General features: G+C 37.1%; 10 protein-coding genes and 1 pseudogene across 10 annotated transcripts; 6 read left to right on the plus strand and 5 right to left on the minus strand.

Annotated features, from left to right (window-relative positions):
- The first annotated feature begins 579 nt into the window (after positions 1–579).
- Positions 580–1,536, plus strand: LOC122697797 (olfactory receptor 12D3-like). Its single transcript, XM_043908794.1, has one exon. It carries the CDS (start codon positions 580–582, stop codon positions 1,534–1,536), a length of 957 nt encoding a protein of 318 aa, XP_043764729.1.
- An 8,732-nt stretch (positions 1,537–10,268) lies between these two features.
- On the plus strand, positions 10,269–11,207 carry LOC122697798 (olfactory receptor 12D3-like). The gene has a single exon (XM_043908795.1). It carries the CDS (start codon positions 10,269–10,271, stop codon positions 11,205–11,207), a length of 939 nt encoding a protein of 312 aa, XP_043764730.1.
- Positions 11,208–22,177: 10,970 nt separating this feature from the next.
- On the plus strand, positions 22,178–23,134 carry LOC122696808 (olfactory receptor 5V1-like). The gene has a single exon (XM_043906938.1). The coding sequence runs from the start codon at positions 22,178–22,180 to the stop codon at positions 23,132–23,134; it is 957 nt and encodes a 318-aa protein (XP_043762873.1).
- An 8,154-nt stretch (positions 23,135–31,288) lies between these two features.
- On the plus strand, positions 31,289–32,164 carry LOC122696769 (olfactory receptor 5V1). Its single transcript, XM_043906915.1, has one exon. The coding sequence runs from the start codon at positions 31,289–31,291 to the stop codon at positions 32,162–32,164; it is 876 nt and encodes a 291-aa protein (XP_043762850.1).
- Positions 32,165–47,349: 15,185 nt separating this feature from the next.
- On the minus strand, positions 47,350–48,458 carry LOC122696809 (annotated as a pseudogene).
- A 4,707-nt stretch (positions 48,459–53,165) lies between these two features.
- LOC122697799 (olfactory receptor 14J1) lies at positions 53,166–54,095 on the minus strand. Its single transcript, XM_043908796.1, has one exon. The coding sequence runs from the start codon at positions 54,093–54,095 to the stop codon at positions 53,166–53,168; it is 930 nt and encodes a 309-aa protein (XP_043764731.1).
- Positions 54,096–60,972: 6,877 nt separating this feature from the next.
- On the minus strand, positions 60,973–61,917 carry LOC122697800 (olfactory receptor 2B2-like). The gene has a single exon (XM_043908797.1). The coding sequence runs from the start codon at positions 61,915–61,917 to the stop codon at positions 60,973–60,975; it is 945 nt and encodes a 314-aa protein (XP_043764732.1).
- Positions 61,918–78,870: 16,953 nt separating this feature from the next.
- On the minus strand, positions 78,871–79,812 carry LOC122697801 (olfactory receptor 2G3-like). The gene has a single exon (XM_043908798.1). The coding sequence runs from the start codon at positions 79,810–79,812 to the stop codon at positions 78,871–78,873; it is 942 nt and encodes a 313-aa protein (XP_043764733.1).
- Positions 79,813–87,173: 7,361 nt separating this feature from the next.
- LOC122696762 (olfactory receptor 2G3-like) lies at positions 87,174–88,109 on the minus strand. Its single transcript, XM_043906910.1, has one exon. The coding sequence runs from the start codon at positions 88,107–88,109 to the stop codon at positions 87,174–87,176; it is 936 nt and encodes a 311-aa protein (XP_043762845.1).
- Positions 88,110–106,323: 18,214 nt separating this feature from the next.
- Positions 106,324–107,256, plus strand: LOC122697802 (putative olfactory receptor 2B8). Its single transcript, XM_043908800.1, has one exon. The coding sequence runs from the start codon at positions 106,324–106,326 to the stop codon at positions 107,254–107,256; it is 933 nt and encodes a 310-aa protein (XP_043764735.1).
- A 7,134-nt stretch (positions 107,257–114,390) lies between these two features.
- Positions 114,391–115,323, plus strand: LOC122697803 (olfactory receptor 2G6-like). The gene has a single exon (XM_043908801.1). The coding sequence runs from the start codon at positions 114,391–114,393 to the stop codon at positions 115,321–115,323; it is 933 nt and encodes a 310-aa protein (XP_043764736.1).
- The last annotated feature ends 522 nt before the right edge of the window (positions 115,324–115,845 follow it).

The following is a 115,845-nucleotide window of genomic DNA, read 5'->3' on the forward strand; positions in this document are numbered from 1 at the left end:
TTGCTGTGATGCCCTCTTTTGACACTGACACCGATTCTGCTGATGTGTATTCCCTCTGCCTACACATGATTTGAAGTTTGTGGATTTTAAAAAATGTCTTCTAGTTTTACTGAAGGTTTAGGTTGTGGAGAACCTACTCTTTTTTAAAAGAGGATATTTAGGACTATTGCTAAGCTTCTATCTGTACCCAGAAATAAATTTTTATAAATACATCTGACAAGACTCTTCTTAGACACATTAATTTTAACGCTACCATGAGGCTAAAACTGAGTCCTGTTCTTTTACTGTATTCACTGAATATCTGCCTTTACTCTATACGAGCTGCTTTATAGGTTTAACTCAGCATCCTAAATACGCTTCTTAGTTCTATGTATCACATATATCATATTGACTCAGAATTTATCATATATTTCTGTCCTTAATTGTGTTGCAAGTGAATTTAATTCTAGCATTTCTAATTATTTTACTCACCATAGATCATCCTTATATACTTTCAGATGATGAACTTGCTTCATTTAACCCATACAGTCTACTAGAGGAGCTTTACTAATGCCCTTGTTATCACTCCTTCTCAGAGCGATGGAGAACATTACCACAGTGAATGAGTTTCTCCTGCTGGAACTGACCTCCACTCAGGAGCTGCAGCCTGTTCTCTTTATGACCCTCCTGATTATATACATGATCGACCTGTTTGGAAACGGGTCCATATTAGTGGTTGTCATCTCGGAGCCAAGGCTCTACACCCCTATGTATTTTTTCCTGGGAAATCTTTCTTGTCTGGATATCTGCTATTCTTCAGTGACATTGCCCACACTAATGGCAAACCTCCTGTCTGCTCACAAGGCCATATCTTTCCTGGGCTGCATCACTCAGCTACACTTCTTCCACTTTTTGGGCTGTACTGAGTCCATCTTGCTGGCCATTATGGGTTTTGACCGATTTGTGGCCATCTGTTATCCACTTCGCTACACTGTTATCATGAACCTTATGGTGTGTATTCTCCTGGCAACTGTGGCCTGGTTCACCAGCTTCTTTTATGCTCTGATGCATTCTGTCATGACTGCACATCTGAACTTTTGCCACTCTCTGAAACTCAATCACTTCTTTTGTGATGTGAAGCCCATCTTGGAGCTGGCTTGTGGTGACATTCGACTCAATCAGTGGCTCATTTTTATTGTCACTGGCAGCTTAGCTATGGTACCATGCTTTCTCACTTTCCTCTCTTACTTGTATATCATCGGCTTCCTTCTGCTCAAGAACCGTACCTGCCGTGGGCTCCACAAGGCTCTGTCCACATGTGCCTCCCATTTCATGGTCGTATCTCTGTTTTATGGAACAGTGGGGCTCACCTACATTTCCCCAACCTCTGCCACCTCTGTGATACAGGAGCGGTATGTGGCTGTCATACACACGACTGTCACTTCACTGCTGAATCCACTGATATACACCCTTAGGAATAAGGAAGTGAAGTTGGCTCTGAGCAGAGTCTTTGGGAGGAAACTGAAGCTGCCTAAAGAAAATCATTGGCAGCACTAGAGAAAATCAAAATCTATTTTATGTTTATGACATTTATTTCTCATTTATAGTACTTTTGATACATTTCTTGAATTTTCTTTTCTATCAGAAATTTGTTCCATTTGTAACTATGTTCTTCACATATATGATTCCAATTACTCTTCATTAGTCATTCATTCACTTGAAATATGTTTTTCAGCAAGCAGTGGTCAGTTTGCAGAGGATACTACCTTGGAAAAGATCTATGAGTACCTGACATGAGGATATGGATCTTTTTCATTTGAAAACATTTGCAAAGATAAGATGAACAAGTTAACGCATATGTCTTTCAGAAGATAAAACACATGGAATATAATGAAGAATGAGCATGTGCCAGTGGGCACTCTTTTGTAAGATTGGGTCTATGAAATCTTCTTTAAGAAATGACATTTGAGCAGAATGACAAAGGAAGTAGGAAAGTGAGTCATGCAAGTATGTGACAATAAAGCTTTTTGTGTAGAAATGACAGAGAATGAAAGAGTATTGGTATAGAGTGCTGTTCCAGTAAGAGGTCCCATGTGCCTGGAGCTCAGTGAGTAATGAAGCGGGTGGCAGGAGATAAGGGCAGAAAGTTGATGATAGTCATGTCATGGGTATTCTGTTGTTTGGCTGAAGGCTTTCAGCACTTCCTCTAGGTGATTAGTATGAGCCAGGGGCATTTGAGCCAAGAACTGACTTGACTTCTGTGGTGAAAGAATCACAGTGTTACTGTGTTGAGAACAGAGAGTAGGGGAACAAGGATGAAATTAGGATTTCCTTATAATCTTTTGAATGAGAATTGATGGCAGCCTAGACAAGGGTAATAGTGGTGGGTATAGGAGAAGCAGTTAGATTCTGCATGTATTTTGAACACTCAACTTTCATTATTTACTGATAGCTGTGTAGTAGGAAGATGAGAGGCATCAAGGATGATCATTAATTTTTATGTACTTATGTTAACACCAAGATATGTCAATGGTGTAGAAAAATCAGGCTATGAACAGAGAAGGCTTGATAAAGGTTTTGATTTGTTTTTCTCACCATAATAATGTTTTGAATTGAGTTCTCCTTCCTAGTAATTGGGCTTCCCCGGTAGCTCAGATAGTAAGCAATCTGCCTGCAATGCGGGAGACCGGGATTCGATCCCTGGGTCAGGAAGATCCCCTAGAGAAGGGAATGGCTACCCACTCCAGTATTCTTGCCTGGAGAATCCCATGAGCAGAGGAGCCTGGTGAGCTACAGTCCATAGATTTGCAAAGAGTGGGACATGACTGAAACAACTTAACAAGGCACACACTCAAGATTACCACAAAGGTATAACAGTTTAAATGTGTTGGTCCACAAGATCTTAGTGATGTACAAATAATCATTAATATTAAGATAAAGAAAAATTCTCAAGTATTTTCTTCTGGTTTCTTTTCAGAATATGCCAATACAGGCAGACCTCAGAGATACTGTGGGTTTCCAGACCACCACCATAAAGATGATATGACAGTAAAGAGGTCACACGAATACTTGAATCCCAGTGCATGTAAAAGTTATGTGTACACTATACTGTAATCTATTAAGTGTACAATATGATTATGTCTAAAAAACCATGCATGTACCTTAATTAAATATACTTCATCGCTAAAAAAATGCTATCATTTGAACTCTTCAGTGAGCTATAGTAATAACAACAAATATCACTGATCACAGGTCACCATAACAAATATAAAGTACTGGAAAAGTTTGAAATACTGTGAGAATTACCAAAATGTGACAGGAGATTCAAAGTGCTGCTGGGAAAAATGGAGCTGACAGGCTTGCTTAGTTAGACCTTGTGCTGGGTTGCCACAGACCTTCAATGTTGTAACAACATTACAATTCTGTAACAACAACAAAAAAACACAGTATCCATGGAGTGCAATAAAATAAAACAATAAATCAAAGTATGTAGGTATCACAAGTAGAAAAATGGTGAATAATGCTGGACTCTCCTTCCTATACTGCCCTCTTCTTCTGGATTTTGGTCCTGAAAATCCTCAATGCCTCTCTGACTCCTTCAGAAGGATTTTTGATACATTGACCAACCTTTTGTTCCCAACCTGAGGGTTATATAAAATAGTGCAACCTACTGTTGCCGAAAGCATAAGTTTAGGTGTAGCAATTTTTTTATGTTTCAAAATTAATTAATTTATTTTAATTGGATGCTAATTACTTTACAATATTGTAGTAGCTTTTGCCATGCATTGACATGAATCAGCCATGGGTGTTCATGTGTCCCCATCCTGAACCCCTCTCCTACCTCCCTCCCCATCCCATCCCTCAGGGTCATCTCAGTGCACTGGCCCTGAGTGCCCTGTCTCCTGCATCGAACCTGGGTTGTAGTATTTTTGATTTTGAAGTGAGGTGATTTCTCCCTTTGTAAAATAACTGAGATGTGCAGCTCTGGGTCTGTTCTCACAGCTTTAGTATCAGACAATTTCCTTCAAAAATGCAGAATTATTCTCTACATCACCACCCCCAACCAGAAATAACTTCTGATTCGGCTTACTTCTTTTAGTCCACACTGACTGCTCTGCTCTAGGAACCAAACAAGGTCAAGAAAATTTCCTGCTGCTCTCTGGTTCATATCTTAACCTGTGCTACTTACTTTAAAAAGAGAAATTTGGCAGCTTTTTCTTAGTTTTGCAGAAATGGGCTTCCTTTCTTAACATCTTCTTACTCCCTTCTCTTGCCTCCATTGTTTTCTGAATATTTATTTCTATTTTATTGTTCTGGGATTCAGACTTTTTCTAATATTTGTTTTGAAATAAAGTTTGGATTTGTGCTTCTTTCTCTCCTTATTTCTTTCAGGAAAGTTTTTAGAAGATAAGAGAGGAACACTGATTAATCCAACCATATTTTTAACACTGGTATTAACACTGACTTAATAACAGCCATATTAGCACTGTATGTTTTATTTGTAGATTTAAATGATGTGTAGAATAATTTTCATGGCTGAATTTCTGTGAATCTCTTCAGCAAGAAAGCTGGCTGAAATTTGTGTGGTAGCAAAATAAATGCAGAATGATTAGAAAAAAATGAATCACTTGATATTATTGTCAATTGATTACAGTGGCTATGATGACATTTTACAGAAGGAGATAAAAAACAAAACTTTTAAGGTCTTCCCTGGTGGCTCAGAGTAAAAGAACCTGCTTGCAAATGCAGGAGACACAGATTCAATCCCCGATCCAGGAAAATCCAAATGCTCAGAGCAAGTAATCCCAGGCGTACAACTATTGAGCCTCTGCTCTAGAGCCCAAGAACCACAACTACTGAGTGCAAGTGCTGAAACTAGTGAAGCTCACGTGTATTAGAGCTAGTGCTCCACAACAAGAGAAGCCACTGCAATGAGAAGCCCATGCACCGCAACTAGAGAGTGGGCCCCACTCACTGCAGCTAGAGAAAATCTCATGCAGCAATGAAGACCCAGAGCAGACAAAATAAATAAATAAATAAATTTTTAAAGCAAAACTTTTAGATATTATGCTCTTTTAAGATTTCACTCTTTTTTGAACAATTGCTTCTTTTATTCCTCTAAGTGTATGCTATTTAAATTTATGTAATTATGTAATGAAGTTCACATTAACATCATTTAAATACAACAATAAAGACAACAGCAATAATAAAAAATTTCAAGATTATCCAGTTATAAGGATTTAATATTATGGAAAATTATAATGGTAGTACTATTTTGTGGAAAATGATAATAATGGTATTGTTCTTATTTTGCCCCTATAGACAATTTTACAATATACCTTAATTACTAGTAAGATACCTAAAGTCCCCAAAGTCTTCATCATTGCTATTTGGGGAAAAGTAATTAAATTCTCAGTATGCTGTGTGTGCTTTTTTAAAGAAATCATATAAGCAGGAGGGTTTATAAAGAAGAGGGTTCCTGGTGTTGGGTATGTGAGTTGGACGAGAACAGCAGATTCCAGCCATACTTCCAGTGGTTCCAAACATAAGTGGGCACATATGGTAACACTACAGGAGAAAATTTTACTCCTGTTCACATAATAATATGAGGGAGAGGCTATTATTTCATTATGAGGGTAACATTTTTCTTCATGACAACTCCTGGTTGAACCTATACCACAGCAAATCAAATTAAACCAAACTGGGTAAGTGGGGCAAAAATAAGTTGTCTTGAAAAAACAAAGAGACTTCCTATGAGTTTTCTGCAAAGGGAAATCAGCTAAGTTAATTCCTCATGAAGGGAGACTAGAAAGATTGATTTAAAAATGAACAAATATGTGTTGTGTGCCAGGTACTGTTATAGATTCTCAGAAGGCATCGTTAAGAGACAATACACTGACTTTGTAAAGATTATATCCAACTAGGGGAGCAGGTAATACACAATAAAGACAGTAAGTAGATAAATGATATGGGATTTCAGAAGGTGTTATATGTCATGGGGAAATGAAGGAAAGTGAAGGGGGTATGGAGTATATGAGGGCACCAATAGGATGATCAGAGTGGGTCTCATTGAATAAATACCATTTGAGGTAAGATTGAAATGAAGTTAGGGCTTTTGTCAGATAGCTAATCACGGGGAAGAGCAAAGGGGAACAGCAAAGAGTCCAGGGTGACTTGACTGATTGAACTCAGGGGAGAAAGGCAGGAAATTAGACTGGAAGAGTAAACAGAAAAAGACATTACAGAGGTTGTAGTCTTTCTTAGAATTTGAGTTTATGGAGAATTTCCTGGTGGTCCAGCGGTTAGGACTCCATACTTTCATGCCAAGTGTCCAGGTTCCATCTCTGGAACTCTGTGTGACTAAGATCACACAAGCTGTGTGGTGTGGCAATGAATAAATAAGTTTGAATTTACAATCTGAGCTGAAGTGTGGTAGGAGGGTTATAAGAAAAAGCATGATGATGGAAGGTGATTTACAGGCAAGGTTAGAAGCAAGAAGCTATTAATAATAATACTAGAACTGTTAATAATAATAACTAAGTCATGACATGGACTCACTTGATAGCTAGAGAAGTAAAAATAAGTGGTAAGATTCTGTGCGTATGCATTTCATAATTGATCCAACAACTAGAGTTCAGGGGAATTTTGAAATAAAGGTCTAATGAGGTAGGTTGAAGAGAGAGAGGAAAGAATAAGAGTGGAGACCATCAATTTAGACATTGTTTGTGAGAAGCTTTGATGTAAAGATCAGGGAAAATGGACAGTGAAGAAAAACAGAGAGAAAGGAAGACTTTAAAAATTTTTTATGATAGAAGAAATAATAGCCTGTTCCTTTGCTGAAAAGAATGTTACATTAGAGAAAGGACAAATGATTATGGAAGAGAGAATGGCACTGTGGGAGTGCACACCTGATTAAGCAAATGGGTATCATCGAAAACACAAGCAAGAGCTTTGGCCTTAAAAAAGCACAGATTGGGCAGGGAGAAAGGCTAGTGAGGAAGAGAATATCTGTATGATTCATGTTGTTATATGACAGAAACTAACACACCATTATAAAGCAATTATCCTCTGTTAAAAATAAATTAAAAAGAATGTAAAATCACTTTCTAATAATATAGACACAAATGATAGTGAGTCTGGAAGTTCTTTTCAATTGCTTCAAATTTCTTATAGACAAGGAAGCAAGGTCAGCATTGGACAGTCAATATGGAGAAGGTTGGCTGGAGGTTTGAAATGGTTATCCAGGAGTGTATGAGGGTGAATGGACTTGACGGTTGTAAATAAGTCCTTGAATACACTGTAACTTGATTAAACAGAAGTTTAATTTCAGCTACGGTGTGAATTCAAATATAGTTGAATTTCAGCAAGTATTTAGCAAAAATCAATATTAGCATTCTGTGCATGTCAATTTAACAAAGAAATCTCTTGCATCATTGATGAATTCCATTAGGGTTTGATATGTTTATGTTAATAACTAAGACAAAAGTGAATCAAGGAAGTTATATGCCTGGATTTCTTTCATTGGTCAGTGATATTAGTTTTCCTGAAGTACAAAACTTTTTGAATACCGGAAGAAATGTTCCTCCATTTTTGTGTTATTCACAATATAATGGCTACAAATATGACACACTTTTAAGTTTAATCTGCATCATTTCCACCACTTTCTTAAGCCTAGACAATCAAAAAACCATAAACCACACTTATAATTTGTAGAATTTACCAATTCCTTGGCATAAATACTTCCACCATGACCAACTGCAAGCTGTTAATGTGGTTCACTGAACATGAATTTGGGAATAAATGAGCAGGACATTTTACGGCATCGCCAACATACAGATACAATAAAAGTGATAAACTCTAAAATGCTAAAATAGGAACATCTAAAATGATGAAGGAGTGATATTTTGTGTAATTTTGTTGTTGTTTAGTTGCTAAGTTGTGTCTAACTCTTTGTGACCCCATGGACTGCAGCACATCAGGTTTCTCTGTCCTTCACTATCTCCTGGAGTTTGCTCAAATTCATGTCCATTGAGTTGGTGCTGCTGTCTAACGATTTCATCCTCTGTCACCTGCTTCTCCTTTTGCTTTCACTCTTCCCCAGCATCAGGGTCTTTTCCATTGAGTTGGCTCTTCTCATCAGGCGACTAAAGTACTGGAGCTTCAGCGTTAGCATCAGTCCTTCCAATGAAATCTAGGGTTGATTTCCTTTAGGATTAACTGGTTTAATCTTGCTGTCCAAGGGGCTTTCAAGAGTCATCTCCAGCACTATAACTCAAAAGCAGCAGTTCTTTGGTGCTCAGCATTCTTTATGGTCCAACTCTCACATCCATTATTACTAAAATGTCTGCTAGAGATTAAACCAATTGACATCCCCATCTGTGTGTATTTCACCACCTTCGAGAAAATAAATGTGGCAAACATTTTAATCTTTGTCAAAATAGTATATCATTGAATTTTAATTTGAGTTTCTGTTTTGAATATTTGTATACTTTTTCCTCACTAAAAAGTATGTTATAGTTTTAGTGGCTTCACTTAGGAGTGCTGTGCTGCCATTTTTCTGTTTCACAACAAATATTTCTTTCAGGTGATGTAATTCTGTTAAGAAATCATGATTTTCTATTTTTCTGTTTTTTCCTTATCATACTTTCATGTGGATACAGAAGTTTATCTATTTATATATGAACAAGTTGGATTTGGGGGGCAAGTTATCAGGAGGTTTATATGGCATGGGGGATAAGATATTTTCCCCAGATTCTTGGCTCATTGGTCCTCTCTTCAGTTGTAACATTTTTACTGTCTTTGTGGTAACATACTTTTCTCTTCATCATTACATGCACACTGACTTGTTTTTTTTCTGGTATTCTGGAGAAATTCACTCTCAATGTGAGGCATTCTCTTTCTGAGACTGATAATTTTCTGCTGTTTTCAGTATTCTTTTTTTTTTTTTCATTTATTTTTATAAGTTGGAGGCTAATTACTTTACAATATTGTAGTGGTTTTTGCCATACATTGACATGAATCAGCCATGGATTTACATGTGTTCCCCATTCTGAACCCCGCTCCCACCTCCCTCCCCATCCCATCCCTCTGGGTCTTCTCAGTGCACCAGTCCTGAGCACTTGTCTCATGCATCCAACCTGGACTGGTGATCCGTTTCACCCTTGATAATATACATGTTTCAATGCTATTCTCTTAGAACATCCCACCCTCGCCTTCTCCCACAGAGTCCAAAAGTCTGGTCTATACATCTGTGTCTCTTTTGCTGTCTTGCACATAGGGTTATCGTTACCATCTTTCTAAATTCCATATATATGTGTTAGTATACTGTATTGGTGTTTATCTTTCTGGCTTACTTCACTCTGTATAATGGGCTCCAGTTTCATCCATCTCATTAGAACTGATTCAAATGTATTCTCTTTAATGGCTGAGTAATATTCCATTATATATATGTACCATAGCTTTCTTATCCATTCATCTGCTGATGGACATCTAGGTTGCTTCCATGTCCTGGCTATTATAAACAGTGCTGTGATGAACATTGGGGTACACGTGTCTTTTTCAGTTCTGGTTTCCTTGGTGGGTATGCCCAGGAGTGGAATTGCTGGGTCATATGTTTTCAGTATTCTTTTGCTACTAAAACTTCTTAGTACTTTGGGATTTTCCTGCATAAATAGCCCTGTTGCTGCTATGCCCTCTTCTGACGCTGATACCAATTCTGCTGATTCCCTCTGCCTACACATGACTTGAAGTTTTTGGGTTTGCAAATTTTTTTTTTCTAGTTTCATGAAGGTTTAGGTTGTGGAGCACCTACTCTTATTTTTTTTAAGCAGATATTTAGGACTATTGCTGTTTCTACTTGTACCAGAAATGAGAACTGTGCCTACTATGTCCATTTAAAAATATTTAAATTTTTACAAATACATCTGACAAGACTCTTTTTAGATACACTAATTTTAATGCTACAATGAGGCTAAAACTGAGGCCTGTTCTTTTGTAGTATTCACTAAATATCTGCTTTTATTCTTTATGAGTTGCTTTATAGGTTTAACTCAGCATCCTAAATATGCTTCTTAGTTCTATGTATCACATATATCACACTGACTCAGAATTTATCACAAATTTCTGTCCTTAATTATGTTGCAAGTGAATTTAATTCTAGCATTTCTAATTATTTTACTCACCATAGATCATCCTTATATACTTTCAGATGATGAACTTGCTTCATTTAACCCATACAGTCTACTAGAGGAGCTTTACTAATGCCCTTGTTATCACTCCTTCTCAGAGCGATGGAGAACATTACCACAGTGAATGAGTTTCTCCTGCTGGAACTGACCTCCACTCAGGAGCTGCAGCCTGTTCTCTTTATGACCCTCCTGATTATATACATGATCGACCTGTTTGGAAACGGGTCCATATTAGTGGTTGTCATCTCGGAGCCAAGGCTCTACACCCCTATGTATTTTTTCCTGGGAAATCTTTCTTGTCTGGATATCTGCTATTCTTCAGTGACATTGCCCACACTAATGGCAAACCTCCTGTCTGCTCATAAGGCCATATCTTTCCTGGGCTGCATCACTCAGCTACACTTCTTCCACTTTTTGGGTGGCACTGAGTCCATCTTGCTGGCCATTATGGGTTTTGACCGATTTGTGGCCATCTGTTATCCACTTCGCTACACTGTTATCATGAATCTCAAGGTGTGTATTCTCCTGGCAACTGTGGCCTGGATCACCAGCTTCTTTTATGCTCTGACGCATTCTGTCATGACTGCACATCTGAACTTTTGCCACTCTTTGAAACTGAACTACTTCTTCTGCGATGTGAAGCCCCTCTTAGAGTTGGCTTGTGGTGACATTTGGCTCAATCAGTGGCTCATTTTTATTGTCACTGGCAGCTTAGCTATGGTACCATGCTTTCTCACTTTCCTCTCTTACTTGTATATCATCAGCTTCCTTCTGCTCAAGAACCGTACCTGCCGTGGGCTCCACAAGGCTCTGTCCACATGTGCTTCTCATTTCATGGTGGTATCTCTGTTTTATGGAACTGTGGGGCTCACCTACATTTCCCCAACCTCTGCCACCTCTGTGATACAGGAGCGGTATGTGGCTGTCATACACACGACTGTCACTTCACTGCTGAATCCACTGATATACACCCTTAGGAATAAAGAAGTGAAGTTGGCTTTGAAGAGAGTCTTTGGGAGGAAACTGAAGCTGTCTGTCTAAAGAAAATCATTGACCACACAGGAATAAATAAAAACCGTGATTTTTATGACATTCGTTTTCTCATATCTAATAAATTGATACATTTCTTGAATTCTTTTTTCATTTCAAAAATGGTAAGGAGATGAGAGCCATCAAGGATGATCATTAATTTTTATTTATTTATGTTAACACCAAGAAATGTCTATAGTGTAGAATTAGGCTTTGAATAGAGCAAGGGTGTGATAAAGGTTTTTATTTGCTCTTCACATAATAAAATTGTTTTGAACTGAGTTTTCCTTCCTACTAACTAATCCTCTTTATGCATAGAAGAATATATTAAAAGAATAATCTTGAGATTAGTATGCAGGCTTTACTTTCAAAGACAACTTCATTTGTGACAATTTATTCTCTCTAGGCATGGTTTAATTTAATTTTTTTCTGGTAATAAGAGCAATTAAAAAAAAAGTTTCACCATTATGGAATTTATGCATAACTAAAATGAATCAGATAACATATACATACAAGTATATATACAAGTATATATTGTGTACAATATATACATACAAGATAATATAAACATACAAGTACAGCAGAAAATGGCAGGTGAAAAAGACATTCTAAATGTTAATTCAAGGTAAAATCTAGGATGAATAGAAAGCAAATTTCTAAAAGAGAAACCATATTATATTTGATCCTTGATAAATTACCAGAAAGGTATAACAGTCTAAGCGTAGTGGTCTGCAAGATACTAGTGATGTAATAGTTGGAGAAGTCTTGAGACTACTGGAAGAATAAGACTGAAATCCAGAGGCAGGAGACTGAAGCCCAAAACCTCAGAACACCAGAGAACTCCTGACTACGGGAACATTAAGTAATAAGAGATCATCGAAAAGCCTCCATACCTACACTGAAACCGACCACCACCCAAGAGCCAATAAATTCCACAGCAAGACATACCACGCAAATTCTCCAGCAACGCAGGAACATAGCCCTGAGTGTCAACATACAGGCTGCCCAAAGTCACACCTAACACATAGACCCATCTCAAAACTCACTACTGGACACTCCATTACACTCCAGAGAGAAGAAATCCAGTTCCACGCACCAGAACACCGATGCAAGCTTCCCTAACCAGGAAACCTCGACAAGCCAATCGTCCAACCCCACCCACTGGGTAAAACCTCCACAACAAAAAGGAACCACAGACCATCAGAATACAGAAAGGCCACTCCAAACACAGCAATCTAAACAAGATGAAAAGGCAGAGAAATACCCAGTAGGTAAAGGATCATGAAAAATGCCCACCAAGTCAAATAAAAGAGGAGGAGATAGGGAATCTACCTGAAAAATAATTTAGAATAATGATAATAAAAATGATCCAAAATCTTGAAAACAAAATGGAGTTACAGATAAATAGCCTGGAGACAAAGATTGAGAAGATGCAAGAAATGTTTAACAAGGACCTAGAAGAAATAAAAAAGAGTCAATTAAAAATGAATAATGCAATAAATGAGATCAAAAACACTCTGGAGGGAACCAAGAGTAGAATAATGGAGGCAGAAATAGGATAAGTGAGGTAGAAGATAAAATGGTGGAAATAAATGAAGCAGAGAGAAAAAAAAGAAAAAAGGATCAAAAGAAATGAGGACAACCTCAGGGACCTCTGGGACAATGTGAAATACCCCAACATTAGAATCATAGGAGTCCCAGAAGAAGAAGACAAAAAGGAAGGCCATGAGAAAATACTCGAGGAGATAATAGCTCAAAACTTCCCTAAAATGGGGAAGGAAATAGTTACACAGGTCCAAGAAACCCAGAGAGTCCCAAACAGGATAAACCCAAGGCAAAACACCCCAAGACACATATTAATCAAATTAACAAAGATCAAACACAAAGAACAAATATTAAAAGCAGCAAGGGAGAAACAACAAATAACACACAAAGGGATTCCCATAAGGATAACAGCTGGTCTAGCAATAGAAACTCTTGAGGCCAGAAGGGAATGGCAGGACATACTTAAAGTAATAAAGGAGAATAACCTACAACCCAGATTACTGTACCCAGCAAGAGTCTCATTCAGATATGAAGGAGAATTCAAAAGCTTTACAGACAAGCAAAAGCTGAGAGAATTCAGCACCACCAAACCAGCTCTTCAACAAATGCTAAAGGATCTTCTCTAGACAGGAAACACAGAAAGGTTGTATGAACATGAACCCAAAACAATAAAGTAAATGGCAAAGGGACCATACCTATCAATAATTACCTTAAATATAAATGGGTTGAATGCCCCAACCAAAAGACAAAGACTGGCTGAATGGATACAAAAACAAGACCCCTATATGTGCTGTCTACAAGACCCACCTCAAAACAAGGGACACAAACAGACTGAAAGTGAAGGGATGGAAAAAAGTTTTTCACGGAAACAGAGACCAAAAGAAAGCAGGAGTCGCAATACTCATATCAGATAAAATAGACTTTAAAATAAAGGCTATGAAAAGAGACAAAGCAGGACACTACATAATGATCAAAGGATCAATCCAAGAAGAAGATATAACAATTATAAATATATATGCACCCAACATAGGAGCACCACAATATGTAAGGCAAATGCTAACGAGGATGAAAGGGGAAATTAACAATAACACAATAACAGTGGGAGACTTTAATACCCCACTCACACCTATGTATAGATCAACTAAATAGAAAATTAACAAGGAAACACAAACTTTAAATGACACAATGGACCAACTAGACCTAATTGATATCTATAGGACATTTCACCCCAAAACAATCAATTTCACCTTTTTCTCAAGTGCACAGGGAGCCTTCTCCAGAATAGATCACATCCTGGGCCATAAATCTAGCCTTGGTAAATTCAAAAAAATTGAAATCATTCCAGTCATCTTTTCTGACCACAAGATACTAGTGATGTAGAAATAATCATTAATGTTAGGATAAATGAAATCTTCTCAAATATTTTCTTATGACTTCTTTTCAGAATATGCCAGTACAGGCATACCTCAGAGATGCTGCGGGTTTGTTTCCAGCCCTAAAGCAGATGTGGCAATAAAGCAAGTCATATGAATACTTTTTTCCCCAGTGCATATGTTCATACCATAGTGTGTAATCTATTAAATATACAATAGAATTATGTCTAAAAACAAAGTATGTACCTTCATTAAAAACACTTTATTGCTGAAAAATCCTCACCATCATCTGGACCTTTAGTGAGCTGTAGTATAGCATCAAAGATCACTGATCGCAGATAATCATAACAAATATAAAAACCCTGGAAAATTTTGAAATATTATGAGAATTACCAAATGTGACAGGAGATTCAAAGTGGGCAAATGCTGTTTGGAAAATTGTGCTGACAGGCTTGCTCAATGCTGGGCTGCCACAGATCTTCAATTTGTAAAAAAAAAAAAAAAAAGCACAGTATCTGTGGACTGCAGTAAACTGAAATACAATAAATCAAGGTATGCTTGTACCTCAAGGAGAAAAATGGTTAAAAAATGCTGGACCCTCCTTTCTGCACTGCCCTACTCTTCCAGATCTTAGTCTTGCAAATCCTCACTGCCTGGTTAGCTCTCTGACTCCTTCAAAAGGATTTTTAATATGTTGACTGACTTTCAGGTCTCCTCTTGAAGGTTTGTGTAAAACTGTTGCCAAAAGTGTAAATTTAGCTGAAGCTTTTGGATCTGGTTTTTGAAGTGAGGTGATTTCTTTCTTTGTAAACCAACTGAGATTTGCAGTTGTAGATCTGTTCTCACAGCTTTAATAACAGACTATTTCCTTCAAATACACAGAGTTTCTCTCTACATCATCACTTTCTTCCTGAAATAATTCTACCAAATGTGGCTTACTCCTTTGATTCTTTGAGTCCATGCTGACTACTCCTAGAAACCAAATCAGGTCAAGAAAAATTCCTACTGCTGACTGATTAATATTTTAGCTTATGCAACTTACTTAACAAAGGGAAATTCAGCAGCTTTTCCTTAGCTTTGCAGCAGTGGGCTTCCCTTCTTAACATCTTCCTACCCCCTTGTTTTATCTTCATTGTTTTCTAAGCATTTATTTCTATTTTATTGTTCTGGGATTCAGACTCTTCTTAATTTTTTTAAAATAAAGTTTGGATTTATTCTTCTATCATTTCATTTAGGAAAATTTTTAGAAGATAAGAAGGGAACACTGACTTAATCTAACCATATTAACATTGGATGTTTTACTTGTAGATTTAGGTGATATCTAGAATAATCTTCATGGCTGAATTTCTGTGAATCTCTTCACCAAGAAAACTGGCTGAAATTTGTGGGGCAGAAAAATATATACATAATGATTAGAATAAAAATGTGAAATGCCTAACATTGTCAATTGATTACAGTGGCTATGATGATATTTTACAGAAGATATAAAAGGCAAAACTTTTAAATATTATGCTATCTTAATATTTTGCTCTGTTGAGTAATATTCTATTGTGTATATGTACCACAGCTTTATTACTCAGCCATTAAAAATAATACACTTGAATCAGTTCTAATGAGATGGATGAAACTGGAGCCCATTATACAGAGTGAAGTAAGCCAGAAAGATAAACACCAATACAGTATTCTAACACATATATATGGAATTTAAAGAGATGATAATGGTAACCCTATATGCAAGACAGAAAAAGAGACACAGATGTATAGAACAGACTTTTGGACTCTGTGGGAGAAGGCAAGGGTGGGATGTTCTGAGAGAATAGCATTGAAACATGTATATTATCAAGTGTGAAACAGATCACCAGCCCAGGTTGGATGCATGAGACAAGTGCTCAGGGCTGGTGCACTGGGAAGACCCAGAGGGATGGGATGGGGAGGGAGGTGGGAGGAGGGATCAGAATGGGGAACATATGTAAATCCATGGCTGATTCATGTCAATGTATGACAAAAACCACTACAATATTGTAAAGTAATTAGCCTCCAACTAATAAAAATAAATGAAAAAAAAATAGATTTTACTCTGTTGAACAATTGCCTCTATTTCTCTATTATTTTTATCACAATGAACTTGCCCCAAATTTCTTAGATGGAAAATAACAGGGAGTTGGAGAGGACATAACCATTGCTTCTATATGGGAATAAAGATTTAAATTGTCAAACAAATGTATTTTGATACTTTAGGTATAAGGAAATAGATGTGGAATAGTGAGAAATAGAAATAGTATACTGTGAGAAGATGCGATTTTACCTTCTGCATTATTTATTATTTGTAAAATTCTCATATAGAAATACTTTCACTGTACTATTTTCTATTGTCATTTCTATTAAAATGACAATCATTTATTAGCTCAGTTGTTGGTTCTGTAGGTTAGAATTCCAGGTGTGATATGTCTGGGTTTTCTGCTAAGTTTATCAAATGGCTGAAATCAAGCTGTTGGCTGGGCTGCATTCCTTTCTGGAATCCAAGCTCATTCAGGTTGTTGGCCAAATTCCTTACAGTTGTAGAAAAGAGATTTTCATTTCCTTGTTGAATGTCAGTTGGAGCTACTGCTGATTTTTAGAGGCTGCCTACACTTCTAATCATGTTTAAGCAACAGTGGAGAACTTCTCACACTTAAATTCCTCTTCTAATTTAACTCTGACCTTTTCAACTCAGATTTAAAGGACCCACATGATTATGTCAGACCCACCTGGAAAATCTCCCTATTTTAATGCTAATTAACTTGAGGATATCATTACATCTGCAAAATATACATATTTTGCCATATAATATAATTATGGAAGTAATATCACCTTATGTTCATATGTTCTGCCTGTACTCAAAGGGAGATCATGCACAGGTTAGGTTTGTTAGGATTTATCTTGGAATTTTGCCTACAACATACACCCATCTTAAAAGTTGTTATGTGACTCAAATGAGACAAATACTATAAAAATATAGTCTTTAAAAACTTAAGTTTCTATAATTACATGCTATTTAAATTTATAGAATTATATAATGAAGGTCACTTGAACATCATTTTAAATACAACAATAAAAGCAACAACAATCATAATAATGTTCAACTATATCCAGCAATAAGGATATAACATTATGGAAAATTTATAATGGCAGTATTATTTTGTGCAAAATAATAATAGCAGTATTGTTCTTTTAAATTCTGCCACCGTAAACAATTTTATGTGTGCATGCTAAATCACTTTAGTCATGTCCAACTCTTTCCAACCTTATGAACCGTAGCCTGCCAAGGGTCCTCTGTCCATGGGATTCTCCAGGTAAGAATACTGGAGTGGGTTGCCATGCCCTCCCCCAGGATCTTCCCAACCCAGAGATTGAACCCTGTCTCTTATGGTCCCTGTATTGGCAGGTGGGTTATTTACCACTAGTGCCACCTGGGGAAACCCATAAACAATTTTATAATATACCCTAATTACTAGTAAGATATTCAAAGTCCCCAAAGTCTTCATCATTGCTATTTGGGGGAAAGTAATTAGATTTTCATTACACTGTGTATGCTTTACTAAAGAAATTATATAAACAGGAGGAAAGAAGAGAGTTCCTGGTATTAGGCATGTGAGTTTGAAGAGAGCAGCAGCTTCCTGTCACACTTACGGTGGTTCCAAACATAGTGGGCAGAGATGGTAACACTGAAGGAGACAATTTCATTCCTGTTCACATAAGAATGTGAGGGAGAGGCTAATCCTTCTGTATTAGGGTAACATTTTCCTGCTTGACAACTCTTGTTTGAACCATTATGACAGCAAATCACATTAAACCAAACTGGGTAAGTGGGGCTACCGTAAGTTGTCTTGGAAAAACAGAGACTTCCCTATGAGTCTTCTGCAAAGAGAAATTAACTAAGTTAATTCTTTATGAAAGGAGATTTGGAAGACTGATTTAACAATGAATAAATATGTATTGTGTGCCAGGGACTGTTCTAGATGCTCGGAATGCATCATTAACAGTCAAAACACTGATTTTGTAAAACTTATATCCTAAGTCGTTGAGTTGTGGCCAACTCTTTGCAACCCTATGGACTGTAGCTTATTAGGCTCCTCTGTCCATGGGAATTCTCCAGGCAAGAATACTGGAGTGAGTTGCCATTCCCTTTTCCAGAGGAGCTTCCAGACCCAGGCATCAAACCTGAATCTCCTGCATTGCAGGAAATTCTTTACTGACGTGTCACTAGGAGAGCCCATATCCAACTAGGGGAATAGGCAATCCACAATAAGCAGAATAAATAGATAAATTATATATGGGATTGCAGAAGGTGCTATGTGTCATGGGGAAATGAAAGGAACATGAGAGTGTAGAAGGGCACCAATAGAATGATCAGAGTGTTTTCATTAAATAAATGTTATTTGAGGTAAGATTTAAATAAAGTTAAGACTTTTGTCAGACAGCTAGTCATGGAGAAGAGCAAAGGGGAATAGCAAAGAGGCCAGTGTGACTTGACTGAGTGAACAAAGGGGAGAAAGGGGGGAAATTAGGCTGGAAGTGTGAAAAGAAAAAGACTTTACAGAGCTTGTAGCATTTTTTAAAGAATCTGATTTTATAAGGAATTCCCTAGTGGTCCAGTGGTTATGACTAAGTGCTTTCGCTGTGGTGGGCCCTAGTTCTCTCCTTGGAGGGGGAAATAAGAGTCCCACAAACTGGGCAAAGCAGCAAAAAAAAAAAAAAATTGAATTTACAATCTGAGCTAGGATGATTGGAGGGTTATGAGTAGAAGCATGATGACGGAAGGTGATTTACACATAATTGGGCTTCCCTGGTGGCTCAGCCAGTAAAGAATCTGCCTGCAATGCGGGAGACCTGGGTTCGATCCCTAGGTGGGGAAGATCCCCTGGAGGAGAGTATGGCAACCCACTCCAGATTTCTTGCCTGGAGAATCCTCATGGACAAAGGAGCCTGGTGAGCTACAGCCCATGGGATCACAAAGAGTTGGACATGACCAAGCGACTAAGCACTGCACTGGGCAAGATTAGAAACATTAAACTATTGAGAATAAGATTATAACTATTAACTGAGACATAGTGAGGACTCGGTAGCTAGAGAAGTGAAAATAAGCAGTAAGATCCTGTGTATAAACATTTCATAATTGATCCAACAACTAGGAATTGGGGGAATATTGAGATAAAAGTCTAATAAAGGAAGTTCAAGAGATGGCAAAGAATAGGAATGGAGACCATCAATTTAGTTATTGTTTTTGAGAAGTTTTGATATAAATATCAGAAAAATAGGATGGTAAAGAAAAAGTGAAAAAGGAAGACAACAAATTTTTTATGTTAGGAGAAATAATAACCTGTTCCTTTGCTGAAGAGAATGCTTCATCAGAGAAAGAAAAAAGAATTATGGAGGAGAGAGTAGCATTGCTGGAGTGCACACTTGATTAAGTGGGGGTGTGTCATCAAAAGAACAAGTAAGAGGGTTGGCTTGTGCTTTTTGGAGGTGGGAGGGGGGTTCAGGATGGGGAACACATGTACACCCATGGCTGATTCATGTCAATGTATGGCAAAAACCACTATAATATTAAAAAAAAATTAAAAAAAACACAGATGGGGTGTTGTAGGGGGAAGCTCAAAAGAAGGAGATATATGTATACTTATGGCTGATTCACATTGTTGTATAGCAGAAAGCAACACAGCATTGTAAAGCAATTATCCTCCAATCAAAACTGAATTTTTAAAAAAGCACAGACAATCACTCTCTAGTAATATAGACACAGATAGGAAAGCAGACTTGTACATAGAAGCGAACACATGTGATGCTGAGTCTGGAAGTTCTTTTCAATTGCTTCAAATTTCTCATAGACAAGAAAGCAAGATCAGCATTTGAGAGTAAATAAAGAGAAAAAGCATAGCTGGAGGTTTGAAATGGTTATCCGGGAGTGTGTGAGTGTGAATAGACTTGAGAGCTGTAAATAAGTCCTTGAATACAGTCTAACTTGATCAAATAGTAGTTCAATTTCAGCTATAGTGTGGCTATAGATTCAAGCATTTAGCAAAAATCAACAGTAGTATTCTGTGAATGTCAATTCAACAAAGAAGTCTCTCGCATCATAGATGAATTCCATTAGTGTTTGATATGTTTGTCTATGTTAATAAGTAAGACAAAAGCGAATCAAGGAAGTTATATGTCTGAATTTCTCTCATTTGTCAGTGACATTAGTTTTCCTAAAAGTACAAAACTTTTTGAATACTGGAAGAAACATTCCTCCACTTTTTTGTGCTATTTACAATATAATGGCTACAAACACAACACACTTTTAAGTTTAAACTGCATCACCAACAGGGCTTCCCCAGTGGCTCAGATAGTAAAGAATCTGCCTTTAATGCAGGAGACCCAGATCCGCTCCCTGGGTCAGGAAGTTCCCATGGAGAAGAGAATGGCAACCCACTCTGTATTCTTGCCTGGAGAATCCCTTGGACAGAGGAGCCTGGCCAGGCTATAATCCATGGAGTCGCAAAGAGTCAAACACAACTGAAGGTACTCAGCAGGCAGACATCATTAACATATTTCCACCACTTTCTTAAGCCTAGACAATCAACAAAACCATGAATCAGTCTCATAATTTGTAGAATTACCAGCTCCTTGGCATAAATACTTCCACTGTGACTAGTTGCAAGCTATCAACATGATTCACTGAACATGAATTTGGGGATAAATGATCAGTAGCAGGCCATTTTTGGCACCCCACTCCGGTACTCTTGCCTGGAAAATCCCATGGACGGAGGAGCCTAGTAGGCTGCAGACCATGGGATCGCTAAGAGTCAGACATGACTGAGCAACTTCAGTTTCACTTTTCACTTTCATGCATTGGAGAAGGAATTGGCAACCCACTCCAGTGTTCTTGCCTGGAGAATCCCAGGGATGGGGAGCCTGGTGGGTTGCTGTCTATGGGGTCGCACAGAGTCGGACACGACCACAGCGACTTAGTAGCAGCAGCAGCAGCAAGCCATTTTATGGAATCCCTGTCATATGCATACAATAAAAGCAACAATCTCTAAAGCAAAGATAATAGGAACATGTAAAATGATTAGGGAGTGATGTCTTGTGTAAGTTACCTCTGTTTTTAATAGAATTTACTCAATTGGAAATTTATGTAATTTCATTTTAAATAATGGTTGTGTTTAATATCTTGCCTACAAAATTTCTGGACATTAACAACAAACTTTTTTGAAGCAGTAATAGCTAGCTCTAGTGTACCTTGGCTGTAGTGATTTCTAGTGGCATAAAGTACAGGATAAACTTTGTACAGTAAATGATAAATAAAATATTAATTCATTCTTCCTTTATAAAGAGTTCTCTTTTTTTTTTAAAGAAGGGCTTTCAACAGTCAGAACTTATTTTTATTAGCTGAATACCCAGGTCCCAGCATCTTGAACTGTAAGATATATATGGTATGATTAATTGTGAATTTCCTCTGTATTTTATGGAACTGCCCTCCCCCTCAAATATGTTATCAACCTGTGGTACCACTATGTCTTTTTCTGCTCCTCTAATTCTCTGAGCATGACCAACTGATTCTACATTCAATCTACAAATGTCAGTCTCCGAAAGTGTGCAAGGCAGCGCAGTTTTTTGTTTAATTAATTTTTTATTGGAGTATAGTTGCTTTACAATCAGGGCAGCATAGTTGATTGACCCACTGACAATTGTCTTTAGTGAGTTTCCAAATTGCTGCAGCCCAGGGTAGATGGGCCTTTTCTTCCTTTAGTGCATGTGTTTTACGTGAAAATTCAAAACTGTCTATAGCATTCATTTTAAAAGATTTGACTAATAGATGAAAGGCTGATAATGTTTATGCTGGGTGCTGATGCACACAGTTTATTTGCTGTGGGATTGTGCATTTTTACAGATCCATCTAATATTTTCTTGATAAATAATATCTTTTCCTCTGTGAAGCTTTTATTTTCTAGTTTCGTAGCCTGTTTCTGGAGCAATACCTGACTACAGAAATCTACGCTTCCTCGTTCTCAATTTCAGAAAGAAAACCAGAGCTGTATTATGAAAGGAGAAAACCAAACGGTTCTATTTGAGTTTATCATCTTGGGATTCTCCAACTTAAATGAGTTGAAATTTTTACTTTTCACTATTTTCCTGGTAGCATATATCTGTACTTTGGGAGGAAATACCTTCATAATTTTGGTGACCATGACTGATCCACGCCTGCACACTCCCATGTATTTTTTTCTGGAAAACTTAGCTTTTCTTGACATCTGCTACACCACCACCAATGTTCCCCAGATGATGGTACATCTACTATCAGAGAGAAAAAGCATTTCTTATTTGGGTTGCATGCTGCAACTTTTTGCATTTATATTTTTTGTTGGGTCAGAGTCCCTGCTTCTGGCAGCTATGGCATATGATCGCTACATTGCAATCTGTAAGCCCTTAAGGTATTCGGTTATTATGAACAAGGTCCTGTATAGCCGGTTAGCAGCCTCCTGCTGGACTGGTGGTTTCCTCAACTCTGTGGTGCACACAGGACTGACATTCCGCCTGCCCTTCTGTGGCAACAACGAGATTCATTATTTCTTCTGTGACATCCCCCCTTTGCTGATCTTGTCTTGCGGAGACACTTCTGTCAATGAGTTGGCCCTACTATCCATTGGGGTCTTCATTGGTTGGACTCCTTTTTTGTGTATCATACTTTCCTACCTTTATATTATTTCTACCATTTTAAGGATCAGGTCTTCTCAGGGGAGGCAAAAGGCCTTTTCTACCTGTGCTTCCCACCTGATCATTGTCTTTCTCTATTATGGCAGCTCCATCTTCACATATGTACGACCCGTATCAGCGTATTCACTGGAGAAAGACAGACTGATCTCAGTATTGTACAGTCTTGTCACCCCCATGTTAAACCCTATTATCTACTCTTTGAGGAATAAGGATATTAAAGAGGCTGCAAAAGCTGTGGGGAAAAAGTGGCAGGCTTCAAGCTCCCTCTCTTTTGCTGCGTAAACTTTTCTAAGAAAATGCCATATTACAAAACTGTCCCTCTTACTTTTAGAGCTGACTTTTGCAAATTACTCTCAAGAAAAATTAAAAGTCAATGCAAATTTTCACAGCCAGTGATTAACAAACACTCTTGTTTAAAAAGTCTGTATGAAATATTTCAAATTTTTTTTTCAGAGATCAGTGAACTAAAAAGACAGGAATCACAAGGCCAACACTGAATAGAGTTGAAAATAAAAAACTGTGAAATTGGCATTAGGGACTCTCTTGTGAGGACTTCTGATGATCTTAGGAAGTGTTTGAGTTTCTGAACAGCATTTTAACATTTTTGTAAGATTGGAGGGCTAAAATTGGAATCTTGAGCTACCTAATTGAAATTTAGCTGGTATCCTCTATTGTATCTGGCAAATTTATCAATAACTCATGTGCCTGTGCTATGCTTAGTCACTCATAGGCCTAGTGGCTATCATATTGGACCATGTATACGTAGAACAATTCTACCTTTGCAATTATAGAGTAGTGCTTCTCTGAAAGAAGAAAAATAAGATAGACAACTTGCTTTAAGAGATGTCACAACCAATTGCAAAGTTATAAAGATAGTGTGTTAATGATTCAGTTATACATTGATCATTGAAACAAATTTTAAAAAGTTCCATGAATAAACATATATATTCGATTATCTGATATGAGGCCAGAAGAAGCTTGAAAGTAAGTTGAGTAAGAATAATCTTTTCAATAAAAAGACAAAAGGGTTTATGATTCCAGCCTTACAGTTTATACAAAAATCAGTTCTCGAATACTGCATACCTCAATGTATTAAAGAACAATAAAACCTTTAAAAAATGATATAGGGTGTACTACCATATCACATATGAATTTGTTAGATCCAATCCAGAGAAGAGACCTGAGACTACACAGTCTCCTTGGGAACACTGCAGCCTCTGGTAGGAAGGGCAACAGTCCCTGGGCTCAAAGGCCATGGGCTAGAGAATACCAGGCCTCTTGGGTGGAGACCCTCAGCGCTTCCTGCAGCCTTAAGCCATTCAGCCCAGCCCTTTATGGCTAGGGCTGCTGCTCTGTGGTTAATGATCATGGTGGGTGGGGTTGATCCCGGTTTCCAGGGGACTGTCACTGTGGACACCATATGAGATAAGGTGAATAAGTGACAAAGCCAATATTTTACATGTCAAAAGGAAATTAAAATTAAAAATATTAATATATTCCTTTCCACCCCCACTCAAGTCACTCTTGCTTAGGGATTGATTTTTTTTTCCCTCTCAATTTTCTTGACTAATACTAAAGCCTCCTATTAAGTCTCCCCATTCTTCACCCTATTTTACTAAATCCTATACATTTTGTCTGAATTAAATTCAAAACACATATTTGTTAGAAGTTAATGAAGCAAAGAGAGAGGGAAGGTGCTTTAGATGGTTATGAGCTGTGTGTTAGGAAGAAATAAATTTCTCTTGTTTCACTTGGTATCAAGTAATCTGTGTTTTAGACTTGTTCATGGGCTTTCCTTTTTTCTTTCTGTTGACAGTAAATGCTTAGTAAATGCTTGTGATAGTCATTCATACTGTTGCATACACTGTAGCTCATGCACTTTTCATTGCTATATGGTATCCCATCACATGGCTAGGCCCACAAACACTTCATTCATTCAATAAACTTAACAAATATCTAAAGATTGTGTGAAGGTATTATTTTCATAATTTCTAGGTTAATTTTTGAAGAAAATTTTAAAAGGGAGACTTGTTCAACCTGGCATTAAGACATAAACTAAGGCTTACTAATGGAAAGTCAAGTTCCTGGTCCAAAAAGAAAAATATCATGGGATAGAGGTCTTAGATACAGATCCAAGAATTTGTATGGAAACAGTATATACTAAGTATGTGCTACAATAAATAATGAAAACTTAGTTATAGTTTGGAAAAGTCAGATCTTTAAATGAAGAAAAATAAAATTAGTTTTCTAACTTCCACTTTGTAAAAAGATGAACTTTAAGTGGATCAAGAAGCAAAATTTGAAATTTAAATATTGTAAAGTTAATATAAAAAAGTTCCAAAGAGTATATTTATGAATTAGCTGGGGGAAATTTTAAATAAATTTTAAATTGCACAGCCCATAACCTGAGAAAATATGGATTTTATCATGACAAAATTAATCACTTCTTTTCTATGGCAGGATATAAAATTAATGCACAGATGACCTCTTTCTATAAAGTATTTGAAAAAGTTAAATTTATAAATGACCAATGATGTCTTAAATAAGGAACTCGTACAAATGAATGAGAAAAAAACCCAGGAAACTTAATTAAGAATATGTGCAAAGAATAAACATAGCAGATTAGTAAAGAGGAAACCCAAATGATTGACACACAAAAAATCTCCTCATAGAGGAGATGTTCAAAATTGCTAGTAGTCTGAGTTATTCAAATTAGAGTAATAATGAGCCACCACCTCACTCCCATCAGATTGACAAAAACTAGAAAACTTGATAACTCCAAGCAATGTGAGGAACACTTGTATGCTTCTGTGGATGATGCAGGTACAACTGGGCTAGATGGTAGAATTTTTAAGACCAACCTTGTGTAATTTAACTCTACTCTGTGGAAAGTTGGTTTCACTTTGCTCTAACTTTAATTTGTTCTAGAGAAGTCCCCTCTGATTCTGAGGTACTTCCAGGACACGAAAGAGCTATAAAAGTCTTAGCATTATCTTTAGCTTTCCAGAGTGAAAAGCTTTCCAGTGTATAATGATAGAATCGATGATGGATGATGGAGTTATATTTTAAAGTCATAGTGGCTTGAGGAACTTAACTGCTTGAATATGGCTTAAGTGCTTAACATGGATAGGAAGGGAGAATTTTAGAAGTGGTAACAGAAGTGGTTTCCAAACATTTTTATTACAAAATCAGTTTCATTAAAAAAAAAAAAAATAAAACCTCTTGGAACCTACATATCAATACATTACACATCTTGCAGGATGTTAAAATATTATGTTTTCATTTTGGCTGAGACATCGAAGGTTACTAGCAAATCTATGCAAAAGCAAGGTGCTGGGTCACTAAAGAAGTATATAGTTAGAGAATTGATTCTGTGGCTGAAGAGGATTTCTTTGGTGAGAACTGGGGTGTTAAGTAAGCCTCCTCCAGTCCCAGAAAGGTGCTTCCCCTTAACTTCAGCTGAGAGAAAAAAAGAGAACAAGTTAAAGAGCTCAACTGTACCCCTGGAATTGTAGAGTTCAAGGACCAATATACGATAATGTGGTAGAGGAACGAAAAACTAGAAAACGGCTTTTCTTCTAATAATGGGGAAAGGCTGCAAGATGATTCTCATTGGTCAGTTGTGGGCCAAAAGTTAAGAGTCTACCTGGAACAGTTTTGATTTCACATGAGACTTCCAGAAGCAGAATTGCAATGGTAACAGAGCTGCTAGAAGACAACCAGATGCTTAGGGACTGAGGCAGGAATTGGAAGGAGCGAGTCTCTGGACCTCAGAGGTGTGTCTCTAGGGTCCTTAGAGGAGTCCACAAAACACAGGGACCTTCTGCATCCAGGGAGCATTGTCCTTGCCCACTCCAATTCCTTGCACTGACTTTCAGGAATTGAGGATGCTCCTGGCATTCAGGTAGAAGACCCTGTATTCAGCACAGTCTTTCCAGGGTCAGTTAATATCTGTCACTTCCTTGTGTTCGTAAAAGTCGTTCTATATTAAGATCTACAATTTGAATTGTGATCTCTGTACTTTTGGTGTATTTTTGATCACAGGTGAGTAAGTAGTTTTTTAATTGCTTAGCTATAGCTCTACATCTCTTGGAGACACATTTTCTATGCCTTGTTCTTTAGATGAGAGACTACCTAAGTGGGAAAGTGGAGTGTAATGAGCTGTGAGATTCCAAAGGAGGGAGAAATCAAACTCTCATCCCAGGCTATGAATGGCAGGCTGAGTGTGTGTGAACTGCAGAACTGCTGTTATTTTAGGTATTTCAGCATCACTCAGAATGGCCTTCTGCTGGCTTACCGATTCTTCATTAAATAAAGGACAGAAACATATGGTCAAAGTCTGACTTACACGTCAATTTCCATTTTATTTGTCATTTTATTTCAAGTTTTCAAAATACATTTGTTGAATAAAATAAGCAGTATGGGTTAGCAGAAGTAGTTTGTCTCTTACCACCTGAAAAATGGAAGGAAAGATTGAAAAAGGTGAAGGAAGAGATAAGCAGTGATGGAAAACATGGATTAGAGAATGGGATTTTGGGGTCCTTCTCTTGACAATGCAGTTTGCATTAGAGAATTCATTTGATTCTTGTAAAGTGAAATACTATATTATGGGAATTTAACCCTTTATCCAACATATTCGTTCCTTCTACTGAAAATATCCACAGTAGGTCACAGAGGGAAAAGACAAAAATTAAAACAAAAATACAAATAAGCATCCTTTCAAATTTAGAATTCAAATATGTATTTGTGTACAGACCAGGGCAATCAATGAAGTTTATTGTTTTGATTAATATATAATTCTCTCCTTCATTTTTATTTTTGCTTCTTATTTTATTTTTAAAATATTTATTTATTTGGTTGCACCAGATCTTAGTTGCAGTATACAGGATCTAGCCCCCTGACCAAGTATTCCAGGCCCCCTGTGTTGGGAGTGCAGAGTCTTAGCCACTGGACCACCAGGGAAGTCCCTCACCTTCATTTCTAGACAGTTATGTTTAATTTATCTCATTAGCTTCTTTTTTGCATCAAACTACAAAAGCAATTTTTCTCCTTGAATTAGAGTTTGAACATTTTAAACTAGGAGATTCTCTGTATTATTATTTTATCAAACATTTTTATTAATTGACCTAAACCAAGCTCTAGAGCAGTATCCTTTAATAATACAAGCGTGAACACTTAATTTACAGCAGAGCCAGGAAATAAAAAAAAATTATAATAAGGATCAATTTTTCAAAAAATATTTAATTAAATATCAGATGCTTAGTAACAATTATTAATAGATTTAGCTATCAGGACATGGCAGGCATAGCCCACCGCCATTAACAGTCAGGAATATAAGTGATCAGAGTTGGAAACAAATTGAAATAATCCAGTTATGTGAATATAAGTGGTAGTAAAAGTATTTTTAAAGAAATTCTATTGTCAGCAATAAAGTTTAATTTTTAGCTACTCAATCAAATGTGTATTAGTCTGGGACAGACAAAACTTGTAATTTTTACCTGATGGCCACATAACTCTATCAGATATTTATTTTGCTGACAATCAGTGTTTTCATCTGGAATTGGGGATGACAGCATTGTTTATCTCAGAGGATTTATCTGAAGAGTAAATTAGATTCTGAGTAGAAAGTACTCAAAGGTTTTAAGTGCTTTTCTCTACCCAGCACTTACAATAATTTGTCTAACAAACACTGAATCCTACAGTAGTCAAACGGCTCTTTAATTTTCCAGAATGATGACCAGCATCGGGGGTCTCTAATTTATTAGGATTAATCTTTAAAAGTTTGTTAAAATATAGGACAGTTAACTCCAAGTTCAGGGAATTTAATTTAGTGTGCTTATTACTGAAATTTATCATAACAAACATAAACATAATCATCCATTAATAAGGGTGGGTATATAAAAAATTTGCTGTATTCATATGAATATTTGTATATAACTCAAACATTGTGTTTCAGGAGAATATTTATTGCCATGAGAAGTTATTGTAAAATGGTGCTTAAGGAAAAACCGCAGATTAAAATATGCACTTTCTGATCTCCATTTTGAATATTTTGTGCATGGAAAATTGATTATATGAACATATACCAAGCCATTAGTAGAGGTTTTCTTGGATGGAGATACTAATTTTTAATGTTTTTATTTTATTTTCTATATTTTCTAAATATTCTAACACAAATATGTTAACGTTAATCAGAAAAAAATAGATGATGAAAACATTGGAAAAAATTATCTAAAGGTGAACATTGGGCATGCTCTCTACATCTTTTAAAATAACTCTAAAGCACTCTACAATGTGAAAAAAATTCTCATTGAATTTTGATTTGTTGAGCAATTTAGGAACTAGAGAAGTCACTGGTAAAGAATGAATTGGGAATTTAAATTCAAACTATCCACAATTATCAGTGTAGTAGAGACATTAGATCATGTTAAGCTTATGACACTTCTCTCCATTCACTTCTCTTTGGCACCAATAACTTATTAAGAAAGTCAGGAAATATCTTTGATGGAAACATTGATAACTGTTACTGAAGTGAAGTGATTAACGGTTGTTGGACTGGTTACCAAGAATTGGTTCTTCTTAGTCTACACAACAGAGCAGAAAAATGTCAGGAAAACTTGGAAATCACAGAGTTAAAAGCAAGAAGGTGTGTCCGAGGAATGTGTGCTAACACCTTATTATACAAAGTGCAATGTTGCCCTATGTGAACCTGTTTCAAAAAGCTATAGGAAGAGGGGAGAGTATGGGCAGTGGGGTGGGGGTGGGGAAGGAGAGGGAGAGAAAGAGGGGATGAAAGAGGGAGGGAAGGAGAGGATACTTGAAAGTTTTCCAAAAACAGGCTTCAGAAAATCTATCTCTAAAGGCAAAATAAAGCATAGTTTTAAGTCAGGTTGTCAAATGGAAGGAATACATGCGATCACTACCATTTTTGTGATTCACAGCCGAAATTGCTGAGTTCAAGACACATTTTTCTCAACTTACATAGGATACACACAAGTTAGGTAAGCAGTCTTCAGCAAAAGAATTGGCAGGGGAGATGAGACTTGCTTGCCATTCTAGGTCTCCAAAACAGGCTGGAGATACAGACTTAGACAGAACTAAGTGTGATCACTCTTTAGTACTCACTGGCTGTGTGACCTTGAACACGTTTAACCTCTCTGAACTTTAAAACTTCATCTGCAAAGTGAAGATGATAACACCCATTCTGAAGAGCTATAGTGAATAGGAAAGGTCAAAAAGTATGTGCTATATCTTACCACAAAGTATAACATCTAGAAAGCTACCATGTTCTCTTTAATCTAAAAATTTCTCTGTTCTTAGAAGAGGTCACAATAAACCAGGATCCATGTCTTTTACCTGTTTCTTCTGGTCTTGCAGATATGAACCGCAATTTGTGTCAGGACACCCTAACAAAAGGTGATTGACCTAACAAAGAGGTGGAAAGGCCTTTTAGTGCCTTTTATCCTTATGTCCTCTTCAACCTCTATAAAACACAACAAATTAAATTTTATATCAGTATTCAAGAATGGAAAAGAGGAGCAGGAATGGCTGTAAAGAAACTAGTGAATCCCAGAGTTTCTTCTATAAATTATTCTGCAACACATACTCACACATTACCAAGAAAATTCTGGTGGACCTGACCTAGGCTTTATTAACAGGGGGTGCTTAGGATGTATGGTTCCCTTTTGTCAGTTTCTATCTAACTGAACATTGTTTGTACTGTATAACTTTCAGTCAGTTCAGTTGCTCAGTCATGTCCAACTCTTTGCGACCCATGGACTGTAGCACACCAGGCTTCCCTGTCCATCACCAACTCCCAGAACTCGCTCAAACTCATGTCTATAGAGTCAGTGATGCCATCCAAACATCACATTCTCTGTCATCACCTCCTCCTGCCTTCAATATTTCCCAGCATCAGGGTCTTTTCTAATGAGTCAGTTCTTTGCATCAGGTGGCCAAAGTATTTTAGAGATTTTATTTACAAGTAGAACACTAGATGTACTTATAGCTGTGTTTGATGATAAGAAAGTGAAAAAGTGAAAGTGTTAGTCGCTCAGTGGTGTCCAACTCTTTGGGATCCCATGGACTGTAACCAGCCAGGATCCTCTGTCCAGGGAATTCTCCGGGCAAGAATACTGGAGTGGTTTACCATTCCCTTCTCCAGGAGAATCTTCCCGACCCAGGGATTGAACTGGGGTCTCCTGCATTGCAGGCAGATTCTTTACCATCTGAGCCACCAGGAAAGCCCTGTTCAGTGATACGTATGAGTATGGTTTACAAAGGGATGCTGCTTCTCAGGGTTGGAATCTGGTACAGATGGTGACGATTTTTATTCATAACACTTTTCTTGTTTTGCAGATCATTGCTACTGTGCATATGATTATTTTAATCTGTGCTTCTCTTTGCCCAATTCACCAAAGGGAACCAGGCAAAGTCATGGAAGGAAAGAATCAAACAGCTCTGTCTGAATTTATAATTTTGGGATTCTCCAACCTAAATGAACTGCAATTTTTGCTATTCACCATCTTCTTTCTGACTTATGTCTCTACTTTAGGAGGAAATGTATTCATTATCTTGGTGTCTGTGCTTGATCCACATCTACATACACCCATGTATCATTTTTTAGGGAATTTGGCTTTTCTTGACATCTGCTATACCACTACCAACGTTCCCCAGATGATGGTCCATCTGTTATCAGAGAAAAAAAGCATTTCCTATGGTGGATGTGTGGCTCAACTTTTTGCCTTCATTTTCTTTGTAGGATCAGAGTGTCTCCTCCTGGCAGCTATGGCATATGATCGCTACATTGCAATCTGTAAGCCCTTAAGGTATTCGGTTATTATGAACAAGGTCCTGTATAGCTGGTTAGCAGCCTCCTGCTGGACTGGTGGTTTCCTCAACTCTGTGGTGCACACAGGACTGACATTCCGTCTGCCTTTCTGTGGCCACAACGAGATTAATTATTTCTTCTGTGACATCCCCCCTTTGCTGATCTTGTCTTGCGGGGACACGTCTGTCAATGAGTTGGCCCTACTATCCATTGGGGTCCTCATTGGCTGGACTCCCTTCTTGTGTATTGTCCTGTCCTACCTCTACATTATCTCCACCATCCTGAGGATCCACTCCTCGGAGGGGAGGCAAAAGGCCTTTTCTACCTGTGCCTCCCACCTGATCGTTGTCCTTCTCTATTATGGCAGTGCCATCTTCACATATGTGCGGCCCATCTCAACTTACTCACTGGAGAAAGACAGACTAATCTCAGTATTGTATAGCGTTGTCACCCCCATGCTAAACCCTGTGATTTACACGTAGAGGAATAAGGATATCAAAGAGGCTGCGAAAGTTGTGGGGAGAAAGTGGCAGCCACCAATACTCTCTTTTGATATATAATCTTTCCTTTGCTGCTCTTGTTCAGTCATCCATTCATGTCTGACTCTTTGCAACCCCATGGACTGCAGCACGCTAGGCCTCCCTGTTCCTCACCATCTCCCGGAGTTTGCCCAAGTTCATGTTCATGCATCAGTGATGCCATCCAGCCATCTCATCCTCTGATGCCCTCTTCTCCTTCTGCCCTCAATCTTTCCCAACATCAGGGACTTTTCCAATGAGTCCTCTGTTTGCATCAGATGACCAACATACTGGAGCTTCAGCTTCAGCATCAGCCCTTCCAGTGAATATTCAGGGTTGATCTGTCTAGCTGTTTAAGGGACTTGCAAGAGTCTTCTCCAGCACCACAGTTTGAAGGCATCAATTCTTTGGTGTTCTGCCTTCTTTATAGTCTAGCTCTCACAATCATATGTGACCACTGGGAAACCATAGCCTTGACTATATGGACCTTTTTTGGCAAAGTAATTTCTCTGCTTTTCAATAGACTGTCTAGGTTTGTCATCATTTTCCTGCCAGGAAGCAATTGTCTTCTGATTTCATGGCTGCAGTCACCATCTGCAGTGATTTTGGAGCCCAAGAAGAGGAAATCTCCTCCTTCTTGGAGGAGAGAATAGCAAACTGCCCCAGTATCTTTACACCCTTCCTGTAAGAACCTCATGAACTGTACAAAAAAGCCTTCTCTTATCTGAGGTCAATTATCATGTTAAAAATTAACTTTTTCACTAGCCAGCTATTTCTAGTGACACTCAATTTATAAGAAACTCAATGTAGGGACAGATACTGAACAGTTGGCACACTTAAGCCTAAGTGTACATATTTTGAGCTTTTGTTAGTCCTGTGCAAAAAGACATTGATGTTACTCTTTTTATATATTTTCTTCTTGCTGATAATATCCATTCCTGAAGTCTTCATTTCAAAGATGGTGCCCCTTTCTCATGCAAAACTGGTTATAAAGTTTAAATAAACTTCTATATTCACATTTGCTTATCACTCAATCAGATAATATTAATCTTTTTGGTCAGCATATATTTCTCATTAGATATTAGAAAAGTGAGAAAGAGCCTAGGCTTAATCTTGGAATATATGTTCTTCTATCTCAACGTGGTCTAACTCTTTCATCTCCCTCTCTCCTTCCCTTCCTTCTTTCTCTTTCTTTTATTTTTATTTATCTCAATAAGCCTTTTTTAAACTTTTAAAAATTATTATTTTAAATTTTTAATTGTGGTAAGAACACTTAACCTGAGATCTACCCTTTTCACAAATTTTTAAGCACACAGTACAATTTGATATTGTCAGTTATTTTTTACAGTAACAAAGAAAATGGGCTCAAGTAACTGAGAAGTCCAGAGGGGATGGGCTTCAAATATGGTTGCATCAGGGCTCTGGCCCCATTTGTGATTCTCTTGGATCTGCTCCCATCCATGGAACTTCATCCTCAGGCTGCCTTCCAGCAGCATCCGTGGTTGCAGTCTCCTTCTTTTCCAGGGGTGAAGTTAGACTCCTCCCCACTCTTCAATCTCAAAAACATTGTAAAAAAGGTCTTGGATTTTGTCTGACTTGATCTTACTCGAGACTGTTCTGTCTCTTGGTTCTAAATAGCTGTTTAAGGAGATGGAGCTGATGAGCACTGCTAAGTGACATTTGGCCCCAGGACTGACTGGAGTCAGGAGGAGTTTTTGCCAAGGTGTTAGAGGAGGTAATTGAAATGATAAACTAGCAGTTGACTCAAGAGCTGGATCCCAGCAATCAGAGCCTCCTCACCTCCTCCTCTGTCCTTGGATGTCAGTTCTGCCCATTGTTCCCACAGCGGGAGCCATATTTCAGGGTTGCAGCCTTGAGAGAGCAATGTACTGCTGAGACATCTGGATGGTATGCATGACTGAATCCAGTTAAGACCTCTATATAACCTTTAAGGTTCTTAGGGTGGGTGCTAAGATCTCTTCTGGCAGCCACCCAGGAGAAGTCTTGTAAGTCCCCTGCTTATTTTTTAATTAATTGCCACCTACCAAGCTGGAGTGTTCTGTCTCTTTCTTGTCTCCCCCTGCCCTCTATTTACAAGAGTCAGTTTTTATTTCACCCCCAGTGTTCTCTGCTCTGACTTGCTAGTAGTTGATTTTACCAAACAATACAATTAGCTCGGCAACAGGATACGGGAACTAGGACACCCAAGCCTGACCCCTTCAGGGTTTAGTACCATATGAGGGGTCTCCTTGAAGACCTATGAGTGGTCCAGTGCTGAGTTTTTGAAGGTTATACTATACATCATGGTGAACAGTTGAAAAAATGGCTACGCGCCACATTGAATATAAGTAAAGCCTGGGAGTGGTATTGATAAGAAAGCAGTAGTCACTCAAACCACTCATGTGCCCCTGTTAGCCTCTGTAGCTGCTTTATCTGTCTGTCCTTGCAGCACGAATAATGGCAAGGCTGCTATTCTGCTAAACTGACTTTCACTCTTTCTCTCTTAGACAAGATTTTACTGTTTTTGTTCTGTGATCTATTCATCTATTTAGTGCTAATACCACACTGTCAGGTTTACTATAGGTCTAGGACTATAGTAAGGCTTGAGGTAAAGTTGTTTAAATATTCAAATTGGTCTTTTTTCAAAAATGTGTTGGTTATTCCAAGTATCTTTGATTTACAAATAAATTTTGGAATCAGCTTGTCAATTTCCACTGGAAAGATTGCTGGGTTTTGATAAGAAAGGCATTAAAAGTATAGATCAATTAAGGGAGACTTTACATAGATCAGTGTCTCCCCATCTTTTAAAATTATCATCCCTCTGAGAAGCCCATTCCTACAAAATTTTAATGCCTCAGACAATGATGCTAGTGGTAAAGCACCCGTCTGTCAATTCAGGAGACTTAAGAATGGTTCAATCAGGAAGATCCCCTGGAGGAAGGCATTGCAGTTTTCAATTTCATTGATTACTGTCCTTTATTATTTTAATTTGTATACATAATTTGGGTTCTTTTCCTATTCTTTTTCTCTTTTGTTAAGGTTGAAATTCAAATTATTAATTTGAGAACTTTTAAAATTTTCTAGTAGGAACATTTAAGCACTCCTTTAGCTGCATTTCACAAATCTTAATGTTATATTTTGATTACATTTAAGTATGTATTAATGTCCTTTGAGACTTTCTCTTTGATCAGAGACATCAGTGGGAGCAGAACCCATGAGTCAAACTTTTGATGGAGGGGAACCTGATTTTCCCTTCTGTGGAGTTAACAGTTTCATGAGAATAGAACCAACTCCAGCTCTCCTTGGATCCCCAGCTTGCCAGCCTAATCGCAGATTTCAGATTTACCAACTCTATAATCACATAAGCCAATTTCTTAAATCTCTCTAAAGGTACACATCCTATTGCTTCTGTTCTGTAGAGAATCTAGACATATACAGATTTTGGTACTCCACATTATGAGCATTAGGAATTCACTTTGTGCTCTTGAGCCAGAGAGTCTCAGCCGGCTTCTCCTAGAGTTCGCTATGACTGTGGTATGTTCTTGCTCTGTGACTCTGTGACCTGTTCTTGCTTCTGTTTCTGATTGTATTAAACTTCAGGCTAAGATGTTGCTGATGGAAAAAATGGTAAACACTGCCAATTTTGGTGGCAATTTGAATTCTAGTATTCTTTCCCAACCCACCTGCTAACATTTATTTTTCAGGATGCTCAAACAGCTTCTCCTTACTTTCTGCTCAGATTTTACAGCTGCCATTTCATGGAAGAGGCAGAGCGAGCAAGTTTATGTCATCATCGGGAAACTAGAACCTGTATTTTGAAATTTTATTGACACTCGGTGAAATAAAATAGTCAAGACTTCTTTCTTCCAGCTTTAGTTGTCCATACTGTTTTCAATTCTGTCAGTACGGGAAGGGATTGACTCTAACAGCACTTGCTGGTGGGTCTAGAAATAGCTGTGAGGTGGTGGAAGCACACCAGATTACAGTCAGCAGACTTGAGTTTGAATTTGGACATTACTGTTAAATACCAGTACAATTTTATTCTAGGCTGTTGTTCCTTAATTTCAATTTTCTTTTCTGTTAAAATGAACATAGTCTTTAAAAAATGCAGAAGTAATTTTTGAAATAAACAACTGTAGAAAACAACAAATTGTTATTTGTGTAGCAGATTAATGAGAGCTAACGTCTCTTATGTGCTTATTGTGTGTGATATGACTGTGACACTATTTAGTGTGATTAGTATATATTAGAGGGCTTATCAAATGGCTCAGTGGTAAAGAATTCATCTGCCAATATAGGACACCAGATATGCAGGTACAATCCCTGAGTCAGGAAGATCCCCTGGAGGAGGAAATAGCAACCCACTCCAGTATTCTTGCCTGGAGAATTGCATGGACAGAGGAGCTTGGTGGGCTACAATTCATGGGGTTGAAAAGAGTTGGACAGGACTGAGTGACTGAACTCTAAGTGTATTAACTTATTTGATATTCACAATAGTCACATGAGAGAGGTACTAGTACTACCTTTTTCTTACAAACAATTGAACCACAAAATTATTAATTAGCTTTCCTAAGGTCACTTATTTAACAACTGTTGGGCCATTGTTTAAACTCAAGCAATCTGAATCCAAGAATCTTAGAAAATTAAGATCATGGCATCTGGTCCCATCACTTCATGGCAAATAGATGGGGAAACAGTGGAAGCAGTGGCTGACTTTATTTTTCTGGGCTCCAAAATCACTGCAGATGGTGACTGCAGCCATGAAATTAAAAGACGCTTACTCCTTGGAAGGAAAGTTATGACCAACCGAGATAGCATATTGAAAAGCAGAGACATTACTTTGTCAACAAAGGTCCGTCTAGTCAAGGCTATGGTATGTCCAGTGATCACGTATGAATGAGAGAGTTGGACTATAAAGAAAGCTGAGCACCAAAGAATTGATGCGTTTGAACTGTGGTGTTGGAGAAGACTCTTGAGAGTCCTTTGGACTGCAAGGAGATCCAACCAGTCCATCCTAAAAGAAATCAGTCCTGAATATTCATTGAAAGGACTGATGCTGAAGCTGAAACTCCAATACTTTGGCCACCTGTTGTGAAGAGCTGACTCATTTGAAAAGACCCTGATGCTGGGAAAGATTGAGGGCAGGAGGAGAAGGAGATGACAGAGGATGAGATGGTTGGATGGCATCACCAACTCAATGTATATGGGTTTGGGTGAACTCTGGGAGTTGGTGATGGACAGGGAGGCCTGGCGTGCTGTGGCTCATGGGGTTGCAAAGAGTTGGACACGACTGGGCGACTGAACTGAACTGAATTGAATCTGAATCTAAAAGCTGTGTTTTAAACTGATGTGTCCCTGATAGCTCAGTTAATAAAGAATCCCCTGCAATGCAGGAGACCCTGGTTGGATTCCTGGGTTGGGAAGATCCCCTGGAGAAGGGATAGGCTACCCACTCCAGTATTCGTAGACTTCCTTTGTGGCTCTGCTGGTAAAGAATCTGCCTGCAATGTGGGAGAACTGGGTTCGATCCCTTGGTTGGGAAGATCCCCTGGAGAAGGGAAAAGCTATCCTCTCCTGTATTCTGGAACGCAGAATTCCATGGACTGTATAATCCATGGGATCACAAAGAGTCGGACATGACTGAGCAACTTTCACTTGGACTTGGATGTATATACTACACTGAGAATGAGTCCCATGGTTTATTGCTTTCATGAAATAGTTAAGAAAGAGGAATTGAATCAGTCTCTTTGGAATATTTCACTAAATTATTTAATCACAAAGCAAAAAAGAATTGGAAATAATGGAGTTTGAATTCCTTCTTCTAATATAGAGAACTAGAATAACTTTTAAGGCCCCTACAGTATTTATTTTCTCACCAACACTCGAGATTATGGCGATCGCTAGCCTGTACTAAAGACACGTGTTCGCCAAACCTTGTCCCAAGAAACAATCCATTCATTTTACATAGATCAAGCAGCAGCTGCTTAAAGCCATCATTTTGCAGTTTCCAAGCAATTAAAACTTGTCTCCTTGGAAATTGGCTGTTGTCAAGCAGTCTTGTTCTACTACAGCCACTAGAGGGCTCATTAGAAAACTTCCAGATAATTGTATTATTAAAATGTGAACGTTTACACCAAGTCAGTCAGTACCTAATTGTTTAAGTGCTTCAGAACTATTTTCCCTGAAGAGCAAGGTGATTTATCAGGGCACACATACTAGACACTTTCAGGGTTATCTCCAGAGGCTCCAGCTTTGTTAGGCAATCGCTGGAGCTTCTATCTTAATATTGCCTCAAGGTTTTAACAATTTCACAAGTTAACTCCTGGGAGAGACCTCTGGGGGCAGGCTTCTTAACAAAGAACATTGAGATAAACTTTATTCAAAGTTTAAAGCTCTCCCCAAGGAAAAGGAGATGGGTAACTGCACACAAAATACCAGTCAACAGTAGAGTCATTACTCTAGAAAAAGGAAGACACTTTAAGAAACCTCCAGGGTGTTTTATTTTCTCTAAGAGCCACTAACGCCAGAATGAATGAGAACTAGACCTCTGTTAACATCAACTCTCTTTATATTCATGCAACCATTCATTCATTTATTCTCTCAGTTCATTCAATTAGTCATTCTGATATCCTGGATCATTGTTATAATAGCTTTCCATATCCAAAGTTCTAATTAAACCAAGTTGAATAATAATTTAGGCAACATAATTGCAAAGAATGTGTCTCACCTTGTAGCATGGAAGCTTTTTACCACTTGATATTTCTATTTGCAGCATTTAAAATAAATTTGTCCAAGTTTATAATAAAATCTTGTGATTTTCTACAGTTTTACTGCTCTTTGTGAATCATGGTATAGATTTTTCCTACTTGAACACAATTTACTGTTAGGATTACAGTCTTTTTTTTTTTTTTAAGATTGGCCTTATGGTCGGGGATCTTAGGTCTAGGATGAGGGATCAAACCCACACCCTCTGCAGTGGAAGCGCAGAGTCTTAACCACTGGCCTGCCAGGGAAGTCCCATGATTACAATCTTATGTCTGAAATTTATTACTAGATTGTCTATAAATTCTTTTACCTAGTTTTGAAAGCTATATAGATTTTATATCTATATATAAAATGCTACATACAGATTACAAACATACATACATATAGATACATTTAATAAAATTGTGTTTGGACTATTTCATTAGGTGATTCCAACTCATGAAACATGTATTATCACAATTAAGAACCTACAAAAAGTGAGATTTTGAGCTAAGGAAAATAACTTCAGATAAAAATAGGATAGTGATAATGGAAATTATCTACTACTGCTATAGCATCTTTTTATTCTAAGTTCATCATTAAATTTCCTTGATATGGAATTTCTATGACTACATTTGAAATGGTTAAATTAACCACCACTACTCCCTTCCCTCATGTCCTCTGTTTTTTATGTGCATTAATAAATTAGTAACTAAGGAGATATATATAGAGATATAAAACAAATCACTTTGCTGTACATTAGAAATTAGCAAAATGTTGTAAATCAACTTTATCTCAATAAAATAATAAAATAAATTTTAAAAAGAAATTAATAACAGTGTTTATTTGAAGGAAATTGATGGATGTGGAAAAAGGATATGTATCTCATTGTATATCTTTCCTTGGCCTTGGAAGAAAAGCTATGACCAACCTAGACAGCATATTAAAAAGCAGAGACATTACTTTGCTGAAAAGGTCCATCTAGTCAAAGCTATGGTTTTTCCAGTAGTCTTGTGTGGATGTGAGAGTCGTACCGTAAAGAAAGCTGAGTGCCAAAGAATTGATGCTTTTGAACTGTGGTGTTGGAGAAGACTCTTCAGAGTCCCTTGGACTTCAAGGAGATCCAACCAGTCCATTCTAAAAGAAATCAGTCCTGAATATTCATTGGAAGGACTGATGCTGAAGCTGAAACTCCAATACTTTGGCTACCTGATGCAAAGAACTGACTCATTGGAGAAGACCTTGATGCTGGGAAAGATTGAAGGCAGGAGGAGAAGGGGATGACAGAGGATGAGATGGTTGGTTGGCATCACCGACTCAATGGACATGAGTCTGAACAAGCTCCGGGAGTTGGTGATGGACAAGGAGGCCTGGCATGTTGCAGTCCATGGGGTCGCAAAGATTTGGACATGACTGAGTGACTGAACTGAACTTACATCTTTCCTATATTTTATTTTCTAAAATATATGAAAGAAAGTAACATCTACTCAATGACTAAACTACATCCATAATTAAATAAATGAATGCATGGCAGAAGTACATTATGCAAGGGTGTTTTCATGTTATTAACTGGCACAGGACATAAACTTTTATCCCATTCAAAGTGGCAGAGAGTACATTTTAAAACAGTGTTAATATCATCTAATTCAAATGGGAATTGTTTTTTAAATTTTAACCTGATGTAGTTTAAAAATTATAAGTCAAATTCTTAAAATCTAACTGACCATTGTGTTTCCCCACTAGTCTGGTGTGCACTTCAAGATATAAACAAATTTAGTATTAGTAGGGGCTTCCCAAGTGGGGCTAGTGGTGAAGAATCCTCCTGCCAATACAGAAGACATAAGAGACACAGGTTCAATCCCTGGGATTGAGTCTCCTCATTAATCTCAGAACTCTTTGACTTCATTCATTTATTGTTTATTCAAAGTGACTGTTCATTACCAACTTAATATAAGGGATGTGTTATCCACTGGACATCAGAAAATAGAAATTTTTTAAAAGTCAAGTCTTAATTCTCCACCCTCAAATAATTCATCATGTAAAGAGAAAAACAGACATTGATTTCAGATGTTTAGAATATAATGTGATAAATGCAATAGTTGACATGAAAAGATGTCACAAAGACACAGACGAGTCCTAGAAAGACATTTCAAAGGAGATGACTAAAGGATTTTAGGATCTCATCATGTTACAACCCACACATCTACCAACTATCCTATTTTCGTTTCAAGGCTTCATGCTCGATCTTGGAGTAAGCTCATATAATTACTATTCTTTCTCCCACTACTTTTCTTTTTCCAAAATTTTTATTAATGTATAATTTACATATAGTAACAATCACCCTTTGACTATATATTTTTGTGATTTTAAACAAACATTTGTAGTCATGTAGTCATAGCCATATTCAAGCCATAGGATGATCCCCTGCATATGTGCTAAGTTGCTTCAGTCCTGTCCGACTCTGTGAGACCCCATGGACTGTAGGTTGCTACGCTCCTCTGTCAGTTGGATTCTCCAGGCAAGAATACTGAAGTGGGTTGCCATGCCTTCCTCCAGGGGATCTTCCTGACCCAGGAATCAAACCCCTGTCTCTTATGTCTCCTATATTGACAGGCAGGTTCTTCACCACTAGCATCACCTGGGAAGCCCCTAGAAAAGTCCTGTCACCCCTAAAATTGGCCCACACCCCTTGCTAGTAAACCCTCTCCCCCAAGCAGCCACTGTGACCATACATCTCTTTCTGTGCTTATAGTGTCAGCTTTTCCAGAAAGTAATCATATTGTAAAAGTGGAATCAAATAATATGTAGTCTTTTACACTATTTCTTTTTCATTTCTTTGGCTTAAAAAATAACTTCAGTTTCAGACCACACCCTCTAGAGCCAGAACTCACATCTCTAAGAGTGAGAGTAGAAAACTGCTTTTTTTCTGTGACTTCTAGCTCCCCAGAGTATATGTTCTCCTTTCTTATTTCCACCACACACCCCAAAGCAGCAGTCTCTTCCACTCTATTGCTCAGAAAATCTGGAGGAAATTCCACAATAATTTACTCTGAAATATTTATAAAATATCGAACTCACTCTTACTTTTCAGTGATTTGCCCTTTGTTTCCAATTTTTGCTATTTTTTTCTGGAATTGTTTCAAAATTTACCATTTTTTCGTTAACTTATCTATACTCTCTTCATTCTTGGTAGTACCCTCACCTTCTGTTTTATAGAAGAAATGCAAATCATTAGGCAGCATCATTTAATGGCATTTTTCATATTTTCAGCCATCTTCTCCTCTCTCATGGCAGTATCACCAAATACAATTATTGTTAAGAACTAAGATTCAACCATGACACTGTTGCTAATTGCAAGGAAGTGATTACTGGCTATAAGCAGGAAGTTTTCGTGTAGTAATAGAAGTGAAAGCCTGCTTGCAGGACACAGCATGAATGGACACAGCCGATCATACAAAGACTGTTCATAAATGCAGCATGCAGTCTTTCCCATGACCTCTTTTCCATTTCTTCATTTATGATGTTGGGTGACTGACATCATCCTATCAACTTACTTTTTACTTCTACATTTAGCTGTAATGTACTTACTTGGAGAAAAAAATTGTTTGAACATATTTAGCTTGTCATGTAGTAGCTTCCTTAAGCCACAATGCATCTAGATCAGGATTTCTCAGTGGCAGCTGTATTGACATTTGGGGCTGGATAATTCTTTATGTCTGGGGTTTTGTACATTGCAGGATGTTTAGCAGCACCACTGGCCTCTACGCACCAGATGTTAGGAGCATCCTCCCAAGCAATTGTGACAACTAAAGATGTCTCCGGACATTGCCAAATCCTCCTACAGACAAAATCACCCTCTCCGCACATCACTGCTCTTGATGGTACAAAGTTCTATATTTCCCAGTTGTCCATGCAGTAATTGTTGTTTTGCATTTTGGATTAACAGCAGTAATTTAAAGGTCATATCACCATCAAATGACTGATCAACCAACCTACTGGCTTCTTCCTCACTCTAGGCTTTTGTCTTTAGAAAATGTGAAATTGTAAGCTCTTTTTCTGTCCCTTTTTAAAAGGATAAAATTTTTTTTAAAACTTCCTACCATTTTTTCCCCTTTTGTGGCCTCACTGTGAAGCTTGTAGCTTCTCAATTCCCTGACCAGGGATTGAACCCAGGGCTGCAGTAGTGAAAGCCTGGAATCTTAACCACTAGGCCACCAGGGAACATCCTTTCTTGTCAGTTTTACAACCCAAGAATGTCTTTCTCAGGAATGAGAGCCACCATTTTGAAATATAATTGTCAGGGAAGAAACCTTTCTGATCTCTTAGTAAGAGTCTAACCTTCACAGAAATCAATTACTGCTAGATTTATTAGATATTAATAAAGTGGCTAGGTTTAAGTTCAGGATATAAGAATCAGTGTAGTATTCTTAACAGTTATAGTTCTCAAATTTCTTAGTAGCAACACACAGAACCAATCCTAACTGTATCTAGCTATACCACATAGTCTCTTAGAAGGTCTGATAATCAAGCTTGGAAGATAAGAGCTCAGACAATGACATTGTCCTAGAAGGGAGTACACTGCTGACACTGCTGGACAGACTCTGCATTTCCTACCATGGGTGTGGGGAACTAGGTTACAGACTCTACTACTTCCACTCCCCAAAACTGAATGCCTGGACCACTAACTTCTTTAGAAATGGATGCCACATAGTTTCTGCTTCTCACATTTTTCTTTTCTCACTTAAAATCTCAGGCTGAAATATCTAATCTCAGAACCACAGTCCTATGTCTACATTCTAGCTGTAATAAATACCAAGAAAGTGAGTTTTTGTTTTCTGCCTTGAGAGATAGTGGTAGGAGTAGTGTGGGGATTCCTACAATTTATGGCATTGTTCAAAGATGCTTGGTACCTGCAATGAGTGTTCAACATGAATAGAAATTGAATCAGGTTTATAGTAACCACACAAATTTAAAATCATAGAAAAAGGCTATTGAGAAGTGTGAGCTACTTTCATAAAGAGAATTAGCAAAATATTATTTAGTGTAAAACATTTTAGTATTTCTTGGTTAAAAGAAACTATAGGTATTTTTCAGAGAACTAGAACAAATAATTTCACAATTTGTATGGAAATACAAAAAACCTCAAATAGCCAAAGCAATCTTGAGAAAGAAGAATGGAACTGGAGGAATCAACCTGCTCAACTTCAGTCTCTACTACAAAGCCACAGTCGTCAAGACAGTGAGGTACTGGCACAAAGACAGAAATATAGATCAATGGAACAAAATAGAAAGCTCAGAGATAAATCCATGCACCTATGGACACCTTATCTTTGACAAAGGAGGCAAGAATACACAATGGAGAAAAGATACTCTTTAACAAGTGGTGCTGGGAAAACTGGTCAACCACTTGTAAAAGAATGAAACTAGAACATTTTCTAACACCATACACAAAAATAAACTCAAAATGGATTAAAGATATAAATGTAAGACCAGAAACTATTAAACTCCTAGAGGAAAACATAGGCAAAACACTCTCCAACATAAACCACAGCAAGATCCTCTATGAACCACCTCCCAGAATATTGGAAATAAAAGCAAAAATAAACAAATGGGACCTAATGAAACTTAAAAGCTTTTGCACAACAAAGGAAACTATAAGCAAGGTGAAAAGACAGCCTTCAGAATGGGATAAAATAATAACAAATGAAGCAATGGACAAAGAATTAATCTCAAAAATATATAAGCAATTCCTGCAGCTCAATTCCAGGAAAATAAAAGACCCAATCATAAAGTGGGCCAAAGAACTAAACAGACATTTCTTCAAAGAAGACATACAGATGGATAACTAACAAACACAATGAAAAGATGCTCAATATCACTCATTATCAGAGAAATGCAAATCAAAACCACAATGAGGTACCACTATATGCCAGTTAGAATGGCTGCTATCCAAAAGTCTACAAGCAATAAATGCTGGAGAGGCTGTGGAGAGAAGGGAACCCTCTTACACTGTTGGTGAGAATGCAAACTGGTACAGCCACTATGGAGAACAGTGTGGAGAGTCCTTAAAAAACTGGAAATAGAACTGCCATATGATGCAGCAATCCTGCTGCTGGGCATACACACCAAGGAAACTAGAATTGAAAGAGAAACGTGAACCCCAATGTTCATCGCGACACTGTTTATAATAGCCAGGACATGGAAGCAACCTAGATGTCCATCAGCAGATGAATGGATAAGAAAGCTGTTGCACATATACACAATGGAATATTACTCAGCCATTAAAAAGAATACATTTGAATCAGTTCTAATGAGATGGATGAAACTGGAGCCTATTATACAGAGTGAAGTAAGTCAGAAAGAAAAACACCAATACAGTATACTAACACATATATATGGAATTTAGAAAGATGGTAACGATAATCCTGTATGCGAGACAGCAAGAGAGACACAGATGTATTGAACAGTCTTTTGGACTCTGTGGGAGAGGGCGAGGGTGGGATGATACGGGAGAATGGCATTGAAACATGTAAATTATCATATGTGAAATGAATCGCCAGTCCAGGTTTGATGCATGAAACAGGGTGCTTGGGGCTGGTGCACTGGGATGACCCAGAGGGATGGGATGGGTAAGGAGGTGGGAGGGGGGTTCAGGATGGGGAACACATGTACATCCATGGCAGATTCAAGTCAACGTATGGCAAAACCAATACAATATTGTAAAGTAAAATAAATAAATAATTTTTTAAAAGGAAGATTAAAAAAATAAATAATTTAAATTAAAAAAAAGAAACTATATAACAGAGTACATATTCCAAGTTAATTTATAAATTTTGAATGATTGAATGCTCCCAAGAACAAATGCAGTGTTTATTGAACTAAATTAAGAGGTTCAAAATAAGAATACAAGGCAATAAAAATATAAATCAAAGAATAGTCCTCTACCTAAATCACTACAGTAGAAAACAATACAATATTACTTAACTAGTTTAAATACATAAACATAGATTAATAAAAATTTGAAAGCTTAGATATTGAGATAAAAATTGACATACTTTATAATTCAGTAAGCTCATTAAATAATAGGTCAATAAAAGAAATATTTCATAAATTAACATATTTAGTTGGTGTGTAGCATAAAAAATATAATTTACACATTATTGCAGATGGATTGAAGAGTCTAATAACTAACAAAAAAGATTTTAATTATTAGTTATTTAAGACTATCCCTGGTAATTTAGACTGGCTAAGCTTTGTTGCTACAACCTTTATAAACTCATGTCAAATTATATGAGTTGCATAGCAAAGAAAACTAATATAATAAAGTTAAAGGGGGACTGAGAAAATGGCTTTTGCTGTTATAAAACACAGACTTCGAAGATTTATAAAACTTTTTACATAATGGATAAATAATAAGAATTCAAAATTAAAATGAATAATATGAGAGCTAAATAAAAATTGTAAATATATTTAATTTCTTCATCTATCACATTAAAAATAATTAAAGGTAAAATATTCCAGCTATAAAGATTAAAAATCTCCACACTACCCAATGTGTGTATATTTTATATACTTCTATGTTCCAGGCACCTGTTATGATTTCAACCACCTAATAGAATCTCTCTGCATATTTGTTGTATGAACTCATAAATCACTGGAGACATGTAGAACTGACATGGCCACACATTCCCAGTAGCCACATAAAATGATTTAACAATTTTAGAAAACAATACAGTCACATACTCAAAGCAGCTTAACATTTCACATGCTTTGACTCAGCACTCCCATTCCATGAAATTATGAAGAGTAGAAATTAAATTTCTAGCATGAATGAATAATTGGGAAAAACGTATATGTATAAAATAGGTGACTGGTTCAATGTATTATGATATGAATTCCATTGAATTCTGTGTATTCAAGAAAATTATATTAGTAAAACTATGTAGATATGCATAATAATTGTATATTTTTGTACCAGTATGTAAACGTGGCATTTAAAAGACAAAAATTTAAATGGACATTTGGAATTAAACAATTGATGAGTGGAATTGTGGATAAATTGTCACTGTTTATTACTATTATTGCTGTAATTTTGCCTATGCTGTTTTTCCGAAAGTGCTACGTTTGTTGGTATGACCTGATATATCTTTGTGTCTGCATGTCTATATGTATTGGGAGGAAAAGGAAAGTAGTGGACCTACATTAAAATATTATATATAATTGTTTATTTTCGCTTAATTTGAAAGAATAACAAAAAGTCTTATTTCAGTGTCTAAAAAAGTGAAGATGTCAAATGAAGCATTTCCATTATGATTATGGTTATAGTATTTGGTTCATCAACAGGAAAAAAAGTTTTTGTTTTCCCTCAACATTACTATATACATATTACATGCATGCTCAGTTGCTCAGTCATGTCTGACTCTTTGGCAGTGTTTACCATTTATATATAATGGATTCCAGTTATTAAATATGCTCCTCGTGTGTAATATTGGACAGCCATCAACAACAGGACAAAAATGTTCTTTTCCTGGTGAATTCACCACCCAACAGTAACTTTCTTAAAGCTCCCTTCATGGCTTCATTCCTCAAGCTATAGATCATAGGGTTCAGTGTTGGGGGCACTACTGTATAAAAGATAGATATGATAATGTCAGAAGCAGTTGGAGAATCTGAAGTTGGTCTTAGGAACTCAAAAATGCCTGTGGAAAGAAAAAATGACACAACAAAGAGGTGGGGTAGGCAGGTAGAGAAGGCCTTGGAGCGGCCCTCAGCAGAGGGTATTCTTAGAACTGTGGAAAAGATGTGCATATAGGAGAGAACAATGGAGACAAAGCAGATGAAGGAAAGCACAGTCATGAAAGCAGCTACTCCAATCACGCCTAGGTAATCATTGGAGCAAGAGAGCTTCAGCAACTGGGGGATATCACAGAAGAACTGGTGGATTATTTTGGCCCTACAGAACGTGATGGAGAATGTGGCAGCCGTATACAAGATTCCAGAGATGCCACCACTCAGCCATACAGCTATCACGACCCGCTTACAAACTCTGGGATCCATAATGACTTCGTAGTGCAGTGGGAGGCAAATGGCGGCATAGCGATCATAAGACATGACAGTGAGAATGGCCACCTCAACCCAGGCCAAAGATGTGAAGAAGAAAACCTGAAGTATGCACTGACTGTGGGCAATATAGCCATTGCCTGTCAGTAAATTTTCAATGGACTGGGGGACCGTGACAGAAATGAAGGAGAGGTCCAGTAGCGAAAGGTGCTTCAAGAAGTAATACATTGGGGATTGGAGATGTTGGTCCAGAGTTGTGATGGTGATAATCAGAAGATTTTCTGTTAAGGTTAATAAGTATATTAACAGGAAAAGCAATGCGTGTAAGATCTGCAGCTCACGGTTGTTGGAAAACACCATGAGGAGGAATCCGCTCATTGTGGTTACATTTGGCATAACCATTTTGAAGGTACAAATTGTGCTGGCAGCTGGAAGATAGAGAAGATGGAGGAAATGCAGTAGAGAGATGTTAAAATATTCATTTATTCATCAATGCTTCTTTCAACAATTAATTTTTGAGTACCTGTCATTCAACAATTAATTTTTGAGTACCTGTCATTCATCAGCTGTGCCCTAGATGTTGGGGACTCAAAGTTGAAGATATCTATATCTTGTGTTCAGGGAGCTTACAGAAAACAAAAGTAAACCTGAGTGCAGATGTGATCAGAGTCACTGGTCCTATCACAGAAAAATGGTTGTATTTCCGCCACTAAAAACACTATTCCATTTCCACAAAGTGAAACTTGCTGCTTTGCTTTCAGTCAAGAACAGAAATTCAGTGATCAGTTCTTAATTAGGGGTTTCACAAAATTGGATAGATTATATTGTTCTATTTTAGTGCACTGAAGGGCCCTTTAGAGGAATTGTGGTTGGATGGGATGATATCTAAGGTTCTTCCCTGGCAAGCCATTCTAATAAAGAGAAAGTTCCTATAATTGTGAGGCCAACAACCAAATTATGCAGTGTTACTGCCTTTCAAGCTAACATTATATTTAATAAACACGTCTTGAAATCGAGAACAAAAAAACTTTTAGAAAAGAATTACTTACATTTCACTATCAGATTTAGTGTTTAATCTGTCTAGGGTTTCTTCTGGTACCTAACAGTTTTTTCTTTGAAATTTCATTTCAATTCATTTCTCTTCACATTGTCTTCAGCTAAAGTCTTTAAGTGTGTATTGACTATTTACTACATGCAAAGGCATTTGCAAAGAAGAGGAAGAAAGAGTGATTGTTCTGAGGTGACTTTCAATGTGGAAGGAAAACTTTCAAAAACCCAATATACAACTTCAGAAAGACACTCTGAAAAGGTATAAAGTGATCTACAATTCAGAAAAGAAATAAATCAAGTTTTAGGCCATTGTATAGTGTTTTGGGCTTTGCAGGATGGACATAAACAAAAGTTCTCCCTTCATTAAAATATACCTCAGAAATGAGAACTGACCAGTCACTTAATCATGAGCCTCTCATATTCCTTAATTTTTTCCTCTTCCTGTGAGTTATAGGCAGCAGCTGGGGAAAAACAACAACAACAACAAAAAAAAACTGCGGAATGAAACAATCTCTTTGAGTTTTATTCTGAACCATGTGCAAGATTGAGGGCAGGAGGAAAAGAGGTGTCAGAGGAGACATGAGGGAGACAGAATAAATCTGAATTATGAACAGGAAAGTTTGACTTCGAGAAGAGAAAAAAAAAAGTAAATGAGAGAGGCTATTGAATTAACAAAAGCCTCTCAGACTGATGAGAAATGGGGGTGGGGTGCTGATCTAAATAAGTTTCTCTTAGATATGATTAGCGACTAAACAACAAATGTGAAATCTCACCTGAAATTTTTGCGTGTGTGTGTGTCTCATTAATTCAGGTTCTTGGAAATCAACCTCCTTCAGGAAGAATGAACTCAACATCTGCTCCCCCCTTCTACCAGCAGGGGTCAGTAGTATTAGCTTTACAATTTTATATTAACATTAAATTTAAATTTTTAAGTGTTTGTTTTGGCTGCCAAATTAAAAGTCTTTCTCTTTCTCTATGCATGTGAATTGCAAAGTTAATCTAGAATATCACCCTCTTAACTCCATTTTGATTAGAGCCTCACACAGCCAATAGAAAACAGAAAGAATTAAAGAGTAAAGGCTATGCTTTCAATAGTTTCTCCCTTTTTGCCTTGGAGAGGCCGTTGCTGCCTGTTTTTTTGTTCCTCTTTTCCTTGAACTGATAAAATAATAAATGACATTATTATCCAAACTTAATTTTGATATTGGTACATTAAGTATTTTAGTCTGCCAAATTTCCACCAGTGATTATCAACAGTCTGGGAAATAAACTGAAAAATTTTGAGCATTCATTTTCATGAGACAGACACCATGCTAGAGTTTGTCATAAAATATACCTCAAGTTTTATTTTTTTTATCTTCTATGGCCTAAGCATTTTAATCTCTCTTTTTAAAAGAAAAAAATAAGATTCAGAATACTTCAGTGACAGAATCGAATCTAAGCACCAAGCCTTTTCCTTTGAAATTCATACCACTGTCTTACATCTAAAATCTCTGAGTATTTATGGAAGACATGCAGAAACATTGGGGAAAAAAGCCAAAATTACACTGAACATTTATCTATTCAAGGCTTTGTCTTTCATGGTGATATCAGAGACTATGATATCACTATAGTACAGTTACTCTACTGTTATAGTACAGTGTAAGTACTATACATGTTACAGTGCAATTACTTTACTGAATGTTTATATAAACATATAAAATATTAACCTTTCTTAATTTACTGACTTTTCTTAAATTGCTCATTTCGTAATATATTCATGTGAATTAAATCTATGACCTATTAACAGCTCATTTCCCTTGTTAGAATGAATAGTCTTGCTTTTTCAAATTCAATTTGAAGAATATACGTTCTGTCAATTTCCATAAAACATTTTTCTCTTTCCTCATTCAAGATTGTAAAACTTACCACAGCCACTATTGGTGTGTGGGTAGTTATGAAAGCTACCACAAAATTTTGTTTTTGATCACAAAATTTTGACCTTTCTCATCTATAATGAGATCTTTTAAGACATCTTGTTTCCCTTGAGAACCCAAGGTTTCTGTTGCTTTTGGGATTTCCTCCCCCCCCCCCCCCCCCCCGCCCCATCTTTTGTAATGCAAGCCTGAACTGAATGATGAGACTATTTCATTTTCTCTCCTTCTCTGTCACCTGGGACTTGTAACTTTTCACACAGAGGGGGAGTGACTTGGTAAACTGTGGGGATTTTGTTCCTAGTTCAACAGTTTGCAAACTTTAGTAGAGGTATGGCTCACCTGGAGAACTTGATAAAACAGATACCTAAACCTCACACTTAGTAATTCTGATTCAGAAGGTTTAATGGTACCTCCATACATTTGAATGCTCAACAAACTGCCTGATGCTGCTGCTGCTGGACTGAATGCCACAGTTGGAGAACCGCTGTAATAGCTAAATCATGCATTCCAGAAAGGCAAACATGATTTTAAACATTAGAAGAAATTTTTAATGTCAGGTGTCCTGGGAAACTAGAAATCATTGTTTATAGAAATTGAGGCCTATGCATTACATCTCAGATTTGGAACAGTTATTTTGGGCAACCATTGTGGTCTCTAATAAACATAAAACTATCTACTAAAAGATCCTAAAACAAATTTAGCAACAGTACCTGAAAATCTTATAAAGAGGCTCAGTTCATTAAAATTTATTATTTAAATATATGCAACTACTTTATAAGTATACTTAAAAATGAATGTAAGTCCATGATGTTTTGTAATTTCTGAATTCTCTTACCAACTTTTATATACATTATTAATATTTTCCAGTAATAATCATATGACTATAAGTTTATTCAATTATATTACAAAGGCTTCTTCTGAAGCTGTAAGGACATAGATTTACTGTTTTAAAGGCTACACAGCATTCTGCTGAAGGCTATCTCATTAGTGTATAATAGTAGAATGTGCTTATTTTTACAGATGATACAAAAACACGTATACTGACATGGGGTTGCAAAGGTTGGACACAACTGAAACAACTTAGCATGCACACACACAGAGAAACAAATCATTTGCAGTGAGTACAGGCAAATAAGTGAGCTTGGAATCAGACAAATATTACTTTGAACCACATATTTACTATTCTTTGAGAAGTCTCAAGAAATTAATCTCTTCTAAATTTAGTGTCCTAATTAATAGAATGGGGCATAGGTAGAACAGTTGCTTAATAAAATCAAAAGAAAAATGTATATACTGTACCTGACATTTATTAGAGACTGAATAAATAGGTACGGGAAAAGCTATTATAGTACATAAAAGGAAGGGAAAATTAATATGGGTACTTGATGCACATAAGAAACCTGGAGGTCTATTGGAAATCACATAATACATCATAGATATACTATCTCATGAACACAATCAAGTTATTTGGCAGCAGTCTGGAATCTATTTGTTAAAAGCCAACTTTATTTTTGTCAAGCCTTTTTATTTTTTACTGGGATAGCTCATTAACAATGTTGTGATAGTTTCAGGTGAATAACGAAGGGACTCAGCTATACCCATAGATGTGTAAAAGCCAGCTTTAAATTGTGCTCACCAAGTCCCAAACTAGTTACCTTTTCTCTTTTAGTTCAGAAAAAAATCCTATAAGATGCCTAAAAATAAAAATTGAATTTGTGGAAAGAAGACCAATATCCCTAGAACCATAACATCTTAAATTCTGAAGAATTATGTTTTGCTGCTGCTGCTAAGTCGCTTCAGTCGTGTCTGACTCTGTGCGACCCCATAGACGGCAGCCCACCAGGCTCCCCCGTCCCTGGGATTCTCCAGGCAAGAACACTGGAGTGGGTTGCCATTTCCTTCTCCAATGTGTGAAAGTGAAAAGTGAAAGTGAAGTCGCTCAGTCGTGTCCGACTCTTAGCGACCCCATGGACTGCAGCCTACCAGGCTCCTTTGTCCATGGGATTTTTCCAAGCAAGAGTACTGGTGTGGGTTGCCATTGCCTTCTCCGAGAAGACTATAAAGAACAGAAAAGTTAGAAGGGAGTTCCGGAAAGAAATCAGATTTATTCCTCCTACAATCTGAAACATAATAACAGTACCTTTTATTTGTATGGTACTTTAGAGTTTAAAAATGGCTTTTAAATGCACCTTTCTCTAAGGGAATTCTTCTTTTGACAGTATCTTCCTCAGAGCTGCCTTCATGGCTTCATTCCGTAAACTGTAGATAACTGGATTGAGCGTTGGAGGTATCACAGTATAGAAGATGGAGAACATGAGATCCATAGCCGACTGGGACTCAGAAGGGGGCCTTAGAAACTCAAAGCCTGCAGCTGAGAGGAAGAAGGTGACTACAAATAGGTGGGGTAGGCAGGTAGAGAAGACTTTGGTTCTTCCCTCAGCTGATGGAATTCTCAGCACCGCAGAGAAGATGCGAATGTAGGAAAGCACAATAGAGATCAAACAGATAAATGCTGTTGAGGTTGTGAATGCAGCCACTGCGATCTCATTAATGAATTCATAAGAGCAGGCTAGTTTTAGCACCTGAGGAACATCACAGAAGAATTGGTGAATGACTCTCTCCCCACAGAGCGGTATGGAGAAGTTAACAGCGGCATGCATGAGCCCAGAGAGGCCCCCAGCAACCCAGACAGCTATCACGGCATGCCTACAGGCACAGGGGTCCATAATGGTCTCATATTGCAGTGGTTGACAGATGGCTACATACCGGTCATAAGACATCACTGTGAGGATGGCCACTTCTGACGAGGCCAGAGCTATGAAGAAGAAAACTTGAAGAATGCACTGACCAAGGGAAATGTAGCCATTGTTCATAAGTGAATTTGCGATGGACTGGGGGACAGTGACAGAGATGAAACAGAGGTCCAGAAGAGAGAGGTGCTTCAAGAAGTAATACATGGGGGAATGGAGGCGATGGTCCAAGGTAGTTATGGTGATAATGAGGAGGTTGCCTGTCAAGGCCAGCAGGTATGTCACCAAAAACAGCAGTGCATGTAAAATCTGAAGCTTACAGTCAGCAGAAAACCCCATGAGGAGGAATCCACTCACTGAGGTCAGGTTGGCCATGGTCACTCTGAAGATAGCAGGGATGACTCTGTTTAGGAAGCCAAAGAACAGTAGGAAAGAATGTATGATATTGATATAGTTATTAGTCAAGTAACTAAGTGTACTCAGCAAAGAGCTACTAAAATCAAGACAAATTTATCTTCATGGGAATGTGGTAATATTTAACTCAGAAAAATCTTTAGCCCTTTTTCAAAAATTGAACTTCTAAATGTGATCAACAGCTTCACATAGTTTGAAAAAAGTTATGAGAATTTTCTGGAGAGATAAGCAGATAAAGTCTTGATGGTTGATGAATGTGCAGATGAAGGATAAATTTTCCTATTTTTTGAAACAGATAACAGTGACAGGCAGATGATTGGGAGAAGAAATGAGTTCTGGTGGGAGAAGCCCAGTCTGAGGTGTGCCAACCATGAAGTTGGATATGAGGATTTGGAACTAGAAGACTATGGCAGTGCTTGAAACACCCCCAATTCAGTAAAAGTGCTCTTACAAGAATAATTTTGAATTAAAAAAAGGATGGAAAAGAGGTCTGAGGATAGACTTTTAGATACCATCAAATTTAAATAGATGTAGAGAAGAGGACTGAGTCAGACTGAGAAAAAATATTTACAGAAAAAGGAGAAAACCTGTAAGGAGTGACATCATAAAGCCAATGGAAGATAGATGCTTTAAAAGAAAAAAAAAAATGTACAATGTGTGCTAAGTTGCTTCAGCTGCGTCTGACTCTTTGTGACCCTGTGGACCATAGTTCACCAGGTTCCTCTGTCTAAGGGGTTCTCCAGGAAAGAATACTGGAGTTGGTTGCCATATCCTTCTCCAGGGGATCTTCCCAACCCAGGGATCAAACCCACATCTCCTGCACCTCCTGCGTTGCAGGCAGATTTCTTACCACTGAGCCACCAGAGAAGCCCCCATGTACAATAGATTCATTAATTTAAGAAAGGAAATTTAAAATAACAATAACAGTATTGAATTTACCATTGTGAGGGTCATTTGTGGATTTGCAAGAAGCATTTGGGAGGACTAATGGGTACAAAAGCATGAAAAATGTGGTTTAAAAAACAAATGAAATGTGAAAGGAAATATATAAATTTTGGAGCACAGCTATACAATGTTTTATAAAATATAGAGAAGTTTCACTCACCAGAGTTGATCTTCATCAGTAGGAACCAATCTCTTTTAATCCTAAAATTGAACATCTTTATTCTAGAATTGAGCTGGTGGCTCGATGTTTGTAATTTTCATGTAGGGAAAGGACTGAGATGTTTTCATATAAGATTAAACAGTGAGCATAGACCCAGAGATATTTTAACTTCCCACTGAGCTGTTGATACCCATGAGCCTATGGACAGCCCATGAAGTCAGTCTTTCCCAGGCACTAGGGAACAAACTTGTTCAGTGTGGTTGATGTTTCACGTAAACACTATGAGTTCAAGCATGGGACTTCATGGACCTGTCCCTCAAGGATTGTTTCAGTGAAAAGTAGTTAATTATCATCTGGGTTTAACTGAATCTTAGATTCTGCATTCCAGGAAGTGAAAAATATACAACATATATAATTTATTTTCTGTAAGTTCAGACTTAAGTTTCTCTAGTAAGAATGATCAATTTTAACTTTATTGGTCACCCATGAAGTCATGTGTGTTTGTATGGACCTCATTTAAAAAGAGAATGTTTAGTAATTGTTACGTAAACTCATACAAAATTACAGAATCAAAGGAGTTAGAGTTAAAAGAAGACTGAGTCTAGGCTTCATCCAAACACTATATCTTTTCTGAAATAACTCTGAACCTGATAATTCACTCACCAGTTTAACAGTAGGCTACCACAGATGGATAATACATCCAAAAATGAACGTATTCTCTTTTCAAATACCTATGATAATGGGAAAGGCATTTTAAAAAAAATTGTGGTACGAACATTAAACATGAGATCTACCTTTTAAGCAATAAGATAAATTTTTAAAAGTGTTTAATCTTACATCTACTCCTAAATGTAAAAAAAAAGTGAAATAATGCTATTTGCAGAAACATGATGGACCTAGAGATTTTTATACTAAGTGAAGTAACTCAGAGAAAGAAAATTATCATATGGTATCACTCACATGTAGAATTTCATTTTAAAAAGGTAACAAATGGACATATCTACAAAACAGAAACAAAGAGATATCAAAAGCAAATTTATGGTTACCAAAGGGGAAATGTGGGGAGGGTTAAATCAGAATTCTATTCTTTAGTATTTTTTTGTTTCTACTTTATGTGGGTTCATTTTGTTTCTCTTTTTTTGTTTTTTACTTAAGGTAAAAGTTTAGATTATTGATTTGAGGCCTTTACTATTTTTTTAAAATGAGCATTTACTAATAAGTATTACCCTTTAAGCACTGCATACCACAAATTTTGATATTTCCTTTGATTTTCTCTTTGATCCATGGATTACTTAGAGAAATATTACTTAGTTTCAAAGCCTTAGATATTCTCCTGTTATCTTTCTGTTGCTGATTTCTAGTTTAACTTCATTATGGTCTGAGAACATGTCACAGATAGATGAGTGAGGAATTTAAGACCTGAAATCTCATTCACCTTTTACTTTCAAGGATTTGCTCACTTAGAACCTATTGTGTGATTGAGGAGAAAGGCCTAACTATTCCCACTCTACTTTTCCTTCTAAATACCGAGGATTAAAACACTAGAACTCATTTAACAGGTTTCTTTTTTCTTCTGCTACTCTTTAATCTAGAAAATTAAAGTAACCGGTAAGATTGATTCATGTAGAATTATTGCCATAAGCGAGTGGTCCTAAGGCTATGGTCCAATGTAGTTATTAACTGAAAATTTTCCCCAGAATTTACTTTATGAAAAATCAAAGTATTTGTGGTAAAAAGAGTGATAAAGTTTCAGTTGGATACCTTTATATTAGTAGTGCCATCTTTTTGTACAAGTTCAACTAATGTAAGAAATATGAGTTTAAACCTGCTCGCTGGTTTGTGTTCTCTATGTAACCCTCTCACCAATCAAGCTGTAGATTTAGAAAGAAATTTAAGGTTTTTAAATTTTATCATTCTAACTCAGAAAATCATGTGCTGGCTTATGTTTATAAGCAGGACTATTGTTGTAAGGGGCAGCATGAACAAAAGTGGCTTTATATTTCTAGTAATTTTACATGAATCATAATGGGAATACTGATACTTTACCTAACTGCAATATTTACTGCAGGTATCAGTTTTAAGCATTTTTTTTTACAATTATATTTAAATAATACAATTTCTTACATTTGGAATTTTGTGTGTATGGTACTTATATGAGTCAAGGTAACATAGGTTTTGCTGCAATAACAAATCAATTCCAAATCCCAGTGATTTAAAACAAAACACTGTATTTCTTATGCACATAAAATCTGACTTGGGAAGTTGGTGCTTCCTTCTTTCCAATTATTGGGGGATCCAGATTTTATTTATCTTGGGAGCCAGTCATCTCAAAATATGGCATAGATGAAGTAGGAAAAAGTGTTTTTTTAAAAACTATTAATCCAGAAAAGACACTCATCACTTAGACTCACATTTTATTTTCCTGAATTATGTGGTCCCAAAAGAATTAGAAGGTAGATGTTAAAATGGGATATCACACATGGTAGGAAAGAGGAATCTGTGTAGTGCCACATAATCTAAGCCTTGATTTGTTTTTGACATCGTTGGGAATTTTCTAGTGCTCCTCTAATAAATAGACACTAGACTTTGTTTTGAAATAGATTATTTTATCTTGTTGAATATGCTTCCTTACTGCTTTTTCTATATCACAAAATATTTCTCAGTATAATAACTTACTGATATTTATAAAATTTACTAATATAAAATTTAATAAATTTACTGATGTTTTAGTAATACTTCTAAGAGTATTTAAATTTTTTCATTAATTGTTTTCAATATTGCACTATATTTATTTGCCTGCTTGACAGTACCTGTACTGTAATTCATTTAACTGTGTATTTTAATGTATAAAATTCTAAAATATCAGGTATCATTTATGTAAAAATATTAAAAATTCAGAATTTTTTTAAGTCTCAAGTTTTTGTTCTGATATGTCTGTAATATTGAAGGTAAATCAAAACATACCCTTAGGATTTGGGAGGGGGCATATTGGAAGCAACCTCCAACAGCAGTGCTAATTTTTTTTGTGGTCCCATGTTTTTGCTTAAAAATGTATGCAACTTCCACAGCATAATAGATCTATGTTTGTTCTAATACAAAATAGTAGTTTCAATGTTCATTTATTTAAATTTTATATAGACTGTCAAGCAAAACTAATAAACTCAAGAAGATTAGCATTTTTATTTCATAACCTCGAATACTCTCTGAGAAGTACAACATACAAGCTCTGAGAAATACATTGCTTTATCAAGAATGAATAAATTAATACTATAAACATTTTTAATATAAATATTAGCATGTATTTTATTATATAGTGACATGAAGTCCTGTGTAAAATGGATCATGAATTGTGACAAACACTGTTATCAAATTTTTTTTTAAGTTTAGTATACTTTTCCAGATTATGTTAGAATTGAAGGAACAGATTTTCTTTCTCTAATCTAACTAGGAATCTTCATTTCTTTAAAATCCATTTCCTTATATTTTAGCTTCATCTGTCTCCTAGTTGGACCACACAAATTGGAAATGTTCACTGTAACTTAACTTAACTGTAACTTAACTGACTGTAACTTAACTTTGCATTGTTCTTTTTAGGAAGAGAGGGGGAGGGTTGCAGTGGGAAAAAAGAGAAAAAGGAACAGGTCTAGATTCAATCATGTTGGGTGCATTTACTGAACGTTTATCATGTCCAAAGCATGAAAAAGAAATCTGCAGTAATCTGAGAAATTACAAATATGAATGTTATATGGGCTTGGGAAGGACTTACATTGAAAGGCAACGCATTGATAAAGTGTTCAAATAGAACCCACCTGAGAGGACACCTCATGTGATTGGGGTTAACTGTTGTCAGAAAAACAAATTCTAAATACATTCGAATATGCTGAGTAGGAAAATGCCAAGATTCTTACTGATATGTGGGGAGAAAGAGAAATTCATATGAAATATTCCATTATATGAGGTGATCTCGATTTACTAGAATATTTTATCTTTGGGAGGGAGAGCTTTTGCATATTTAATTACATCTTGTCTTCAGTATTTGCAATTCAAAATTTTACATGATTTTTGGCCATGTTGAACACATAGATTGTTAATGTTCCTAGTCATACACCAATTTAATTCAGATTCCAAAATTCATACCATCCAGTGTATTTATTCTCCAAAATTAAGGAATCTGATGAAACACATTGATGGATTTTGAGAAATTCATGTTTATCAAGACCCTAGAGATTACCTTATTAAGGGACTGTGATTCATTACTTTGAAATAACTAGAGGACTAAAATAAGTAAAAATGGTTAAATGTATTTTGGAAAGGATGATTTTATAAAGAAAGTTTGGGGATGTGTACTACAAAAGAGAGATTGGCAGAAATTTTACTGATCCTCAGAATAATGCTCTGTAATGACCCATGTGGGAAAAGAATTATGTACAGTTCTATGAATTTAGAACTAAAATTTTGTTATTTAGATTTGTTTTATGGGCCACAGAGCTATAGTATTAAATATTAAATTCAAAGTTTGCTAAGAAAGGCAATTTCAAGCACCTTTGAATTAAGGCAAGGGTTAATGTCCCTATTTGGTGGCAAAGAAACTATAGTCAAAGATAATAATTGGTTTTCCCCAAAAGGCACACGTATGTTTATCACTCTATCTATGGGGCTAAATATACTCATTAATGAACAAAAAGATTTGATTTGCATTCCAGGCAATGATGTTGAGTTTTTACTGAACTCAGTTGCTTTTCTTTAGGCATGTTTAACTAATTTGTATTTGTAAGGCAGTTTATAACCAGAGGCTATAAGACCTTTTTTCAAGTAAAGCTAAGAAGTCAACCAAGGCTTGAAACTCAGTATGATATTCTCATAACTCCTACATTGAACTAGGCCTACCTTACCCAGTCAAGTGGTAAAAGAAGTTGTCTCTCATAAACTACTGACTCATAAACTACTAACTCATAACTACTAGTAACTCATAAATTACTAGTAAGTTTTCTTGAGTTAGAATATTTTCAGCCTTAGGTTTTTCCATCACTGTTCACTGTTCAAAGCATTCTTCTGCTTTTTCTCTCTTCCTCCACAGTAAGTTTTATTTGTATTTGCCCTGGCCTCATTGTTATTTATCATACCATAAGACTGGCTAAGGTTTATGGCAAAAGTAACATATTTAAAATCACTGAGTCTAAATTTTTTATGTATTTCCCTTTGCATATGTCTATCTTATATGCTTTTGACCTAAATGTTTCTTGATTTCACTTGCCTCTGGGGTCTTTGGTGAATGACATAATTGGACATTGATTGTTAGAAGATGACTAAATGCTTTCAATATATGTTGGTTAAAGTTAACTCAGGACAGTAGTGGCATTTTTTAAAACATGGGATCATTTCCAATTTACTTGGGATTCACCTAGGAACAGTTTATGTCAAATATACCTTTTAAAACTTTCTAAATATCTTTTCTCTAGCTATTACACCAGGTTTTCCGCCTGAAACCAAGTTAGCTAGTCATAAGGGTTAGGGAAAAAATTGACATGACTTGGTAAGATCCAATATTGCAAAAACAGATAGTCTCAAAAGTAGATAAGGGCTCTATGGAGATCATTAAGAGTTGATGGTTTCTTTCTTTGTCCTGTTTCACCTGTGAACTTAATACACTGTCCTCTCATCACTTCCATGTCTGAAATCTTCTTCGAAAGGCAGACACATTCATCCTTACTTCTTAGGTCTTCTCTTCAAAGATCATCTTGTCCTGACCCAAAATTCCTTAGTTAGTGCCCTTCTAAGGGCAGCTTTCACATCCTTGTTCCTCAGTGTATAGATAAATGGATTGAGTGTGGGTGTGACGATTCCATAGAAGAGAGCCATGATCTTCCCTCTGTCCCGAGAATAACTAGAGGGAGGCTGGACATACATACTGATGGCTGTAAAGTAAAAGAGTGAGACCACCAGCAAATGTGAAGCACAGGTATTAAAGGCCTTCCAGCGACTTTCAGCAGAGCGGATTCTCATTACTGCCCGGGCAATGAACACATAAATGCCCGTGATGAGGAAGAGGGGCACCAGAAGTAGCAAAGCCCCTAGCACATTGAGCTCAGCCTCATTCACATGGGTATCTGTACAAGCTAGTTTCAGAAGAGCAGGAACTTCACAGAAGAAATGGTCCATCACCCTCTGTCCACATCTTGGGGTCAACACGGTGAGAGTGGACTGCACAAGGGAGTTAGCAAAGCCACTAATCCAGGTCCCAGTGGCCATGTGGACACAGCGTCTCTGGTTCATGATGATTGGGTAGCGAAGGGGCTTGCAAATAGCAGCATAACGGTCAAAGGCCATGATGGCTAGAAGTATGCATTCCGTAGAACCCAAGGCCAAGGAAATATAGAGCTGGGCAACACAACCACCATAGCTAATGGTCTTTTCTGGTCCCCAAAGGTTGACTAGCATCTGTGGGACAGTACTGGTAGTAAAGCAGAGATCCAGAAGGGATAGATTAGAGACAAAAAAGTACATGGGACTGTCTAGCTGGGGATCCAGGCAGGAAACTAGGATAACAGAGATATTTCCAAACAGGGCAAAGATGTAAGCCACCAGAAAGATTACAAAGAGTGGTGTTTCCAGCCAGGATCGATCAGAAAATCCCAATAAGATAAAATCATCTAGTGAACTCTGATTACTGACCCACATATTGGCACTGATAGGAGAAATTCCAGCTGAGACCTCTAAACACCCCTTCTAAGGATGGGTATCAATGATAAAAAGAAACCACTGGAAACTAAAAATCAGAAATGCTAAGATGAAACTCTCATTTCTGCTGTAATCTGCATCTATATTCCAATTATGATGAAATATCAAACCAACATTATCAGTATAATATTGAAAGATTATTAAGAAAAGAATAAAAAGAACCAGCAAAGTAATTGGGAAATTTTCCTTCTGTGATGAGTGTCTTCTGGTTAGTTATCATTCCTTTGGATTTTGTTGTCTTCTGTTCTAAAAAGTTTCAATACAGCTACCATCAACCCTACTTGTCATGAATATTTAACAGAAACAACAGAGTATAGATGAAAACAGATTGCAAGAAGGCAGAGTTTCCTAAATACAGGTTGAGCAAAAGACAGCATGAAGAAGGCAGGTGGATCAGCAGTCCAGGGGGAGCCAATGCATTTTGGTATCTTCATCTTTCTCAAACCGACCCTAGTCAGAAACATCATGGGAACTGGAGCACGTCATAGATTTCGCACAGTGAAAAGTCAGAGTATCAGGACTCCTTTTACCTCTTCCAAGCATTAGTGCTGATCCTATTAAGAAAATTTGAAAGTAAAAGGAAGAAACAAAAAATTCAAACAAGATAAGATACACAAAAAACAATCAAGCATTGGAAACTTACTTGCTCTGAAATGCTACCCAACAGATATCTAAATAAATTTGATGAATTTCTAACCTCTGAGTGAAAACACCAGAAAGAGTTTCAAATACTTGGCTCCTTTAAGTAAATTTCTCTTATTTTTATATACAAATTTCTAACTCCTCAAGATAATTATGGGCACATTAAACATTTCCTTCTCTCTCTTCCTTCTTTATTTTGTTTTCTTACTCATTAATTATAATATTTCTACCACTTGCGGTGCCTCTATCTCACTCTTCCCCCATCTAAATCACATGATTCCTTTATTATAAATTTCTGAAGGAAACTCTAGTGATTAACTTTTTATTCTCTAAAATCTCTTTAGGTTTGATTCACTGGTTATGGCAAATTTGTCTTGCATTTTAAGTTACTTTATAAAATACATTTTCCTTCTTCCTTCAAATCCCAGTGATTCCTTTTACCAGCTGAGTGACTTTAAAAATGTCGTTTAATCCTTTTGTACCTCAATCTTCTCTCCTTTATTATTTTTTTTTTAATTTTTTTTTTATTTTTTTATTTTTATTTTTTTTAGTATTATTATTTTTTTTTCCAGTGGGTTTTGTCATACATTGATATGAATCAGCCATGGATTTACATGTATTCCCAATCCCAGTCCCCCCTCCCACCTCCCTCTCCGCCCGATTCCTCTGGGTCTTCCCAGTGCACCAGGCTGGAGCACTTGTCTCATGCATCCCACCTGGGCTGGTGATCTGTTTCACCATAGATAGTATACATGCTGTTCTTTTGAAATATCCCACCCTCACATTCTCCCACAGAGTTCAAAAGTCTGTTCTGTATTTCTGTGTCTCTTTTTCTGTTTTGCATATAGGGTTATCGTTATCACCTTTCTAAATTCCATATATATGTGTTAGTATGCTGTAATGTTCTTTATCTTTCTGGCTTACTTCACTCTGTATAATGGGCTCCAGCTTCATCCATCTCATTAGGCTAATCAATGAATATAGTAAAGTTGCAGGATATAAAATTAACACACAGAAATCCCTTGCATTCCTATATACTAACAATGAAAAAACAGAAAGAGAAATTAAGGAAACAATACCATTCACCATTGCAACAAAAAGAATAAAATACTTAGGAGTATATCTACCTAAAGAAACAAAAGACCTATACATAGAAAACTATAAAACACTGATGAAAGAAATCAAAGAGGACACAAACAGATGGAGAAACACACCGTGTTCATGGATTGGAAGAATCAATATTGTCAAAATGGCTATTCTACCCAAAGCAGTCTATAGATTCAATGCAATCCCTATCAAGCTACCAACGGTATTTTTCACAGAACTAGACCAAAGAATTTCACAATTTGTATGGAAATACAAAAAACCTCGAATAGCCAAAGTAATCTTGAGAAAGAAGAATGGAACTGGAGGAATCAACCTGCCTGACTTCAGACTCTACCACAAAGCCACAGTCATCAAGACAGTATGATACTGGCACAAAGACAGAAATATAGATCAATGGAACAGAATAGAAAGCCCAGAGATAAATCCACCAAGCTATGGACACCTTATCTTTGACAAAGGAGGCAAGGATATACAATGGAAAAAAGACAATCTCTTTAACAAGTGGTGCTGGGAAAACTGGTCAACCACTTGTAAAAGAATGAAACTAGAACACTTTCTAACACCATACACAAAAATAAACTCAAAATGGATTAAAGATCTAAATGTAAGACCAGAGACTATAAAACTCCTAGAGGAGAACATAGGCAAAACACTCTCCGACATAAATCACAGCAAGATCCTCTATGACCCACCTCCCAGAATATTGGAAATAAAAGCAAAAATAAACAAATGGGACCTAATGAATCTTCTCTCCTTTAAAATGAGCATAATTATATAAATCTCATAAGGCTAAGTGATTTAATGTAAACTCAGTTATTTTTGTATGCTAATAATTCAATAACTATGATTTCTTTCCCACATTATGAATTCCCTAAAATATTGGACTTTTCTTATTTTTGTGCATCTTTAAACAGTGTAGAGTAGTATTTGTAACAGATAATTAATAAATACTGACAGACAATAAAAATGATGTGACTGCTAGGAAAAATAGCCCTGGAACCTCTGATTACTTATTTTTCTGATTCTTTTAATTGGCCTTACATTATAATTTTCTTGTGCTCTTAACGTGGTAGAATTATTGGATATAGTTGGTCAGGTTTTTTTCACATTGGTGTCATTGAGCTATGGAATTAGACAGTGCGTGTGTTGGGGGGGGGGGAGGGGCCGTGTGAGTGACAGTGAGAAATCATAGGGAGAAGTGCTTGCTTCACAGCCCAAAGCTCAGAATTGTTAACTCTAAAACAGAGCTTCTTACCCATCCATCTCACACTTCTAATTTCTTTGCTCTGGTTATACAATCACAATTCTTTTGGGAGCTTAATTGTCATCTTTGAATTACAATTGTCAATGTGTCATCCAAGTCGTCAGACTGGACCAACTATTTTTTAACATTGTCTCTTGCATCTATCCATTAAATTTATATCTACACAGAATAATTAAAACAGACACAGAGAAAATAATTCAATATTCCATGGCCTCTAGCTTTCAAAGTGGTCTCCTCACTTACAATGGTTCTCTCATCTTCAAAGCATCTTAACATGTTTGTAGAACAGTCTTTCCTGAGTTCAAATCTGATCATGTAACACATCTCAGCTTAAAATTCAGCAGGGAATCTCCACGTTGTAACCCATTTTATTAAAATGCAGACTTAGATTCAATGCCTCCTATAATCATGGCTCAAACCATTCCATTTTATCCAAACTTTTTATTCTCTCACTGGCGTTTATGCTGATATGAGACACCGTTGTTGCTTTCCACCCTGTAAGGGCCATTTCAAGTACTAAAGTGTTCTAAATTATTCCCCACTCTCCATTTTTCCGTCCTTGGCTTGGGAAGATCTCCTGGAGAAGGAAATGGCAACCCACTACAGTGTTTCTTGCCTGAAAAATCCCGTGGACAGAGGAGCCTGGTGGGCTATAGTCCATGGGGTCACAAAGAGCTGGACTCAACTGAGTGACTAAGCACTCCTTTTCTAATTCTCTAGAGCACTTTATTTGTAATTCTCTTTTGGTACACTCCATATTTTATAAAAATTATATATATATATATATATATATGTAATTTGTTTTTGTTTCTGTACCTGTCCTATTTTCCTGACCAGATGGATTGTATACTCTTAAAGAGTAAGCATGTGATAGAGGCAAGAGTGTATGTTAAACATAATAAGCATTTACTACATTTTAATTGCCTCTTGATGAAAGTGAAAGAGGAGAGTGAAAAAGTTGGCTTAAAGCTCAACATTCAGAAAACTAAGATCATGGCATCTGGTCCCATCACTTCATGGGAAATAGATGGGGAAGCAGAGGCTGACTTTATTTTTCTGGGCTCCAAAATCACTGCAGATGGTGATTGCAGCCATGAAATTAAAAGATGCTTACTCCTTGGAAGGAAAGTTATGACCAACCTAGATAGCATATTAAAAAGCAGAGACATTACTTTGTCAACAAAGGGCAATCTAGTCAAGGCTATAGTTTTTCCAGGGGTCATGTAGGGATGTGAGAGTTGGACTATAAAGAAATCTGAGCACTGAAGAATTGATGCTTCTGAGCTGTGGTGTTGGAGAAGACTCTTGAGAGTCCCTTGGACTGCAAGGAGATTCAACTAGTCCATCCTTAAGGAGTTCAGTCCTAGTTGTTCATTGGAAGGACTGATGTTGAAGCTGAAATTCCAATACTTTGGCTACCTCATGCGAAGAGCTGACTCATTTGAAAGACCCTGATGCTGGAAAAGATTGAGGGCAGGAGGAGAAGGGGACGACAGAGGACAAGATGGTTGGATGGCATCACCGACCTGATGGACATGGGTGGGTTTGGGTAGACTCCGGGATTTGGTGATGGACAGGGAGGCCTGGCGTGCTGCGGTTCATGGGGTCACAAAGAGTCGGACATGACTGAGCGACTGAACTGAACTGAATTAACATTAATTCAGTTGAAACCAACAACTGTGAATCTCTTCCCTTTGGATTTCCTATATGTTAAATTATGTTAGCACCCTTGAATTTATTATTTTTTTTCTTTTATGACATCAACCATTTCATTGCTATTTCATGTCAAGGAACCCAGATGCATCTTTATTTTTTCATTTCATACCCCAAAACTAAAGCAGAGTTTAAATACACCCTGTTTTACCCTTAGAGCAAATATTTTAAGGCTTTTCTGCTCATTCCCAAAATGATGCAACTAATCAATCAATAAATATATTTATTTTGCTTATCAAAATCAATGGATTTTCAATGCTACTTCTAACTCCATACTGCTTGCATGATAATTGGATCAAGAAAAAACTATACAATATTAAGGGAAATATAAGCAGTAGCTGAAATATTAGTAGGACTACTTACACGGTAAAATCATATAAAAATGTTTCTGGAAATTTTCAAGTGCCTGTGAACTTCTATGGAAAATCAAGTTGATTATCAGACTCCCCCTTATAAATCCTGTCCTTATATATAGATTAACACTCTTCATTTAAAACTGGTCTTATCCAATATCTTTTCTTCTCCCATTTCTTATCATATGATAGTGGAACTTTAGGAATAGAGTTCTGGAAATATGATTATGCTTGGCATTATATTTTATTTGCAAAGAAATGGCACAGATATCATTGCCAGTTGATTAGAGAATTATAGCAATAAAACATAGGATCCTGATTCAACATTGAGAAACATTTTTATCTTTATACATAATTTCTGAACCAAAATTTGCCTCATCTATTTTGATCAAAGAAAAATCACTCATGTGTTGCAGGGTTACTTTACAGAAGTATCCCCCTCAATGAGCACATGAGTATTTCCAATTAGAATCATAAAAGATACAATTGTAGAATTCACCCTATCTGAATTGCTTTCTTGCTAAATAAAGACTCAGGATCTCATTATGTAGTTACCTGCACTCAGACACTATTTTTAAATCTAAAGAAAGCTGAAAATTTTCTCCTACCATTCACAGATTATGGCCATGCTATTTTCCCAATCTTTATTATTTTCTCTTATATCCCTCTAAATGGATCCAGCATGCCTTTAAGTTTCTGAGATAAGCTTGGACTGTTATGAATAAAATTAAATCACATTCTTACTTCAGGAAGAGTAAAAATTTTAAAAGGAAAATATGTAGTATGTTTTATTGGTTTTCAGAATACATGACAGCATTCCTAAACATTGAAGGTATATAGAAACATAGTGATAAAATAAGTGATGATAAAATGATGGCAACAGATAAGTAAAGAGGGGAAAAAATAAAGAAAGAAAATAGGGAAAGAAGGAATTTCCTGGTGGTCCAGTGGTTTATGGATTGGATCCCTGGTCAGGGAGCTAAGATCTCTCATGCTATGTGGCAAGGACAAAAGAAAAAAAAAAAAGAATTGATAGAATTATTTAGAAAAAAGAAAGAAAAATGGGAATGAGAGAGCAAAGATATACACAGACAGAAAGAGCGTACTCTTTTGTCTAGCACATTGCAGACGATCAGTTAAATGTGTCTTCTGAATATGCAACAGGAGAGAGAAACAGAAAAAATTAGGATGTGAAGATTACAGGGGTGAGTCCAAATGCAGTAGTTTTTAATTTGCCTGGAAAGGGCTGTGGGGAGTTTTTGCCTTTCTGGTTGTGTATGAAAATTATGGGATTAGTAGAGCTTAATTTGTCTAAATAGGAAGTTAAAGGAAATGCTGATGAACCCCCCAGAGGATGAGAAAATGGAGCTGGGAAGACAGAAGAATCCATGCTTCTCCAGCAAATAGGACCTGCAAATGAATGAAAGTGCAGCAAGAAAGAAGTATCTTAAAATGTGGCTTAAGGAAACATGGGCCATTTTTATAGATGTTTGCATCATGATATACTCTTTAACAACTTCATGAGCATGATTCAAATATAATATGTCATGACAAAGTAAAAACAATATTTAAGTATTCATTTCACCTCTGATTTATTTTAGATATTGTCTGAAGATCTTTGCTGTGCTCTCAATGCCATGTTCTCTGCCTATCGGATTCCTTTATTCTAAATTATCATAGATTTAAACAGTCTTTGATTTGTTTGAATAGTAGGACCTTCAGAGCTTAATTGCTATCTACACAAAATCAATATCTTTCTGTTCACAAACTTTGTAATACAAATAGCAGTTTTAATCTAGAGAAGTGATTAAAAAAAAGACATCTAAAAATATTTAAATGAAAATATAAAGTCCCAAAGGTACCTAACACTAATAGTAAATTTATATTTTCCCATAGCTTTCCTCATAATAAAATAATGTATACCTAGGATTTAGAAATACCAGAATATATCAAATTTTCCATAAACATATATGTAACTGTATATATATATATGCACATATAATTGCTTTGGTATTCATATAGCAATCTTCCTCACATGTATGTTTTTTTTGTTCTCATAATAACTTTCTAAAGTAAAAAGGATTTTTTTTAATGATAGAAGAGAAGAAACTCGGGCAGCAAGAAGTTACAGGACTTACCCAAGTATATAAACCTAGATAATTCAGAAGCAAAAATTTGAATAAAATAAGATTTTGAATCCTAGGTCTGTACACTTTTCCTAATTTCATTGTTCTCCTCTCAAACAAAAATATATGCATCTGTGGAATCAACCATTTAAATTTAAAAGAAAATCACTTAGCGTTCCACTGCTGAATGGTCCTTTTACTCCATCTTATAAAGCAACCAATGGCAAAGCAAGGTGACTTTTGATTTTTTATTATCCTTACCTCCCCAAATTCCTTCTGCACTTACTTGATGATGAGTTGTAATTCATCAGTTGTTCAGTGCATGACAGAGTGGGGGAGTTATGGGAGACTGACCTGTGGCTGAAACATAATACCATAATATCCAGACCTTGGTTTTCTGTTTGCATTTCTTCTCAGTTCTGCAGAGTTTCAGCCAGGCTCTGACCTACTGAAGGGTCAACTTCAAGAAGCTAACTCCAAGTTAAGGCTATCCGTAGAATTCATAGATCCACAGGAAGCTCTCCCAGGAGTTGTCATGCTATTCCTATCTTGGCTCATCCTTCCATTTAAACCTCTGAGATTCAGCATAATTAACGTTTATGATGCCAGCATGTCCAGGAGAAAAAAACCAGAGGGACTAAAAGGTGAGACAACCTCAAAGACAACCAGGAAAATGTTTCTAATGAAACACAAACGTTGGGCCTATCAGTATGGAGAGTCATCCAAGAGGAAACCAAATCAATTCCAATAAGATTTAGTGGTTGTTGATATCATTTTATATGAATAATTATATTAATACATGTGAATAATCACATTAATATAGAATATATGTTTATAGATATTATATATAATTTTATATATTATAGATTATATTTTATATGGTATATTATATTAATATATTAATGCATGTCAATATATTAATAACTATATTAATAATAAGCAATATTAAATAGGTAAAACTATACATATGCTTACTATTCTGAGAAAAATAGGACAACTAGATATAGTTGCAAAATCTTTCCAAATTATGATTCTTTTCATGTTTCACCACCATAGTGGCTCCTCATTCTCACTCTGTATTTATTATAAAAGCTATTTAATAAACATAAGATGTATATTTATTTGGTAGTCATAGCCACTGTATAAATTAGGGGTATACATTTTGATAATTCAGGTTTAGCTAATGATAATTCTAAAACTCAGAAAAATAAAACAACTTGCCCAAAATATACAGCCAAGTAGAATCAGAATCTGCTCAGTCACCCATTCATGTCCAATTCTTTGTGACCCCGTGGGCTGCAGCACAGCAGGCTTCCCTGTCCATCACCAACTCCTGGAGGTTGCTCAAACTCATGTCCATCAAGCCAGTAATGCTATCTAACTATCCCACCCGCTGTCGTCCCCTTCTCCTGCCTTCAATCTTTCCCAACATCAGGATCATTTCCAATGAGTCAGTTGTTTGCATCAGGTGGCCAAAGTGTTGGAGATTCAGCTTCAGCATCAGTTCTTTCAATGAATATTCAGGACTAATTTCCTTTAGGGTTGACTGGTTTGATCTCCTTGCAGTCCAAGGGACTCTCAACCAGGAATAAAACTAGTGCTTCTAAATTCCATCTAGTTTTTCTTTCTTCAAGTTACTGAGCAATACTAATCCAGATTCCCCAGTTTGAATGTCAAAATTAAAATTCAACATGTTTTTATCCAGTGTCTCTGCTGTATTAGCCTTTTTTTTTTCTTTCACAATACATATGTAGTAGAAAAAATAATGTACATAAAGCTGCTATGATTGTTTATAAATATTAAATCTGTAATTTTGGACAAATAACTCCAAAAGCCAGACTTTGTACTTCTTTATCATAAAAATTCTGATTATTCAACTCCTGACTTACTTGGCGTCAGATTATGATATGAAACTAATTTTTTGAAAGGAATTTATATCAGGCTTCAGAAATAAACCCAAATGTGCATGAAGGTTTACTTTACAATAAGGGTAGAACTTTATATTATTATAATTTCATGTCATCAAGAGAATTTTTCAATAGAATGTGATTGTGCCAACTGATTAAAATCTTTACAAAAAGATCATAAATTCCTACCTTCAAGTTAACTCCAAAACAATAAAAACTTTAAGTGTAGAAACAAGATAATAGCATGCAAAATATCTACAATCACTCAAAAAAATCACTAAAACTCAGGGCTTAAAATGATTAAAGCATTTGTTATATAAAAATTTCTGTAAAGAAAAATAAGATACAAAAAAATGAAACAAAAAATGTGATAAACTTCCAAAAACATTTGTGAAGCATCTTCTCTGTCCATGGAATTCTCCAGGCAAGAATACTGGAGTGGGTAGCCATTCCTTTCTCCAGGGAATCTTCCCAACCCAGGGATGAACCCAGGTCTCCCTCACTGCAGGCATATTCTTTACCGTCTGAGCCACCAGGGAAGTCCCATGTGAAAGACTAAAAAGGCTAAACTCAACATATACATGTCAATTATTTAAAAAAAAATCAGTATGGAAAAAAACCATCCAACTGAAACAACAGCAAAAGTATAGGACATAGGCTTTTGCTTGACTTTCAAACATATGATAAAATGGCTTACTCTTGTACATACAAAAATGCAAATTATATTAAATGGGTAATAATTTTTGCTTATCAAATTGCATAGAGTAAAATACTTTATATCATGTTGAAAAGCCATTTTGCTTTAGCTTTTTTTTTAGAGCATTTAAAGAGTATATACTATGTGCACAAATGTACATTTACTGACACAGCATTTCCATTTCCAGAATTCACTCAGACAGATATTCTCACATAGGCATGCAGAGATGGATGTGCAAAGACTTTACTGCAGCATTGTTTGCATTAGCAAAAGGCTACAAACATCGTAAGTGACTACCAGCTCTGGAGTTGTTAAATATGTCTTTACAAAGTAATATTATGTATTTATTAAAATTAATGAGGCAAGTCTATGGCTACAGAATTAGAATGGTCTCTAAGGTGTATATATTTGAGAGAAAAAGTTACAGGAGGGTATTGATAACACAAGATGCTATTTATTTATCAATCAGCATACGTGTATAAATAAATGTACATATAAAAACACACTTGCACATACCCTAAGTGTGCTACTTTGTATACAGAGGATATCAGGAAGAGCAGAGTGCAATCATGGAGTTAGGAGTGGAGGAGAAATTTATTTGCCCCATGAATAGTCTTTACTATGTGTATTTCTTGTCTAAGATTTTTCACATTTTTTGAACTTTTAACAATAATCAGGACAAAACAACTCTACACACCTATGGTGTCCTTCATGGGAGGTTTCCTGATGGATATAAAGAGAATGTGTTGACTGCTGTGAAAAAAATGTGCTTAAAGCCTGCAATGCAGGAGACCTGGGTTCAGTCCCTGGATCGGAAAGATGCCTTGGAGAAGGGACTGGCAATCCACTCCAGTATTCTTGCCTGGAGAATCTCGTGGACAGAGGAGCCTGGTGGGCTACAGTCCATAAGGTTGCAAAGAGTTGGACACAACTGAGTGACTAACACTTTCACTCACTTTCAAAGCTTGAAACTAAATAAACCAACATTTTACCTTAACCAAATTCTCCTTATATACATCTCTTTATTTTTCATAAAACTTGACTTTTTATTCAATGATTTCTCAAAGATATATGTAAATAATATGAAGTCAAATATTTTTACATCAATTAAAAAAAACAAACAGCAGCAGCTAGTATTCCATATCCTCTCTACCTCCATTTTCTGTTATGACAAGAAAGTACATTCAGCTCTTCTAGATTTTTTTATCTGGCAGTTTCTTGAATATTTCTAAATTATTTCAACATTTTCAAACATAGTCACTCATTGCTTAAGAGTGCCAGGTACTGCTCCATGCAGTTAGAATGCATCAGCAAATAGCAAAGATTGTTGTCTCTTTGAAGTTAAAATTTAAGGGGAAGGAGGAAGATAATAAAAAATAAGCCTAATGAATTGTGCTGTAGAGTATTTCAGAAGAGGAAAAGTGCCCTGGGTGAAAGAAACCATAGAGTAGGAAGAGAAGCAGCCATTGGATGAAATGGACAGATGGTAGAATTAAACGGAGCGGTCAGGAGAGCTCTCCTTGAAAAGGTGAGATTTAAATACTTGAAGGAGGGGAAGAAGGGAGCCACGCAGGAATAAAGCTTCCCAGCCAGAGGATGGCAAAGGCCTTACCTGGTGTATTTTAATAACAACATGGAGGCCAACAGGCTGAGCAGAGTGAGTCAGGAGGGGGTTGGGAGATGAGGTCAGGAGATGCCACTGTAAGAATTCAGGCTTTTCCTGTGCTTAGACATCTGGGGCTTTAAAAAGAGAAATAAAAAGATGAATGATTTACCTTGAATTTCAGAATATCTGTTGTGCTTAGAATTCCCTGGAAGCATGGAAGTGATTACAAAAATAGACACTGAAACAGTAATCTAGCTGAGAGATGATGGAGACTCAGAGCAGGGTGTTAGCAAGAGAAGTGGTGAAATTCTGAATATCTTTGAAGTTGAAGATAATAGGATTTCCAGATGCATTGGATGTTGGCTGATGTGTTTTATTTCTGCCTCCCAATCTTTTAAAAGCAGTTAGATGTCATACTTTTCTCTATAAGTCACTTACTGTCTTCCACCACTAGTGATAAAGAACCCACCTACCATTGCAGAAGATGAAAAAGAGACTCAAGTTCAGGGTCAGGATGATCCCTGGAGGAGAATCAGGCATCCCACTCCAGTATTCTTATCTGGAGAATTCCCATAGACAGAGGAGCCTGGTGGGCTACAGTCCATGGTGTCTCAAAGAGTTGGACATGACTGAAGTGTCTGAGAACACAGTACCTACTTCCCATCTCCCTAATGTTTATAGATCTCTTCTCTGCTCATAGTTTGGCTCCAGTTCGATTTGTTCTTACAGATTCATACAATTTTGTATTTAATACAACTTTTATGTTTTTTAGAAAGAATGGGAATAAATATTTTTGCTAAATTTACTATGTTTAGTCAGAACCATTTTTCAAAAAATCTATTTAGATGGCTGGTTATGAGAACAAAATAATAGAAAATATATGTTAAGCTTAAAAAAATGCACCTTAACTTTTTATTCAGCAAAGATATATACAATTACAAAATATAAGGTGCCATATTATTTTTATTCTTGATATATATCATTGGAAGTCAATGATGTGATTTCCATCCTTCAAAGATGATGCCCTCTAAGCCTTACCAGATTCAGGATTTTCTTTCCTGGAAGACAACTTTCTTGATTCCACACATATTTGCAGTTTTATCTCTTCCTTCAAAGTACTACATAGTAAACAGTGAAAGTGATAGTTGCTCAGTCATGCCTGACTCTTTGTGACCCCATGGACTGTAGCCCACCAGGCTCCCCTGTCCATGGGATTCTCCAGGCAAGAATACTGGAGTGGGTTGTCATTTCCTTCTCCAGGGTTGGAAATCTTTCCAACCCAGGGATTGAACACGGGTCTCCTGCATTGTGGGCAGATTTTTTACTATCTGAGTTACCAGGGAAATCTCAGGAATCCCCTATAAAATAAATTTCATGATTTATGAAGCAATTACAATAGAGCTATCCTTTAGTATGAATTTTTTAAACACATAGATATTCTATATGCTTGCCCTTTTGTTTTATTTTGCATCTATCATGATCTTCAATTACTTTTTAATTGCTTCATAAATCATGAAATATATTTTATAGGAATATTATATATTATTCTCCAATAATGCTAGGATATTCTAATTCTTCACAGTGATAAACATACAATGGTGCATAAATCATTACTGATTGAATAAATTAGGGATAAACTTATGTGTTGATTTATGATTCGGTTTGTCACTTCTTAGTGCACATGTTTTCATCGTAAGGAGAGTTCTTAAATGGTAGAGATCACAGGTTCATTTTCTTTAGTATGAATTTCTTACTGATTTAGGTTTAATGTGAGAAATTGAGTAACTGTGAAAATTAAAAAGGTTAACTGTGAGGATAATAGGGGGAAAGAGACAGCTTATAGTTATAAAACTAAAAGAAACCATATGGATGATTATACAGGTGATTAATGGATCCTGCTGGTACAGCTTTTCAGGAGATCCTTGCCAATAAAGACGTCATCTGTTACTATTACAGTAGATGAATCCAGTCTGGAGGTTGGGAGGTAAACTATAAGCAAATATGAAGTGTACTAGGAATAAAGATATCTTTGTTCAGAGTTTACATGAGGAATACATTTTCCCCTCGGCGCTGGCAATGGAAAACCACCAAAATCAAAACAAGACTTAGATACTATAATTGAGTCACAATTATTAGATCATAGTAGACTAATTACTATGGGCTTGTCTATGAAAAAAAAAAAAGCATGTTTGAATGAAACAACTCACCAACATATTTGGTTAGATGTCAAAAGCAGAACTCATTTGATTTTCATAAGTGAAACTAGTAGAATTGTGAGTTGTGACTACCCACAAAATTTATGCCTGGAAAACATATATTTACTATCAAGGCCACTCAGTCTGATACCATGCTTATCACCAAGATCAACAAAGTTTATTAATGGTAACTGACATTGGTCAAATTCTTACTATATGCATTCTAAGGCTGTCCTCACTTTAGAAATGGAGAAAATGAGGGTTAGAAATGCTTAGTGATTTACCTGGAGTTATGCAGCTGGGAAATAAATGATGGAGACAGGACATAGAGTCTGATCTCTGAGTTCAAATATTCTTTTAATGCATGCCTGTGTCCTTTTTTATTTTTTATTTATTTATTTTCCATTTATTTTTATTAGTTGGAGGCTAATTACTTTACAATATTGTAGTGCTTTTTGCCATACATTGACATGAATCAGCCATGGATTTACATGTGTTCCCCATCCCTATCCCCTCTCCTGCCTCCCTCCCCAATCCATCCCTCTGGGTCTTCCCAGTGCACCAGCCCCGAGCACTTGTCTCATGCATCCAATCTAGGCTACTGATCTGTTTCACCCTTGATAATATACATGTTTTGATGCTGTTCTCTCAAAACATCCCACCCTCGCCTTCTCCCACAGAGTCCAAAGGTCTGTTCTGTACATCTGTGTCTCTTTTTCTCTTTTGCATATAGGGTTATTGTTACCATCTTTCTAAATTCCATATATATGCATTAGTATACTGTATTGGTCTTTACCTTTCTGGCTTACTTCCCTCTGTATAATGGGCTCCAGTTTCATCCATCTCATTAGAACTGATTCAAATGTATTCTTTTTAATGGCTGAGTAATAATCCATGGTGTATATGTACCACAGCTTCCTTATCCATTCATCTGCTGATGGGCATCTAGGTTGCTTCCATGTCCTGGCTATTATAAACAGTGCTGTGATGAACATTGGGGTGCACGTGTCTCTTTCAGATCTGGTTTCCTCGGTGTGTATGCCCAGAAGTGGGATTGCTGGGTCATATGGCAGTTCTATTTCCAGGTTTTTAAGGAATCTCCACACTGTTTTCCATAGTGCCTGTACTAATTTGCATTCCCACCAACAGTGTAAGAGGGTTCCCTTTTCTCCACACCCTCTCCAGCATTTATTGCTTGTAGACTTTTGGATAGCAGCCATCCTGACTGGTGTGTAATGGTACCTCATTGTGGTTTTCATTTGCATTTCTCTGATAATGAGTGATGTTGAGCATCTTTTCATGTGTTTGTGAGCCATCTGTATGTCTTCTTTGGAGAAATGTCTGTTTAGTTCTTTGGCCCATTTTTTGATTGGGTCATTTGTTTTTCTGGAATTGAGCTGCAGGAACTGCTTGTATATTTTTGAGATTAATCCTTTGTTGCTTCGTTTGCTATTATTTTCTCCCATTCTGAAGATTGTCTTTAACCTTGCTTATAGTTTCCTTTGTTTTGCTAAAGCTTTTAAGTTTAATTAGGTCCCATTTGTTTATTTTTGCTTTTATTTCCAAGTATTCTTTACTACCACACTACTATACTTGTCCTTTCGGAAATAACAGCTTAGGCTCGGTTGTCACCACTGAAAGGAAATGTGTCACACTTTTTGAGTGGAGAAAATAAATATGTTTTTTCCATATTATGAAGACAAAAAAAAATGGACTAACATTTTTGCCACCTTTTCAGGTGATTATTTTTCATTTTCTTTCCTTCTCTCTCTCTCTTTCTTTCTTTCTTTAGAATTCTGTTTTATTTGGCAGACTTTCTGAGGACTTCAGGCCTGGGAAGCAGCCTCTCAGAATAGCTCTTTTCAGGTAGTTATTTTTCCATCCAGATACAAAGGAGTAACTAATTATTGACTATGTAAATTGAACATAACTGTAAGCAGTAAGCATATATAGACTAAAATAGAGGGAATATTATGATCAGAAAATTAGAAGATTGAAAAGATGTTATTTGCTATTTATTGATCACTTTTTGCATATGCTTTACTTATTGTTTTGTGCTGGTCTCAGCCTATGGGTAAACAGTGTTATGGCTGGATTAGCCCTTGTGGTTCTTATGATTGCAAGATGCCCTCAATAATAACCACTGAGAAACTTGAAAAAAGGACAAGATTCATTACTAACAAGTTCAAGAGTATACATGGCAAGTCTGGTCTTGGATAGAGAGAGAGCAAGTCTAGGGTTCTGCTTTCAATGAGGCTGAAGGTGGTGGCCTTGGGTTTCTGGGTTCCCTCTTCATTGGTTAAAACATAAGAGAGGGAATTAAAAGAGCAGGAAGTGAAAAACAAGTGGCCCAAATTGTCAGTTACCTAAAATCAACCAAGATCTCTGAAACAAAAGAGTCTAAGAATATGGGATTGGGGGCAGCCTGGCTCTTTATCTATTCATGTGGTTAGCAATGGTTCTTTTTAAGAACATTTGAAGTGGATGCCTCCACAATCATAGCTTAAGTCAGGCACTTGCATTACAAAATGAACAAAGAAAAGCTTCTTAAACTTAAACACTACATTGCCTTTTGGATCTTTTAATAAACATAATAATGACATTCATTCATTTTTTACTCCTAAGTAAATGTGATACAAAAAAACTTTAATAAAACTTGCACAAGCTCAGAAGGGAAGTTGTGGAGTTAAAATCCACACATTTAGAGTCTGTTCTCTGCACTGGACACCACACAGCAAATGAAAGCTCTTTATTGTGATAAACAGGAAATTACTTTTAAACAGAGTTGTTTCCAGGAATTGTTAGAATACTGTTGGGAAGAGATATAGTGTAGAAGCAGCCAGGGAAATGGTTGTTAAGCACCTCATAAAAATGGAAAGAAATGAAAGACTAAAAAGAGGGGAAGGAAGGAAGTAATAAAAAGGAGGGAAGGGAAGGGGAGGATAATACAGGAGAGGACAACTGGAAAATAGAATGAACAGTGGAAAAGGGGAAGGAAGATTGAAGAAAAGCAGGAAGGGAGGGCAAGAAACAGAAATTATGTGAATAATGGACAATTAAAAGGTGTGGGGAAATAGCGGTTTCAAAGGGTCCAAAAGAAGCCTGGGAAAGAGGTTGTGAGGACTGATGATTCTGAGGCCAAGTAACAGACAGTAATGCAGACTGTGATGATTGCGTGTGTTCCTAATAGGTTAGTGTTTCTTTAGAGAAAGAATGTACAAGATGGCCTTCAGCTTAATTTTGCCATCAAAAAATCGACCTCTATGTGCTCAGCTTCATTTTTTTATGAGCCCAGGTCTCTGGCTCTGTGAAAAAGTCTTCCCAGTGCTCCTTTCACATCTTTATTCCTCAGCGTGTAGATGAGAGGATTGAGGGCTGGAGTCACTACTGTGTAGAAGAGGGAGATGAATTTCCCGTAAGTATGGGCATAAGAGCTGTTGGGCTGGATGTAAACAGCTGTGATGGTCCCATAGAAGAGGGACACTACCGTCAAGTGGGATCCACATGTCCCCAGGGCTTTGCCCCAGGCCTGGACTGACTTGATCCTAATAACTGCCTTGACTATATGTCCATAGGACATCAATATCAGTGCTAAGGGCAAGAGGAGCAAGACCAATGAAGCAATGAATAGCTGGACCTCATTGGCATGGATGTCCACACAAGCAAGTTTAATCATTGAGGGTACTTCACAGAAGAAATGATGGAGCCACCGGTGTCCACAGCGAGGCAGCCAGAGGGTGACAGTGCTTTGGGTGAGAGTGTTTCCTACTCCACTCAGCCACGCAACCCCTGCCAGAGCCTGGCACAGCCGTGGGTTCATCACGGCTGCGTAGTGGAGAGGTTTGCACACCGCAGCATAGCGGTCGAAAGCCATTACAGCCAGGAGGATGCACTCAGTGGAGCCCAGAGCCAGAGAGACGTAGAGCTGGACAGCACAGCCCAGGGCTGATATGGTCTTGGCTGGTCCTCTTAGGTTCCACAGCAGCTGGGGGACAATGCTGGTAGTAAAGCAGATATCGACTAGGGAGAGGTGAGTAAGGAAAAAGTACATGGGTGTTCTGAGTTTAGGGTCTGTAGAGGAGATCAGAATAATGACTGTATTTCCCAGCAGAGTCAGGAGATACGATACCAGAACAACCACAAAGAGTATCTTTTCTAGGTTGGGCTGATCAGAGAAGCCCACCAGGACAAAGTCTTCTTTGACACTGCTACTGTTCATGCCCATCACCCTGTTCACAAAAAGGAGGAAAACACTGTAAGAATTTAGAGAAAGGATAATGTATTGGCCTCTGGTCAGAATGTGGTGGCGGCGGTGGTTTAGTTGCTAAGTTGTGTCTGCCTCTTACGACTCCATGGACTGTAAGCATGTCAGGCTCCTCTGTCCATGGGATTCTCCAGGCAAGAGTACTGGAATGGGTTGCCATTTCCTCCTCCAGGGCATCTTCCTGACCCAGGGATCTAACCCTCACCTCTTACATTACAGGCAGATTCTTTACCAACGGAGCCACCAGGGAAGCCAATATCAACCTTTTAAAATTTCTCTTTGAAACGCTGACTCTGAGGGAAATTATTGTGCCCCATAGAATAAATTTTGGCAATGCCGTTCAGAAGCTGCAGCAAATGACATTAAAGTCGAGACTACAAAGAGACGCACATGATGGCTAACTGTAGAAGAAAGAATTTTCTTGAGAGATAACTATCAGAAGATGAGATAAAATTTATCACAAAAAAATAAAGAATAGCAGAAGAATAAAATGCATATGATTAATTTATAGCTTATGAAAAATCATTCAAATTAAATGGGGAAAACCCAGTAATACTGATGTTTAATATATGTAAATAATATATGAAAATAATACTTCAATTCTTCAGCTGAGTTGGGCCTTTTTTCCCCAGGATTTTCATACATATAAATAATAGCCTACTTCTCGAGATTATAGAGATTATTTTTCCTATAAAATGGCAAACATTTGGCTATTGAAAGGAATAATATTTACATTTATATCTAAATATTTAATCATTATGCTCACATAATTTCAAAAATGTATTTTTTGAAAATGGATTAGTCAACTCATTTAACCCACCACTTATTAGTGATATAAATTTATGAACATATTCAGAGCAAACCTCCTTGCCTTCTTTGGTGAGTGGTGTTGAGGAAGGGAGTCAGCTTTCCTGTCTTATGTGTTGAAAGAAGAGGTGGTTGAATCTGATGAAAGGATGAGGATCAGGAAAGGAAGCATCTTTGGTGGGATGAAAAGGCTGCTTCAACGCACTTCAAATCCACATCAAATTTTTATCTTCAGGAAGATTAAATGGCCAGGATTTGTAATGGACTTTTAAAAAGTCCAAACAGCTAAAATGCAAATGTTTGAAGTATATTCACTGATACAAACCTTATTCCCCAAAGACCATAACTCTATTTCCTGCTTAAGACAAACAGGTGCTTTTACATGTCATCAGTGAAAATCACTCAGGTTTCAAAATTCTTCCTTAATAATTGCATATCCTAAAATTGTTTTATTACTTGTTGGGAAAATTAATCATGGAAGTAAAATATATTCTTATATATAAGATGTATTGATTTAACTTATCACGTAAAAATGATACTTAGTAGAACCCAGTGAAAAGGAAAGAAGTTAAGGGAAGCATCCGGTGTGGAATCTAGACATTCAACAGCAGCATGATGTCACTGAGTGATCACTCAAACTAGCAAAAGTAAATAACAGTAAAATGAGCATACAAAAGGACCTCTAAGGAACAAACCAGTTTATATTATACAGACATATTTTTCTTATAAACGCTCTCACAATTATATATCTTCATATGCATGCACAAAAATACACATACATGCATACATGCATAATTCCTTCGATTCTATTATTCATGGTCAATTCCCAACTATTTAGTTCCCTAAAAAGTACTCATTTTTCCTATCAAAGGAGTAACAAAAAGCCAAACCCAGGTCTCTTATTTGATTTTCTTTAATTCAGACTGCAGGTTGCTACCTTATCCTCTCAAATGAGAATTTCTCCTGTGTTTTAAGTCCTGCCACATTCCCCCACACTTATATGCAATACCTCAACAGAAATACCATGAAAGATCAATTCAGTTATGAACTTGCTCCTTATTTATACACAAAGTTATAACAGTATGTTTACTTTAGGCTTCTAGAAGGATTCTATTCCACTATGATGCAAAATTTATCATCACCCATGTACCATATTATCTCTACACCTGGATGAACATCACTTTAAAATAGAATCTCAATTTGCCATTAAAATTTAAGAGTCATAAGCATGATGTAGATATAAAAGCAAGGTATCAGAAGAAGTGAATAAGTTAAAAGAGGAACATTTCCAGATTTCCTTTTTTTTTTTTTTTTTGGAATACTGATACTCTCATTGTGAAAAAGAACTGTAAGTCATAGGATTCAAATTATTATTACCTTGAAATGAGCTCTGAAGGCCCATTTACTAGTTTTAGGAACTGTTATTTAAGATGGAGCTCCCTGAAGTTCAGCAAGTCAGGAGAGACTGGAAAGGACACAGAACATCAAATATGGAAAAGTTCCATGGAAACAGTTCTCCCAACATGGCAATTAATATCAGGCTCTGTAGCATCATAAGAAGAACTATCCCAGGAGATGATCCTGAAAGGGATAGTTTTATCTCTCTGATTTTTCAGTTTTGTTTCCATCTAGGCCAAACCACCTCTTGATGAAAGCCTCTAGATCAAAGTGAAAGAGGAGAGTGAAAAAGTTGGCTTAAAGCTCAACATTCAGAAAACTAAGATCATGGCATCTGGTCCCATCACTTCATGGGAAATAGATGGGGAAGCAGAGGCTGACTTTATTTTTCTGGGCTCCAAAATCACTGCAGATGGTGATTGCAGCCATGAAATTAAAAGATGCTTACTCCTTGGAAGGAAAGTTATGACCAACCTAGATAGCATATTAAAAAGCAGAGACATTACTTTGCCAACAAAGGTCCATCTAGTCAAGGCTATGGTTTTTCCAGTGGTCATGTATGGATGTAAGAGTTAGACTGTGAAGAAAGCTGAGCGCTGAAAAATTGATGTTTTTGAACTGTGGTGTTGGAGAAGACTCTCGAGAATCCCTTGGACTGAAAAGAGATCCAATCAGTCCATCCTGAAGGAGATCAGTCTGAAACTCCAGTACTTTGGCCACTTCATGAGAAGAGTTGACTCATTGGAAAAGATCCTGATGCTGGGAGGGGTTGGGGGCAGGAGGAGAAGGGGACGACAGAGGATGAGATGGCTGGATGGCATCACCGACTCGATGGACATGAGTTTGAGTAAACTCTGGGAGCTGGTGATGAACAGGGAGACCTGGCGTGCTGCGATTCATGGGGTCACAAAGAGTTGGACATGAATGAGCGACTGAACTGAACTAAGGCCAAACCACAGAGATATTTGAAGTCAGCCCTCATTACCATCGAGTGCTGAGTTGTTTTCTCATTTCTGCCATATTCATATTAAATTTCTAATAATATAATCTATATTATACATATATATACCTGCTAGTTACAAATATATTCTGCTATATTTGTAATTGAAGGCTACAAATTGAATTGTAATCTTGAATATTTGTATATTTAAGAATATACAAAAGGAAATCTTATATATTTGAATTGAAGATACAAATATATCTTCATATTTTCTGTATTTTAAATTTTAGCCAGTCTGGTTGTGTATTTCATGATTTCAATTTGTACTCCCCTGATAACTGATGAAGTTATCTAGTTGACCTCACATTAATAATTGTCTGATAATTGACTAAAAATAACGTAAATGTGAGAAACTGAAAAATCAGTCTTTGACTACAGAGACTAATAAACATTCCTGCTAGATTCCCCTTTTCCCTCTGCACAGGTTTACCCTGGCAAGTTCAGAAACTACACTTATCAGCTAGAGGCACAGAGGAAGATGCACAAGGTGGAAAGCAGGGACTGAGCTCACCCAAATCCCCACTGTAAAGTCTCAGACGGGAACAGGCTCAAGCTCAGGAAACACAGAATCATTACATGTAAATTAAGTGTCATTTGACAATGGACATTTTAATTACTAATGTGAAAACACTTTATTATTAAAAGTTGACATTTTTACCATTTGAAAATGGCTGGAAAGATTATGGGACATTCTAAAAATGTAATCCAGGAGCAGGGAAAGAACTGCTACATGGTACAGGCAGGATGGATAAAGGAATAAAATTGTTGTTCTTCTACTTTAATCACACCCCATGAGTACTTACTGGGTACTGATGGGATATCATGGGTAAACATGGGCTGAGTTTTGCTAGGTGTCAGGCACTCTGACAAGCTGTTACATGAGGTACCTCACTTATCACTCACCACCCTAGGAACTTGGTATTATTGTTCCACTCACTATAGTGGAATAATTTTACCTACAAGTTCAATAACTTGCCCTGAATATTAAGAAATTCTGGGTGTTTAAATATTAATTGAACAAAAGATGAATGACAGCATATTATAGAAGATAAGGAATAAATTAGATCATAATGCTGGAGAACCTGGAATGTTGTGCTTCTTAGACTTTATTTAAAAAAAGAAATGACTGACCCCAGATGGAGTCACTGTGTTAAGCTCAGGAAAGTAAACCAAGACACAAAACTTAACCTAATTGTAGCTACAGCCTCTTTCAGGAGTGTGGTTTTAGCTATCAGTCTAGAATTTTCTTGTCAACACATTGAAATAAAATTAATATTTTCTGACAGTACTATAAAAATTTAAACATAAAATTTCTTCTCTGCTCTTAGCCTCCTCTCTCCCCACACAGTGAATTGTGTCTCTACGTTATGTGTTGATTAAACCTGCCCCATTGGCAGGAACACCTGATTATCCATAAAGGGCAGCCACAAGACAACTCCTTAAAAGACAACATTTCTTCTTGATCTTGTTTAGGGTCATATGACTCACCATGAAGGTGCTAAAATCTGATTATATAAACTGTCAAGAATACATCATTTGATGTACAGCCCTCTGTCTCAAGAAACTTATATAAACTATGTTTTGACTTCTAATGGGGGAACAGTTCTCTGAGCTTTCTGAGATGCTCTTCTTGGGCTATAATCCTTGAGTTTGGCTCAAATAAAATTTTCCAATTCTTTCTTAGATAGGCTGAAGCTGATTAAATTTTTGTTGACAGTGCCTATGAGGTAATCTAATACATAGTCCCTTTTCATCCCCCATAGGTAGCTTACCTGAACCTGAAACAATCCAGTTTTATCTCCTTCTGCCTATAAAAGTCTCCTATTATGTATAACTTTTCTCTGCTTAGTAGATGGGAAGCTACCTGATTTATGACTTGCTGAATAAAGCCAATTAAATCTTAAAATTTATTAGGCTGAATTTTTGTTTTTTGACATTAGTAATCAGTGGCTCAGTGGTAAAGAATCTGTCTGCCAATGCAGGAGATGCGGGTTTGATCCCTGGGCTAGAGAATGAAATTGCAACCCACTTTAGTATTCTTGCCTGGGAAATCCCATGGACAGAGGAGCCTGGTGGGCTACAGTTCATGGGGTCACAAAAGAGTTGTACACGGCTTAGCAACTAAAGAACAGCAATCATTTGAAGCCATTTAAATTAGAAATGTAGAATTATATATGGAAAATAATTTTATGGAATAATCAAACTTATGGAGAAAAGAAAGGTTTGAAGAAACAGTTTGGAGATTTAGAAATTCAGTCATAGATAACAACAAGTGTCTAAGAGACTAGAAGGTGAACTATAGGAGCTGCTTGTGTTGGTGTAAAGGTCTGTTGTGAAGCAGAGAGCATGTTACACAGCTGAAGGCACTCACAATCATTGAAATAACTATAATCTCCACACCAAATATATCCATCAACTCATTTCAGCTCAGGGTCACATACTTGCAAACTTATTTAAAATCAAGATACAAGATCTGGATTAGGGCAATGGAATGTGAATAAAATGGAGGGAAAGGATTAACATAACAATAGGGAATAAGATTAAGAAGACTTTGATATTCATATGAGGGTCAGGTAGACATAACTATAAAGTAGAACTCATATTTAGATTTTTTGCTGAGTTAGAGGAGTTATGAAAAGGAATGGGGATACTTTGGTCTATTTAAAGGTTATTAAAATAATTTTAGAAAGTGGTGAAAATTTCTATCAGAGAGAGCAAATGGCTAAGGTCTATCAAGTCATCATGAGGTTTTAAATCACAAAAGTGGTGTAGAAGTAGCCTTGATTATTGTGTGGCTTCTATTAATAAATAACAGGCCGTGGGCCAAGCTCAGATTTACTTATCACAACAGTCATGTAAATTAGGAACTATTGTTACCACTCAAGTTTTAAATACTGATCTACTTGATTAGCTTGATAGATTGGGTTTTGAACTCAAGTATTTTGACCCAAAATATCAATCATATTCTTTTCAGCACAGATGACACAATCTAAACTGGTTCTTCAGAAGTGAAAATTGGTGCTGATCTAAAGAGAAGTGAAATAAAGAGAGATTTTGGTTGGTCTCAGTGTTCCCAGCACAATGAAAAAGAAGCGCAATGTACAGGACGCTGCGGAATACAAGACAATTGCAAACAAACCAAGCACAAGTTAAGAAGGATGGAGGAAGACTGAAGAATTTGGAGGTTATAGAACACCATAGTGTTTTCGAAAGTATCTAATAATCTTTAAGATTTATTCAGCGCTTACCAGAGCCATGAGTCATTTTTAAGTACATTGCATGAATTAATGTATCTAATTCTCACTGCAAACCTGTGAGGTGATTAAATTGAGGAACAAAGAGATTAAGTAAAGAACAAAAGGTTTTGCAAAGCTGGCTTCAGAACCCATGTGTTTTACAATTTCAGACCCTGAAAGAAGAAATACAGCATCGAGTAAGATTCAATACAAGGTTTTGCCCTGTAGCCCCTCGGTCCATTTGAAATTAGATTACAGTAAGTTTTAGTACTTCATTAAATTATTAAGTAACTTCTATAATTATTTAACAATAATTTCTATTGTTTTTATTTAAAAGCAAACCTTTTCCATCCTTAATAGCTTTTTAAGTAGATTCACAAATCTGGTACATTACTGTAAAAAGAGCCCATATTTTCAAGTTTTTTTTTTTCTTCTTTTGAAAGAATTGGGATACTGTGGTAGAATGTTTTAAACAATGTCACACCAGAGCTCTTTTACAAAAGAAGTACAACAGTAATCACCTCATGCTAACATATACTTTTTCATTTTCTGGTTCATATTAAACACTATTTAATTCCCTAATCAAATATGTAAGCACATGCATATTGGGTAGATCACTAAATCTCCCTATTCTGGGATATGCCCTTTAAAGACATTTAGTAGAAGAAAGTATGAATAGGTTTATAAAACACACACATACACACAGATGAAGTTCCATGAGATATACAAGTAGAATCGAAGTGTGCTTCTTTTTTCTAAACCACAGTAGCCATATTGTTGGTAAGACAGAAAGGTAAGCAGTCACTTGGGAGTAGTTATTCAATCTTAGGTCTCTTCAATAATTTTCCTCAATGAAAAGTCACCGTTTCCTTTTTTTTTCCTTAGGAATTTTGTTCTATTCTCAGCATCCTTCTCAAGGCTCCTTTCACATCCTTGTTCCTCAGAGTATATATGAGGGGGTTGAGGGTGGGAGTTACAACAGTGTAGAAGAGTGTGAGGAACTCCCTCTGGCTATGGCCATAGAATCTCTTTGGTTGAATGTATACGGCTGAGCTGGTCCCAAAGAAGAGGGACACCACCAGCAGATGGGAACCGCAGGTCCCTAGAGCCCTACGCCAAGTTTGGAATGACTTAATTTTTGACACTGCCTGCACGATGAATCCATAAGAGACCAATATCAATGCCACAGGAAGAAGAAGGAGAACTAATGTGGCCACAAAGAGCTGGACTTCATTTGTATGGATGTCAATGCAGGCCAAATTGATCATGGCAGGCACTTTGCATAAGAAGTTGTGCACACGGTGATGTCCACAGCGAGGAAGGCGAAGGGTGATGGTTCCTTGGATAAGAGTGTTTCCTACTCCACACAGCCAGGCTATTCCTGCTAAGGACTTACAAAATGATGGGTGCATAACACTGGTGTAATTGAGAGGTCTGCAGACTGCTACATAGCGATCAAAGGCCATGATGGTCAGGAGAACACACTCAGTGGAACCCAGTGAGAGGGACACATAGAGTTGTATGGCACAGCCTGTTGATGTGATGGTCTTGGCTGGTCCCTGCAGGTTCCACAATAACTGGGGGACGATGCTGGTAGCTAAGCAAAGGTCAAGAAACGAGAGGTTTGTGAGGAAGAAATACATAGATGTGTGAAGTTTGGAGTCCAGGCAGGAGACCAGGATAATGGCTGTGTTGCCCAGGAGGGTCAAAAGATAGGATATCAAGATGACCACAAAAAGGATGGCCTCCAATTGAGGCTGGTCTGAGAATCCAAGCAAAATAAAATCTCCCCCAGATGTTTCATTGTTTTGTTCCATTAGTCTGTTATTGTAAAAGAGAAAAATGGACTCAAAATTCAATTGAAGGAAATAACATTATTACTATTTACTTCAAAAATTGGAAGGAAACTCAGATTTTCTTAACTAGTCAGTTTTCACAGAGAAGGAAAAATGGTAATTATTAAAAAGGCATTCTTACAAACAAAAGCATTGTTTGGGGTCATCATTTCTTGACTCAATAAATATTTGACCCATCGTCTTTTTTTCTGTGTTCCCATTCTCTTTTCCCATTTGTTGAAAATTATTATTAAAGGAAATTTTCCTAAGAAGAAAAGAAAAGCTCTCAGTTTGAGTGGCTATATAATTCTGTTAGTAGACGTGGGAAGAAAAGAGGATAGGAATGCTGAAGCAAATTTAAGCACCTAGTATGAAATGGATTGTGAGTGATCTTTGTTTGGTTCCACAGAAATTACAATGCAAAATAATGAATAACAGTTGAGTCAGTAGATCAGAAAAATAAATGGAACATATTTTGTGTCTTTTGTTACTCAAAGACAAAGCAAGTTCTGATAATGTTTCTTATAACTAAATATTTGATCAGAGTGTGTATAGGGTCAGACACAGGTGAATTTCAGCAGAGAGGAAAGCTAAATAATTTTGGAAGCTATTTAGCAACTGACCACAAGTTTTTATACCTCAAAGTTGATGAAAAAAAGATATTTGGGATACATCCACATAAAAACAGATGCACAAACTCAGGTGTGCAGGTTGTTCAGTTTTTGATAAAATGTCTTCAGATTAAAAAAAATAAGGTAAAAAGTCACTTACACACACCCACTAAGTTAAAGACAAGGAATTGGCATTTGGGAACATCATGAAAAGGCAAAATATGTCTTTGTCACCAATTTTGCATTCTGCAGAACAGAATCAGTCCAGATTATATTTCACCATACCTCTTCATTTACTATCTTTCTACAGTATCATCTTCTGTGTCCTCAAATTTTATGCTCTCATGAAGCATGCATGCTCAGTCATGTCCAACTCTTTGCAACCCCAGGGACTGTAACTAGCCATGCTTCTCTGTCCATGGGATTCTCCATGCAGGAATACTGCAGTGGGTTGACATTTCCTTCTCCAGGGCATCTTCCCAATTCAGGGACCGAATCCACATCTCCTGAATTGGCAGGCAGATTGGTTACCTCTGCACCACCTGGGAAGTCCCCTTTATGCTCTAAAATCAGTATCTTGTTGAAACAGTTAGGAATAATGAAAGCTGAATTTGTAAGCTTATTCAGGTATGTATATACTTTTAAAAGTAACCTTGCATCTTAAGTGAAATAAACACACTTTCAAAATTTTGATTTTTTAATGTTATTGAAGAAAGTTGAGCAATGTAATTGTGTGTGTTTAAAGTGTACAACATGATAACATGCTTTATGTATATATTGCAGAATGACTACAAAGATCAAGAAAATTAACATATTCATCACCTCACATAGATAGCATTGGTTAACTCTTTTCTGTGTGAGGTGAGAATGCTTATGATCTACTTTCAGCAACTTTCAAGTCTACAATACCATGTTAGTAACTAAAGTCACCATGTCGCACATTAACTCTTCAGTACTTACTCTTATAACTGAAAACTTTTATCCTTTCACTTACCTTGTTCCATATACTCCTCTCCCTAGTCTCTGGAACCCACTATTCTAGTCTCTATTTTCTGTTTCTCTCTTTGTCTTTTTTTAATTCAGCACTTAAATGGTACCATATAGTATTTTCACACAGGTTGTAGCAAATGGCAGGATCTCCTTCTTTCTCATGGCTATACCAGATTGATACATAATCTCATTTTCTTTATCCATTTTTCCATTGAAGAACATTTAGCTTATATCCAGAGTTTAACTACTGTCAAACAGAAGAAATATCTAGAGGAATATCTTTTTCCTTAGGCAAAAAGTTCAAGAATTTTCTTTCTGCCATGCCCTTTTTGGATTATTTTTGTGGTATGAAAAATGATTATATTTGGCATAGATATGTAGAGGAAGGACTCCTGAAAGGGAATCTGGAGGAGAGACAAAGTGAGTCTTTAAAGTTGCTGAGTCAGTCCATGCTGGCTAATGTACCTGAAGGCCACTCAAGAGGGAGAGAGAGGTGGTGATAAAAGAAACTAAGAGGGGTTTCTTCCGTCATCTAGGTCATCCTCCTTCTGCCTTATATCTTTGTCAGCATGCAGAAAAGAAGATGGGCAACATGATTTAAGCATGTTACAATTGCTTCACTGAAGTGGATATCACTGCCCAATACCAATGAACTCAGCAGAAGTAAAGAGTTCTTGAGCATAGTCCTTCGAGAAAATCAAATTAGGAAAAAGTGAGAAGTACATAGGAGATAGATGTTCAAGACCTCAGGGATCTGTAAGTCCAAGTTGCTAATTAACATGGAGTTTAGTGTCCAGAACAGAGTTTTCTCAAGGGAGAGGTATAAAGGAAGGCATTCCTCAACTGGACATTTGCTTTATCTCCAGCCAGGCAATATCATAGACAAACTCTGTCACCTTCACCCCAGCCCCTCAAGCGTGTGCATTCTTATATTCTTTTCTGTGGGTGAAGAAAAGAAAAGAAAAGCCCTGTCTTTGCTATTAGGGTTTAGTTACATGATTGGATAAGTGAGACTTGTTTCTCATTTGTAACCAATTATCTCCATTAACAAACAAAATATTTTTCAACGTCAATAAATATTAACTTTAAGAGCAGTGCCTGAATAATACTTTGTTATAAGAATGCACCAAGTTATTTGAAAAAGTTCCATATTCTTAGGCATTAAATGCATTTATAATTTTACCATAAGTTAAAAGTTTCTGTGATGAAATTTTTTATGATAAAATATGTGCTTTATAATATGTCCTCATAATATTACATTTTTACTTTACAGATATAACATTGTTATATTTAAATGAGTTTAAAGAAATCTATATTCTCATAATGTCAGTGCCTAAGAGTTCCTCCACTCATTCCAATTCAGTGATTATTTTTGTCATGTGATCTGAAATGGCAGCCCACTCCAGTATTCTTGCCTAGAGAATCCCATCAATGGAGGAGCCTGGTAGGCTACAGTCCATGGGGTTGCAGATAGTCGGACACGACTGAGGGACTTCACTTTCACTTTCAATCTGCTAGGCAAAAAATGCACACATCACTATGGTTTTTGATTGGCCTATGAAACTCTTCCAAACACTAAGTTTATGCAAGTTTTCATCTACAGTTTTTTCCATTATCCAAGTAAGATTCATACTCTGCAGTAACATCTTTACATATTTAATCCTTTTACGTATATTTTCATTAAGTTGGTTAGCCAGAGGTCTAATATTCGATCATCATTGACCCCTTAAATAATGTATTAGTTCCTCACTGATTTGACATATTGAATATTTTGTAGTTGTTATCATCTTTGAATGTTAATGATTAAGAGGAAATATATTCAATTACACACATACAATGGAATATTAGCCAGAAAAAGGAACAAATTTGAGTCAGTTGTAGTGAGATGGATGAATCTAGAGCCTGTTTTACAGAGTGAAGTAAATCAGAACAGAAAAACAAATATCATAAATTAACATATATATATGGGTTCCAGAAAAATAGTAATGATGAACCTGTTTACAGGGAAGAAATGGAGATGACACATAGAGAATAGACTTGTGGATACAGCAGGGGAACGAGAGAGTAGGATGAACTGAGAAAGTAACTTTGACATATGTACACTACCATGCGTAAAATAGATAGCTAGTGGAAAGCTGCTTTATTACACAGACAGCCCAGCTGGTGCCCTGTGATAACCTAGAGGGGTGGGATGGGATGGAGGGAGGGAGGCTTAAAAGGAAGGGGAAATATATATAATAATGGCTGATTTGCATTGTTGTATGGCAGAAACCAGCACAACATTATAAAGCAATTATCCTCCAATTTAAAGAAAAACAGTATTGAAGTGAATTATTCAGAAACACTTTCTGAGAGTTGAACTACTATTAATACATACTAGAATAGTAAGCTGTTTATCGGGTAGTCAGAGTTTAGTGCTAGAGAAAGCATCAGTAGAGTTGTGGCCTTTGGCCTTTTTCTTCAACATTGATAAATTATTCTCAGCACATAAAGAATCTTAAGTGTAGTTGATAATTTTCCAAAAGGCATTTGTGGCATTAAGTGAGAATGTGAAAGTCATGTCTGACTCTTTGCGACTCCATGGACTATGGAAATTCTCCAGGCCAGGATACTGGAGTGGGTAGCCTATCCCTTCTCCAGAGGATCTTCCTGACCCAGGAATCAAAGTGGGGTCTCCTGCATTGCAGGCAGATTCTTTACCAACTGAACTATCAGGGAAGCCCTTAAGTGAGATTCAGTTTTATATAATGAATGTCTCACTATAATCTACAATATCATACATATCAGTAATTGAGTTCTTGAGCCTCATTTAAAAGAAGGGTCAATATTTTCAATATTCAGAATCAGTCTTTCTCAAGCAGCATTTCAAGGAAGAAAGAAACATTGATTAGTCCCAGTACCCTCCAATGATTATAATGGTATCTAAACCCAACTTAAACATTCATTGCTTTGGAGTAGGGTGTTGTCTACTGTGAAAATTTGTAAGACTATTTCATAGAAAATAGATTTTGTCACCAGAACATGATTAGAATTGGACTAATTATTTCCTAAGAAGTATACTTTCTGGAAAGGAAGGGTGTACATAGTCCAGAGTGTGGTGCCAGTTACAAATAGTTTTGGATCTTTTGCAATAGGGAGACTTTAATGCATGAGTGGGCTACACAAGTGGTGGGGTAGCTGGAAAACCAAACAGTGAAATGAGAGATGAACCTGAGATTAGAAATAGCTGGCAGCTGCTCCCACTGCTGGACTTGAAGAAGCAAAAGAAGCCAAAGGCCCAGGATAACCTGGTGGAAGCAGGAACAAATGGGAAGCTTGCCAACAGAACTCGAACCAAAAGAGGAGATGGCCACCTCATCTTGAAAAGCCTCCTACAGAGGGGAGGAGCCAAGATGGCAGAGGAATAGGACGGGGAGACCACTTTCTCCCCTACAAATTCATCAAATGAACCATTGAATGCTGAGCAAAGTTCAGAAAACAACTTCTGATCGCTAGCTAAGGACATCAGGCGCCCAGAAAAGCAGCCCATTGTCTTTGAAAGGAGGTAGGACAAAATATAAAAGATAAAAAGATTTGAGACAAAAGAGCGAGGGACAGAGACCCGTCCCAGGGAGGGAGTCTTAATAGAGGAAGTTTCCAAACACCAGGATACCCTCGCACTGGCGGGTCTGGGGGAAGTTTTCGAATCTCGGAGGGCAACCTAACTGGGAGGAAAAATAAATAAAACCCACATATTCCGTGCCTAAAAGCAACTCCCAGCAGGAAAGTACCCCAGATGCCCGCATCTGCCACCAGCAAGTGGGGGCGGAACGGAGAGGAGCCGGAGGCATTGCTTAGGGTAAGGACCAGGCCTGAGTGCCCTGAGGGCAATCGGAGGGAGCTTTTGTGAGATAGCAACTTAAACTGTGGGATAGCAAAAGAGAGAGAGAAAATTAACCTGCCCGAACACACTGCCGGCCGTTCGCAGAACAAAGGGACCGAGCAATTCCAGAGGAGCTAGCTGGCTGCAGACAGACCAGCCCCGCCGGAGGCAGAAGGCAGGGGGGAGGGGAAAGGGGCAAACTCAGCCCCAGAGGCGGCATCCCCTACCACACTGCAAACAGGCCTCCAGTTTCTAACCAAAGACTTTCTGAGATTCTGGATGGGTGACATCCGCCGGGAGGGTCGCAGCTAAACACAAGGCGCACGCACCCGACCAGCAGAAACTGAGGCTGGGACCGCGGAGGGGAGAAGGCGCGCCGCACCGGAGAGAGTGTGCCGGTCAAGCTCCTGGCTGCCTCAGCTGCTTGGCCGGGGAAGGCACAAAACGCAGGCGCAACCGAGTCTGCGCTTTTGTGGAGGACCCGAAAACTGGAACCGCATGCAATGCAGAGCAAGCTCCGTATAGAGCAGCCGGGAGCCTGAGCAGCGTAGACAGGGAAAGCAGCGCCCCTCCCTCCCCGCAGCGCGACAGAACTAGCGAACCTGAACCAGAGACCACCTCCGCCCGCCTGTGTCAGGGCGGAAATTAGACACTGAAGAGACCGGCAAACAGAAACGAAAAAACAAAGGGAACCGCTTCAGAAGGGACCGGTGCAACAGATCAAAATCCCTGTAGATAACATCGACTGCACCGGAAGGGACCTATAGATATCGAGAAGTGTAAGCTGGAGCGAGGAGCTATCTGAAACTGAACCGAACCCACGCTGACTGCAACAGCTCCAGAGAAATTCCTAGATATATATTTACCTTTTCTTTTTAATTGAAAAAAAATTTTTTTCTTTTCTTTTCTTTTTTATTTTTTCTCTTTTATTTTCTTTTAAAATTCCCTATTACTCCCCCATTATTCCTTAACTTTCATTTTCATATATTTTAATGATTTTTTTAATTAGGAAAAAAATTTCTTTCCTCTTTTTTTCTTTTCTTGTCTTTTTTTCTCTTATTTTCTTTAAAGTCCTCTATTACTCCTCTACTACTCCTTAATTTTAATTTTCATTTCACTATAACCTTGCAAAAAAAAAAAAAGAGAGAGAGAAGCCCTATTTTTAATCCGAACTTCATATATATTTCTAAAATTTTTTGTGTTTCTGTTTTTGTTTTTAATATTGTATTTTTAAGAATCTAACCTCTACTCTAGATATTTAATCTTGGCTTTTCAGTATGTGATATAAATTTTGGACATTTAAGAATCCAATATTCAGTTCCCATTTTTATTCAGGAGTGTGTTGATTACTCTCTCCCACTTTTGACTCTCCGTTTTCTACCTCAGAACACCTCTATTTCCTCCTTTCTCCTTCTCTTCCCAATCCAATTCTGTGAATCTCTGTGGGTGTCTGGGCTACAGAGAACACTTTGGGAACAGACAACTGTGTAGGTCTGTCTCTCTCCTCTTGAGTCCCCCCTTTTCTCCTCCTGCTCATCTCTATCTCCCTCCTCCCTCTCCTCTTTTTCATGTAACTCTGTGAACCTCTCTGGTTGTCCCTGACGGTGGAGAATCTTTTCACCATTAACCCAGAAGTTTTATCATCAGTGCTATATAGTTGGAGAAGTCTTGAGACTACTGGAAGAATAAAACTGAAATCCAGAGGCAGGAGACTTAAGCCCAAAACCTGAGAACACCAGAAAACTCCTGACTACATGGAACATTAAGTAATAAGAGACCTTCCAAAAGCCTCCATACCTACACTGAAACCAGCCACCACCCAAGAGCCAGTAAGTTTCAGAGCAAGACATACCACGCAAATTCTCCAGCAAGGCAGAAACATAGTCCTGAGTGTCAACATACAGGCTGCCGAAAGTCACACCTAACACACAGACCCATCTCAAAACTCATTACTGGACACTCCATTGCACTCCAGAGAGAAGAAATCCAGTTCCATGCACCAGTACACCGACGCAAGCATCCTAATCAGCAAACCTCAACAAGCCAATCGTCCAACGCCACCCACTGGGTGAAACCTCCACAACATAAAGGAACCATAGACCTCCAGAATACAGAAAGCCCACTCCAGACACAGCAATCTAAACAAGATGAAAAGGCAGAGAAATATTCAACAGGTAAAGGAACATGAAAAATGCCCACCAAGTCAAACAAAAGAGGAGGAGATAGGGAATCTACCTGAAAAAGAATTTAGAATAATGATAATAAAAATGATCCAAAATCTTGAAAACAAAATGGAGTTACAGATAAATAGCCTAGAGACAAAGATTGAAAAAGATGTAAGAAATGTTTAATAAAGACCTAGAAGAAATAAAAAAGAGTCAATTAAAAATGAATAATGCAATAAATGAGATCAAAAACACTCTGGAGGGAACCAAGAGTAGAATAACGGAGACAGAAGATAGGATAAGTGAGGTAGAAGATAAAATGGTGGAAATAAATGAAGCAGAGAGAAAAAAAAAGAAAAAAGAATCAAAAGAAATGAGGACAACCTCAGGGACCTCTGGGACAATGTGAAACGCCCCAACATTCGAATCATAGGAGTCCCAGAAGAAGAAGACAAAAAGAAAGGCCAAGAGAAAATACTCGAGGAGATAATAGCTGAAAACTTCCCTAAAATGGGGAAGGAAATAGCCACCCAAGTCCAAGAAACCCAGAGAGTCCCAAACAGGATAAACCCAAGGAGAAACACCCCAAGGCACATATTAATCAAATGAACAAAGATCAAACACAAAGAACAAATATTAAAAGCAGCAAGGGAGAAAAAACAAATAACACACAAAGGGATTCCCATAAGGATAACAGCTGATCTATCAATAGAAACCCTTCAGGCCAGAAGGGAATGGCAGGACATACTTCAAGTAATGAAAGAGAATAACCTACAACCCAGATTAGTGTACCCAGCAAGGGTCTCATTCAGATATGAAGGAGAATTCAAAAGCTTTACAGACAAGCAAACGCTGAGAGAATTCAGCACCACCAAACCAGCTCTTCAACAAATGCTAAAGGATCTTCTCTAGACAGGAAACACAGAAAGGTTGTATAAACGTGAACCCAAAACAACAAAGTAAATGGCAACGGGACCATACCTATCAATAATTACCTTAAATGTAAATGGGTTCAATGCCCCAATGAAAAGACAAAGACTGGCTGAATGGATACAAAAACAAGACCCCTATATATGCTGTCTACAAGAGACCCACCTCAAAACAAGGGACACATACAGACTAAAAGTGAAGGGCTAGAAAAAAATATTTCACGCAAATGGAGACCAAAATAAAGCAGGAGTCACAATACTCATATCAGATAAAACAGACTTTCAAATAAAGGCTGTGAAAAGAGACAAAGAAGGACACTACATAATGATCAAAGGATCAATCCAAGAAGATATAACAATTATAAATATATATGCACCCAACATAGGAGCACCGCAATATGTACGGCAAATGCTAACGAGTATGAAAGAGGAAATTAATAGTAACACAATAATAGTGGGAGACTTTAATACCAAACTCACAACTATGGATAGATCAACTAGACAGAAAATTAACAAGGAAACACAAACTTTAAATGACACAATAGACCAGCTAGCCCTAATTGATATCTATAGGACACATCACCCCAAAACAATCAACTTCACCTTTTTCTCAAGTGCACACAGAACCTTCTCCAGAATAGATCACATCCTGGGCCACAAATCTTGTCTTGGTAAATTCAAAAAAATTGAAATCATTCCAGTCATCTTTTCTGACCACGGTGCAGTAAGATTAGATCTCAATTACAGGAAAAAAATTATTAAAAATTCAAACATATGGAGGCTAAATAACACGCCTCTGAATAACCAACAAATCATAGAAGAAATCAAAAAAGACATGAAAATTTGCATAGAAATGAATGAAAATGAAAACACAACAACCCAAAACCTATGGGACACTGTAAAAGCAGTGCTAAGGGGAAGGTTCATAGCATTACAGGCTTACCTCAAGAAAGAAGAAAAAAGTCAAAGAAATAACCTAACTCTACACCTAAAGCAACTAGAGAAGGAAGAAATGAAGAACCCCAGGGTTAGTAGAAGGAAAGAAATCTTAAAAATTAGGGCAGAAATAAATGCAAAAGAAACTAAAGAGACCATAGCAAAAATCAACAAAGCTAAAAGCTGGTTTTCTGAAAAAATAAACAAAATTGGAAAACCATTAGCAAGACTCATTAAGAAACAAAGGGAGAAGAACCAAATTAACAAAATTAGAAATGTAAATAGATCACAACAGACAACATTGAAATACAAAGGATCACAAGAGACTACTACCAGCAGCTCTATGCCAATAAAATGGACAACTTGAAAGAAATGGACAAATTCTTAGAGAAGTATAACTTTCCAAAACTGAACCAGGAAGAAATAGAAGATCTTAACAGACCCATCACAGGCAAGGAAATCGAAACTGTAATCAGAAATCTTCCAGCAAACAAAAGCCCAGGACCAGATGGCTTCACAGCTGAATTCTACCAAAAATTTAGAGAAGAGCTAACACCTATCTTACTCAAACTTTTTTTTTTTTTTTTTAATATTAGGGCCGCGGCCGAGCTGCTCCGGTGGCGCGGGGCGGCGGCGCCCGCGAGGGGACGTGACCGGGCCGCAGGCAGCGCACATGCTCCGCCGGCCGGGCTCCCTCCGCCCGCTCTCCCGCGCTGCCGCCGCCGCCCGCAGGTCCGCCCGCCCGCCCCGCGCCGCGCCGCGCCCCTTACTCAAACTCTTTCAGAAAATTGCAGAAGAAGGTAAACTTCCAAACTCACTCTATGAGGCCACCATCACCCTAATTCCAAAACCAGACAAAGATGCCACAAAAAAAGAAAACTACAGGCCAATATCACTGATGAACATAGATGCAAAAATCCTTAACAAAATTCTAGCAAACAGAATCCAACAACATACTAAAAACATCATACACCATGACCAAGTGGGCTTTATCCCAGGAATGCAAGGATCTTTAATATCCGCAAATCAATCAATGTGATACACCACATTAACAAATTGAAAGATAAAAACCATATGATTATCTCAGTAGATGCAGAGAAAGCCTTTGACAAAATTCAACACCCATTTATGATTAAAACTCTCCAGAAAGCAGGAATAGAAGGAACATACCTCAACATAATAAAAGCTATATATGACAAACCCACAGCAAGCATTACCCTCAATGGTGAAAAATTGAAAGCATTTCCCCTGAAATCAGGAACAAGACAAGGGTGCCCACTCTCACCACTACTATTCAACATAGTGTTGGAAATTTTGGCCACAGCAATCAGAGCAGAAAAGGAGTAAAAGGAATCCAGATAGGAAAAGAAGAAGTGAAACTCTCACTGTTTGCAGATGACATGATCCTCTACATAGAAAACCCTAAAGACTCTTCCAGAAAATTGCTAGAGCTAATCAATGAATATGGTAAAGTTGCAGGATTTAGAATTAACACACAGAAATCCCTTGCATTCCTATACACTAACAATGAAAAAACAGAAAGAGAAATTAAGGAAACAATACCATTCACCATTGCAACAAAAAGAATAAAATACTTAGGAGTATATCTACCTAAAGAAACAAAAGACCTATACATAGAAAACTATAAAACACTGATGAAAGAAATCAAAGAGGACACAAACAGATGGAGAAACATACCGTGTTCATGGATTGGAAGAATCAATATTGTCAAAATGGCTATTCTACCCAAAGCAATCTATAGATTCAATGCAATCCCTATCAAGCTACCAATGGTATTTTTCACAGAACTAGAACAAATAATTTCACAATTTGTATGGAAATACAAAAAAACCTCGAATAGCCAAAGTAATCTTGAGAAAGAAGAAGGGAACTGGAGGAATCAACCTGCCTGACTTCAGACTCTACTACAAAGCCACAGTCATCAAGACAGTATGGTACTGGCACAAAGACAGAAATATAGATCAATGGAACAGAATAGAAAGCCCAGAGATAAATCCATGAATCTATGGACACCTTATCTTTGACAAAGGAGGCAAGGATATACAATGGAAAAAAGACAATCTCTTTAACAAGTGGTGCTGGGAAAACTGGTCAACCACTTGTAAAAGAATGAAACTAGAACATTTTCTAACACCATACACAAAAACAAACTCCAAATGGATTAAAGATCTAAATGTAAGACCAGAAACTATAAAACTCCTAGAGGAGAACATAGGCAAAACACTCTCTGACATAAATCACAGCAGGATCCTCTATGACCCACCTCCCAGAATATTGGAAATAAAAGCAAAAATAAACAAATGGGACCTAATGAAACTTAAAAGCTTTTGCACAACAAAGGAAACTACAAGCAAGGTGAAAAGACGGCCCTCAGATTGGGAGAAAATAATAGCAAATGAAGAAACAGACAAAGGATTAATCTCAAAAATATACAAGCAACTCCTGAAGCTCAATTCCAGAAAAATAAACGACCCAATCAAAAAATGGGCCAAAGAACTAAACAGACATTTCTCCAAAGAAGACATACAGATGGCTAACAAACACATGAAAAGATGCTCAACATCACTCATTATCAGAGAAATGCAAATGAAAACCACAATGAGGTACCATTACACACCAGTCAGGATGGCTGCTATCCAAAAGTCTACAAGCAATAAATGTTGGAGATGGTGTGGAGAAAAGGGAACCCTCTTACATTGTTGGTGGGAATGCAAACTAGTACAGCCACTATGGAGAAGAGTGTGGAGATTTCTTAAAAACCTGGAAATAGAACTGCCATATGACCCAGCAATCCCACTTCTGGGCATACACACTGAGGAAACCAGATCTGAAAGAGACATGTGCACCCCAATGTTCATCGCAGCACTGTTTATAATAGCCAGGACATGGAAGCAACCTAGATGCCCATCAGCAGACGAATGGATAAGAAAGCTGTGGTACATATACACAATGGAATATTACTCAGCCATTAAAAAGAATTCATTTGAATCAGTTCTAATGAGATGGATGAAACTGGAGCCCATTATACAGGGTGAAGTAAGCCAGAAAGATAAAGAACATTACAGCATACTAACACATATATATGGAATTTAGAAACATGGTAATGACAACCCTATATGCAAAGCAGAAAAAGAGACCCAGATGTACAGAACAGACTTTTGGACTCTGTGGGAGAAGACGAGGGTGGGATGTTTCGAGAGAACAGCATTGAAACATGTATATTATCTATGGTGAAACAAATCACCAGCCCAGGTGGGATGCATGAGACAAGTGCTCCGGCCTGGTGCACTGGGAAGACCCAGAGGGATCAGGCAGAGAGGGAGGTGGGAGGGGGGATCGGGAAGGGGAATACATGTAAATCCATGGCTGATTCATGTCAATGTATGACAAAAACCACTACAATATTGTAAAGTAATTAGCCTCCAACTAATAAAAATAAATGGAAAAAAAAAAAAAAAAAAAGAAATGCTTCCTAGAGCACAGTGGAAAGCAGAATGACCCTGGCTTCTCTTTTCCCTTCATTCAGCCCTCCCGCCAGTCAGCATGTCCTGTGTGAAAGCCAGTCATTCAGGGAGCCTGGAGGAAGCAGCCTTCAGACACCAGTCCTCCTGGAATACAGAACCTGATGGAAAGGGACAATGAGAGAATTTGAGGGCAAAAAAACCCAGGACCAGCACACCTAGCACATATTGTTATCCCTCTTTGGCACTACACTTTCACACTTTGTCACTACAGTTGAAAGAAAAGTTTATAGAAGGAAAATTATGACATAGTCTACATATCAGTTGTTTCTAATATTTACTATTATGTGAGTTTTAGTCACTAGGATGTGTCAGACTCTTTGAGACCTCATGGACTATAGCCCACCGAGCACCTCTGTCCATGAGATTCTCCAGGCAAGAATACTGGAGTGTGTTGCCATTCCCTTCTCTAGGGGATCTTTCCAACCCAGGGACCGAACCCACATCTCCTGCACTGTAGGCAGATTCTTTACTGCTGAGCCACCAGGGAAGCCCAACCTCATCAGAAACTTTTACAGACAATCCCTATACATGAACACTGCAATTTTAAAATTAGATGTATATATTTATATCTTATTTTTATCCATATATTTATAATTTTTGTAAAATATAAATTGCACCTGAATGGATTATTTTATACAAAACCTGACATACACCACCTACTTAAGAGACAACTATAGAATAACATTGGCAATACTTTAAGAAGTGATAATCCTGCTGTGTGTAGAGCATAATTCATTTTTGATACAAAGGCTTTTTTAAAATAAATTTATTCATTTTTATTGGAGGCTGATTGCTTTATAATTTTGTAGTGGTTTTGTCATACATTGCCATGAATCAGCCACACGTGTACATGTTTTCCCCATCCTGAATCCTCCTCTGACCTCCCTCCCCATCCCGTCCCTCTGGGTCATCCCAGTGCACCAGGCCAGAGCACCCTGTCCCATGCATCAAACCTGGACTGGTGATCCATTTCACATATGATAATATACTTGTTTCAATGCCATTCTTCCAAATCATCCCACCCTTGCCTTCTCCCACAGTGTCCAAAAGACTGTTCTACACATCTGTGTCTCTTTTGCTATCACGTGTATAGGGTTATCATTACCATCTTTCTAAATTCCATATATATGCATTAATATACTGTATTGGTGTTTTTCTTTCTGGCTTACTTCACTCTGTATAATAGGCTCCAGTTTCATCCACCTCATTAGAAATGAGCAAATGTATTCTTTTTAATGGCTGAGTAATATTCCATTGTGTATATGTACCACAGCTTTCTTATCCATTCGTCTGCCCATGGGCATCTAGGTTGCTTCCATGTCCTGGCTATTATAAACAGGGCTGCAATGAGCATTAGGGTACACGTGTCTCTTTCAATTCTGGTTTCCTCATTGTGTATGCCCAGAAGTGGGATTGCTGGGTGATATGGCAGTTCTATTTCCAGTTTTTTAAGGAATCTCCACACTGTTCTCCATAGTGGCTGTACTAGTTTGCATTCCCACCAACAATGTAAGAGGGTTCCCTTTTCTCCACACCGTCTCCAGCATTTATTGCTTGTAGACTTTTGGATAGCAGCCATTCTGTCTAGCATGAAATGGTACCTCACTGTGGTTTTGATTTGCATTTCTCTGATAATGAGTGATGTTGAGCATCTTTTCATGTGTTTGTGAGCCATCTGTATGTCTTCTTTGGAGAAATGTCTGTTTAGTTCTTTGGCCCATTTTTTGATTGGGTCGTTTATTTTTCTGGAATTGAGCTTCAGGAGTTGCTTGTATATTTTTGAGATTAATTCTTTGTCTGTTGTTTCATTTCCTATTATTTGCTCCCATTATGAAGGTTGTCTTTTCACCTTGCTTAAGTCTCCTGCATTGTGCAAAGCTTTCAGTTTAATTAGGTCCCATTTGTTTATTTTTGCTTTTATTTACATCACTCTGGAGGTAGGTCATAGAGGATTCTGCTGTGGTTTATGTCAGAGAGTGTTTTGCCTAGGTTTTCTTCTAGGAGTTTTATAGTTTCTGGTCATAGGTTTAGATCTTTAATCCGTTTTGAATTTATTTTTGTGTATGGTGTTAGAAAGTGTTGTAGTTTCATTCTTGTACAAGTGGTTGACCAGTTTTCCCACAAAGGCTTTATTTTTAACCATTCCTTAAAAGATTCGGTGGCATGCATGTGTACAAAACTGATGTTCACTAAAAAAAAACTAATGAATTAAAATTTTAATGAAGAATGAATGAAAAGGTTAGGTTAACAGAAAAACACTACTATGTAGTACTATAAAGTAAATTAAAAAGATACAGAATATCAGTCCCTATAGAGCACATGCCTGATATTCAATCCCTGGTGATGATATATAATGGAAAAGAATATTAAAAGAATGTAGATGTACATATAAGTTATATATGGGTCTTCCTAGGGTGGCTCAGCATTAAGAATCTGCCTACCAATGTAGGAGACATGAGTTCAATCTTTGGGTTAGGAAGATCCCCTGGAGAAGGAAATGGCAACCCACTCCAGTTTTCTTGCCTGGAAAATTCCATGGACAGAGGAGCCTGGTGGACATCAGTCCATGAAGTTGCAAAAGAGTTGGACACAACTTAACAGCTAAACATCATAAAATCATATATAAATATATATTAAACATACAAGAATATAAAAACTATATATGTATAAAGTTGGATCAATTTGATATACACCTGAAGAAAAAAACATTGTAACTCAACTATACTTCAATAAAAGATCTTTTAAGGTACTATCCAAATAATATTGACACATTATTACCTAGCTATATTTAATAATGTGTAATAGAAAGTAGGTGAAAGACTTTAACAGGCTCCAGAAACTTTATTAGGTGTAGAACTAAAGAATGCTCTCACAGATGGAGCTTCATCAGTCCTTTCTATCTGTTATCCAGTAGACTATGACAACATGAAAGTATCTGCTTTGAATACCTTACAGCAAAATGCCTGTGTACATGCACACGTGTGTTTACAAGGCATTATGCAATTGATTGTCTTCCACTGACAGCAGAAGCACAAGTCTCTGTGGCTCTCCTCTCTCCAGGGGCCTGTCTCTCTCTTTAATATAGTGATAGAAAGTTACCTGGGAAGAAAAACTCAAGACATTTGTGTTGCGTAAACAAGCTAACCACCATCCATCTGAAGAGAGCTTCAGATTAGGGGGGTTTGAGATTACAGGAGCATGAGATAACAGGAGAGACTGAGTTTACTGCCCACATGGGGTTCCTCCGCTGCCTGTCCTAGATCTGTGATCACGATTGAACTTTTCATCAAAACCCCCAAGAACCTCTACCCTGGATTGCCATTCTATCCAGAAGGTAGAACATACTCTCTGTTGTTTTCGGAAAAAAGGAAAAGTGCTCGCTTTGGCAGCACATATACTCAAAAAAAAAAGCAGAAAAAAGGAAAATTCATTTCAAAAGTTAAGAAATCTAGGGCTACTTGCCTTCCACAGTGAATGTAAGTAGTTTTTCAAATGTGCAACCCAACTTTGACTAATGATGAATAATTGACTACTTTCTCCTTTTGGCAGATGTAAATCCCCATATTTCACCTTGATTAACAATAGGAATATGAAAGAGAGAACAGGTTCAGTGTGGTCTGTTTGGAAAATATTGGTTATTCTTGCAACATAAATGCACAAGGAAAAAATTGTGAGAATGTAGAATTACATCAAGCAAAATGAGGCCACTCACGTGCTGACATTTTTCCAGGAGTCATTGAATATTTCAACAATACAGTTATTTTATTCTTCACCTAATAGTAGAGTCAAAGTTAGCCAGAAGAGGTCAATGTCAATTTTAGTGTATCTAGTGTCAATATTAATTCAGGGTTTTTATTTCCCCACCAAAATGCATGGGCAGATAGACAGATGCTAGCCAATGTGACCACCAGGGTCAGTTACTTCCTTTTACTCTAATTCTGGTAAAACAATCATACTCTACTCAAAATACATGATAGTTTTGTCTTAGCAAAAATTCAAAATCTAGCTGATTTTTACCTTGGAAGTAAATAAGCCACTTATTCTCTCTAAACTGGACTATGCAATAATTGCCTGAGAGTTGCTGTAATGGCCACGGGTTCTTGGAAGTAAGTTTTATTTTCTAGTGGAGATATTTAAGGGAAAATCAGAAATTTTCAATGGAGGGTTTATTGTGGTTTTTTATTACTTTGTTTTTAAGGGATTTGTTTAGATTTGATATCAAAGGTAAATGACTGCAACCATTTTGAAGATCTCTGAACTGATCATTCAGAACCACAAATTTTCATAACTTTGCAAGTTAATGGTTAAAAAGACACAGGTGAGTTCTAGATAATTTACTTGTAACGAAGTCAACACATTGTATTAGGTGGCTGAATTCGTATACTCTTGTAATAAAATGGCATTAAAGTAAGTGAACTGAGGGGCTTCTAGGGGCAAGAGCTTGCTATTTTAGGGACTGTAAAGTGGATTTTTCTAGAGAGTAATATTTACTCTCTAGAAAGTAAATACTAGAAAATATTACTCTCTAGAAAGTTGTCAGACTAGGGACTCAAATAGGGAGATCACCGAAGCTTCCTTTAACACTATTATCAGGTTAATAATTATTTGCTTCACAGAAAAAGAATGGATATTAATGATAACCATATCTAACACTTGCAATGTGAAAATTCTAACTCTTCTTGATTTGTCTTTAGGTCTCCAGTTCTGTGTATCCTGTGAGACTCTTGCTCTCTCAATATATTTTTCAACTTATCTTTTCTGTCTATTATCTATTATGTATCCATATGTGTAACCATTATCTTTCAATTTCTTTGGTTTTCACACTATGCACATTAATGGCCTGTATATTTTATCTTCAGAGAATTTGGGATATGTATCAAACCTGCTTTTGTATATGTTCAATTCTAATCTATATTTATATATTTTTTAAGCATTGGGTGTCTTCATGACATTGTATATTTCTTTCTGTATAACAAGTCAACATGTTACAGTTTTTATTTTGTACAATTTTATTTTGTGTGTTATTTCTCTATATAAAAATCAGTGTCTAGATGTTCACTTTACTCAGTTAGTTATTTTTCCACTGACTTTAATATCTGATTTTCTTCCCACAGGAAGCAAATAGAAATGACCAAGAATGGTGACTCACAATTAAGCAATGAAAAGAAGAAATGCTAGCACTCCGGCCGGTTTCATCTTACTGGGCTTTTCTGACCAGCCCCACCTGGAGATGGTGCTCCTTCTCGTCGTCTCTATCGTATACATTCTGACACTGATGGGGAACACAGCGATCATACTGGTCTCGTACTTTAACCCCAAACTCCACACGCCCATGTATTTCTTCCTCTCCAATCTCTCCTTCCTGGACCTCTGTTTCACCACCAGTGTTGTCCCACAAATGCTTTGGAATCTCAAGGGGCCTGACAAGACCATTAGCTACACTGGTTGTGTGATCCAGCTGTATGTTGCTTTGGGGCTGGGCTCCACGGAGTGCATCCTGCTGACTGTTATGGCCTATGACCGCTTCAATGCTATCTGTCGACCCCTCCACTATGGAGTCATCATGCACCCAAAGCTTCTCCGGCAACTAGCAGCCCTGGCCTGGATCAGTGGTTTTGTGGGGTCCACGGTTCAGACTATCCTTGTTTTCCAGTTGCCTCTCTGCAGCCATCATATGGTGGATGATTTCATGTGCGAGGAGCCTGCCCTGATTAAGATTGCCTGTGTGAACACAACCTTCCTGGAAAATGAGCTCTCCATAGCTTCTGTTCTCTATGTGGTGATACCTCTGGGGCTTATTCTGGTCTCCTATGGCTGCATTGTTAGGGCTTTGCTGAGGATAAAGTCTTCTGAAGGCAGGAGGAAAGCATTTGGGACTTGTGGGTCCCACCTAATTGTTGTGGTTTTGTTTTTCGGGACTCTAACTTCCATTTACATTCAACCCAAGAGCAAATACACCCAGAATTACAGTAAATTCCTCACCCTCTTCTACACTGTAGTGACACCCTCACTTAATCCTTTGATCTACACCTTGAGAAACAAAGAAGCTAAGTGGGCGCTACAAAGGTTGCTGGGAAGAGACTCAAGTTAGGGAGAAATGTGAAATATCCTCATGCAATCCCTCAGATATTAAGGATTTTTAGCATCATCTAGGTTTGGTTTTTCCTTTTGTTTGTAAAGATCACAGCTAAATCTCCTGAATAAAATGGTATGAAATTTTCTTTCAATGACATCCTAAAGTTGCCTACTCTATATCCTTCTCATATTCCTTTCCAGAAATGTTATGTCTCTTTTTTCTTTTGGCTGTTTTCTGAAGATTCTATGAATAAATAAATAAATATTTATAGTGGTGCATATGTATACATATTATAATTTTACAAATCCTGGAGTTATTGCTCTAGGGATTAACTAATGGCAGGGTGGATATGTTCATCACAGATCTATTTTCTCATCACAGAATAAATCACCTGCCTCATAGAGATAGAACTTTCTTGAGAACTTTCTATTGTTTTCCAGATCTCTCATTCAATAGTTCCACAGGCCATAACTGTTCTCTCCATTGTTTACAAACAAGCATAAAGGGCCACTGGAAAACCTACAATTACCTAACAGTTTTTCTTTCAGGGGGATTATTGATTCTTGTTCATTTACTAGAGGCATCTGGGACTAAGTAAATCCAGCGATATTTCTGATCTCTCCCACCCACAGAGAAAGCTTTGAAGAGATAGGAGCCATGAGACAGAGTATTTCTCATTTATACATCTCTTGTCCTCACATAATGGCTCTTAATCTCTTTTGATCAATTCTTTAACTCTCTATCCTGAATCTAAGCAAATATGTATTAGAATTTTAAGTATTGTCATTTAATCTAAATATCTATATTTGTCACAATATATAGATTTCTTTACCAAGACATGTATTTGGCCTCCTATATGTTATTCCCTTTTATGGATATCATAACTTTATAAAATAATTCTCTTTGTATTTAATATAAAGTTTTGTCTATTCTAATAACATACTTTATAATCTTGGTAAGATGTTCAACTTAAAAATGTTGACCTTAATTTACACATATCCACATAGCTATTTTTTTATAAAATATTATCAGTAGTTTATTGGCTTTAATTCTAGAGCCTGCTTAGATATACTTGCAACATGCTTTGGTTTTATAAATGGAGTCTGCTGTTTTCTTAAATAGAGATTTCCCTGGTGGTCCAGTGGTTAAGACTGCGTGCTTCCAAAGCAGGAGGCATGGTTTGACCCCTTATTGGGGAACTAGTTTCCCAAATGCTGTGTGCTGCTGCCAAAAAATTAATTCTTTTAATAGAGATTAAACCCTAGGAATCATTTTAACAAAGATAAATAATTCTATCTGGATATATTAATTTTAATAAATTAGTAAAGAATAGCAACTGTATTAGAGAAGAAAATAAATGATCTAGTTAGGAGGCATTGATAAGGTTAACAAGTGGCGTCTAAGTGAACTTTCTATATCTCTGTCCATAAGATAAAATTTTATTGACATTAATGATTAAAACTGGTTAGAGTCAAATCAAATTACTTCACTGATTGATTAGGACAGGCAAATGCTTACTAAGCAATAAGATTACCCAAATCATTTAAAATCTTATCATTTTAGTTATACAATAAAATTTTAAAAGCTATTGAAAATGATATCCTTATGCCCACACTAGGATAGAACATTAATACTTTCCATATATTCCTTTTGTATGTAGTAGAGTAATTTAAAAAATAAGACAAGTCTATAAGAAGATGCACTGTAAAAATACAGAAAAAGCATACCACGTGAATACTAGCCAATAAAGAAGACTGGCATGATCTTACTGGTATCAAACAGGGTAGCCTTTAAGGGAAGAACTATTATTAGGAAGAAGGGGAGACATTGCATAATGTAAACTATTTAGTTAACTTCAAACCTGTAATAATCTCTAATTAAAATGCTTTCTATCAAATAACTTTAAAATATAAAGCAAAACCTAACATGTAAGAAAGGAAATAGGCAAATTCACAGCCAGAATTGAATGGATAACTGGTAGAAAAGATATACAAACATAAATGAATCAGGATATAGAAAGTATAAACAGCACAGCAAAAATTACAAAATTAATGTAGTGAAAACACTGAAGGCATGAAGACATACAAAATTTTTCAGGCACACACAGGACATTTATAAAACATTTACATATATTGAATAATAAATGAATACATTTCATAATTTTAAAAGCGTTATTTTGTCTAAAAAAAAAAACCAAATGAGGCCAGAAGTCAGTAACACGGTGAACAAGGTATTAGTGCTCTTAACGTGTAAAAATTTCAAATATGGAAAATGGATATAGAATAATTTAAAATAAACCCATGTATGTTAACAAGCACTTTAGAATTATCAACCAATTTTGTTTCATCTGTTTAGTCAACTAAAGTTTCCTGCCTAATGTCTCCTTTTCCCTCTGCACGGGTTTGCCCTGGCAAGTTCTGAAACTGTGCTTATCAAGCTAGAGGCACAGGGGAACATCACAAGGTGGAAAGCAGGGACTCAGCTCAACCAAATCCCCACTGCAAGGTCTCAGATGGGAACAGGCTAAAGCTCAGGAAACACAGAATCTTTACATATAAATTAACTGTCACTCAACAGTGGACATTTTAATTACTAATGTGAGAATACTTTATTACTAAAAGTGGACACTTTTACCATTTGTAAATGACCAAAAATGTTATAGCACACTCTGAAGCTATAAACCAGGACCGAGAAAAGAACTGCTACATGCTACAGGCAAGATGAATAAAGGAATAAAAATATTGTTGTGTTTTAACCACACCCCATGAGTAGTCTCACCGTTAATCTATCAATGGGTAAACATGGACTGAGTTTTGCTAGGTGCCAGGTACTCTGCCAAGTATGTTACATGCGGTAACTCACTTATCACCTACCACCCTAGGACCTGACTGTTATTCCACTCACTATTGATTTGAAAAATTTATCTTCTAGAAGTTCAACAACTTGCCCAAGGAATTAGAATCTAAGTTGATCTGAATCTGGAGTCGATGATCTTATCTAAGATGAAATACTCTCCTAGGTATCATAGGAAATCCAACTTCCTTAGCATAATATGTATCAGTTCCTTTGTGATATGGTACTTTTTTAAATCTTTCAAGTGTATTTCTTGTCATTTTCTGTTACACTCTCGCTCCCCTAGATAAAATAGTTTAATTCCCTAAAAGATCTCTGTTTCTCATACTTTCATTAATTAGAACATGAAAGACATATTTGTGAAAGATGAGATTTAAGTTGGACTTTGAGAAGTATATGGTGTAATTTCCATAAATTTAATGAAAGGAAAAAATATTCAGAAACAGCTGGGTGTCTACTATTGAACATAAGATGAATGTCATGAAAGACAGGAGTAAGAATATGGAGAATCAAATTTTGTGCTATTTAGATTTTTACTTGATGTTAAAAAAGAAACAATATATAAAAAAATATCAATAACCTCACACATGCAGATGACACGACCTTTATGGCAGAAAGCAAAGAAGAACTAAAAAGCCTCTTGACAAAAGTGAAAGAGGAGAGTGAAAAATTTGGCTGAACTAAGATCATGGCATCCGGCCCATCACTTCATAGCAAATAGGTGGGGAAACAATGGAAACAGTGACAGACTTTATTTTCTTGGGCTCCAGAATCATTACGGAGAGTGGCTGCAATCATGAAAATAAAAGATGCTTGCTTCTTGCAAGAAAATCCATGACCAACCTAGACAACATGTTAAAAACCAGACATTACTTTGCTGACAAAGGTCTGTCTAGTCAAGCTCTGGCATTTCCAGTAGTCATGCATGGATGTGAGAGTTGGACTATAAAGAAAGCTGAGTGCAGAAGAATTGATGCTGTTGAACTGTGGTGTTGGAGAAGACTCTTGAGAGTCCCTTGGACTGCAAGGAGATCAAACCAGTCAATCCTAAAGGAAATCAGTCCTCAATATTCATTGGAAGAACTGATGCTGAAGTGGAAACTCCCAATACATTGGCGCCTGATACGAAGAACTGACTCTTGGAAAAGACCCTGATGCTGGGAAAGATGGAAGGCAGGAGGAGAAGCAGATGACAGAGAATGAGATGGTTGGATAACCGACTTGATGAACATGAGTTTGAGCAGGCTCTGCGGGTTTGTGATGGAAGGGAGGCCTGGCGTGCTGCAGTCCATGACCTGCAAAGAGTCAGACACAACGGAGCGACCAAACTGAGCTGAACTGAACTGAAAAGAGAAACAAAAGGCCCCAGATGGAGTCAGCTGTTCTGAGACCACTTCAGCAAACCAAGACCAAGTACCTAATTTAAATACACCATCTCCAAGCAATGTAGTCTTAGTCAGTCTGCAATTTTCTAGTCAGTACCAGTGAGGTAACCTGACACATAGACCCAGACCATTCCTCACATGCAAGTGACCTAAGCCTGAAACAATCCACTCTTTCCCCTTTGACATATAAATTCCTCCTGCTTTGTTCCGCTCTTCTCTACTTGATAAATGGGATGCTGTCCAATTCATGACTCATTCAATAAAACCAATTAGATCTTCAAATTTACTAGGTTGAATTTTTGATAGACAACTTCAGTATATGAACTTTATATTCAGATATATGCATGTATTATTCTACACATATACTTATATCCATTGTAAAAGTAAACTACACCCCGTGGATCATTTCACACAAAGCAGGAGGTACACCATATGTTTTAAAAGCAACTATTAAAAAATGCCAATTCTTCAAGAAGTAATAACAATGCTATGTGTGTGGCATCAATCTTTTCTAATATATAAAAACCTTATTTTTAGCTACTTCTAAGAAGAGTTCATGAATTTAAAATAGTCTCTCCCCTTTTACACTAGATACTAGACTCCACTTCTTCCCCAAGATTTCCTCTTACCCAGAAGTCTATAGATATATTCTTGGATCTTCATGAATTGTGTGTAAACTTCAAGCACATATTTACAGATATATGCATGTCTCCATATTATGTTCAAAAGAGTTTAATTAATAAAAATTTTAATGAATTAATTAAAAATAAATCTTTTAAGATACTGTCTAAATAACATTGACAATTTTGCACATGTGTGTTTAGAAGGTGGTGTGCAATTGTCTTTCAGCAGCAACAGAAGCACAGTCTCCATGGCTCTGATCTCTCCGGGGAATGTCTTCCTCTCTATTATAATGACGGGAAGTTGCCTGGGAAGAACTCCAGAGGTGTGTGCAGAGTAAGCAAGCTAACCACCATCCATCTGAAGAGACTTGAACCATGAGATGACAGGAAAAAGGGAGCCAACCAACTGCACACGTAGGGTTCCTCCACTGCTTGTCCTAGATCTGTGATCATGATTGAACTTCTCATCAAAATCCCAAGAATCTCCACAGATGGATTGCCATTCCTTCTGGAAAGTAGTACTTTGCTGTTTGGGTGGGGGAAGAAAAAGAAAATCAATTTTAAAATTTGAGGAAATCCAGAGCTACTTGCCTTTAGCAGCGAACAAAAGCAGTTTTTCATGTATAAACTGACATTTATTCTTAATTATGGAATACTTCCAAGCTTCATCTCTTTGCAGATATAAATCCTTTTATCCTCATCTTGATTAAGAACAGAAACCTGAAAGGGAGCGATACCAGTTTCAGTGTGGTGTCTGCTTGGAAATGGTTGTTTTTCTTGTAAGATAAATACACAAGAAAACATTCTTACATTGTAGAGTTACATCAAGCAAAGTGAGACCACTCACCTGCTGTCTTTTCCCCAGGAGATGTTGGATCTTTCAAAAGCACAGTTGTTTTACACTTTACTGAATAATAGAGGAAATTTAGCCAGGTAAGGTCAATGTCAATTTTGGTGCATCATAACACTTGGGGTTTTAATTTTACCACCAAAATGCGTGGACAGATAGAAAAATGCTAACCAGTGCGACCACCAAGATCAGTTTCTTTCTTTTGCTATAGTTCGGGAAATAATTATCATCCTCTATGCAAAACACATGAGAGTTTTGTCTTGGCCAAAATTTAAAATGCAACTGATTATTACTATGGATGTCAAAGAAAATGAGCCACTTATTTTCTTTAAGCTGGACTGTGCAATAATTGCCTGAAAGGTGCTATAAGGTGAGGAATTCTTAGAAGTAAGTTTAATTTTCTTGCTAGAATAATTAAGGGGAGATCAGTAATTGCCATTGAGTGGTTTTGTTGTTTATTCAGTTGTTTTTAAGCAACTTGTTTAGATTCAGTCTCCAAGATAAATGACTGTACCTGTTTTGAAGACTTCAAAATTGACCATTCAGAAGTACAAATTTTCATACTTGTGTTTCTTAATCTTTGCAAGTTAATAGTGTAAAGACACTGATAAATTCAACATAACTTACTTGAGGGAAGGTCACTGGATTGCATTAGTGGCTAAATTCATGTACTCTTGTCACAAAACTACATTAAAGCATGTGAACTATTCATGTCATATAGGGTAGAGCTTGCTTTTTGGGGATTGTAAATAGAATTTCCTGGAGAGTATATTCACAAAATAGCAGAGCTGTGACTCAAAAGGGGAGATTCAGAAGTTTTCCTCCAACTTACTGTATCAGTATTTATTTGCTTCACAGAAAAACAATGAATGCTAATGTAATTATCTCTAACACTTTATTTTTGAAAATTCTAACAATTCCTATTTTGTTCCATGTTTTGAATTTTTTTTTGAATTCTATATGCCTTGTTTCTCAGACTATTGCTCACCCAGTGTATTTCTCAATATTTTTCTTTTATATCTGTCATCTATCATGTATGTATATATGTAACAGTCATCTTACTTTCCATTTCTTTGGTTTTTCACACTATGCCCATTGATGGTCCGTGTATTTTGTCTTCAGAGAATTTGGGATACTTCTCACATCTGTTCTGGGTTATTCTCTAAAGTCTATTCTATGTTTATACATTTCCTTGCAATGCATTTGGTGCTTTTAGATTCTGTGTGTCTCTTTGTAACAAGACAACCTTTGATACTATTTATTTGCATAATTTTATTCTGCTATTTCTCTATATTAAAAAAAAAAAACAGTGTCAAAGGGCTTATTTGACTTAGTGCTCATAACTTAGTTTGTTATATTTTTTTGGTTATGCTATCTGACTTTCTTTCCCACAGGAAGAATATAGGAATGACCTGGAATGGTGACTCAAAATTAAGCCATGAAAAGAACAAATGCTAGCACTCCGGCAGGTTTCATCCTACTGGGCTTTTCTGACCAGCCCCACCTGGAGATGGTGCTCCTTCTCGTCGTCTCTATCATATACATTCTGACACTGATGGGGAACACAGCGATCATACTGGTCTCGTACTTTAACCCCAAACTCCACACGCCCATGTATTTCTTCCTCTCTAATCTCTCCTTCCTGGACCTCTGTTTCACCACCAGTATTGTCCCACAAATGCTTTGGAATCTCAAGGGGCCTGACAAGACCATTAGCTACACTGGTTGTGTGATCCAGCTGTATGTTGCTTTGGGGCTGGGCTCCACAGAGTGCATCCTGCTGACTGTTATGGCCTTTGACCGCTTCAATGCTATCTGTCGACCCCTCCACTATGGAGTCATCATGCACCCACAGCTTCTCCAGCAGCTAGCAGCTCTGGCCTGGATCAGTGGTTTTGTTGAGTCCACGGTTCAGACCATCCTTGTTTTCCAGTTGCCTCTCTGCAGCCATCACATGGTGGATGATCTCATGTGCGAGGAGCCTGCCCTGATTAAGATTGCCTGTGTGAACACAACCTTCCTGGAAAATGAGCTCTCCATAGCTGTTGTTCTCTATGTGGTGATACCTTTGGGGCTTATTCTGGTCTCCTATGGCTGCATTGTTAGGACTGTGCTGAGGATAAAATCCGCTGAAGGCAGGAGGAAAGCATTTGGGACTTGTGGGTCCCACCTAATTGTTGTGGTGTTGTTTTTTGGGACAATAATTTCTGTCTACATCCAACCCAAAAGCAAATACACAGGGAATTACAGTAAATTCCTCACCCTCTTCTACACTGTAGTGACACCCTCACTTAATCCTTTAATCTACACCTTGAGAAATAAAGAGTTTAAGTGGGCACTAAGTAGGTTAGTGGGAAGAGATTTAAGCTAAGGAGAAATGTGCTCACGCAGTCCCTCAGATGTTGGGAACTTTTAACATCATTTACTTCTGGTTTCTCCTTTCACTTATGAGGATCATAGCTAAACCTCCCAAATATATGGTGTGAAATTTTCTTTTAATGACATCCTGACATTACCAATTCTAAATTCTTCTTATTCTCTTCTCAGAAATGTTGTGTGACTTTTTTTCCAGCTATTTTGTAAAGATTCTATTAATAAATAAATATTTATATTATGTGCATATGTATTTGTATTATGCTTTCATAAGTCTGAAGTTACTGATATAGTGATAACTAGTGACAGATACTCATTAATGATAATGATACTGTTTTGACAGCTCTGCTTTCTCATCACAGAAGAAATCATCTGCCTCATCGTGGTAGAGCTCACATCATAGCTACAGATACGGGGGGTTACCTGAGACCTTCCTATCACTCTCCAGGTCTCACACTCAATAGTTCCTAGGCCGTATGTGTCCTGTGCCTAGTTTATATGAAAATGAAAAGGTTTGCTG

Source organism: Cervus elaphus, chromosome 7 (genome assembly GCF_910594005.1).
Source record: "Cervus elaphus chromosome 7, mCerEla1.1, whole genome shotgun sequence".
NCBI classification, from domain to species: domain Eukaryota; kingdom Metazoa; phylum Chordata; class Mammalia; order Artiodactyla; family Cervidae; genus Cervus; species Cervus elaphus.

Coding starts and splice junctions, on each gene's coding strand:
- LOC122697798 (XM_043908795.1), top strand. CDS start 10,269: ATGGAGAACATTACCACAGTGAATGAGTTTCTCCTGCTGGAACTGACC.
- LOC122697801 (XM_043908798.1), bottom strand. CDS start 79,812: ATGGGCATGAACAGTAGCAGTGTCAAAGAAGACTTTGTCCTGGTGGGC.
- LOC122696769 (XM_043906915.1), top strand. CDS start 31,289: ATGGAAGGAAAGAATCAAACAGCTCTGTCTGAATTTATAATTTTGGGA.
- LOC122697802 (XM_043908800.1), top strand. CDS start 106,324: ATGAAAAGAAGAAATGCTAGCACTCCGGCCGGTTTCATCTTACTGGGC.
- LOC122697803 (XM_043908801.1), top strand. CDS start 114,391: ATGAAAAGAACAAATGCTAGCACTCCGGCAGGTTTCATCCTACTGGGC.
- LOC122696808 (XM_043906938.1), top strand. CDS start 22,178: ATGAAAGGAGAAAACCAAACGGTTCTATTTGAGTTTATCATCTTGGGA.
- LOC122697800 (XM_043908797.1), bottom strand. CDS start 61,917: ATGTGGGTCAGTAATCAGAGTTCACTAGATGATTTTATCTTATTGGGA.
- LOC122696762 (XM_043906910.1), bottom strand. CDS start 88,109: ATGGAACAAAACAATGAAACATCTGGGGGAGATTTTATTTTGCTTGGA.
- LOC122697799 (XM_043908796.1), bottom strand. CDS start 54,095: ATGGCCAACCTGACCTCAGTGAGTGGATTCCTCCTCATGGGGTTTTCT.
- LOC122697797 (XM_043908794.1), top strand. CDS start 580: ATGGAGAACATTACCACAGTGAATGAGTTTCTCCTGCTGGAACTGACC.